The following is a 141,903-nucleotide window of genomic DNA, read 5'->3' on the forward strand; positions in this document are numbered from 1 at the left end:
CTGAACAACTGCAAGACAATAGACGGGCCTCATTTTCTCTCCTTGCTTTCAGGAGACATGCATGGTAGATATGTGAAGCTTTTCTTGCTGCACACTGAATTGGCAGTGTCACAGAGGGCTGATTTCTCCTCTGCTTTGTGTCCAAGGATGATTTTGGAAGCTGAAACCTGACTTTAGCCACGAACAACAACAACTCATGAAGGCCAGCTCGCTGTACTGCGGGGTTAATGGAGATATGCGTGCTATCTGTTTTGGTTATCAGAGTGACATAGTTTCTCTATCTGTCATGGAAAACTCATTGACAAAGCTGGAAGTAAACGAAGCTGCAGCTGACCAATGAAGTGTCATTGTTTCAGTCTTGGTCATTGATCTTGCACAATGGCTGGGGTGATGAAACTGTCCCGGCATTCAGATAGTCTCACATGGGAGCAGGCCTGTGGGAAAAGACCACCAGCACCTGGGGTACAGGACTGAGAGCTGGACTTATCTTTGCAGAAACCTCTTCCAGCTGATCTCACTGTTACACCACCTACAGTGTTCAGTCAGGAGGACATCACAGTTCTATTGATCACATCGGATAATCCTTCTCCTGGTCTTGAACACTGGGAAAAACAAGGATGAGTCTGAACTAAGGAAACTTCTAACATTCTGCTGCAGGGGAGAGGTCCCATCTTCACCTTCACAGAGCAAATGGTGTCACACCAGTGAACGGACCTACTCACCCCACAAGGAAGTGGAGAAAGGAAAGTCATATGAGAGATACGGAACCAGTGAGCATGCTCAGATCTGGTAGTGGTGGGGTCTAACAAAACTCCAAACCAAGCAAAACCTAAAACTTATCAAAAGAGAGGAAGCAGGTGGTTAAGCACAAAGATGTAGAGGCAGGCCTGAAGTCATGTTTGCTGTTGTGAAAGACCAAGCTATTAAAACATCCCAAGACTTTCAGGATTTTTCAGCATGGCCCAAACCCAAGATAACCCCAACAGATCATTGATGCAGGTCCATCAAGAAAGGTGGAATCACCCTTGCTTCATTATCAGCATGTTTTTACCTCTTGTCAAAGCAGGACTTGGTAGCAGGGAGTTGAATATTTTGCTTCAGGGCTGGTGTGACTGAAGCTCTAGCTCAATCCAGTCAGAGTTCAGTATCATTCACAGCCCAGGTTTGGCTGGGATGCGGTTTGAGAAAAAATGTCACTGCTCCAGGGGGTTGTGGCTCATGTGGGACATGGCTGCTCACACGGTGCATGGGACTGCATGGGATGTGAAGGTGGATTTTTGGGGCACTTGTCTGCAAAGGAAGGACTATGTAGTTTTTGTTTTGTGTAGTTATAAATGTCATACATTATATATCCTTCACCATTTCCTCATAAGACCACTTCGCTAATGGATATCTGCACCAGGAAACTTTTGTGGCTAGACAGCCAAAATTTTACCTTCTTCACTTTCAGCCCTTCCTTATAACTGTAATTCCTCAGAATTTATGTCATTCCAATATTTGCTTCATTCTACCCCAGTTGCTGCTAGCCAAGCCAGTGATATTTCATTTATTTTAATCTTTCTTCCAGAACTTCCATTTTTCCAGGCTGAATCTTGGTGCCCCCCCCCCCCCCCCCCTTTTTTTTTTCCCCTGATGTTTGTCTCATTTGCTAAGGAAAGGTTAAGGCAATATTGCATTATACCCAAAGTGAAAATTATGTTATTAGTGTAGCCCACTGGGTGAAAAGAAGAAGTTGTCTTAACCAGGGTTGACCATTTGCCTTGCCTTTTAACTTTGATAACAGTGACAAGGAAAGAAACCTAAATCACTAACTTAAACTGCTGGTACTGTCTACTTTCTAAAAATAAAAAAAAAATAAAATAAAATTTAAATTGAGACATTTTGGGGTTTGGGTATTGCTGAAACTACTCACATATAAGCACCAGCACTGTCATGTAACACAGACAAATTACTATTTTGTGTGGAATAACTAGAAGGTATTTTTTCCAGGAACACTTAGATCAGTTACATGTATTCTCTAGTCGTTACCATTTATAATTTTGTGTATAATGAATTTAAACTTTGAGTTGTGTTGCCCTGTGCAGAGAGGAATGCTTGGCTGAATAAATCTGAGAAACTGTTAAATCAGACCCGCAGCAGGCAATTACTAAATATTGCGGGAAATTGCTTCATACATCATGTTATAATTATTTTAACATTAAAGGGAGAAAAATCAGTTTGAATAGGTGTGCAGCCATATTAATAAATTATTTTTGGGTGCTTCATATTCCATTCGCATTAGCTTTTTCTCAGGGGATAAGATTTCTCTTTGAATTTTGCTGAAATATTTGCTCACAGACCTATGCTTGCAAAATATTTGACCAGTGAAAAAGAAGGTAAAAGCCAAGTGACGGTTATGCTCTTTAGCTTGCATTTTTAAAAACATACCAAATTTCTTACAAAATTTGAAGAAATAAAGAGCGTGCTAACCTCTCAGTAAAACTGTGATTTTATTTGTAGGGCTACTTTTGCTCACTGGAAGCTATGTTTTCTCTAATATATAATTTTTTCTGCTAACAAAATATTGCAATCTAATCTTGATGGTGTCGGAGAAAAAAAAAAACCAGATAAAACAGCACAATGTAGGTTTCTTTTAAGCCACAAAAATTGGGGTTTAGCACTTTTTTAAAATATATTTTACTTCTTTTGAGCAACTCTACGATCCACTCATTTTTTCTTTTTTTTCTTTTTTTTTTTTTGTGTGTGTGTTAGAAAGTGAGGTCAGTCAGGAAAGGTCACATCATATTTCTGAGAAATTGGCTCAGCTTCCTGGATAGACACTCCTCAGAAAACAGTACTGATAAGAAAGTACCTTTATATATCGATAACATTAATTAAATGCATTTATCCTTTCTTTTGTACATAAGATGTGAGTACGGGGCTCATGCTCGTGTATAGTGTAACTACACCAACATGAATATACCTGTTAAGGAGGAAGGCCTAATATTTTTTTATTAGGCCTTCCTAATAAAAAAGAGATGTTTTGCCAGAGGGGTTCTTGGTTTCTAGTGTTCCAGTGAAGCACGGCTGGGGCTGAGCTGTGATAAGGGAGCTCAGAATTTCCTCTGGTGGTGGCACGGGTGGGAGATGCATGCACAGCTCCTGAACACTGGTTTCCATGTCTGCCCAAAGTCATGCGTGAGCTTTTCCATCCCTTTCACCCTTGGGAATGGAGCCATTTATCCTTTTGCTGCAGAAGGCTTCACAGCCCTTCCCTCCCGATGAAGGAGCCCTGCGCACACCCACTCCCTGGACCTTGCAAACTTCCCCTGGCCCCTTACCCCAGACCACAATTTCCCCCATCATTTCTCTTGCCAATCCAGCAGCTGCCTTCCCTTGCCACCGCTCCATTCCCTTTCATCTCCCGTTTCTCCTCCCTAACTCATGGGCTACCTTTGATTTTCAAATGCTCATATTCCAGTCCCTCCTTCTCTGGTGGAAACTTTAACAAATGCACCAACATCTGCTATAGTTAGTCATCACACTTAATGTACAGGATATTCCAGCTGGCTTCACTCTCCTTTTATTATGTATTGGAAAGAGGTTTCATCTGCACTCCTCTGGCTTGGCCAGACACAGGCCCAGACTCACCTCCACGTGGTGTGGATGCAGCTGGGGTACCATGGAGCACCCCTTGGCCACCTGCCCATGGCATCCCCCACTTCAGCACCCCGCTACACCTCAGCTGCTCTCGTGTTTACCCACACAGCCAAGGTGGGACATGCTTGGGTTGTAGGGCCATTCTTTGTGGAGATGCGATGCTCCATGAAGGCAGCCTGAGTTTGAGCAGCTGGCAGTCCGAGAGATACCCACTGCTCAAGCATTTACGGACGGCTGGGGAGATGATCCCTCGCCCTTGCTGCCTACAGTGTAGCTGCAAATTCCCAGCCTGCATGGCAAGACCTCCTGGCTTGTGGCTGGGTATGCAAGTATGTGATACCTGCAGGATTTCCAGGCAAATCATTAAAAGCTCATGTTTGCAGGAAAGCAACGCCTTTCCAAACCTGAGGACAGAGGAACCACCCCTTCATCCTTGACCTCAGGGAAGGTGCTCAGCTCCTCAGCAGAAAAAGGGAGTTGAAAGAATAGAAACCCTAGCCAAAAGCCCTCATCTCATGGAAAGAATGAGCCAGAATGACCTCAGACACCACCACATGGGCTTCCTCCAAAGCAGATTGAAAATGCAAAGGCTGCCCAAGGGCATTGTTTGGCACTGGGGTTGTCTGGAGCATCAGGCAGGAGAGGGCAGCTGGGAGAAGAGAGTAAAGCACTGGGCATGGTCCTGGGGGAGCCAGCCTCCAAAGAATAAATAAATACCTTCAATAAAAAAAAAAAAAAAAAAAAAAAAAGACTTTATGAAAAATCTGGTGTTTGAGTGCAAAAATATATGTTACCCTTTTTCTTCCAGTAAGTGTCCATCAGTTTTCTTAAGTGCCATGGTCTTCAGCTGATCGAGTGCATGTTGAGTGCTGGCAGTCACTGAATGGCACCAGAGAGAGTGCATTTATTTTCAGAAAGATGGGCTACAAAAAGAAGTTGTCACAAGATTATTGCACAAAGCAAAAGTTAAAACGTGAATAGGGACTGAGGATTTAAAAACTTCAAGGTGCACATATAGACGTGGTGGCCTGGCTGGAGAGCAAGCAGCTGCTGAGCGTTTGAATCACGTTAGTTACATCAGGTGTGCAGTGAAGAAAAACACAACAGAAACACGCTGAGGCCATGAATATCCCAAAACAGGTCTTGCGGCTGACTTCACACATGATCTGTGTCCTCGGGAGTTTCCATTTAATTCCCTTTGCAAGACAAGTGGTTTATTTGCTTTCCTAGATAAATATGGACCCACGTCATGCACTTGTTCCCCCAACAACACTTTACAAAGGAGCATTTTTCTCAAGTGTTTGATCATCTTCAGAAAAGGAATAGCAGATGGTTAACACAGTTGTCAGTTTTCTCTAATTGTAGGTGAAACTCCCAGGTCAGGAGGATTTCCAGCTGCTAATGTATTTTCCTCATTTTGGTGTGAAATCATTGAACGTACAAACTGGGCTTCTAAACTCTGAAAGCTTTATGTCTCAGCCTGGGATCTTTTGATAAATGTTATTCTGGGTTAAAAACAAGCTTCCCTAGGACAGCTGTGTGGTTTTCTGTTTGATGGCAAATGTGTAAATCCCTGCTAAAAAGCTTTTTCAGCTATATTTCCTTGCATTGCCCAAGAATTTCCCATCTCCTTCAGAGACCGGCAGGCTTCATATTAAAAACCAAAGATGACGGTGATCTAAAACCAGTGTGTTTAGGTACCAGGTGCAACGAAACCTGTTGCAAAACGAGCAGACGAGATGTGTTGTGGGGGTATATGCGAAGACCGGGCTCCCATCCTGGATCAGTGCTGGGCTTTGGGGGGCATGCAGGAGGGGTTTCTTGGCTGAATTCAGGGTGAGCCGTGCAAAACAGACCTGGAGGGAAGCTGATTGCATTATTTTTGAAGACTGAGACTGTGGGATAACAAAATGATGAAGCTTGTCTATGTGATCGATGGGAAAGAAATCCAAGTGGAATCCATTTAAGGTTAAGTTTGGTACTTTCAATTTGAAATATTGACAATAAGTGGAGGAGTCATTCCCTTTAAAGAGTGACATCATCACAAATGGAGCTATCGATGCCCTTCATAAATTTCCCTGAAGTTACTGCAGGTGACAGACAATGTCTTCTAGGAAATGGAGGATGTTCAAGGAAGCTATAAATAACCCCTGCACTGCTATAACCACAGTTTGATATGACAAAACAGAAAAGAATCCAGAGAAATTTGTTGGGAAATGGATGATTTGCCTGTAAAGAACGCTAGATATTCTTTCCAAAGAGTAGATCTTGAAAGTATTTGAAGCACATAGTGTTGGAGCAGATCTTCCAATACATGGCTGGAAATTCAAAAAGTGAGATTAATTTCCACGTGGCTAAAAATACATGGGAAAATAAAGACAACTCCACCAAATGAAAGAGTCATCCTTTCCTGAACTCATCTGTTGTGATCATTATCTGACACCTCAAATTTGGTAAATGTTTGACAATCATTTATTTTGGAAAATCAGGAAATATTAACTCAGGTGTGCTAATAGTAGTGCCTCGGATATCAGGACGTGCTTCACTTCAGACAGTTTCTGCTTTATTTTAGTGCTGGTATATGCAAGCAAATGCAAGGAGGCTTTAACTTTTACTTAATTGCATGTTTGAAAATAGGTTGCTAAGTGTCGTGTAGCCAAAGTGAATGTGTTTTTTAAAAAAACAATCTCAATACGCCTAAACTCTGCTATATGGTAGAGCAAATCCTAAATATATGCATGTTTTCAATGAAGATTTCCTTAAAAAATATGAAACTGATAACATTTGTGGTAAGTGTTGATAGATTTTAGCCTTGCACCTCTCTAAAAAGAAATATTGAATCTTATATACAAGGAAGCCATGCTTACTTAAAAATAAAAAAGGCTGCAACACTTAGCAGTATATCACAAATTTCTTCTTTTAGTAAAAACAACCCAGTGAGGCCTGGAATAGCGACAAACCCACGCAGGTTCAGAGAGGCAGCAACCAAAACAGGCTGTGTCTTTTGCTAGTGTGAACCAGCATAGCACTGCTGATCTGCACCAGCTTCTGCCTCCTTCCTGCACTGCCATTGTTTGAATGGACACGCTGTAATTTAAGCCAGCATGTTACTGTAATTAAAAAAATACACAAATGACAGAATTTGACTCAATACCCACCATCCTTCATGGTTTACATTTCCTACAGAGGGAGTTAACTGGTAAGATGTACATGTTTATTGGTTTCCTTCTTTGTGCTTTTACAAGTATTTTTCTCTTTGATGATCTAAACCATATGTTGAGGTACTTTGGAGGATTATTTTATCAGTTCCTCTGCAGTACAAGAGAAATACCAGGGCAGAGCCCATAGGTTTGCACACATACACGCCACTAAATCATCCCTTGTTCCTAAGCAGCCAAGCTGCCATATTGATAAATAGTCCGTGTCACATTAATTTAATTCTGAATCACTCTGAGACATCGTTTTGTTACAAATATAAATTTTGTGGTGTAATGGAATGTGTTAAGCCTTTAACAAATGAACATTTAATGGCTGCTCATGAAAAAACATAAATAATCAGAAATAAAATTAACAGGATTGGTAATAAGCATATGAAGCAGCATGGCGTGGCCCCACTTCCCTGGAGCAGGGGACAGGTGGGAGCAGCATCCATGTTTTCTCCTTCTCTTTGGTGGGTGCAACTGGGTTGTAAGTGCCTGAGCTCAACATACAAAGTCTAAGTCCTTTTTTTAAGAAACTAAAATTTAAAAAATAATCTATTGGACCATTTTTGGTAATAACACTGAAAAACACCTGTCCTTCCTTCAATTACCTTCTACCTTCATTGTTATTATTTCCATGTTGCCTTTCATATGTTCCCTTCTGCTACTAGCTGAACCCCACCGATGACCCCTGCTCAGAAAAAAACCTCTTTTTCTCATCATGGCTTTTTACTAGCTTGTGCATCTGCTCTGTGTCAACATTTGCACAGTGCCAGGAAGAACCAGCATTTTTTTTCCTCCTTTTTTTCACTGAACCACCTATAGCTATATATATATATTTTATTATTATTATTATTTTCCAGTTGAATGCCTGCAACCAGTACCTGTTAGAGGCAGCAGCTTTTCAGGCTGCCCCAGCCTTGCTGGACTTACCCACACACCGTTTTTGGGGGAAGCCGCCACCTCAGCACACAGGAATGGGGATCCGTTAGTCCCCGGGTCAACTGAAGGGCAAGATGTTAAGTACGAAAGTGTTGCATGATTAGTGGCAGTCACTGGAAAGAAGTTTTAATATCTGTGACTATAGGCAGTTTGTGGACTTCCGCCAAAACATTCTCTTTAAATATCAGAAAGTATCCCTAAAATTGCAAGCCTTTGGAGACCACGGCACTCCGCAAACTGCCAAGAAAAACAACACGTAGCGCATAAATCTAAAACAATCATTTATTCCAGCTATGAAGGGACCAAACGACAAAACACTTACCTAAATGCTTTTTATTTGCATTAACATTTATTCAGAAATGATCTGAAAGCCTTGGGCACTTTGGCTTTATGCATATATCTGCTAAGAGTTAGTGTACAGCTCCTGCGTGGGAATTCCCACTGCTGGGGTGGTGGGGTTAACCAGACTCATGGCTTATGGGGACATGAAAAAGGGGACATAAAACCACCCCGTGTGCCCCTGAGCTTCTCTCTCCTACTTCTCTTTCCTTTGCACCAGAGCTGGCAATCTGTGTGTGGCTAAAGCGTTTCCCCAGCTTTAACTTGAACATCTGAATGCAGAGGGGACCCCTCCTGGTTTTTAATTTATAATGGTTAAAATTCACGTCTGCGTTCTAGTTGGAAATGACCTGGGTTCTGCTTCCAGCCCCTGTGCGTACAATACCATCCTCCTCTGCATTGACCTGGCCAAAAAGATGGTGCTGGTCCTGGTAAATAACCCCAGGCTGCTGCTCTGTGTTTTCCTTACCTGAGGCATGGGATGGTGATATGTTCTCAAGATCCACTGTAAATCAGCGAATCTCTCTCCCTAGGATTTGCTCACGATTTGAAAATCTGACTTGAAACAATCGCCTTCCCCCTAGGGCACCATATGCAACTTCAATATATTAGTGGCGAAGGAAAATATGCTGTGCTTGGCGTTTACAATTCCCACTCTAATTTAGCAGACAGGTGTTTTTGAGGAACAGCTCATCTGGCAAGAAGAAGGAGGGTCACTGGGTTGGGGCTTTTTTTCCTCCCTCTTATTTTCATTAAGGGGGCAGACTTGCAAACAGCTGGTGGAAGAAATTGCTCGGGGGAATGTTGTCCCCCCCCCACATTAATGGCTGCAGGGGAGAGAGTCAGGAGGAGATAGCCATGCTGCTCAAAAAGGTTCCAGCCAAAATTCCTGATTTTGTATGAAACAGCTCCCTGATTATCAAAGGTGACAGGTGGGCTAGACTGCCAGGATCCTGGCTCCAGAGGGCACCAGGATCTTGCCCTTCCCCTGAAAAATAGCCTTTTCCTGAGTTTTTCTCCAGGATAAGAACCAACTTCACTGGTCCTGAAACTTGTGACTTGCATTCCTGCCAGCCAGCCAGAAATTTCTTCCTTAAAGAAAAAAAAAAAAAGGGGGGGGGGGAGCAGAATGGGGGGAGAAAATAAGAAAAAAATGTAAGCTAAACTAAATTAGTCCTGTTCTGAGAACTAAATATGGTCAGGACATCTGTGACCTCCCCCAGCTTCACCCTGGCTGAGCGGGGACAATAGCTGCCATGTGCCACCCTTTCTTGTTGAGCCTGGAAAAGATTTTAATCCCAGAATAACACACGCGTGCACCCATGCACGTAGACATGCACACACACACACACGAGTGCTGGTAAACTTGCATTTCACATCCAAAAGGGAAAAGTTGGCAGCAGGGCTGCCCTTGCAGTGTTGGAGGGATGAAAGAGCCTCCCCCGCTCCTTGCTTCATAAAACTCATGTGTACACAAGGGTTTTTCTTTCGTCTACAGATGTCCATTTCTAGTGTTACAAGGTGCAAATTCCGAGGTTCGGCAGACGCTGGAAGCTGTGTTCTCGTGTTGAAATGCCGGTATGTGGTCCGCGTGTCTCTGATCTCCAGAGTTTCCTAGCATGACATCTTTCATCATCATCATCAAGTCGGAGGATGTAGATACATGTGGCCACCAGATTCCCTTCCAGCATGAAGACGGGCTGCATCCTTTAATACCTCTCTTTCCCCTGTTATGGGCAATGCTTTAAAGTCACTCCTGCCCAGCTTCGCAGGATGCCTGGCCTTGCCAGAGAAGTCCTGTAAATAAGGGCACATGCCGAAAGGAGATGGCTGGGGCCCTCACTCCAGCCAGCAATGCTCTAACCTCTCCCTGCCCCTCTTTGAAGGGGATAGGCGAGGGTCACCCCACAAGCCCCTGCTGCTCAGCTCATCTTGCCCAGTGTCAGGAAACGGTGGCCTTTCTCTTTATTTTTTTGGAAGGAAGTGGTTAACTCTTCCTTCACCGCCCCATGATGGGATTCATTTGCAAACGCACTCTTCAATCAAGAGCAAGCAGACCACAGAGATGGCTTGCGTGGGAGGGAAACGGGGCTCGGTGGGAAGCCTGCAGAGAACAGCCACGACCGCCCACAGCAGAGGACCTCCTACCCTGGCTACTCCCTGTTAAAGTCATCTCGGCCACCCCACTGTGCCTGGTCCCACAGGTGCGGGGTTCGCCGTATGGGAGATCTCCCGCAAGGGCTATCACTTGCATTCGGTGGAGATTTCTGATTCGCGTCAAAGTGGAAGCTGCGGCAAGTGTGTGTCAAGTCAGTTTTGGCAAGTCTCATGGCCCTCCCTTTTTTTTTTCTTTTTTTCCTTTCCGTTTTCTTGTTGCTGCTCAGCCCTGCAGAATGTAATTAGAAAATGAGCCATTTATAAAACAAATGTTTCCGGGAGAAACTCCCCTGAACACCCGTGTCATAAAATTATTGAACACAGCATTTCAGAGTGTTCAGGATCCAAAATTTCCTCGGGGCTCACCCCTATCCATTATTCTGCCTCTGCTTCAACTGGGCGGTGACATTTTACTGGCGGCACCCTGTTCCCCTCCGAAAGAGGTTGGCCTTCTGGCTATTTTGCTAACAAACTAACGCACCGCTCCCTTGGTGTCCTCCTCCGACTGCTAAAACCATGGTGGGGATGTCATGGTCTTGGGGCTGCCTGGCTCATTCCTCACTCCCCTTCCTAGCACATCTGAGCAGACAGAGGGGGGTGACAGCCCCCCACCCCACATACTGGTGATATTTTCAGAGCTGAGCAAAGCAGCATGGTTTCCAGAGCTGGGATGTCCCCTCCTTTTAGAAATGCTCATAGCTTTTGCTCAAGGTAAACACTTTGGGCTGGAACACCCCGTATTTCACCCTCTGCTGGGATAGGTTTTGCCCAACGACTCAGCTCCCACTAGAGCACCATGTAACTCGCCAGACTTTCCAACACACTCTACAAAGTGCTTTGAGATCCCTGCCAGCTCCCTCTCTGGTCTTCTGGCGCAGTTCAAGAGGCAGATACTAATCTTAACAGCTATATGCTGGCCGGGCCCTGGTTGCCTAAGAGATTCTCCCTGAATTTATTTATTTGGATTTATACAAAAGAGCATAAAAAGGAACACTCCTCCCAGACTCCAGGCTCACCAGCCATAAATTACAAAAACAACTACAATGAAACCACCCACAGTACCTCCCGCCCCCAACATGACTGTTTTCCTCCAACACCCAGCTCTGCAGCAGCAACGTCCAGCTTCTCTGCATGCCTCGGCATTCCCGTGCGGAGACACCGACTGCAGGCAGCCCAGGGACCAGTGCTTTGGGAAGCTCTTGTCCTTGCTCCTTCTTCAGAGCTGCTGGGGTAGCGCTTGTGTGAAAAGCGGAAGAAGCAGTGGACATGATTTCCAGCAGACAGGATGACTCCCCAGCACTTTTAAAAGTCCACATGGACAAAGCTAGAGTAGCTCAGCTTGTGAATTCACACAGGACGCAGGCAGCCAAAGAGCCCTCAAGTGGTCTTCTGATCCCTGCGGGTCTTCTTGTCCACCTAGTCTCTACAGACAAATAGCTAATCTTGAAAGCCTCTGGTGATGGAGTTTCCACCACCTCCCACACAAGGAATCCCAGTTCTCGCCCTTGGAAAATGTTTCCTAAAATCTGACCTCAGTCACCCTTGCCCTGAGCCTAATTACTTTATGTGCTAGCCCCAGCAGACATGGAGGACTGCTTTCTATTTCATATCCAGTGGGGAAATTCTAAATGCTCTAAGGCTGTTATCATGTTTTCCCTCAGCTTTCTCCTCTCTAGACTAAACAACCCCAATATTTTCAGTGTCCCCTTGCAGGTCATGTTTTCTAGAGCTCCATTCCTCTTTGTTCTCCTCTGGACCCTCTCCAAGAAGTCCACATCTTTTCTCAAGTGTAGTGCCAAAAGCTGGATTCAATATCCAGCCGAGGTCTTCCTGGGGCTGTGAGGAGCAGATGGATAACTTTGCATGTCTTCTGCACAGAGCTGCAAGTCTGATGTCTGTTTTGCTCACAAAAGGCAGAGCGCTGTTGACTCCTCTTCAGCCTGTGATACGCTATGCCCTCCCGAAAAGCGTCAGAGAACCAGACAGGGTCTCTTCTTATCAGCAGGGTCCTCTGACTGAAGGTTATTTGGCTTTGCTTTACAGCTTTTTTTTACTGCTCATGCTGAGTTTTGGCAATTTGAGCAATGTAGAAGCAATCCCTTGAGGTTTGAGTGCCCCAGGGCCATGTTCCCACTGAGGAAAGGAAGACGGCTTATAGCTCTTTAAACATATTGTCATGAATTCACACTCATGCCCTCACTTTATTTCAGACCCTGCATGGTTTTGTCCCAAGAAGGGACAACAAGCTAGTTGTTGCTTCTCTCGCAGAGCTTGCTGCCTTCCCTGATGCAGCTGTACCCTAATCCCAGAGAGATGCTACAGATGCTATGCTGACTTGACTTTTGAGGTCATGTTCATCCAGCCTAAGTGTTCCATGTCACACCAACAAATCTTAAGAGCTACCTACTGCCTTGGGATGGGAAGATGTCTTGGATCCTGACTTGTTCTTCCTTGCAGGCTTGTTCTTGCCTTAGACGGCAGCAAACAGTAGAAGAACAGAGAAAGAGGAGGTGATGGGGTGGGCACTGGTGGGCTGGCACCCTGATCTCCAGGGCCAGATGCCCAGGAAAGCTCCCAGAGCATGGCTGGGCTGGGACCAGGGGACAAAATAAGTTTCATGCACTGCTGTGCCAGACTGCACCGCATCTAGGCACTGAACTGAAGGGTGCATCACCTGTGGGTGACCACATGGTCTAGAAAATGATCCAATAAAAACAAGTGTTATAGGATCAGAGGGTAACTCAGGCTGGAAGAAGCCCTGATCCAACAACATCTGAGTTCAGCTCAGGTTGCTCAGAGCTTTATTCAGTCAGCCTCAAAAACTTCCAGGGATGGAGACTGCACAGCCTTTTTGGGTCACCTGCTCCAATGCTTGACTATCCTCACCATGAAAAAGGTTTTTCTATATATCCAGAGATTATACACACAGATCACACTCAGTATATTCTCTGCATGCATTTGTCCCAATCTTAAAACCTAGACACAGACCTGAAGCAATCCTAAGACCTTAGTTACAGCTTTACTCACCCTTCTGCTGCCCCTTTTATCCAGAGCATAGTCATAAAGTGGCATTAAGTGACAGATGGGGATGCCCGTTGTGCAGTAGGATCCAAGTCACTGTGTTGGCAGGAGGATGAAGCAAAGAGAGCACACAGAGGGCAGCTGGCACAGGGGGCTGCCCCCTCAAATGCAGCCGCATGCCTTTTGGGCTGAAGCCACCTTGTTGGTAGGGGGTGGTGCATGTTCTTGCACAGTGGGGTGCTGTCCTGGAGGGGGCCTTCAGATAACACTGCAATTTCAAAAATATGCAGTGTCAAACAGACATCCAGGCTGAAGTGGAGGCTGCAGGTGGAGTAACACCATTACAGAGATGTTGGACTCATCCCAAGCCCCAGGAGCTAGGGTCAGAGAAATCAGAATTAAATTGAAACGGGAAAGAAATCCAAACCAGTCCAGGGTGTGTTCATTCAGGATATTCTTTCTTTAACTCTGCCCTACAGTCAAGAAATAATGACGCAGTTATAATTCAAGCATGGTTATGTTTGTAGCCCTTGATTAGATTCAACTAATTAGATTCAGCAAAGATTTTTCTTTCTCTCTTCTGTTTTCCTTCATGCTCTTTAAAGTTACGGTGTCATTTGGGGTGGGTGAAGGCTGCCAAACAGTTAACAAACTAACCAGAAAATTCTCAGAAAGATCATCTTATTCTGCCATGTGTTGTTCCCAGTGCACCGTGGAGGCGTAGCAGGGGCAGAAGCAGCCTTCAGCTTGCTGCTGGCATTGGTCCAGTCCCCCAAGGCTGTATCTGGGCTTAATGATGGACCTAGGAAAAACGCTGCTATGACAGTGCAGGAGAGCTTGTGGATCGCTTGGGTTTTGGGTTTGTTTTTTTTTCATGAACACACTGCTATGTGATGTTATGATCCATTTTTTTCTACTAGAGTCCAAGGAGTATAGGGCTGGAAATCCTGGTCCCACTGGATCCAAATGCAGAAATCACCTGACTCTGCCAGATTGAGGTTTCACCCCAGTAGAGATTAACAGACAAAACATTGTCCATAAGATAGGAAGGAGAGCCGTACTCTCACAAGAGAACCTCTTAAGCAAGCAGGGATGCACTCTGTATTCAAAAGAAAAGCAAAGTTCAGAAGAAAATAAAAACACCTAAGTGTTTTGCCTTGGCTGATCAAAGACATCTGGGACTGCAATGCACAGCTTTAGAGGAAAACCCAGGAAGTTGCTGCTGCACAAATAAAAAGCAACTGATGAAAAAAAGATTAATGCAGAGCAATTTTCTTGGAGATGGCCAGGAAACTAGATAAGACCAGAGAGCAGAGGAGGGATCTACTCTGAGGTGTCCATACCCGTGACAGACTCCAGCAAAGCCATGAAACTGATTGCAGACTGCACCGGCATGGAGCCCAAAGCCAAATGCTAACAAAAGTCAGGAAGCCCAGCAGGAACTGGTGGGTTGCTTTATACATTATAGAACTAGCTATACATGCTAGATCTGTAATCCAGCATGGATGGTGGTCATCAACGAAAGATAAACTAGTTACAGAAGGCAGGAACACTTTGAAGCTACATAAATTGAGCTTCTTGGTCTCGCTGAAAGGTGCAATGGCCACAGGGTTTCACCTGAGGACTCACAGGCAGAAATGTTAGATTTGCTGAAAGGCCAGGTGAGGTTTTGGGTAATGGAGTCCACCAAGACCCCCAGAGGTGGGAAAGGGGCTGAAAAGATGCAGACAGCAGGGAGCAGAAAGGAGAGAAAAACCAGCCTTGCCAAGGAAATTCCAGGAGTGATGGTAACAGCAGGACTGCCTCCAGCTCCCTCAGCTACTGCTTTAAGATGGGAAAGTAGGAAAAAGGAGGGAAGATGTCCTCAAAAGAAGCGGAGGGATGACACTGATGGGGCTGTGGACTCCCCAGGTTTTGTGGCAGCAGGCGTAGCTATGGGGGTCTGGAAATTTGGGCTGATAATGTCTGAGGATTCTTCTTAGATGGATACAGGGCCGAGCTCTGTCCCACTTTTCAGACTTGTACCTCTTGCAGATATGTAATGACCTGGCTGTCTTTTTATCTTCTGCTAGACACACTTTTGACATAGCTCTGTAGTCACCTGCCTTACAGGGTACCCTGTCACCTGTAAGCTGTGTCCTGCCAGCCAGGGGGGACCACGCTGTCACCTCTGTCAAGCCAGGATGGCCACCTTTCCCATCCCTCTGACCTGGCGCAGGTATGTCTGACCTACATCTGTGGTGGTTCTCACAAGCTCCCTCTATAACTATCAGAGACAAATGGGCAAACTGAAGGTGCCCTTTTCCTCTTTTGCAGCAGCAGATGGGTGGATGGGGCCCTGGGAGCACCTATTTCTGCCCATCAGCTCCATAGGGAGCCTGAGAGGACTGGATCATCTGGGAATCTAAAGTCTGATGAGATGCAGCCAGACCTTCATGGATGCTGATCCATCTCCAGGAGCAGAGGAGAAGTGTGCTGCAGAGGGCACCCAGGCTTGGTGCAGTGCCATGGGTTCAGGGGTGGCCCATATTGTCTTTCCAGGGCTATTCTGCTGCTGCAGGTGAGAGGGACCCATGTCAAGTGGTAGAAGACAAGCTCAGGGCAGGAAAGACCCAGAAGGGTCTGTCTTCCTAGGGATAAGCTTTTATTGTTCTTGCTCCACCATCGCCCATATTGCCCTCTCCCTACAGATGTTACCTTGCTACTAAAATTACACTTTCTCAGCATAATCTACCATATTTAAAATCAACTCTGGCTCCCTGAAACTGTGACAGTCTTTTAAACCCCAATATTTTTTAATGGCCCATTTTCTATTCATTATATTTTCTGAGTCTTGAAGGTGATCTCGGGTTTCACACCTGATTTGAGGAAATTTTTTAAACAAATACTGAAATTCTCACTTAGTCACATGACTCCAAGAACTGGGACTTAAGAAATACCACAGAGCTTGCAATAACATTCTGTGAGTTGGCAGCTCTGCCCATCTTTAGGCTTTGCTTGGAGCAATCAAGTTCAAATCTGCAGTTCCTAAAAACACCAGGAAAATCAAAGCACTCCTCAAATGCCATGAGCCAGTGGAGGAAAATGCTTCATCCCTCTGCAAAATACAGACAAGACAGCCCATGCCTCCTCCAGCTTACACTCTCCTGTTCCTCTGTGGGAAAACACTCTCTGCTAAGGCAGCAGTTGGCCCATCAGCATCAGTAAAACCTCCAGCGAAAACCCTGTGCCAGCTTGTGCATCTTGTGCTGAGAAAATGGTCCTGAAGGGAATTTTGGCAGAGAAGTGAGTCCATTGTCCTGGGTGACGTCTGCCATAGGTAGGCTTTGAGAAGTCCTTGAGCACCCTGGATCATTACACATCTCACGATCACAGTAATTAAGCTGAAATGGATTTAGGTGCTGGCTTGAGGCCAAAATGCATGAATATATCCACACCCAGCCTTACTCCAAGCATGACATGTTGGGACAGGGGGTTCGCAGTCCCTAAATGACAGCGAGTAGGAAGAGATGAAGCTGGCATTGATTAACTGAGCTGATTTTCCCAGAAAGAGCAGTGAGGGGGGATCTCTCAGCCAGGACCAGCGGCAGGGGGGACCCATGGGTGCTGGCTGGATGAGAGGGTAAACACAAGCAAGAGGCGTCACGCATTCTTCTGTGCATCCCTCACCTACAGCTGGGCTCAGAAAGGAGGTGGCCAGCTTGCCACTGAAGGGAAGGGTGTGTTAGTGCAGCATCCCAGCTCCCATGTGCACTGCCCCAGAGCCAAACTACCGTTTGATTAATCAATCGTTCGATCCAGCTCTCTGCCTCCCTCCGCATGCAACGAGCATGAGCTGAACAGCACGCACTCACGGCCTTCAAGGGCTGGCTTAGGCAGCCCCTGATAGCGCTGTTTATACAGCTTCCCGATGGAAACAATGTGGATTTTATTAAACGATCCCATTAATGTTTCTCCATGTTGTCATTGCAGACTTCAAACGATGATTTATGTTGGCTCGTAGGTCTTTGTCCTCGCAGCCGCACCGCAAGCAGCATCCAAGGACAAAGTGTTCTGGGATGGGACGGTGGGAGTCCTGCTGCTCCGGCTGCACGGCCATGCTGAGGTCTGCTCCTCCAGTGCCACACGCCGGGGGAACAAAGGGACCCGCTGGCTGGCCAAGGACAGAAACACAAGCCACACTGTCACCTGGGACCATCCTCCGTGCTGCACTGTGGTGTTGGTCTCCCATGCCAATGGCTTAAAGGGATTGTTGCCCAGCGCCCGCAGAACCGCAGGCAATTTTTGTACCCTATTTGAAGTGGCACAGCTTCTTTTATCCCAGAAAAAGTTGTACCTGTTTGTGCACGCTGGTTGTAACCCCAAGAATTACATTTATACTGTCAGGCTGCTTTCCCCTCTATTTTCCCCATTTTTTTCACCCCATCATTCCCTGGCTGATTTTACCCCAAAACCAGTTTTGCCTCCTGGCTGCCCATTTTGCATGTATGCCAGTTTTCACCTCAGGAATGAACCAAATAACCCACTCAGTGGGCAAAACCCAGCTATGGAGTCTAGAACTGTCCTCTTTGGGACCTACAAGCTGCAGACAGCCATTCTTGGCCCAGGTAAGGCGTGGCAATACCTGGAGTGACTGAGCAGTTGCTATGGATGGAGCCAGAAGGGCTGTATACCTGGGGCAGCTCTTTATATGTGCTTTGGGAGGTGTCAAGAATCGTGCAAAGTCCATTCTCTTCAAAATACTCACCTGCGTTGCTCTGATGTGTGCTAGGTCTGATGTGGGAGCAGTGTTCTCAGGCTGTGGCAATGAGGCATTCCTGAGACAGCTCTTCCCCAAAAAACTGCAAGGTTTTCGCTGGCAGGTACTACTTTTGTATGTGTGCCCAAGGGCTTTACTCTCCATGCTCACCCTGAACATCCCCCAGATGACTTGATCACTCAGTCTTCCTGCCAGTGAGCAAAGGGCTCGCAGCCCTCGTGCAAATTGCCTCGAGAGGATCATTTGAGTGAGATGAGTGCTCTGGGTGGGGGGGGTGGTCAGAAAACCAAGCTCAGCAACTGCATGGCCATATGCAGCTGCTGAAAAATCAGTCAAGGAGGTTTGCAGCAAAGCTGCTTTTCATGTGCCCAGGATGGCTGAGTGACTTTGCTCCTTACCCTCCTGTTTAAATACAACGCCGTCCTTGGCTGCAGTGTGAGCGTTATTTCACCCTGTGGGAGTCTCTTAGGGAAGATCTTGCTTTTTGGGGAACTGCAGCCACGTTAGAGCAGATATTGTGAAAGGGTTCAAACCGCCTCTCTCACATATGTAAGGTCACCATAACCACCATAAAAGAAACCTTCCCAGTTTTTGGAGTCTAGGCTGTGACTGTCTTTTTTGGCAACCACACACACCAAACATTTCTGGGCTCAAAACTCCACTACTGGTAACTGCAGGGTGATGTCCTATAGAGGATATGGGGGAAGCCTGTGCAGAATAGCAAAAGTGCAGCTCAGTTTCTTGCATATTTTTGCTTTAAAAACCATCACAAGCTGAAAGCAAAAGGCAGAATTAGACCGAACAAAAATGCACCTTGTTGTCATCCACAGGTAAGTCTAAGCATGAATAAGCTTTCCTCACCCAGCTTCAGAAAGCTCACATCTCTGGGCTATGGCCCTCCTTGTGCTTACTTCTTCTTTGTTGCCCTATTACTCCCCTCAGGCCTTCAGTTTATCAAGACACCCTCTGGCCAGCCAGAATTTGACACCCATAGTACAGCAACAAACCTTGGACCAAACTCCAGGAGCTCAGAGTAACGGCCAGACCAGCTCTCCAGGTACTGGCTTGCTAGGACAGGAGCATGGTTGTCATGATGCGCACCAGGCCACCTTGCAGAGGACAGTCACTAGCACACAGCTGCTCTCCTTTCCCCCCACGTTGCCTCCTTGATTGGGTAATGTGTGTCTTCTGGCTGCAATGAAGGAGGGTGCAAACTTTTGCAGCAGTGACAACACAACCAAAAAGTCTCCACTTTCCTCCCTCCTCAGGATGAAGACTGCTGGGTCTAGTTTGCGGCGCCATTTAAAAGACCAGATTTCTTGCCACTCCAGTGGGAGATGGCAGTATGGAAGCCCAAGTTTCAGATGCCCACCTGGACCTGCCTGAATGGGGACAAACCAAGGGCTGTATCAGAGAAGGTCATGGAGGTGTCCGCATGAGCTTTGCAGGTCAACCCCTTGCCTGGGCAAGGTGGCAGGAGGCGAGCTCTCCTCTGTGGGGTTTTGCAGGGAAATGTTTCTCCTGAGCACCGCATAAAGGCTGCCTATATCACTATGGGCTAGCAAAACCCCTAAAAAAGTAAAGTACAGCTGAAGGGAAGAATATATTGGGAAGGGAGTCATATGGCTGGCTGGGAAATGCAGGGCTTTGAAAGGGGATGGGGCGGGACAGGAAGAACATTCCTTTCTCACTACAAACGCCTTGAGCCGCTTGGGAAACATCCGACAAGGCCGCCCGCTCGCACCCTGGGGCCAGCAGCATGGGTCCTGCTCGAAGGCAGATGCTGCGCCACAGAGCCACAAGCTCATCCGAGACCACCACCATAGATGGAGAGGGATGAGGTGCCCGGAAAGAGGCAGCCTGAGCTCCAGATGCTCTGGCTGGAAATCACGGCATGTGCCAGGTGCAGGTGGCTGCACGCTGCAGGCTCACCTCGCCTGTGTCTGCTGGTGCTGGCTCGGATCAGCTCGGCTGCATGCATGGAAAAGGAGGGAGAAGGGAGCGTGTTGCTGCGGGGATGTGTTTTGCAGCTCCATGTAGTGCTCACACCTGGATGCCTTCCCCTCTTTCCTCAGAAGATGGGGAGAAGTGCGATTGCTTTGTGCTTGCACCTCAAAAGGGGCTTTACAGACCCTTTCCCCCCTTACTATGGGGCACAGACAATTGGGACTGACTTCAAGGCAGGTCTCCTTTCTGCCACCTTGTTCCTCATTCCCCCGTCGCTGCCTTTTCTCTGTCCCATTAATAGGGTTGCCTATTCTTCCCAAAATTTCTGAATTATTGTCAAAAGCAGGGTTTGTAAATACATGGAAGAGAAGAATTAAACAACTTCTTTGCTTCTCTATGCTGACAAAGCCATCACTTGGGACATCAAGGCCACCCCAGATGACTAGATGAGAGTAACAACTGCTGAGCTAGCCCTCAGCTCCCTCGGTCCCCAAGTAAGCGGCACAACCCTCTGTGTTGCCTTCCACAGACATCCAGGAGAGGGGACCCAGCCCTGCTCCCCCACTGCTGCATGCGATGTCACCAAAACTGGCGTCAGGATAGACCCCATCCTGCAGTGGGCTTTTTTTTTGTTCTTCTTTACAAAGGGCTGGCTTTTCCTTTTGATAATTATCAACCACGCTGATGTGCCTTTGTTCCCTTTGAAGTCATTTGTGTCTCCACACATGCTTGCTGCTGCTTTGAGATGTGTTTTTGTCCCAAAATGCTGAGGACACCCATAAAGAATCACATGGCCCCGTTGCCTCCTCCCTGGCACAGAACTGCATGGGGGAGGTCTCTGCTCCTCCCCAAACAGGTATCGGTTTCCCCAACAAGTGCCAACAGCACTTGTCTCCTGCAGGTATGATACTGAGTAAGCACTTCTTGTAGAGAAACTCTTCGCATCTGTCCTTCCCTCCTATCAGCTGGCTGATGGCATGGTGTTTTATGGTTCTAAATTTGATGTCCCGACTGTGCTCTGCTGGCAGCACTAAGACTGATGCAACGCAGAGGACGCAGCCTGCAAACGCACACGCAGCTGCGCATGCTCCCACCCAGGTCCCCGCACCACCCTGGTGACACGCAGCACACGGCACAGGGCTGACAAGGTGGCAAGGCACAGGGGGAGCACAGGGAGACCGCAAGGGGAGCAAAGAGCCTGATTTCAGCAGGGATGGGAGCGGGGTTTCTCCAATCAACACAACCCAGGGCTGGGCAGGGTCCAGCACCCCCAGGGCTCAGCTTTGCTATGCCTGGATAAAGCCACTGCAGAAGCTGCAATGGCAGCCAGCAGGGATGCAGGCAGAGCACATCTCACCCTTGGCAGGCAACAGGTAGGGAGTAGAATTCCCTCCTTTATTTTTTCATCCTGACCAGAAACGAAGATTTTTGGAGCTGGTGGGAGAGGCGTGATAGTTTAAATCAACAGTTTGCTGTTAGCGCTGAAGAAGCCTGCTCTGCACGTTACCCAGTAAACAAACTGTGCTCTGAGAAAGAAAGGCCTGTTTATAAAAGCTCCTCTTGACATTCGCCTCCTCAAACATAGCAAAACATGTGCTAGAAATAGATGCATGAATGATCGAGTCTGTTTTGAGTCTCCTCTCTTCAACAACCAAGGAAATCCCTATGTACAAACATTTAAACTGTAACATCTGGAGTGCAGTAATTTTATCTTGAAGATCCACATCAAACAAACCTGCAGCTCAGACCAAGAAGATATACAAATACTTCCCCAAGGAGACCCCAGTCTTACAACTTGGGTACCAGGAGACCTGTGATTTAAAAGAAAGATAATTCAGCATCTCTTTATTCACGCCTGACAAGTATGCCTTCAAAGGGCATTAGCATGAAATTATCGCTCTTAATCAAACCGAAAGTAAACCAGATTTGTCCCAATTATTTGATGCAGGCCTTGAAATACCCATTTTAAAATTTATAACCCAAGAAACCCTATGCAACATTTGCAGCCAGAACTTTACCCAAGAAATTTCACTTTGGTTACACTTTTTCTGTACAGCTGACCTGCTAAAATAAGCACCCAGCCATATATAGCACAGTACGTTGGCACTCACAGCAGTGGGGAATGACTGGATTCAATTTTCCGTGGAAGATGACAATTAAAATTGCTTTCTTTGGTGTATCCCATCCTTTCTGTTGTTTTTCTGTGCTCTCCAAGTACAGAGTAAATTTAGGACGCCGAGCTCCTTTTCCTTCAAAATCTCACTTCCAGTTTCCATCTTATTAAAGACATGACTTAACTTTAATGTGTGTAACATAAACGGCATCGTAAAGAGGAAGAATTAAAACAGTGTGGGAACATTTGTAGTTTCAAGAGGGGGAAATGGCACAGCTTATTTCCTTTTTGGTTGTTGTTGTTTATCCAGTGGATAAACTTTGGCATTCCCTCTCCTACCGAATACTTCGCCTGCCTTGCAATAATTGGGAATTCCACGTTTTGCAAAGTTGTTATATTATATCCACAAATAATCCATCTTGTCAAGTCCATCTCGTACGTCGAAGATAAAGTTGGAGCTGAGTCACTGCAGACATCTGGAGAAGGTTCATTACTTGTAATTGCGAGCCCCTCTGTTAATGCACCCCATGAGAAAGGAGCTGACAGGCTGCATATTTCTGCAAACTGTTCCCAGAAAGAACCAATTTCCTGACTTCCATGTGGTGTCAATAATATAGGCATGAGATGGAGCAGTGCTTATGAAATATTAAATCTGCTTACAGGACCTAGCTATAAGCAAATTCAGACCACCTGGGAGATGGAGGTTTGCACCGGGTATGTAGAGTTTGGCACTCACCTGGTATATGAGACCGATGGGCTCAAATCTATGCATTTTGGCTTATTTACCACAGAACTTCCTGACAGTAGGGGTGGGGGGGAGAAAAAGGCAGACGGTGGAGGGAGTAAAACACATTTCTTCACGTTTAGGACTCAAACCTTTCAAATCACTGACATTATTAAATTTACTATCACAGGCAGCCAGAGATCTTATTATTCATCGGCAAAAAAAAAAAAAGAAAAAAAAAAAAAAAAGTCTGATATTTCATGGCTTTTGAGTTAGATCATTTTGGTTCATGCCAATGAAAACAAAGCATTAGTGTTTTGATGTTTTAATATAATGATTTAATTCTCTCATTGATATTAGAACCCAGAAACACAACAAACACGAAGACCCCTTCAAAATCCTTGAGTCGGAGCAAAGGCTCTTAAATCACTTCAGCACTCCAACCTCCCGTTTCACAGCATGTGTTTTATGCTGGGGACTTTGCAAAGAGGGGGTCCTTGCCATTGCAAACGTGCAGTTTGATAGCGCTAACCTGCATTCGGCAAGCTTGCCTGGGTAAATTGAAAAACATCTGGGCTCTTTCTGCTGGCAAAAGCTGCTGCTTCCTTGACCTCAGAGCAGATCCGTCAACTCGAGCTCCGACACAGCCCCTTCAGTTTTCCACTCTTTGTGCGCTGCTCCCCAGGAGGTAACCCAGCACCCCCGGACTGGGAGCAGATGGAGACGTGGAGCCACAGGCATGGGGAGAAAGCAATTTTAATGGCATTAGGCCACCAGCTATGCTTTACTCCCCGGAATTCAGGGCTGGGGTTGAGGATTTCCCTAGCTGGAAATAAAAAGGAAGTTTTCCCCCAAGAAAGCTGAAGGGAAGAAGCAGGGGAGAAACTGGCTTTCAGTAGAACAACAGCAAGATGCCAGCAAGCCTAATGGGGAGGTTTTGCTCTCTGCTGCATAGAAAATAGGGGTGAAGCATCACATGGGACTTACTAGCAACACCTTCCAGGAGGAGAAGCTGTCTGAGATGGTGGGGACAGGCCTCAGAGATGGTGGAAGGTGGGGGCTGCACATGCTACTGCAGACCAAGAGCTGGCCTACACCAAGCTCGGACACATGGCATTGGAGATGTAGGATCAGGCCAGGCTGGCACCTTTGCACCAGCCATGCCACATCCACCTGGCTCCTGGGGAGCAGGTGGGTGCACCCCGCTTCCTGCTGCCGAGCTTCTTTGCTGGGGCACCGCACAGCACAGGACATGGAGATTTGGACACACGTACGCCTTCCCATCTATTTATTTCATGTGTGTGGGAAGGGGCTATTTTTGGTTTATAGCCTCTTTGCTGCAGCCAGTATCTGTCAGCGGGAGATGACGTACGGCACTGCGTGACAGCTCTGCTCCCTGCGCTCCCCCTCACACGGCAAGAATGCCTCTTGTTTTCTCTCCTCTGGACTACATCGGAGCTGAGAGCAACCAGCCAGGCCAGCTTGAGGCACAGGCAAATCAGGCAGCTGCCCAAAGCAGCCTTGGCTTCCCTGCCTGTGCCAGAGCACTGCAATACCAGTGGGATCCTGCCACCAAGGGCAAGCAGGGGAGGTGCATGCACAGCTGCCTGCATCAGCAGCACACCGAGATCTTCTCCTGCTCCCCATCCTTGCCCTGACTCTCCTCCTGAGGACCAGCAGGCACAGACTGAGCAGGTCTGAGCTGGATTTGTCCCTCGCCACACTGCTTAGACCTAAAGATCTGATGTTGCGAGGTGCTTTTTGGTGCATTCTCCTGTGTCGATGCCAATCCATAGGTTACTTCTGGATGCAAAGCCTGCAACCTCTCCGAGGACAAGTAACTGGCCATCGTATGCTTGTGACAATCAAGCCTAAGATCTGTCCCACATCACATAGACTGATACCGGGATTTAACCATATTTTTGCCTGGTACAGCTGGCACGGACAGAGGAGGGCTGAGCTGGTGCAGGACTTTGCCCAGCCCCTGCCTCTGGCTGTGCTGAGTACTGTGCAGAGGGGCTGGCACCAACAAGGAGCTTCGGTGGGGCAGTCTGGTCCCCTGGGCTCAAGGTGATACTGGAGTGAGCACTTGCAACTTCGTAGTCACTGGGACACTCTTCTTGCTTGCCTCATCCCTGGGTTTCCACGGAGACAGCACTAACATCATCCTAGACCTGCAGAGAATGGTACTTGCTGGGGTTCATCCACTGAAGTCTGTACTTTTTCATACTCACAACATTGATATCACTCTGGATAGCTGAAGAGCTGCCAAAAACTGGATTTGTTTCCTTACTTGCCTTCACCCTCTTGCCCACCACGTTTTCCCAGCAGGACACAAACGATGCCCCCAGCCCTGCCTACATGCCCTTGGCTACCGGTCTGCCCGCCACGGCTGCCTCTGCTCAGCCCCTCTGCTGGCAACTCAAAACCATACACTTCTGCACAGGCAGCACCAAATTGCACCTGAGCTGGCGAGGCCTTCTGCGAGGCAGAGTTATATCTGCTCAGGACCAGCACTGGTGCCTGAAGCCTGGAATGGGTACATCAGATTTGTGGAAAAAGCCTTTCCCAGCCTGTATCAAGCTGAAGATAAAAACACAGGAGCACATTCTTGTCTCCTTCAATGTTTTTAAAATTGGAACGTTGTACAAGAAAAGTTGCTTTTACCTAACGGGAAAGATCTGCCCGCAGTATACATCACCTTCTGTGGCTGTGCGGTGCCGGTCTCCCATCTGCTGCTTGTCACTGAAGGGTCTGAGCCTTTGACTCCCACATCTACAAAAAGAAATTCAACAACGTTTACATCTAATTGCAAATGCCACACTCTGGCAATATCTGCTGTCTCATGCTTCTCATGCAATAGAGAATGCACTACCCAAACAAGATGAATTAAAAATGCTAATAAAATAAAAAAGAATGGTCCATTGTGTTCCTCAAAATAATAATAACTAAAAAAAAAAAGGTTATTTTTTAATGAAGGGTAGAGTCTGTTGCTCCTGACAGCAAAGACGCATAGTTGGGCCTGTTTGAAAGAACATTCAGCCCAGCTGTTTCTGCTATGAAGCCACATTTCATGCCCATCATACTCTATTCACATACCCACATTTCCACAGACAGATGTCCATGCACAGCCCAATAAGTTGTCATAAGCTCAGCTGGCCAAACAAGCACTGTGGTTAGGTGGACCCTAGCCAGCTTCCAGGACACCTACCAGTCACAGTAGCTTCATTTTACACCTTCTTTTCTCCCAGCAAAGACCCAACATCACAGCACCCATGGGCCCAACAGCCATGGTCACCATGACCTATGATGGGATTAGCAGTCTTATGGAGGGATGAAGGACTGTGTGGCCCCATGTCTGTGGTACTCCTGTAGTAAAAGAGAAAGGATTTAAGAAAGCTCTGGCTCACAGAAGGTGCAAAGGTTTGTGCCCGAGTTGCTCCCTGAGTATCCAAAGAAGCTCAGCCCAAGGCAGGACGCCTCCTCTGAAGATACACTGCCCTGAGCACGGTGGCATCCCGTGGCCAGGTGTACATTCACAGTGCAGCTCAGTACGCCCTTCTCGCATTAACAGAGCGGGGCTGTACTTTGGCAGGGGGTTTGTGACACCTCCAGCTGCTCTGCCTGGCTCTCTACCTCAGCTGAAGCTTTGAGACCCCGAAACCCTCCATTCCAGCCCAATCCTTCCTGGTGCTGAGCACAGAAATAACACAAGCAAAACCAGGGACATGCAGCACTGAATCTCACCAGTCATTTACTGCCTCAGCAAGAAGAGCTTGGTAACAGGCTGTTATATTTAGCAGAAAGCAGCAGTAGAAAGGAGATACCAGGACTAGTTCACCAACCCAGGTCACCTCCCTGGCCGGTGCTGTTATCAGTTATCAGTGTCTGCAGCTCTCCAGGTGCTCGGGGAATGGAGCTGCTCCTCATCACCTGCAGATCATCTTACCCACTTACCGAAAACCAGAGTCAGGTGGGTGCCACTGCCCATCAGCACATGCCAAGGCTTTTGCCAGCCAAGGTTTGAGCTGGGCTGTGAGCCGACTCCCTAAACCATGCTGATTTACCCCAAAACAGGCTTTCCCTCTCCCACCCTCCCAGCTCAGAGAACATGTTGCATCACCCCCAGCCTTCCCCTCTGCTTGCTTCTGACGGATCATGGTGACCTTTTCAATATATTTCCTGGAGTATTATAAAGTGTTACCTGAATGGGCCTCTTGCAAAATAAAAAAAAACACCACACAACAGCATAAACCAAAGCAGTTTGGGTAACGATGGCCTTTTGGCCTGGTTTATCCTACACCAAAGTCCATAGATGGCAATTCTGAACATTTCCCAGACCTTCACAGTAGACCTTGGAACTGTCTCTCTAATTTATCGGTTGTTTCATGACACATGCATTTCTCCTATATAATCCTAGTGTTTTGCTTATAAGCTGTATTATAACTGGGAATCAATCTTCTTTATTTGAACATTTAGGACAGATTCACACATCATTTTACCATTAATTAGGCCAGACTCAGCCTCGCAGATCTTTCAGGTTTCAAGCCTGGCTGCGTGTTTCTGTTCTTTGCTGCTGCTTGCTTTATGTGAAAAACTCACAGACTTCAGGGCTTTCTGTTGCTGCTTGAAGAAGAACACAGGTTGTTTCATCACTGGTTGTGAGACATGTGTTACCCGGCTCATTAATTCACAACAGTTCTTGTTTTCTCTGCCTTTTCCATGCTGATCTGATACATTTGTGAAGTCCGGAGTTGTACTGCAAGTGATTAATGCTGCAGTGAAGTCTAATAAACTGAGATTCCAACAAAAAGTGTGAAAAATGTAATCTCTAATGTTCTGAAAGCTCACATATGACAAAACCCATAAATCACCCTAGAAGTAGTCATTATGGTGAGTTACTAACTAGATTATACAGCTGCATTTGTCATAATTTCCCATTACGTAGAGAATAAACCTATCAGCCTGATTTATGACAGAGAGCTTCACAATATGGGAACTGGGACCTGTGCTGTTCTGTGGCAAACGAAGAGAAATGTTGTGTCTGCTCAAGTGCAGGATGGAAAAGGCGGGAGGGGAGATCTTCCACTGCCATTTGAAGGCAGTGATTCAGGGCCAACGAGCACACAGAGAGGAGTCAGGCTTACGCTCATGGGATGGCAAGACAGAGCATCCACCAACCTGTCCCAACACCACCAGCAGCAGCAGAACTTGCTCTCCACAAGCAGGGAAGGGAGAAGCTGGGAGGTGTTTGGGGGGGACCATAGTTGGTCCTGGGGAGAGTGGGTGCTTTAGTCACATCTGGGCATACATTATTGCCAGACCCCTTATACACACCAAGCAGCCATGCTTTAAGCATGGATCTAGGCAGAGCCTTCCCACTTTTACAGAGGAGAGAACAGGAGGGGCTGGCTTGGGGCACGAATGGTCAGCTTCAGCCCGTGGAAGAGACTTTGGCCAACCTAAATGGCCTCGTGAATAAGGGCAGGCTGCATTTCTTCAGTGTCTTTTTCAGACCACCACAGGGTAAGTTACATCCTCCTACAGTGGTCTCTGTATTGCCACACTGTTCTGGATTGCATGAGAAAGTCTGCAGTGATTTGAGATAATTCCCAGCCCCTCCACAGAGGCAAACAGTGAGCTGAAGTGGCTGATTTACTACAAGCACAGCTGAGGAAGGCGACATCAATGAAGACACTTGGCAAGCCCGGCTCTGTGCAACCAAAGCCTGCCTGTCTGTGGTGGTACAGCCTGTAATTAGCTAACACTCATCTGCTATATGCAGCAAGGATAAATATTGACAAACTTTGCAAGGTTCTCCATTTATTCAGCAGCTGCTGGAAGTGCCAGGTGGTTTGTAGCCTGGTGCATCTCTGTCACCACAAGCTGCCACCCACCCTTACGACAGCTCACAGCCAAGAGCAAGGAAGAGGTTGCCTGTGTTCTCCTCTTCTAATTAAATACCGCAGGGGCTGGTAACACAGACACAAGGCTCAGAGCAGCAGTGTGAACTCCTTCTTGCCTCTGTTTGCTGCTAGAGATCAGACTCTGGAAGCTGCTAACACCTACCCAGAAGGCACTGGAGCACTGAAGTTTGCTGCTGGGTTCTTGCAGGACTTCGGGGAGATCTCCTTGGCCTTCTGTGTCTCAGCTCCTCACCTATACAATGACTGCAGGAAAAACTGCTATTTCTGACCTTTCCAAATAAACCCACAGTCACCACGTTCAGGTGCTGAGATCCTCTCTCTGGAGCACCTCAGAGCAACAAGGAACCATTTTTTTTTCTTCAGGTGGAGCAGCTACAGTCATCCAACCCAAAAGCTCCCCGTGATCCTTCTCCCAAAGGCCAGGGAGCCAGAGAGGGGAAGAAACTTGAACAAGTGCTTTTGCCTTTCTAGTTGTGGAGAATCAAAAGCAGTTTGTGGGTTGTGTGAGGAAGAAGCTGACAGGTGAGCTCAGTAAGCCAGGAGAGCTCAGTGACCAGAAGCCAGATGCCCAGAGCTCCTGCACTCCCCTGACAGTCTCTCACCGTGGCCTTAGCAGACTGTTTAAACGTCCCAGAAAGGGCCCAACCATGCAAGAGAAGAGGCTGTGTTTGCCCCGCAGGGGATTTCTGCTCGTTGCCATTGTGCAACAGGCTAATGCAATGGAAAAAACAAGGACCATAAAGGTAATGGGGGTCCCCAGGTGCTGTAGCTCAACAGACTACCCAGTCCCAACTTTCACGCGGCCCAGGTTGCCAGATATTGGGTGAAGCAAAACAAGATGGCTTTTTGGCTATCGATGGGGAACTCCAGCCTCTGTGTCACCTTCTGAGGGCAGAAGCAGCATGAAGGGGCGCAAAAACCAATTAGACAAAGGGAGATGGAGGTGAGACCATGCTGCCATCCCTCTGAAAACGAGGAAAAAGTCTTTCAAGAATGATCCCCAAAGCCAGCACACGTTGTTTGTGCTTGCTGTAGTGACAGCAAGCTCTAGCAACCGGGAAGTGTAACCTGAGCAAAGCACCTTATCTCTGTGACACCTGGAAGGCGACTTGCTAGACGTTATCACTGAGCAATACTTTGATCTACCAGGTGGGAGCAAAATGAATGGATCCCACATGTTTCTCAAGAGACTTCTCCACTCCGGGCTCTCCTGGCCCACCTGAGCCCACCTGTGACATCCAGCTCCATCTCAGATTCCCACCCCAGCAAAGCACCTGTGGAGCTGAAATCCACCTTGAAAAACAACTGAAAAAAAAAATCAAACAGAAGAAAATTCCTTTTGTGGCAGGCAGGAGAGCTTGCTTTGGCCAGACAGCAGAGCCCTCTTCAGTCCAGCGGCGGGTAGTGAAAAGCTGGTTGAACCAATGTGACCTCGCAGACACTGGCGATCTCCCAGTTGAGCCAAGCCGGGGTTTATCTGGTGCTTGGGTATAGCAGGCAGCAGGACCTTCAGGACACAACCAAGTGCACCCAGTCATCAAAGCTCTCACCATAGATAGAAGACAAGATTCTGTCAAAACCAGAGGAAATGCATCGTATAATGACAGATTGCAGTTCTAGGAGGAAGCATTTTTTCATGGAGAAATCTTGGGGTGGAGGAGGAAAAAAAGGGGAGAAAGGGAGGAAACCCACATTCTGAAGCTAATAAATAATTAAAAAAGTGATTTAACAAAACATGTAATCATGTGACAAGGTAGTTTTTCTTGCAAGCAGGTGCACCACAGTTTTAGAAATATTAAATCTTAAGAGGTTTGCATTGCACAATAGATGGCAGCCAGAAAGCATGTTGATGTTTTTTGGCAGTGTTTCAGATGTCATGGTATTTTTTTTTCTTTAAAGCTTCCATCAGCAGGAGGGAAAGCTGTGCCAAGGAAAAGGAATCAAATCTGGATGCAGCAAGACTCGCATTCAGACGGAGGCTCCCTGCCAGATGCTAACAGGGCCAAATCGGAAACAACCACATTGAGTTCATTCCGAAAACTGCATAATCAAAAGCCTGCATAAAGGCAAAAAAAAAAAAAATAATCTATTTAATACTTAGCTAAATTCTCAACTGTTGAAATAGATTTGAAGAAAAATTCATCATAATCCCCTTTTCCTGTTGAGAAATTCCTCCTTGTTCCGCAAGACGTCCATGAGATGGCAGGAGCGCACTCTCCGATGGCCAAAGGGCTCGGGACACTGGTGCCATCTCCACACTGGGAACCTCACTCTGGCTGTGGGCACTGCTGAGAAAACACTGATTTGTCTTTCTGTGTATTGCTGCTGAAAAAAAGATGAGGAAGCGGCACCAAAGAGCACATATTCAGAGAAGAAATCAACTGATAGCTGTTTCCCAGAGAGGCTGGGAATGGATCCACTTGCTCCTCTTGCTTTCAGCAGCCTCTTGCTTTGGGTGACATAACCCTGCTCACTGCATACCCTGAGTCTACACTCTTGCCCTGTGCTGTGCACAGGAATTTGTGAACAGGCACTGAGAAAGTGAAAGAGTGCAGTGGGAAAAGGACCCAGACATCCACCAGAAAGAAAGCTGGAGGCTGTTGTTTAGAAATGTCATTAGGATGACTGTGGAAACAAACCCTCAGGGATGTCCCAGTTTTCAGCTCTGTTGATGATCCTGAAGCCTCCACACAACTGGGGCACGGCTGCGAGCCCACCTCTGGTTAGGCAGGACCCATAGCAGCTCAGCTTCTGTGTGCCAGGCCAAGGGATGGGCTGGCAGTTGTGCAAGTGCTTCCCTTAGCCAGGCTGCAGAAGCAACATCTCAACAAAAGCATGCAGTTGCCCCAACAGCTTCCTGAGAGCACGTTGCATGAAGGAGCTGCTCTTTGCATGCTCAAGGGTAAGGATCTTAAGACCAAGAGGTCTTCCAAGCCTTTCACTCACTGATTTGCCAAATCCATGCTCAACTCATAGAGTCATGCAGACTTGTTGCAGTTTTGCATGGGAGGAAAGGGTTCATTTGCTGTCTCTGTGAAGGATACAGCTAGTTATGCCCCAGGTTCAGGGACTCTCAGCTCAAGTCCTACCAGGACAGGAAGGCAAAAGAACTCCAGCAGCCTTGCACTGGATCCTCTCTACAAGCAGGTATAATTGGGACATTACAGCCAATGCCTCTTCCCACTGATCTGCTCGCTGCCTCTGCACTGTGGGAGCACAGCTGGGCCAGTTTTGTTGTGCTCAGAGCTCCCTCTGCATCTGTGAGTTCCCACCTACGTGCATTGCTATGATCGAATACACACACGAGTCATCATGCGTGTCTGCCTTGTACTGAGCGGCAGGGGATGGGTGCTCAGAGGGTGCTGAGGAAGACCCAAAAGCCTCAGAAGATCTGTGTGTTTTAGCAGAGCAAAGGACCACTCCTCCTCCAGTGTCCCATCTCGCGGCAGGCGCTGCCTGGCAAGCAGTAGAGCTGCATTCCCAGGGACATCGGTGCAGCCTGCAAGCAGTGGTGCTGCAGGGAGATACTGCCCTCTACAATGACCAAGAGATGGTGTCGGTTAACATTTCTTAATGTGGCCTTTCATCTTCACATTACCAAAATCTCCCTTACCTCTTGTCTGTTGAATCTTTTGCTTCTGTATCTTCCTTAACCACCTCCTGGCTTTCAAGCTTTGCAGTTCACCATCTGTAAGTGATCTACAAGATTGCTTTCCTGTTCTCTTAATCCCCTCTTTCTTCTGCATGCTACATCAGCTGGTATCCTAGCTCCTGGTTGCAGAACCAGTTTCATATCAAGACACACAGGTTCAATGCATCAGATTGCACAGCTGAAACATGTTGAGAAGCTGATGTTTGCCTGCATCCATGGACAGTTAGCTTGCTGGTTATAGATAACGCTCAGAAAGCAGTGGGACAGGAGCAGTGTGAGTCTGTCAGCGTAGTACCTCTACTACCTAGCTCCTGAGAGCCCACAGAGCCCCAGGGACAGAGAAGTGTCCATCAGGATACAACAGCTTTGAAGATGAGAGGAGAATGGGGCAGGAATTGTCCCTTTCTCATGAGGGCCATATAATTCACAAGGTTAGTGCCCCAATTACAAACAATATGCAAGCCCACAAGACTTGGCACTCAAGAGAGATCTAATCTTGAACCCTCGACCTGAGTTGAATCACTGCTGCTCTCTCTGGTGTTTACATAAATTATTAGAAAACCTCTGCCAAATGCATAAATCCCATCCTGATGCCCCCTGATGTCAGGGAGAAGGTGCTTGGTAACTTTACTGGTCTTTGGATCAGGCCTCAGAAGAGCAGCTGCAAGATATTAACCAGCAGGCTCAGAAATTCATCTTTGCTTTAACTCGGTCTAAACCTTTGTAAATAACTCATGATAGGTCAGGGGGAAAAGGAGCTAACAGCTCATATCTGGCTGTGTTCCCCTGTCCTATAAAATAAGCTTACGCTCTTAAGAAAGAGGAAAGCTCACTAAACAAATTCACCCAGAGCAGTGGTAGTTTCCATTCCGCAAACCAAACCATTCAAGAAGCGCAGAAATCGCTGCGATGATTCTTCACCTTTTTCCACGGCCGATAACAATTTCCCCCTTGTTCTGTCCAGCGTTCCCACTGCGACTGCTTCCCACCGCCTCCCAGTTGCCAAGAAATCCCTCCCGCTGCTGCGAGAAGTGTGACAGCTCCTAGGAACTATCTGCTTATGGCATGTAAAGCAAGATGGTACAGGGAGGAGAGGCAGGTATGTTTTCTTCTGGCAGGAGATATCATGGGCAACGTGGCTGGCTTGTAGGGGTACCAGGCTTGGGGGAGGTGGGGGGGGGGGCAGGTCTGTCCTGGCTTGAGGTATGGGTAAATCATTCCACATTCCTTTAGCTCCAGCTGTGTCAACCAGCATCTCAGAGTGCCACAATAACACAGATCATAAACTGAATACCTTTTTATTTTGTTTTTTAAGGTGGTTCTGAAGCAGCAGGTGTTGTTACCTGGCTCAGCTGAGAAATTGTTCAGCACTGCAGCAGTCTGTGTCACAATTATCACTGCTCCGACTGGGAAAACAATGGCTCAACAGGGAAATACAGAGCTGGAACAGAACGAAGATGGGCAGTGATAGCTGCACATCATGTGAAGATTTCCCACAGGCAGAAATATGGAAATATTAGCATATTTTCCATTATGCAAAGGACAGGATTCCCATGCAGTGTTGGCATATGGGGAGCAGCTGTGAAAGGTGGGGATTGAGCATACCATGCTGTCACTTCTGGGGAAAGCAGCCAAATGCATTGACACTTTTCATGTACACTGGCTCTAGACCAAATGGCTTTACAGCAGGACTTCCAAATTACTACCTCAACCACCGCATGTACCTCTTCTACGGTCTTAAAATCTGCCTGTGAAAATGCTCATTCCTTTCTGCCCTAAAGCTCCGCTTCCCAGTTCACATTTCTCTGGCCTCCATGAGGATCTTAACAAGGCTGAGAAATCTCAGGCCTCATGCTGCCTGCGTCGAGGGGAGTTTCACTCTGCTTGTGAACCACCTCTCAACCCTCGGTGAGGGCAGCTCCACATGACAGACCTTTGCAGAGCCCCAGCCCCACTGAACTGCATTGAGATGAAGGGCATCCTAGGGCTTAGCTTAAACTGCTGCTGAAATGCGGTCTCTTCTGGAATGAAACACAATCATCCATGAACAACGCACACATCGGCCATTTAAAGAGGCAAGTGAAAGACACAGCTCCAGGAGAAATTGCAGACAAAAATGGTCATGGCATGGGATGGGGGGTGGGGGTGGGGGAGTGGGGGGGTGGCAGAGGGTCTGGCTACAGTTCTCTGTTGAATTATGTGTTGGAGCAGACTAGATCATAACAGCAGTGTTACACCAGATGCACTGCTGTTTTCCTATCAACAGGTATGACATTGGTTAAACCATTTATTTGATACTCACTAATCGAGGAAAGCTCAGAGGAGCTGGGAAATGAAAGAGGTAATTAGATATTCCAGAGCTCGCCCGCTCCTGAGCGCACATGTGAAATGTTCAAAGCCAAAGCAGCGCAGGTGTGTATTCCCGAATGCAGACTCTTGTGCGGTTTAAAACTAGGTTGGCAAATGACTCAGTTTTCCATAGGAGCTACTGTGTCTGCAAAAAACTTCCCAGACTCCAGCTGCCATCTCGTGGTTGTATTAGACATTTTTTTCCTTCTGGTCTATCACCACTCATGGCTCAAGCAGTACTTTTCCAGGACTAGTAACATCAACAATTTCTGGGAAATGTTTTCCCCAGGAAAGCAGTGGTTAGAAACATCTTATTCCCAGATTGCAATGGTTTTGACCTTTTCACTACGCATTAGAGAGGATGCTTTATTTTCCACCAAGTGACATTTGAAAAAGGTGGACTCTAAGGGAGGGGGTGTGTTTAACATTGCTTGTCATCCTTGAAAGCTCCAGGGAATTTCAAGCAATGTTCAGCATTACACTTAGGTTTGAACTTCACTGCTGTCTTCCCCTGACTCCTGGTAATACCCTCTGGCCCACCACCCCAAGCAGGGAGGCTTCAGAAGGCTGTAGGGTCTGCAAAGCCGAGCTGCAGCGTGCTGCAGCCCCTCCGAGTTGGAGTCACAGTTTGTTGGCTCCTTCCTCTAAGCACTTGCTCCAGCCCTGCTTTGTGCAGCAGATCTCGGAGCCATCTGCAGCCCCAGGAAAACCAGCAAAGCTTTGAACAAAATCAGTGGTCCATCTGCACAGAGCAGCTTGCGGTACGGAGAGTCCTAGGGTAATGTCCTGGCTGCAGTGAAGCTGAAGGGAGTTTGGCTTTTTTTTTCAGCAGGACAAAGCTTTTGTCCTTGCTCTCTTTTCCAGACCAGTTTCAATGTGATTCAGAGTGTCAGTGGGACTTACAGATGCTCATGGGGCTATACTCCATGCATAAAGTAACATACATTCCCAAAGCTGTTCTGGTCTAAGTATTACCTGACATGTACAACCACCACCTCATACCCTGCACTCTTATCCTGCTGCGCGTCATCACAGCCAGCAGCCATCTGACTACAAGGCCTGTTCAATTCAATCTGCTCTTACTTAATGACATCTGTGTGGTCGCCACTGTAAAGCTCTGAATTCTTCATGCACTGTGCGTTGATATGCACACACTCAGTAAATAAATGGTATGTGGGCATTGACATGAGATGTGGCTGGTACCTCTTCAGAGACAGCCATCAATGGCATCACAGTTAAAGGTAGCTACAAAAAAATGTTGCAGGCTTTAAAACCAAACTTCTTTGCTTCTGAAGGCTTTAGGCCAAGGCTGGATGGTGCTTTGTAAGAGACACTTGCACTGCACCACAAGCTAGAAGCCAGGCTCTGGCAGCTCCAGAATGAGATTTTCTGGCCCATGTTTTGCAAACATGAGTTAACCAGAAATCTTCAATCTGAAAAATAGCTGATGGCCCACCAAGACACTTCCTTTAGCTGGTACTTTCTGGAGTCAGCTGCAAAGGGAAGACAAGATCTGTGGATGGTCCATCACTCCTACAACAGTTCATGTATCCTGCTTCCCACTGTCATCTCTGGGCTGTCTGTGGCCTGTCAGCTATAGACCTGTAGCTGCCTGGTAGCAAAGCTGATGTCCAGTGCCAGGTATCTGAGTAGCCCTAGAGCAAGCAGGCTACTCTAATTTATGTCTTCTTTGATGCAGCATTGTGTGCTACAGAACTTACCAACTTGATCGAGAGCTACCAGATGTGCTGGATTTTCTACAGAGAAATTGAACTTGAGCAGTAGGTTCTTCCCCAGCACTGACAAAACCTGAAGTTCAGCAAGAAGCTTGGGTACCGTCAAAATATTTATTTTTGAATACAAAATCTACACGTTATCTCTATTAATTTTCTTCAGTGCAGAGGAAAGAAAGCCTGCTTGCAATACTACTTTATGGATGTCTAGAGAAGGGCTTGCCTTAGATGACTACACTGATGTAAATGCAGCACACTAATAACTTGAGAAATAACCCACGATGAGTGTCTGTGTACCATCTTAGAGAGGTAAGGCCAATGAGGAAGAGCTTGGCCACAGGTATACTCTATACCTGATGTGCCTCACTGCATCTCCAGCTGTCAGGCAATGTCCATCAAGCATTTGTCACTTTCAACCATTGCTTCATTACGTACAATTGATATGTAACACCTGACTAAGTGTCATTTAATTCCTGGGCCAAGACTGATCTCTGATGCCAGGGCCTAAGGGCTGGCACCAAATTTAAGTTCTAGAACTGCACCGCCTGGCAGTCAACCCAGTCCAACAAAAAGTCCTCAGAAGAGCACTTTTATTTTGAGTGAAAAGCAAAGCAAGGATCACGTCCCTGCAGGACCCTTGGACCAGCCATTGCTACAAAATGTTCATGGCTGTGTTGTGTAAGGTCCTCATATCAGAAAAGACTGCTTTCTTTTTATACACTTTTCTCATTTGGAGTAGGTTTTGGATCAAACCTTCACATCATATGATAACAATAATATCCAAAAGTTTTCCCCTGAAAAACTGGGATCTGCAAAGACCAAAATTAATGGGACTTCCAGGCTGAAATAGTGCTGTAAATGTGTAAGGAGAGAAGAGGTCACTTAAATTGACTCCTAATGCCCCAGAGAGCTAGGCTGTGGTTACCTGTCTTTGGCATTAGGTCAAACCTCATTGTCCATCTCATGGGGGCTGCAGTAGGCGAGACAATGGAAAAATTCAAGTAATATAGGGCCCATCGTGTGAATCCACATTGACTCCGTGAGTAACCACCCAAAAATATCTGCCGTCAGCTGCAGGAGCAGGGTCCCTTCAGACGAGCGCCCAGAGCAGGCAATCCCGGGCTGAGCGCTGTATGAGCACAGCTGCACATGCCAGGGCCCCGGTGGGTGCTGGAGGAAGGATAGCTGGGGATCTGTGCCAAAGCTTATAAACACCTCTGTGCCAGAGGCTTAGTCACATCCCAAGCAAACCAGGTACACCAAACATTTTGAGGTGATCTCTGATCATTGCTTCTTGTAGGCCCAATCAGCCAGCTCACTGTTCGTGCAGGACTGGTGCAAGGTTCCTGTAATCTCCTTTGCATCTCACAGTGGCCAACCAGTTCCTTCTTAGCTCAACCTGCTTCCAGATCAAATGAAAGCATATTTCATGTACTTTGCTCAACTCAGAGATAAGAATGACCAGTAAGAAAGGATGTGAGCAAGGTTTATAGCAGTATTATGCTGCAGGAATGATTTAAAAATGCCCTATGACAACACCAGTGAATTTGGCTTCAGGAAAATACCTAAAGGGATGAGCTTCAAAACACAAAACATCAACAAAAAGATTTGGCAAGGCAGTGCTGCCCTTCAGTTCTTTTGCTCTGCCATTGGTCTTGGCCACGAGATCTCATCCTGTCCTGGTGATTCCTGGCCGCTACCACAACTCCAGCAATATCTGAGCTACCCTTCTGCAAAGCTGAGGTGCTGGTGAGCTGTGAGGACCTTCTGCTAAGATGTGGGTGCACATCTCACCAGCACGTGTTCGGCTTTGTGCATCTTGACTTTGGAGCTTAAAAAGTTGGCACTCAGGTGGAAGAGGGAAAAATCTGCCTCTTCCCATTCTGTGTCTGGATTTGGTGTGAAGGTTTAATCAAGTTCAGCCCTCTTGTACTTTCAAAGTCAATGCCAAGTCTAGGCATAAGCTGGCTAAGTAGTTGCTGAGTGCCTCTGCATGTTTGCCAGCAGAGTTGTGCAATGGATCTGATGTTTTTCAGCAACAATGGTGGGGATCCTCTTCCTTTCTCAGGGCAAAATAGGCTTTACTAACACATTAGCCAAGATTTTATTGTAAAACCATGGGAGAATGAGCCATGTGATTAGGGCTTTATGAATGAAATTCCAGTCTCTAAATATTCAGGCTGCAGACTCCCCACCCTGGTTTACAAGCTTTCCTACACCATGATCCTGATGTTGGCTCGTGCTGGCAAACGGCAAGACTAGGGCCACAGTCAGTTTACTACACCAGGTTCTGGTATGCAAACCCTGTCCCTTCCAAAGGGTTTTTACAGCAAGCTTGGTCTTGCCAGGTGCCACACACTCCCAGTTCCCATGAATTTCAGAGGAAGCACTTGGCAGCGTGCAGGACTTGGCTCATACCATATGAAGGAATGTCTCAGCATCTGTGGCACTTGGATTAGCAGGCTTCATGCTGCCAAGCAAAGCCGAAGCCGACTCCTCACATCTTTGATTAGATCAGCCTCAATCAGATTAACATTGCCAAATAAGAAAATTTCTATCTATGGTCATTTGACCTTTAAAAAATTCCATATGATACAATTTTTGCACTGAAAATAAGCTATAAGCTCTTTGCAGAGCAAGGATTCGGGCGCAGTTCCAATTCCTCAGGACTATGCATTTCTCATTATATGCTGCAGATGATGTCTTTAGGACATTGAGTGTCTTGGGGAGAAAACATCCCACAAAAAGAAAGGTTCTAATTGCTTATATATTTCTTTTCTTTCATTTAACCAGTCAGATTCTTGCAGAGAACAAAGGTACACCTGAAAAGCACAGATTTTGTGTGTGATACTCAGGTAAGTGCCAATTTGTTGTAATTAGACTTCTTAATAAAAATTTCTATATGGATTTCTAAAGGCACTCACTATATTATTTCCTGGTGGTGCTTCACAGAAGCTACATGTAAAAAAAATCAGCATTTTACCAATAGCAATGAAGGGCTGTCATCCCATAAGCAGGCCTCTCTGCCGGTGGGCAAATCTGGAAATGAAAATAAAGAGATGGGATGGGGAAAAAAGCAGCATCTGCTCATTGCAGGATATGTGTGAAAAGACTGCTTTTAATGATGCTTGTAAGGAGCCACAGGGGACAGAAAGTTTGAATCTCTGATCCCTCCATCACGTCCTCTTGGACAACGTTGGATGCACAGTTGTTGCAGATGGATTCCAACTGCTTGAGTTGGTCTTGCTGCAGAAAAACTAGCGAACTCCAGAAAAGAGAAAAAATAGACTCCTAAGACAGTTATTTAAACACTTGGCAGGTTTTTATCAATCCGTATTTATCTAACACAGAAATGCAGCCAGCTTAGCTGTACTTTCACACGTCTGAACTTGCCTTTTGCAGAGCATGGACAGTTTTGCCTTCCCTGAGCTGGCTGAAAAGTCTGTGCACTAATGTTGCATTCCTCTCTCCCCAGCATTAATGTTCTCCTCCTTCCAAGAGGCGAGAAGTGACCCAGAAGCAGGGCTGCAGGAGACATGAGCCCTTTCCCTCAGCCCTTTCTTGTAGTGTTGTGTTCATCATGGTGATTTTTCCCCGCTCCTTCTTTAAGAGGGGCCATAAAGACAGATGTGAGAGAGGCAACAGCTGTTACTTGTGCCAAGTTCTGCCAGAGAGCTTGGAGAGCAGCTAGATACCTTCTGATCTGGATTCACATCTAGACTCCGCAACAGCCCTGTGTGCCCTCCCACAAACCATGCAATCATTCAGTGCCTCACTTTACTCTCTGCCAACATGTTTAAACACTTCCTTTTTCTTGATTTTTCAGTTTCTCCTTAGAGCTCACACATTTTGGGGAGCAAACATGGTTGCACCTCTCTGGCACCACACCTCACACAGTGATGCTCTGTCACCTCCTGGACATTCTAGATACGTTCCAACTTGGCCAGGCATCTCTGGATTGCCAGCTATGTTGTTGCTAAAAGGGGAGAAAGCATAATCTGAAATAAATGACCATCATCATGGTCACACTATGATACAAAAGCCATTTCAGATTTAAAGAACAAGTAACCAAGAAGTGCTTCACCTACCAGGCTGAAATCAACCCAGAAGGAAGCTTAAATTCCCAACATTTGCTGCCTAGAGTCATCTTTCTATATACACCAAGGTAGTTGCTGATTGGTTGCTGTGTGGTTCAGGAAGGAGTAGATTGTATGGAGACGCCCATCACGATCTGTGTTGCTCTGTGGCATGAAGAGGTTTGTTTTCATGGTGGCTGTATTTGCTCTTTGCATTGCCCTGCCCTGCAGTCCCATGGCTTTAAGGACCAGCCTGGTGCCTGCCAGCTCCCAGGGGAGCCCTTCCTCCTCCTGGGCTCCCTCATCTCACCTCGCAGGAGTGGATGCAGTGAGAAGGCTGGGTGCTCGGTGTGGGGCAATCCTTCCACCACCAGTTTCATGCCTTCAGGGTGCTGGATGGGGGATGGCTGTAAAGGGCTTGCTCTGACTTCTGCAGCCAGATCAGGTGAAGAAGGGAGAAAAGACACCGTGTCATCTTCAGGGTGGAAAGGGCAGCTGCTAGAGGTGCCTCAGGTACCAACAGTTGATAAACAAACCAAGAGGGGCTGGTCCTGAAGCACAGAGAAGCTCCTGGAAAGATTCCTGCTGTTTTGACTGAATCAAACCCTTAAAGAAGCTCACTAATGAATTCACATCAGGTCAAGAAACCTTTCACTCAAGCACTATTGACTGATGTATAACAAGCACCAGCATCTGGACATGAAAACAAGGAGCTTCTCCAGACTGCCCGGAGTTAAGAGTTTTCAAGCTGACCTGACGGAGTGCTTCTTGTCAGAAGGAGCGAGCTTCTTGTCAGAAGAAGAGGGTACCACCAAAAACATGAGCAGCAGCCTATACCAGTGGGAGCTGAGCTGGAGGGGGAGGCGTTTTGTTCATGCTGAGCACAAACACACAGAGATGAGTATTGTTCACTGGCATGTCCATGAGCTGAAGCATCCACAAGCCACATAAAGAGAAAAAGCTGGATGCGAGAGAGAAAGGGAGGCAGTGCCAGCCCTAAGAGAAAGTCACAAGGCAGAGGGTTGTTTTTCCTAAGCATGGTATTGCTGTTAATTTAGATTGAATAACCAGGCTTTGGCAAACCACAAAAATGAGGAAAAACTACTTGGTGAAGGCCTTTTGCATCAGTGACCGCCATGAAGTGACTGATAAAGGAGGGGGGATAGCAGGTTTGCAGTACCTGTGTTTGCTTGTGTAGCTGTACCCAAAACCGTGGCCACGAGCCCACTGCTAGGACAACATGGCTCAGGGGGTTTTGCAGTCCTTGGCCTAAAAGCACATGGTGAAGATGCTCAGACTCTTACCAATGGTGTTTAATGATCAGAGCCACAAGGGGAAAAAAAGCAATTTAGTATTTTGACCCAGGTGAAGCGGTCATGTGAGACTTCGCAAAATCCTATAAAAATGAGATTGTCAGAGTTAGCCCATGTTGTAGGCATTTAGTCTGCCATGTAATCCATCAGGGAGGCTGATGTTCTTGCTTCTGTTCTTGATCCTACAAATGGCAAAAGAAGCCCAGATCCATGGCTTTCCCCAAACAGTACAAGCAATAGGTTCTTGCTTTCTTTTTTACAGAAAGATATGATGAATGCAAGGTAAAGTAGGGAGAAAAGATGAATAAAAATAGAAATCACTGCTTGACTTCAACTGTCATTTGTGATTTAACTGCTGGGGGAGCAGACACTTTCCCCATCTTATCAGCGGACCTGAAACCTGACACATTTCTGCTATCTTTGGATATATATATGGACATAGATATATATACATGGATATTGCTTTTCCAGCATCAGAAACAGTTACAACATTTACAACAGTTGCAAAATGTGGATTCTTGGCTGGCTCTGCTAGGCTTTAGGAAAGGAAAGAGGGAAAGCATATGCAATTGATGGAGAAGGAAAAAAATCTCACAAGAATAGTAGCAAGAGTGGAAATTGTGCCTCTCATTTTGAGCAATGTTCAGGTAATAGTAAGAGGCAGCAGAAAGGACAATCACTTTTGCTGAGCTGTTTTTACTGAGGTCTATCTCAGGTACAAGGCAATGAAATGTCCAGTACTGGCACCTTGATACTTGCTAGGGGTTCAAGACTTCATGGATGTGGAAGCCATGATGATAAAGCCTACTCACCTTCATCCAGATAACCCCCTCCCAGAAATGTTTGTCTCTCCATTTTCATAAGAACCTGAACAGAGTGATGGACAAACAGACCTTCTGTTCAAGAGTTTTATCTGCCCAGAGCAGTCTAATTGCAGCATATCCACTTTGGCTGACTGTTCTTTACCTTCCCAAGTCATGGTCTGCAATGCCGGCCACGCACTCAGGCTAGGAGGGATAAGAATACAGAATGTGACTCTGATTTTACTCCCCCTCCCCTCAGGAACTGCTGACTTAAAATCACTGTAAAAAGAGAATGAGGCACGGGACATTACTGACTGAATACGGATGTCCACATCATTAAACCTGTCATTACTCGTGCTGCCCCACAAGCCTATTACAGTGCTGATGCCAGCTTTGGATATGTGACTCTATTACCAGAACCTCCCTTACAAAATACAAATCCCATGTAATATCCAAGTGATAAAGTCCTGTAGGGAAAACAATCCCTCAGATCAGGGTGTGAGACCAGATGCGGTAAGAGTGACACAAAACATTTCCTCATCCCTCACCCACCTAAAATGCCATACTTGTACTGAGCCAATTTGAGAGGGCAGGCACCTGTTTTCCAGTGCAAGTACCTGTTTGGGGAACAGGGCAAGGATCATTGAAGACACCGCTATTTTTCAGATCCACCCACTACAGCGTGCTTTGCAAACAAGTTGTACATGACTGTAAGCTGACTCACATAGTTCACCTGGAGTGAGAGGGCTACACTGACCTGTGAGTGAAATAGCCAATAAGTATTTCCCTAGGAAGGCTTTGGAAAGCCAGAAGACTCTGGAAAGGGGTGGGATTCAACCTACTGAAGAAGGGAAGATATTCTGAAAGGTTTCAGTTACCGCATTTATGCCAGCCCAGGGACAGATCCACAGCTCAGAAGCAGGAAGAATCCAGGCCCCAGAGCAGCCACACACAGTCCCCATCCACGCTGCTCAGGCAAGAGGTGCTGGAAATACTCTGATATGTCACTATGCATTTTATAAATGGGAAATTCTGGGATGGTACATCTATGTAAAAGAAGGCAAATCGTTGGGAAGCAAAAGGTGTTTTTCACAGCTGGATGGTTGCCTACCTCTGCAAAGAAACAGGGAGGAAATTTCTTTGTGTGACCTTTTCAATAATCTGTGTCCTTGGAAGATTTCCACCACCGTCAGATTTCCTACCAGAGTCAGATTTTCTACCACAGGAAGATTTTCCACATCAGATGCTTGTTCTTTTTTTTTTTTTTTCCCTTTTTTTTCTTTTTTTCTGATCCCCCTGTAGTATATGAGTACAGACTGTCTCATTTCAGCCCATAAAACAGCAGCAATCTTGGATAATGCGAAGGCTAAATAAGTTTAACTGGAAAGAGCTCACTCTCTGAGGCCCCTCTCCTGACTTTCCTCGCCAGGCCCTTTACCACTTGCTGTAACAGTACTTCCACCACAAATAGAAAGGAGATCTCCTGCCTGCACCACTGGCCTGGGCTGTAGGAACAGTTGGCCTTCAGTCCCTCTCAGGCTTGCAAAACTACAGTTCAATTCATCTGCCAGACATGACATAAAAGAGGAGACCTTTTAATGGTGCATTAGAGAAGTGAATAAACCTGGCAACGGAGGCAGAACAAAGTAGCTAGAGTATTCAGCAAAGAGCAAAACCACAGTGTCCTGAGGCTCATAGGAATTGAAGGCTTTTGATGAAACCACTTCCACATAATGAATAAAGTGTGGTATATTTATAGCTGGAATCTGGTCCTAGCTGTCACCTGACCGACAGACAGCTCCAGCCAGATGACAGCACGGTGTCTTTGATGGTATGCTACCATAGCAGCTTTCCACAACCCTCCCACACATTTTCACACATGGTACACAGGCAGCAAAGATCCCATTTTACCTACAAAAACACAAGTCATAAGGATGTTCCGTCATCAGATGATCCAAGGTCACTCACCTACTATCAGGTGTCACCTTACCAAGACATAGTATTTGCATCCCTACAGATACGTGCAGGCTTAAAGGTCTTCTCAGTCAGACCCTGTTTTAGCAAGGTATTACTATATTTAGTCTTAAAGTCAGACAGTACCTGACTTTACATGAGTATTTCTGCTACTGCTTTCACACTTGAAGTCAAATATGTCCCTTAGTACTTCCATCAAGGATGCAATGACAAGCATTGCTACTATGATTTCCTAGGACAGCATGTACTGCAGGGACTAGGTAATATATTTTGTGTCTCTTACAATCCATCATGCATAACAGTTATCTCCAGTTTGAGCCAGAAATACATCCAGTGGATTGTGATCAATTGGCGATAATAAACACTTGGGAGGGAGAAGGATGAACCACAGAGAGCGAGTGAATTTTGAACCCTGATGAAATCAATGGCAACACTCCCATCAGTCCCAGTAAAGCCAGGATTTCACACACGATCACACTCACAGTGACCTCAAAGTCACTTTTATTGCCAATTGTTCCCAAGGTCCTGCAACTCCAGCAGTGCTTTTGGGTGTTACTATGAGACGAAACATTTGTGCGTAAGCCTCCAGGTCTTGTGACTCTGGTACAGAGGGCTTTGATATTTCCTCGTTCCCCATCTGACCCTGCTCTCAAGATCCTTAGCTGTGAACTCTAGCACAGCCCCACACCCCTACAAACCCTCCTTACCCTGGCCCTGTGTACACCAACCCTCTCCCAAAACAAGAGCGAGTTTTTGGTTTGTTCCCCTATGATCCCTATGTGCAGGAGTTTCTGGCAACTTGTAAACCACCTCTTGTTCTTGGCTTTTCCAGCACTCACCAGACAGGGGGGTTTGTGCAGGATAAAGGAGTTTGTTTTCTTTTCCCTGTGGCACCTCCAGCTTGTTCCGTGTGTGTCATACCCTCACAGCCAGCCAACTGCAAGGTGCATGTGAGAGACAGTGGCCTCCTACTCTTTGCTTCAGTGTCCACAGGAAGGAACCTGCTTCCCATTTTCCCCAAGATCTGCGACGGTTTCCTCTGGAGGGTCTTTGTGCTTTGTCTCTTGTCTTAGACCAACCATGGCACAGTAAGAATACAGACCCCTTGTTTTCAGTCTTGATCTGGTCAAGTCCACAATCAACACACTGGAATGTTACACAACACCCCTCTCCCTGCCCCTCTTCCCCCCTAAAAATTATCTGTGTCCACTTTATCGTTCTTGGATCTACAAAACTCATTTGCCTCCTGTGTGCCTACACTTTCAGCACCTCATCAGGAAAGGGGAGGGAAGCATGGGAAGAAATATGTTTACTCTCAGATTATATTTCAATGGGTTCAGCTAAATGAAAGCCCTGGGAAAGTGGAGTTTCAGGCACTTTCTGCATCCTGTTACAACTGGTTGAAAACACCAGGAGAAATAAATTTTCTACATTATTTTCATTCATCTGCTCACCAACTCTAGCAAAGGAAAAAAATAATCAATGATAACAACCCCTCTAATACTGGGAACTGCCCCAATTCCAGAGCCAAGAGCCATGTGACAAAACTCTCTTGGAAACGAGATGGCATCATTTACAGGACAGTATGTACACAGAGCAGCTGTTGACATCCCTGGAGATGGGCTATACCAACGCTCTAAAAAGTACCTGGGTTTGAAGGACTATCTCTGGCAGAGGAGATGCATCTGGATTGCAACCACATCTATGGGAGAGGCCTTTTATCCACCTCCATGAGCACAGAGGACATTATTTTAGTAATTGAGCCTACCTTGTCACTAACTTTTTTTAACACTCCTCAGAAGAATGCTGAAGGGGTCTTGACTAGAAGACTGAGTGTGGCCCCTCCATTTGATACTTCTATATCTTTCACATCTTTGCCCCCTCCTTTACCAGGGGGACAAGTGCAGGGCCAGGATATTTTTTTTTAGAGAACAATCAAGCAATAATTCATATCCAACATCTCCACGACAATATTAGTTTGCATGATAATAGACTCACCATCAGAAACTCTTTCCTTAGTCCCATCAACCCCACTTTGTCTTGTTGAACAAGTTAACCCGTTCTCATTCAGCCTGGCAAGAATGGCAAAATCTGTACCCCTGGAGATCCAGAGATAAAAGGAGCCAGGAGGAGATGTGGTGGCTGAGCCCACACCAGCAGCATGGCGCCAGTTCAGCCTTTTCTCTGCAAGTGCTGCCAGCACCTGGCCTGTACAGGGCTTTCCACAAATCTCACCAACACACAGATGAAAAACTTAACACTAGGACTTTGCCAGATCAAAGCCTGAAAGGGTAAATGTTTCTGTAAGGGAATCATTACTTTGCTTTCTTCCTTCGTTTGCTTGGGAGGGAATTTAAAAAAAAAAAAGTAGAAACCACCTGTACAATTTAACAATGCTGCATTGGGAGACACAGTATCTGATATCACAGAAATGACCCTCTCCTCGCTCCCCAGTTCTTGCCTTTAAGACTAGAGAAGTATTCTTCTGCTGCTTGCAGCAGGGGTAAAGGAATATGGAGCTGTGGATCTGGAAGTACACTTCAAATGTGGCACTTAGGGACAGGGTTTAGTGGTGGGCTTGGCGGTACTGGCTTAACAGTTGGACTTGATGATCTTAGAATTCTTTCCCAACCGCAATGACTATGATTCTAAAGGCACTTTTGACCTTGGCATAAGAACTGTACCAAGATATCTTGTGTTCAAGGAAAAGGAAAACATAGACAAGCCTCCCATGTCAGTTGGGTAAAACACTCACAAGGCGGATTTTTAACCCAGTTGACCAACATGCCTTCTGAAAGAGCCAGAGAGTTAGTGTTCCCTGTGCAGAAAATATGATTTTGTAAGCTAAGATTTTTTTGGAACCCTGCTTAATTTCATGAACAATGTTTTAGCAGAGTCCAATTACTAAAACTCTCAGTGTATCCAAATGTATTTGGATAGCTGTGAAACTGAAAAAGCAGAAGTGTTTGATAAATATTTCCTGCCTGTATTTGGGACAAGGTTGAATGCCATTTCTACATTATATGATGATGATGAAACGCTTCCTATTCAAGCACCTTAAAAAAAAACGTCCAGCAGCACAACTAACATTTTAAAAGGAGCAGGTCTAGAGGACTTGCATGTCGGCATTTTAAGAGCTGGTTCTTCAGATGACTGTTCTCACAGAAGGTGGGGACACAAGAGTTTAGAAGCAGCTTAGGAGACCATTTCTAAAAAGAAAAAGAGTGTTGTGTCAATATTTGAGAAGTGAGAAGACTAAAGTAAACCCACGTAATTTCAGGCTGGCTAGTCCAACATTGCTCCTGACCTAGGTATAATGAAGTGGTTTGTACCAATTAATAAGGTGGAAAGCGGGGATGTAACGAAACAGCCGTCAGCAGTTTTCATGTGAAGCAGCTCCTGTCAAAGAACAAATTTCATCTTCAATAAAATCTTGGGTATGGTTGATAGAAATAACTGCGTTGATTCGGTGCTGCACAGTATCCAGATCTGAGAACAAAAACACAAAAAATCAATATGAGTGCATAATAAGTGGTTTAAAAATAGCTAATGGAAAGATCTAAAATGGCTTTGTTATAAAGGATTCATCAATGAATAAAGACTGTTTCTAATGGACTCTTGCAAGCCCTTACACTTGTGCTACTCATTGTATTTTATTCAGGATCTGCAAGAAAATAGATGATGATTGCATAATTTGTGAACTGTGAGACAGTTTCAAAACTGACTAGAGTATTAAAATTGCACTAATGGCAGTAGCTTGTCTTGTAAACAAAGACTGATGGGATGAGGATAATTAGGAGAACCTGGTAAAGTGAGCTTAGTTAAAGGAAGGCTTAGGACAGGCGAGTGAAAAGTCCTGCCCTTCGGAACAAATATCCAGCACAGTGCAGGGTCACATAGACATAACCTTTAAATGCAGAGGTGCCTTTTGGTTAGCCCATACCCTGGAAAGCAGCAACATGTAACACAGAAAATTGTACTTCAGGGACATCTGGAGTGAGCTAACTCCTGCACAATGCTGTGACCACTGGAGCCAACAGCAACCTTGGACAAATGAACAGGATAAACAGGAGTCATTGCTGGGTTTCTGTTGCAGTGCTATCAAAACCAGCTGGCTACAAGAAGGCTTTTAACATCCCATACCACGTTAACTTCAATAACTAACTAACTCCCCCTGTTTCTTCTGGCTCTCTCCCTATACCTCTTAGAGCTATTTAACTACTCAGCAGAAACCAGCCACAGCTGCACATCATCCACCTCAGCCAACCCACCGCCCCTGAAGCAAGCCCACAGCTGTATATTATCAATGTTAATTAACCTGCCTTCATTCCTCTATAATTCCTCTACAGGTTTCATTTTCAGTGAAGTTGCTGCAGGAATTCAAAGTCGGTTTCTTGTGTGCATTTTTTGGTTTTTTAAGTAATGCTAAAAATTGGAGGATATTCAGAGATTATTTGCAGTGCATTATACTTTCCATTACACACACTCCCTATCCTCATGGTACCTCTTTTTCTCTTGGGCAAAGGAAGGCCCTTATGAGCTCTTCATGGTACCTCCCTACCTCTTTTCCAGGAAATTCCCAACTGTACCAAGTCTGCAGAAGGGAGACATGTATACATATATGGCTATGAAAGTTCTCTGTGTAGATCTCATGATAGAAGGTTCACAGTATTCACTGTTTCTAGTCTCCATGGACACTCATAATGCTATATAAAGGGCATTGCAAAATAAAGGTAACTTTGCTTTAAAACTTCCACATAGACACTTATATTGTTCCACATTTATTCCACTGTAACAAAACTTTCCTCCTTTTATGGTAAATGAAGTTTATACATTTGGTCTTACTTTTCATTTCATGTAATTCTATGGTAATGGAACTTGAGTCCTGTGTCATGCCAGAAACTTTCAAACTACTCCACACGTGTGAGCTCACAGCTGCTAACAGTAAAAGAAGGGAAAATACTCCTTTTTTGAGCTCAAATAAGAGGTCTGGGCTCTCAACGTCATTCATACCAGCCCACCTCAGCAAAGACCTTCCTCACAAAATCAAAGTGAAAGCCATTGGGACTCTGTCGGGAGGGAATCCAGGTTCTAGAGCTCCCTTTAATAAACTGGTTTTCAGGCCATGTGTCTCCATAGGTCTCCAGGACAGCTGTAATGAAGAACAGTCACATTGCAACTCTCCGTGCTGTGGATCAGCTTGATGATGAACCACTAGCACCCAGTCTTTCTGCCTGTTGTCTACAGAGAGACTGTGCACAAGAATGTAGCCTCTGCCTATGGAGAACAGACATATACACCTAGAAGTGTACATCAAGAAATAAATCAAATCATCTGAAAGAATGTATAAAAAAGGTAAAGAAAATTTAAAGTGCCGCTTGTTCATTTGGACAATCTTTCCTTGATCTCAGACAAGGAGCAAAAGGAGAGAGAATTTGAGTAGGGTGACATGAAGAAGAGTGAAACACTTGTTGAATGAGAAAAGATGGTGAAATCCCCCTGGCTTCGATGGAAATGAGAATGAAAATGGAGAATTTTACAATCTGTATCTTCAAAGCAATCTACAAGGTAAATAAGTGTGGAGAAAAATCTGGGACAGGCTTCATGGGGAGATTACCTTGTGGAGTTCATTAGAAATGCAAAAGATACGTTAAACAAACAGATCATGTTCCTGTAGCTAGAGTGATGTGGTCAAACACCTCAGGACACCCTCCTCCCCTGACTTCTTGACTGTACCTTGTTTATTTCCTTTTCCCCCCTTCTGTTTCTCCATTTGAAAAGGTAGAACAAGCACACACAAAGCTCCTGCAGTGGGGGACTAACAAAGTTCTGGGAGCTTTTAGGATGGAAAAGTGTTGCTGATGCATTCAAGGATCCCTGTGCTGTCTTTCAGCATGATTTTAATGATTTAGGGAAACAACACCCCAGCAGTGAACATTTTAAAAGCTTCACCCACCCTTCCAGCCTGAACTTAATCTGTCCTCTCTCTGTGTTTTAACATGAATGGAATTCCCTAGCTGAAGGTGGACGTAGGAGGTAGGGCACAAACCTATTTCTGGACATACAATGCCATGCAGTACACAGAAGTCCTCTTGTTGCTGGAGGCTGTAGGATGGAGACAAGCAGAACTGCGTAGGAGATGGGGGAATCAGGGAAAACATGCACTGTACCCTGTGTTTATTTCCCCCCCCAACGGCTGAGAGCAGGGCTGTGTGAGGGGTTTTGCTGTGAATCAAGGAAAATGACACATACAGACATTTAGGGGTGGGGGCACACAAATGTTTATGACACTCACCTTCCTGTATTCCAGCTGTATGCACGCACACACACACATATGCTAGCTGCCTCTATTAGTCTGGTAAAATCCAGCCATCCACCACAGGCCAGCACAGGCAGTTGGGTGTATTGGGTAGGTCACATTCAGAGGTGACATCCAGGCGTCACACCTCCTCTGTTCTTACCTTAGGAAAAAGTGTGCAAGTGTGTGTGTATAAAGGTTGGGTTGGGGGTACAGCCCATCCCACATCACACAGCCACATCCCACCATGCGGCTGCAGGGTGTATATGGCCAGAGGCTGCAGTCCAGCACCCTGGCCTGCCGGCTGTGATGTGTGTATGAATCGGGCAGAAAGGATGTTGTACACACAGATGTGGCAAATGCACAGGTATCAGCTCTCTCACCCTTCCAGGTGTAACTGAGATAGGAGTATCACTCACCCTCTCACCGCCTCCTTCCTCCTGGGCATGTTGCGAAAAGGTGGGGGGGTGTCTCATAAACAGGTGATCCCATGCCAGTAAGCCGGGGCGTGTTTCTGGGAGTCTCTCTTTCCCACACACACAACAGCCCTAAACCCATGAGAAAGGATGGTGGGGTGAAACTGGCACTGCTGAGGTGATCCATCACTGCCCCTCACTCAGCTGAAGGGTGTGTGTTGGGAAGAGCTGTCTCACACAGGTGTAAACCCCAGGCACCCTCCCTCATCCTTCTTCCTGCTACAGGCTGCCAAGCGTTTTATCGCACAGCTATGCATGTCAGCACGCCCTCCTGTTGATTACATGTGTAGTGGGGATGGAGGCGGCTGTTTGTCGTTCACACACACAAACACAGGTGAACTCCAGCCCCTCTGAATTTGGAGGGCACAGCTAGCCTTTGGAGGAGTGGGGTCTCTCTTGCACAAGGGTGATTTCTGGTTGTTGACATCATTAGTTTGCAGAGTGTGTATCTGGGGTATGCTTGTCTCACACGCCCCCCCTACACAACTGAGAAATCCCTGGCTGAAGGGAAAAGGGATGTCACACCAACAAGCAGAGGTCAAACCTGACTGCTTCTCCCCACCAAGCTGTCAGGGTGCTGAGCTGGGGGAGGACATCTCACGCACAGTGTCACCCTGTGCAAGATTGTCTACCATTAGGCTGCAGGGTTTCCTTGGTGTGGAGGGTAGGGTTGGACACACACAGGAGGGATTCCTGTTGCACTCTGGTTGTTGCAGGGTGTGACAACCCCCAGTGCATATGAAGGTGAACAGGCTGCTCCCTGTTAGGTGTTGGAGGTGTGATGAAGGGTCCTCTTCCCCCCACCGCCCGAACCCCAGTACTTCCTTGCACGCTGCAGGGTGTTGGCTGGGGTTGTCTCTTTTGCGTATGTGTGTACCCCACTCAACCTTTTAAGTTACCAGGTGTGTGTTGCACCCGACACCCACATTCACAGGCCAAACCTCAGTTTCCCCCCAGCAGGCTGCAGGGAGCAGCACACGTGCACACAAACCAACACCAACACTCCCACTAAGGCAGCCGGATGAGCACTGGGGGTGTCAGGTGCCCTCCACGAGTCAGCAGGATGAGCACTGGGGGGTGTCTCACACACAGACACTAGTCCCCTGCAGGGCTGCAGGACGTGTGTTCTGTCACATGCACATACACAAGGGTGCAAGATGTGCTTTAAAAGCATCTGTCACCCACATGGGACATCAGTGAGCATCCTGAGGTGTTGGCCACCCGCACAGAGGGTTGTTTTAAGAGTGCCTGCCACAACCACACCAAGCCATGGATTGTTTTCTGGGGGTGCCCATCACTCACACACCAGGCTGCAGGGTGTCTTGTCTGCCTGTGAGGCTGCAGGTTGTGCTTTAGGGTGTCTCACACATGCTGGGCCTCCAGCTGTGCTTCAGGGTGGCAGTCTGCATGTCAGGGTGCCTCAGGCTGCGCTGGCAGGCATCCATGAGGCAGCAGGCTGGGGCTTAGGGGGTGTCACCAATGCAGGTTGTAGTTTGAGGTGTCTGTCCCAAGTGGAGCTCAGGCTGTGTTTGAGGGTGTCTTGCACAAGATGGGGCTGTAGACTGTGTTTGCGGGTGTCTCACACTCAGAACTGTGGCTGTTGGCAGTGTTCGCGGGCGCCTCACGCACAGAACCGGGGCCGTTCACAGTGCTAAGGGTGTCTCACACACAAACAGGGCCACAGGTGGTGTCTGAGGGTGTCTCACACTGCACAGGAGGGTGTTGGCTGTGTCTGAGCATGCCTCACGCTGAACTGGGGCTGTTCACAATGTTGAGGGTGTCTCCCACACTGACAGGGCCACAGGTGGTGTCTGAGGGTGCCTCACACGGCACAGGAGGCTGCAGGCCGTGTCTGAGGGTGCCTCACACACGGATGGGGCTGCAGGCAGCGTCCGAGGGTGCCTCTGACACGGACAGGCCTTTCGGCACTGTGAGGCGCCTCACCCGCAGAACTGGGGCCGCGGGCGCTGGCCGAGGCCGCCTCACGCCGCCCCGCGCCTCACGCCCCGCCGCGCCCCGCGGCCGCCCCCTGCGCTTCCCCGCGCGGGCCCGCAGGCTGCGTGCTGCCGCCCCGCCCCCGGCCGCGTCGCGGCGCGCGTGACGATGTGGCGCCGCCCCCGCCCAGACGGAGCCGGCGGCGGTTAGGGGCGGCGGGAGGCGCGACGGTTGCGCTGAGGCGGTACCGCGGGCCGGGCGCCTCAGCGGCATGGATTACCCGGAGCCCCGCTCGCCGCCGGGCACCTGGGACCTGCCCGGCGAAGCCAGCGGTTACGAGCGGGCGACCCGCGGCGAGGAGGAAGCGACGGAGACGGCGAGCCGTGGCGTGCAGCACCCCCGCACCGGCCCGCCCCGCCGCCCCCCGAAGCGCTCCTCCTCCTCTGAAGGGGAGCGGGAGGCGGCGGCCGCCCTGCGGCGGGAGCCCAGCCTGAGCGACGAGGCCGGCGACGACGGTGATTTCCACTCGGCCGAGTCCGGCACCTCGCTGCGCTACTCCGCGGGCGCGGGCGGCGAATTCCACTCAGCCAAGTCCGGCACCTCGCTGCGCTACTCCACGGGCGCGGGCAGCGATTTCCCCTCGGCCGAGTCCTGCGCCTCGCCGCGCTACTTCACGGACACGGACGGCGAAGGCAGCGAGGGCGAGGGAGCGGGGCTGGCGAGCAGCGAGAGCGGCGGCAGCGGCTTCTCCCTGGCGGCCGCCGCGCTGCCCGAGACGAGGCGGCCGGGCGGTGGCCGGCCCCGCTATGAGGGGGTGCGGGAGCTGGGCGCCGAGGAGGTGCGGTGGTTCTACCAGGAGGACCGGAAAACCTGGAAGCCCTTCATCGGCTACGACTCGCTGCGGATCGAGCTGGCCTACCGCGCCCTCAGAGCCGGCGGCCCGGCCGAGCGGCGGGACAGCGAGGCCGTGGAGCCGGTGTGCGTGCGGAGCGGGCTCTACGAGGTGGACGTGGCCAATGCGGAGAGCTATCCCGTCTACTGGAACCGTGAGTGCTGCCGGCCCTGACGGGGAGTCGGCCGGTGCCCCTGCCCCGGGAGGGGGGGGGGTGGCTGAGGGTGGCCGGTGCACCTGCCCCGGGGAGTGGGGTGGTGGCGGAGGGTGGCCGGTGCCCTTGCCCCCGGGGGGTGGTGGCGGGGGATGGCCGGTGCCCCTGCCCCGGGGGTGGGGGTGGCGGGGGGTGGCCGGTGCCGGCCGGTGCCCCCCCTGCCCCGGGAGGGAGGGGGGGGGTTGGTCGGGGGTGGCCGGTGCACCTGCTCCGGGGGGTTGGCCGGGGACTCCCGGTGTCTTCGCACTGAGACCGGGGGAGGGGGCCACCGGGGGGGGGGGAGGCTGGGATGGCTCCCGCTCTCCTGGCAAGGGACTCTGGGTATCCCCTGCGTGCAGAGACCCTGCGCCGGGTTTCCCTCTCCGTGGGGACACTGGGCAGCCCATCCTAACGCCCCCCGGTGCACCATGGTGGGTGAACGGGGGTCTGAACGCTCCCTGTCATGCAAACCTGGCCGAGGGGACTGACCTCTTGCTGCCCGTGTACGCCTCGGGGTAAGGGGTACAGGGCAAAATGCTCTCCAGGGAGAGGGGAGCCTGGGTGCACATCTCCAACACACACCTGAGCCAGGAGGGACTGGGAATCTCCCTTCCAAGTGGTGTGAAATGCAGCACTGGGCATCCCCTCCTCCCTCCTGTGCACAATCATAAAGGAAGCAGCCTGAGCCTGGCTGTCCTTCGGCATGCATGTGAGGGAGGGGGCACTGGACCACCCCCACACCCCCCCAGAGGATGAGAGGCACAGGGTACCCCTCACCCCCCATGCAGGTTCATGGCAAAGGGTGCACTGGGCACCTCTTTAGTGGCTTCCAGCTGCAAAGGGAACTGGACATCTTTCCGTCCCTCACTGCCCTGTGTGCATGCACCTGCAAGACATGGGGATCTGGGCATTCACCCCTGGTGTCCAGAGACACGGGAATAGTTGGTCTGGGTGTCTTCTCATTTCTTGATATGTGCAGGAGAAAGTGGGAGGGTATGGGACTAAGAACCTTCTTGGTTATGCTTCCCTTTTCCAAAACAAAGTGTGAGTGAGGGTGGCTGTTTGCTTTCAGCACTTTTGCCCTTCCTCAATATATACCTGTCCTTCAGAAGGAGCAGGGTAGAAACAGCAATTATTTGTCCTCTGCCTCCCTGCGACACTCACTTCTGATCCCTCTTCTTTAGTAAGGAACGATGGAAGAGAGAGCAGATGCCAGGTTTCCCTTCTGCTACCCTTGTCCTCTCCCCTTGGAAAATGATACTGTAGTTCATCTTCCCTTTCCCATCACCTGTCCACTGGGAAGGGGCCTGAAATAGGACTTCTCCCCCTTTCTTGTCGAGGGGATGCAACAGGCATCTCAGATACGTGCACGGGCTTTCTTAGGCTTCCAAAAGAAGGGAATTTGTTTTACCCCCTCAACTTCAAAACAAGGTGGTGATGTACCCCATCTGCCACCCTTCCCCTTCCATTCATGTGTCCTTTGCTGGAGGAGAGAAGACCTTGGGGTAATGAAAGAAGAGCATGACACCTCAGCTCTTCTGCCCCTTCATTTGCAGGGCATGTCTCCCAGGGTCTTGCTGGACAAGAGAGCATCTGCTCTTGTAGAGCAGACAAGCTGTGCCACTGCTTACCCTCTGGCCCTGAGGACTTATTTCCCTTGTCCTTGAAGGAATGCAGTTGGAAAGTGTTATGAGCAGAGTGAGAGATGCAGAGTAGTCAGGGAGTAGACACACAGACTTGGGAGAGGGGCAGGCAGGTAGGTTTCTCTTGTCTCCTCTGCATATTTGTGAGACTCAGGTGGGAGTCACAGAGGAACAGCAGAACTGACTCAGATAGGAAAACTAGGGCTTTTTGTTGTTTTCCCTCTTCTTTATAACAGTCTTTCCAGAAGGGAGATCCATAAACGACAATACCACATGGTACAATTCACTTGCAGTGTGCCAATTTGTCTTTCAGATCCCTGCCCCAGCAGACAGACAGTGAGCTCGAGGGACAAGACTTCTCTGTCCACATGTGTTTTCAATTAGGGGAGGCTGGGCACAGCTCCTTGAGCCAAAAGCAGAGGTGGTTCTCCCTGTCACCACCCTGAAGCCCCTGTGGCTGGTACTCAGTAACATGTGGTTACTGGAAAGAGATGATGCAGGTCATCCAAGGGATGAGGAAACTGCTGCCATCCCTCTTGTAACTGTGCCCCAGGGAGAGAGAGGAACAAGTGAGCGGAGCTGTCAGGTGAGGCAGGATTGCTCCTGATAATGGAAGCAAGAGGCTGTACTCGTCAGCAGCTTAAAGGTTTAATTTCTTGACCCTGTGCCTTGTCCGTTTTGGAAGCTGACTCAGTCTCATTAAGCCTGAGGAGCAGATGTTTCAAACGGCAACCTATGCTGTGCAGAGATGATTTCTGATGCTTGGAAGGAGAGATTCCCAGAGGTTAGCACCAGAAGCAGTGCTAGGCAGGGGAGAAATAAACTCACTGAGAAGACTTAGTGACGGGGATGTTTTCTAGTCCTCAGAAAGCTGATTAAGGAGAATGCTCAAGTCTTTTCTTATTAGCAAGTCCACTCCTTTGCAAGACTGAAGATAAACTTTTGGTGTTTCAAAGGCTTGTCAGTGTCTTCTGGTTTAATTCCTCTTTCACTTGTACATTTCCTTGCCTCTGTTCTCTGTGGACATGGGCCTTCTTGCCTTTCTCCCAGCTGCTCCCAGCTGCTGTGACCAGACCTGAGGAAACAGCAAGGTCAGATCCTAAGGATTCAGTCACATCTGTGCTTTTGAAGGCCTTGGTGTAGCTGTTATTACCAAGTTATTCCCACTTGATAGTGTGCATGTAGTTTTGGATCCAAAGGGTAGCTACTACCTTGGTCTGCTGTAGTGTGGGAGGGAGCCGGTGGCAGCAAACCAGATCTCGCACTAGCAGAGGAAGTAAGTAAGGGAGGAGAATCTTGCTCTCTGATCACACAAGCATGAAGTGTAATGGAGTACAACTGACTTAAAATATGCTGAAATGCATGTTAAAGAGTACAGAAACTGCTATCCAGTTTTGCTGATTCACATTTTCAGTTCAGAGTGAAGGTCAAAAGCTTTTATGTTTGGTGTTACTGCTTTTTTTGTTGTTCTTTTTCATGTATGTGCTGTACTTCCCAGAAGGCTGCTGTCTATCACAGCTCCAATCCTGAATGGGCTGACAGTTCTTCAGCTATTGTGGCATCTTAATGACAGGGAAATGTTGATTGTAGCTTGGCATGTGCGGAAATATTTTTTCGCTTAGCATCTTTAGACATCTTAAGCACATCACAAGGTTCATTTGTAACTTCAGGAATATCAGACTAAGTTACAATTTAAGCAGAGTAATTACTGAGAATTTTATCCTTACCTTGTGACCTCTGGGATTTATTTAATGAATATTGTAAAACTAGCAAAGATGGCGCAAGAGGACTAAAATTATTAGCATAGGCTCCTGGATAAGTGAGTAACTTGGAGTTGGGCTACTTCTTGGCTTCAGTGGACGTAATGAGGGATATTTTATACAAGGTTCCTCTGTTTGAATCTTCTTAAGTTATCCAGACCTTTTCTGCCCTCCTGGTTGAAGAGGGCTGCTTCACAATCATTTTTCTATAGGATTACACAGTTTAGTTTTCAAAGTCCTGGATGAGTCTGTTAAATCTGCAGCCTGTGGGCTGCTGGGTGGTTCTATTGTGTTCCTTGGCTTGTGAGTTTGTCCTGGGCAGCTGTTGCCCTGTCTGGTATTTGCTTTCCCCTTGCTTTTAGATGGTTACATTGTCAATTTCCCTGTGTTTTCTTACAAATCAATCCACTTTCACTCTCCAGGTAGTCATCTTCATCCCAGCATGTTCTCCAGTTTGAATTTTGACTGTGTGTTGGGGATGCCTATCATCTTGGCTGGCATCTGTCTTGCAGCAGTGGTTCTTAAAATTGAAGTAGGACTTCTGTAAAATCTGGTTGTATGTGGAGAGAAGCAAGAAAAAAAATATGTGTTTCTACAGCCATTTGGGGAGTCTGTGGAGCATTGACTTTTAGGGAAGGATGAAATACTCCGCTCTCAGACACGGATTTGGTAAGGGTTGGGGTTTTGTTTGTTTTTCAACATGTATGGGTTTTGTACCTAATAGTTGCAGAAGTCTATTAAGTAGAATACCTCTTGTAGTATTTAAAAAAAAATTGTTTGCTATTACCACCCCTGAGCAAAGATATAAGATCTGCTGTAGCAGATACTTTACTGATCTTAGTCTGAAAAATACCTGTGAATAGAGAGTGGATCACTGGGTCTTAATTTTAAAATTTGTACGCTCAGGCTGGAATTGGGCAGCTATTGAAAACTGTTTCAGCTGCCTTTAAACTTGGACTGGAAGAGACATCCAAGACTGTCTGTTTTCTTTTGTAAGCTCCCTGTGAGCTGCTTTGTAAACAGGAAGAAGAGGCAGTCACTACCAGCCTGTGAAAAGCCACTGCAGGTTGAGCTTTTGTGAAATGAGACATGAACATCAGGGCATTGTCATTTGCCCTCTGAACTTAGTCAGGAAGATTACTGAGAATTCCTGGACTATAATTGATACTTGGCACCAAATGATTACAAAAGGCTGTTTTCTTAGTGGATTTTTTTTAAAATCATGTGCTTGTTTTGATGTAGGAGGTAGATGTTAGCGGTAAGATATGAAACCACTTGTACCTCAGCTGCTGGTGGTTCTTTCTGCACTGTCAAGACTAAAACTACATTTCAGAGTCGTAAGGTGCTTCTCTGCCATCTGCTTTGTGCAAGAGGCTTGGGTGCTTGCACCTTTCCTAGAGCTGGCAGGATAAATTTGAATGCTGACACTACAGACTGGGAACCCTAAATCCATCTTGAAGCCCCACTAGACTTGCCTGGCTGATTTAATCAATGTCTGGTATTTCTTCTGAGTCTGTGTGCTTAGTTTATGGGTTTTGTTTTGTATTCTGAAACAGAAATAGTTAAAACAGATTCAGGAGGCAAGGTGAAAATTGGGGGCTTAGAATCAGGAGTTTATCAGTATGTTTGTGGCTCGCATTTGTTTTAGACTACACTTAGCAGCAGAAGATAGTTGCTTTACAGCATGCTTAGAACATTGCTTTTGGTATGCTGGGCAGTCTTTGAACTCAGTTGGTACAATTTCCTTTGTGTGAAGGACCTTTCGATCAAAGACTGAATTCCTGAATACTGTCTTCTTTGCTTTTCTCTCAAGGTATGTTGTTGTTTTTTTTTTCAAATAAAATACCGATAGATTACATGGCAAGGTAAGGCATTACTTTTACTACTCAAAGTCTGCCCTGGGTTTTACTTTTCTGCTTCTGTTCTTAACATACTATCCTTCCAGACATATCTGGTAGCTTAGTTTTGGCCAGCTCCTTCCTGACTAGAAGGCTTCACACACATAGATGAAACAATGTGTAGGTTTGCAGTGCTCTGCGTATTAAATCACACATCACTTTTTGTTGTTGTTGTTGTTGTTTATGTATGTTCTGTTTATATTTATGGTCCCTGGTACTTTTCCTCCTTTCAGTAGAGAGAGAGCTTGTGGCATTTAGGATGCATGCACGAGAACAGGTGGCAAATGTCAGCGCTTCACTCAGATGTGTCTTTGAGGGCAAGTTTATTCTGTGTCCTCAGCTTTTGTTTGTGACTTACAAGTATTATTTAAGCAAAACTAATCTGTTGTCTTACTTATGTAAATGATACCAGAATCACAGAATTGCTCTCTGGTGTCAGCTACAGCAGAGTAGCTAAGATGGAGTCAGCTTAGAAAGTGAGATGTGCTTGCCCTTTGATATGGTCCAGCATTTGTTGCTGCTAGATGTGGCCAACAGGAGGTAAGGCAGAGATGCAGGGAATACTTGGGTTACAAGTTCTGGGGGACAGGGTGTTACCTACTGTAACAGAGAAAGCAGAAAATGTTTGTGGGATGAGAAGGATCAGGAGTTCTGTTCTGATGTAATTCCATCTTGAATAATTTGACTGTGGCAATATCAAAGACATTGAATGGGATTTAATTTGGAGGTGATGGAACTAAGTTGAGGATAGATGACAGGTGGATTTCTGCGCATACATGTGGCAGGGGGAGATGCCGTCTAGGGAAAAAAAAGTACTGAAGGCAGAGAGAGACCTTGGGCACAGTTCCTTTTTGCCCCAAGAGGAGCATGACAATCTGTAAGAGCTGACACTGTATAGGTTAGTAAATAGAAGGACTGGATGGAAGAAAAAAATTTGCAAAAAAGCAAGAAATTAAAATAAGAAGCATGAGCAGTTCTTTTGCTGGTATATCTGCAGGGCTTGAAAAAGTGAAGATAAGAAGTAGTGGTTTTGAGTGTTGGCCAGAGAAAAGGTCGCTTTTGTGACCTTTTTGTGGTATGTTCTGTTCTCAAACAGGTTGCAAGCAGCTGAAGCCACACTAGAGTGTGCCTGGTGTGGAGCTGAAAAGCAGAAGCTTCAGGAGTTTGTAAGTGTTATAAATAGCATGGTTAGCAAGTGCTGGGGTGAAGGGAATACAAGGTGCAAGTGGGATCCCAGGCAGTGATATTTAAGGTGAAAGAAACTAAAATCATGGTGGTTTTCTGGGGGACAGGGTAAAAAAATGTCAAGGAATAAGTGAAATCTGGGGATGAAAGTATAGGGGAATCTGGAGTTGGGGTGGAGTAGACAGAAAAAGGAAGCAAGGTTAGGAGAGTGGAGAAAAAAAATCCCTGCAAAGGAGAAGGGATTTTGTGCAAAGGTTATTGTGCCCTTGAATATCTCCATCTTGTTCATTAGTGGTAGGTCTGAGGTATGCACAGGAAAAATCTTGCTTTTTTTTTTTTTTTTTAAGATATTCCTGTATAGGAACCTACTGGCTCAAAGTGTATGTAGGTGATCGCTGCTGCTCGGTGCTGGTGAGAGCTTGCTAACAAAGACTGATTGACGAGCGCCTGTCAGGAGAGCACACACACTGAGCAGAGAGTGTGATTGTGCAAAAGTCTCGTGACTTCCAATGGGATTTGAGCATGTGCTTACCTTTTAGGAGGTACTCACATGTTTGTCATGTGGCACAGTTGCTCTTTTGTGGGTCAGTTTAGCTTTCATCTCATGCGGTTTCAAAAAATGCAAGTTTTTCTGGGGAGAAAAGAGCTGATAAGGGACTAGCTCCTACAGCTTGTTGACTCCAGCCGCAAATACTGCTGGTGGAAGTGCTTCACCTCAGAGTACTAGCAGTGAAATTTGGCAAGCTATTTTAATTGATAAGAATCCAATAAAAAATAAAGCTCTAAACTTAAAACTGTAGCCCTGTTTCATGGTTGAACACTCCGAAGTTTTTTTGATGAGCGTTGCCTGCTCATCATTGATGTGGCTAGTAAGGCGAGCTTTAGGATTTTGACTTGGCCCATTGGGTTCAGGTCTGTGTAAAGAGCACTTGTAGAAATGTTAATTAAACTATTAAACCAGAAAAACCCTTCTTGAAAAACATGATACACCCTGTGTTTTTGGGTGATACATAGCAATTGAGATGAGAGATGACTTTGAGGGCATTAATCTCTTTTTGAGGGGTTCCTTCTGCATTTGACATTTGAACCAGCCCCGAAGGTCAGCCTTTTGTTGTTGTTTGGGATTGCTCAGTTCATAGTGCATACTGATTAAAAGTGGTTCAGGAGAAAAACAGAAGTTGTTGCTTGAATACTTCAAGTGGTCTCGGTAAAACAGGGGCAATTCACACTCGCAGTGGAGCAAAGCACGTGTTCCTTGCTGCATCTAATGTTGAAGCAAACACGGCGGCTCGCATGTGTAGCTGCTCTGTAGATCAGAGTCTGGGAAGAAAATCGCATCTATGCCAATCAGATTGCTCTTAATGTGCTTAGTGGCTGTGAAAGTCAAAAGTAACTTCCACCTGTAATTTTGAAATTGGTTTAATAAAGCAATTTGATGGACCAGCAAAATAATAATCTTTACTGCTCAGTGAATGAAATCTCTTTTCATCTCAGATACTGAATAAAAAATAAAAGCCTGGATCTGTAAATTCATGTAGCTCTCTTTAGTTTTCTGAGACCGGGATTTCACCCTTGAACTCCTCTTCAGGTTATGTTGTTCCTTTTGAAAGAGCAGAACAGATTGCATGTGTTTGTAGTTAAATGAAGGAAGGTCACCCGGGCTGCGATTAAATGAGTGGCTCCATTTACTTGAATGTCACAAAACCTACTCTATTCTGAAATAATATGTTAGGGAATAGCTAGAAAGCTGTAGAGCATTAAGTTATTGGGGAAAAAAGAAACTCTACAAGTCAGTTATGTTACCTAGCAAACATGAAATAATGAAGTTGTAGTTTGGGGCTATTTTATTATAAGACCTGCTTGTTCACCCAGCATGCATGATCAAGTCCCTGACTGTAAAACACAGGAATCTTCAGTCTCACGATGAGTTTCTATAACCACTTGTTCTCATAATAAGGCTTCCTGTCCTCATGAGTTTTTTGGTTTTTTTTTTTCCTTTGCGAGACTCTACAAACCTAACCACAAGGAACTTAAGTAAGAGGAACAGTTCTTGTCCTGCAAACTGCACTCTGTGCATTTGCACTGGCAAAAGTAGAATCTGCAAATCGTTATGGCTGTAGAGGCAGCAGTGGCCATGGCTGCAGCGTAGGTAGGAGGCATGCTGATGGTCGAGTAATACCCATCCTTATAATTAACAGTGTTTGCACTAGTGAAAAGTCTTACAGGCAGAGCAGTAGTTAATATACCCAAAGTATGATTTTCGCCCAGTTAAAATAGGAACAGATAGAAAATCTTACAAAGTCTCCAACAGTACCCTGCATGTTATTCTGGAATACATTTACTTCAGTGGCTCATGTCAATGATCCAAGTTCTTGTGTGTATTACAATTGCTAGGAGTGCTGTGCTCCAGGATGATGTTCAGCACTTTTCAGCACTTTTAGCAGGCCTTGGGAGGAATAATAAAAAAAGAAAAAAAAACCAACAAACACCACACCACCAAACTCTTTTTTCCTTGGTAAATCCTTGGTAAATGTGTGGGCACTTCTTTATTATTTAAATAGCTTTCAGATTGAGATGTCACATATGGTGGCCTCACTAGTACGTTCAACTTGTGCAGATGTAATCCTCATGCACTGCAAATTGTTTGCAACTGTAGTAGTAAGGAAGTCAAATTTAAGGAAGGCAAGTTACTACACTGAAAAGCAACTAGAGTTGGCTGCATTTTATGAGCTTGTATTTCTTGTTCAACCTTTTGGCTTTGGGCTTGGGGAGCTGGGAAATTGGGATTGTCAGCTTCAGCAAAACACTACCTTTAATTTAAATTTCTGAGCCTTTGAATATTATATTAACTTTTTAGATCTGATTTGTGGGTAAATTATTACAGGTGTCTTCAGATTATGAGTGAGTAGTGCCAGAAGCACCTTAACCCTGCTATCTCAGCAGGACCTCAGCTTTGAAGCAATGAAACAGAAGTTCACTGGAATCTTGCTCTTTTATAATTTTATTCTATCTTGTTTATCTTCCAGGTTGCATGCTAGCCGGTGTTGGTTTTTCCAAAGCAGTCCTCCTTTTGGCTGCTTGTTTAATAACCTTTACTTACCATCTCTGTATCATTTTAGGTTTTCAGCGTTTTGGTTCTGATTCAAGTAAGGTGAAAGAGGGTTATGTGAGCCACAGTTTGAGCTGTACAATATTTAAATTCAGGTGTACACTGTTTCAGGCAGTGTGGTGGAAAGAAACAAGTGATAGCATTGATGTAGTAGTAAAAGAAGGAAAATGAAGGCAAGTTCTGCTCACTACTTTTCATACTGTGTTCTATGGATTAGTTAACCTTTGCATGCAGTTTATATTGGATGTGATCACACAGTTTAAAGATCTTCACAAAAAAAGAGTAGCTGAGGTATACGTATATAAATTACTGCATGTATACTACATGTTGCATATATTTTTTTATTTTAACTTAATTTTTATTATTCATAGGATTTAGGTGATTATCGTAATGCAAATTGTTCATGTTCTCACATCACACCATTAATTACAGCACTTGTGTTTTATTCTTTGGATTTTCAGGAAAAAAAGACCTTTTTGTGTAAAAATAAATAAATCCTTTGTTGCAGTCTAGATCTCTTAAACTAATTTCCTCTAAAAGCGGTAAAATATGTACGACTAATTAAAATGAAGTGCCTTTCATCAGCTCATAATCCCTGCCGTTCCATTCAAATTTATTTAGAAATTCTTGTCCAAATAAAACATGCAAGTGTATAACCAGTCAAATATATCGGTATCTTTCAGTCTGAAACACTGCCAACTGCAGATTATATGGCATAAGACTTAAGGCAGTAAAGAAATCAAGGCAAATCCTTTTCTAGGGATCAGGATTGTAGGGACAAAGTTAAATAGCACTTCATATTACAGAGCTGGATTCTATACTGGTAAAAAAAAAAAAAGCTAAATTACAACATGATGTAGATATCAGTGTATTTGATTCTCCCATAAAACAAAAATAACTGAAAGAATGTAGTTTAAGCTTTCTAAAACTGTCTTAATATCCAAGATATGAATGAATTTGTTGAAGATGGACAGGAGTGAGTGAAATTGGGTGTTAAAATGGCGGTTTTAGTTCATCACTTTTTAATGGTGATTACTGTAATAGCTTCCATCAAGTTCTGTAGGTGAATCACAGAGATACCTTTAAGCAATAGCACATATCCAAGATTAAACCCAGGGATTGTGTTCATGAAGGTGTGCCTTTACTCTTTCCCACAGTCAACAAATTATACTGAAAAATCTCCTCTTGTGTTACAGTCACACTGTTTCCCCACCCAATGCAGATTCAGTGTAATTACCATTAATATACCTCTCTTTCTTCATAACTGAAATGCCACTTGCTTTTGAAGCTGGTGACTTTTAGCACCAATAGGTTCTCGTCATCGTTATGATTGGACTTAGACTTTGACCTGGACTGAAATCCAGCATTAACATGCTTCTAATATTATAGCCATTGTTGTTCAGTTTTAAAAACACAAATGTTAATGGGAAGTTGTACTTCCCCACTTTACCGAGCCTCCTCTCTGATGAGAAGGTGAAATGGTTCTTTGTGAGCTGTGATCACAAATTTGATTGTTTTGGTTCTGAAAGACAGTGTTCGCTTTTCTTAAAACTAAACTGCTTCTGATGGAAGGAAATGTTACTTACTTGCTTCCTCAACTAGGTGGTTTTCTCTGGAGGTTTCCCAGTAGCACCGTGATCAAACCTGCCATCCAGCTGGCAACGTGAAATAAGACAAGCTTGCAGTTCAGGGTGCTGTGGCTGCACACATAGCATGCAGCAGTTTAAAGGAGAGGATGAAAAAAAAAAAACCCAAGCAACTCCTGGGTCCCCACTGAGCTGTGGAAAACAGAATTGCCTCACTCAGGTTTTAAAACCTTAGTCTGAAAACAAAGCTCCATAATAATCTGTCTTTGGATGTGAAAGTGATTTGTATTTCCATAGAAACATCCTATGCAGACCGTGAGCCAGGTATATTAGATTATCCCAAACTAAACTGTCCTGTAAAGATTTTACAATAATTTTTTTCTTGTTTCAAACATGCCAGTTTTTCCTGGCTGAGCCTTTCTGGAAAAGGCACTGCCCATCTTATGTTTGGGAGCTGCTCTTGAGTGTTACAGTCTACTCCTGTAAAGAACCACTACGAGGAAGTTTCCCTCAGGCAAAAAGAGCCTGAAAATGTTTATTTTAGTGCTTTATGCTTAGAATTTTAGAAATCTGTAGGTGGAAATTCCCATGTGAAAAACTTAAAGCCCTTCAGAACTGAAAAAGAGGTGTCTTGTATTCATTTAGTTTGGAGTACAAAATAGTATTCATATGATATTTTTTTAAAATATCTTTTAATGTATTCAATGAATGGAGCCTCATCAGAATGCTTAGTGAAGAATTAAGGAGTTGCTTACAGATTTTCCCAGCAAGGATTAACATCTGACATAGTAGTGTCATTGCTTCAGCAACAATGGGATCCTTTATCTGCGCTTATGTATTATGTGCATTTTGGTTCTCCCTACAGACAGTGCTTTGTTTGTAAGGGCAGCCTAACTGGATCTGTGTGTATTAGCTTTACGGAAAAATGCAGATACCTGACAGGCGTAAAATGTAAAAAGTTAAGACAAGTGCATGATGAGAAGGTGCTGTATACAGTGACAACTAATGCTGCCGTGGTTAACTTTAGTTCCATGAAAGCTAAATACTCATTGATGGGGTGTGGACTCCAAAGTTAGTTTAGATTTTCATAAACAATTGAATTTTGTATGTAATTTGTAGTGACTATTAACTTCTGCAGTGTAAAGCCACTCGGACCTTTTGTTCTTCCGATATTTGGGATTAGTTTTCATTCATTAACCATGCCTTTTGAACACTCCAACCTCTTTATTCATCTGATGGATCATCAACATCCAGAATGTTAGAAATTCAGTGCATAACAATTGGCTTCTCTCCGGAATAGCTATTTTAGCAGTGCAAACAGAAGTTGAATGGCAGAACTGGGTCTTGCACTACTTCTGTCTGCATTTTGATTAGGCCAACAAGACCCGAGTTGTCTGTGTTATATATAGGCAGAGCTGAGGATGCAGGAGGGATCAAAGAGTTTGAATGGTGCTCTGGGGGACTTGGGAGGGGTGGACTAGCATGCCTGATGCCTGCTGGAGGAACCTGGGATCTATGGGAAGTTGGGATGAGAGAGACTGGCAGTGCTGGGAGCCATTGTTCTGGAAAATTCAGTCTGTATTGTGCCACGTGTGTATAGAGGGGTTGCTTGCAGGATTCCCAGTCAGGAGAATGCTTTGGTAACTGGGAGAGCATGTGTCCCAGTGTGAGCACTTGTGAGAGTTCAGTAGTCATCTGTGCTCCTTGCTCCAGATCATCTGCTTCCAGCATCTGCTTCCCTCCCTGCTGTGAACTTTCCTGATATTCATCTTTCCTTGCTGATTGCTGCAGGACCAACTGAAGGATGCCATCACCCCCAAGTGTGCCCTCCTGTTACAAAGGTGTAGTTTTAAGAGCTTATCATCATTTCTAGCACTGTGGAAATAGTGTGTTCCTGTAAATCTGTTATCAGAAAGGATTCAGAATCGGCTTTGGAACATTTTGAATGTTACTTGCCCTGTGGGGAGTTTATTGCAAGGGGATTTTCCTTTTACATTCATAGCTTGTAGGTGCAGTGATCTGAGAGGTGACGAATTCAAAATAGTTTAGAGGTTCCAAGTAAATTATGCAGGTGCTTGGAGTTCTCATCTGTAAGCAGTTAATATAAAAAATACTTCTGGTATATACTAGCGCCCACGGGCACAGTGAACACTAGTGGCATGTCTGTCACGAAGGGCAGTGCAGAGACTTTTGAACCACGATCAAGCTTAGCAGGACGTGCCCAGTTGTGGTGCAGTGCTCTGTGAAGCAGATGCTTTCATGACCTGAGCTAGTAGCTGTGCTACCAGGGCGGTGTGACCGGGCTAAAAACCACTGCCCTTGGCTAGGTCCCCTTGCCCAGCTGCGCTTGTACTGGGCTGGTGGTAGATCAGATAAATCCCTTCCTTTGCTCAGTAATTCTGAAATCTCCATGCTTTCTATTATTTCTTGTTTGTTTTTTACCTGATTTTCATTTGCTGTCTCTTTGCATCTATTGTTTCTTTTCCAAGCTGTCCTTACCAGCTTTTTTTCCACCTTCCAGGTAGAAGCAGATCTTTGACTCGTAGAGCCTATTTTTTACCCCATCTCCTTTTTTAAGCCTCTTCTTTTGTGGCTGAGTTCTTACCTGCTTCGGAGAACTTGTGCCATTAGTATGTACACACACGAGACGTTTGCATCTGGCTGGTCCTCTCTATACATGGTCCAACTGCTCTGGGGTCTCAGCAGACCTGTATCTTTGCTGGCCCCATGAGGCCAGAGGTTGGGGTCTTACAGGCTTGTGGAGCACAGGCACATGTAATATTTCTCCTTGATTTTCCAGGCGGAGGAGGAGAAATTCTGAGCTGAGCTACACTAGATACTACTGTCTCAGCTTGCTTGCAAGAATGGGAATAAGAAAGAGAATTCTTGCTCCCTACAGTCCAGTAGTTACTGTGGGTATCAAGCACAGTTTGATGAAGAATTAAGCACCAGGATACATTTTTCAGAGAGACTTCTGTCACGTGGACAGCACCCAGTTTCCTCGATTGAAGTGCCAAAACTGAAACTAGAATGGCAGTGACAGAGAACAGCCCTTGGTGAAAAACTCGTTTTAATAAAAAAAGCCCTTTAATGTCTCTTAACGATTTCTTTAAAATCATCCTTTCTACTAATTGATCTGTAACTTGGATTTTGTAAGTGCAGTTCCCAAAGGAAAGAAGACTCTGCAGGCAGGGTAATGGTGAGTGGTTTTGTATCTCCTCATTCTGCATCCTTTCGGTAACTTTGAAACCAGTGGTTGTTATCAGTCAAACTTTATAGAGGAGCATGAGTCTCACAATGTTCCTAATTTTTTGAAAATTCAAGGTAACTGGGTAGAGAGCAGTACATCCCAATAAAGCTGGACTGTTGTTAGAACTTAACCCTTAACAAATTTTGCAGAATTTTCATCTTTCTGTCCGTCTCTCACATCCTGACCCTGAAGATTTGGCCGTGTTAGCTCAGGTGTTTGCAGATTAGTACTACCTTCACCACGCATTTCAGCCCCATGGGAAGAGCTGGTGGTGTTACTCGAGGTATTTGTGGTTACCTTGTTAGCATCCCCAGCAGTGGGAGTGTGTAACTTTTTCATCAGAACACCAAACAGAATTCCCTTTCCTTCTTATCTACTGTCAGTTTGTGATTTGTGCATAAAAAATCTCTTGTTTGATTTCAGAAACGGAAAAGATCCCTGTAATGCGTGGACAGTGGTTTATTGATGGTACATGGCAACCTCTGGAAGAAGAAGAAAGTAACTTAATAGAACAGGAGCATCTCAACCGCTTTAAAGGCCAGCAGGTGCAAGAGAACTTTGATATGAAAGTATCAAAACCTGTTGACGGGAAGGGCGGTAAGATTGTTTAGATCACTATTCTTACAGTATGTTTTCTGGACAGTTGGGGTCTGGTTTTCTTAAGAAATAATGTGATCTGTACTGGTTCTGCACCCTACATAGTGAGGAACATTGTTACAGGCATCAGTTTGCTCTCCTGTTTTTCAGCGCATCTTGATGTTGCAGGATTTCCTGCTGCAGTGCATTTGATGAATGCTGCAAAAATTATATTCGTGGATAAAGTCCTTCTTCCCATTTTGCTTCACATTTCATATCTTTTAATTGTGTTTGCAATCGCACTTGCAAAACTGAAATCTCTTGGTGTGACAAGAAGAGTCAGTGCCCAAATGCAAACTGGTTATTAGCTCTCTGGCCAGCGTTCCTAGTTCTGCCCTAAAGGGAGTACCAGTTTTACAGATCACATTTCTTCTTCCATTCTTGTTCAGTCTGTGAATTCATTGAAGTAGTTTTCAGCTATAGTAAATCTTGGGCATTCATTCTGTTATGGAAGTCCTTATATTTTAATGACCAGGCTGAGGACATTCAGTTAGTGTTCCTGGGAGTCTGTCACATGCACTTCACATTTTTAAGAACAGCCTTCTGAAGTTACTGATCTGTTATTTAATGTACACAGTTGAATTGGTTGCTCAGGGTAAGTATAGCACAGTGAAAGATCAGTATTCTTGGCTTTGGCACTTCACTTCTGTTTGTTGGTTGTCCCTTGGTGAATAATCTACAAAGCAAGAGCTGCAAGTACAGAGGCTTCACAATATATTTTATTGTAGGGTTTTGGCTGTGTTATTTTTCATAAAGCAGCTTTATCTTAAACTAGTTAAACTACAACATTGTACAAAGCAGTTACACAGCGTAGGAATGGTTGTGTTTTGGCCATGAACATGGAGGAGTTCTTTTGTGTGAACTGCCTGAACACGCAACTAAAAGCTTGTTAATAAATTGGAAGCAAGGCAGTATTCAGGGTACTTCTATAATTACTGTAAGGAAAACCAGAATATCATTTCTTGACTTAAGGAGCTTTTTCAACAGTACAGAGAGTAGTGAAGTTTCTAATTCCCCTCAAAGCTAGTGAGGATTCTGTGAATATTTTTTTCTTCTATTTAAAAAAGACCTTTTCCTCTGGCCAAGTCTGCAGTACTTCTACAGTCTTCTGCTTTAACAGCTTTGTCAAGTAGGTGCATAAAATGGTGTGACCTCTTGAGCCACAGCACTGTGCCAGCACAACTGCCCTTTTGAAAGGCACTTTTACCTGTATTTCCGTGTGTTTGTAGTTATTTATTGTTCCAGTGTACTGGTACAAAGCTCAGCTTTGTTACTACAGCTGCAGCTCTGCTGTGAGTGCAGTGCTGTTTGTGGTAGGCTCGTATGCTTTTATAGGAAAAGCACATCTTTATGACTGCTGGGTGCTTCCAGCCTTTGGTAGCTTAACTTCTGATGGAAGGAAAGATGGCTTCATTTATACTTGGGTTCTCCTTAGCGAGTAAGGAAGAGAGGTCAGGGATTTTTAGAAATAGTCTGGTCTGTGGAGCAAAACTTTTCAGATTTGAGGTTGGTGAGATTGGGGAGAGTGCTGAGAAGGATATAATCCCTGATACTTATGAAAACATAAAAGATCAGAAAAAGGAATTCCAAATTCAGGCACCAGTGCCTTTTCTAAAACTGAAGTTAAAAAAAAAAAAAAAAGGCAAAGCAAAAAAAACATACCACAAAACAACCAAAACCCCAAGCTATGTATGGAGTCACTTCAAAATGGACCATGTGTCAAGACACCAGTAACTTTCAGTAGGGGTTGGTTTGGGATTTTTTTTGTGTAGTAATAGAGCTGCAGGAAAATTATGGCTAACAGTAAGTGTGAAAAGTGGTTTTCTCATTATAATATGCCTCTCAATACATCCCTGATCAGCTGGCATCCCTGATTGCCATCTGCACATGGCACTGGGAGTTGCTTTACAATTTGCATTATTGCTGATGAAGTAAACACAATTAGTTGGGGAAGTGCTGAATTCAGTTTGTAGATGTCTTAAATGCTACAGATTGTTGAAATTGTATCCTGTATGAAACATATTTTGGTCCCATTGACGTTTACAGGTAGCTGTTAAGACTAGTGAAAGTGAATAGATCTGTAAATATCATTGGGAAGCTAAGTAACTCTTCACAATGCTATGATAAAGCACCGTAAATGAACAAAAAATAGCCATCTCCTCTAATTCCTCAGCAAAATTAATACAATCTGCTGTCATAGTCGCTTTCCTATTTTTCTTATACTTTAATAATTACTTTCTTACATGAATGTGCCAGTTGCCATCATGAATAGCAAAAAACCAGCTTGTCAACAAGCATCTTGTTGATATGCAGTAGACAAACCTGTCAGCTCTTGATGTGACCCCAGCCATGCTCTAAATGGTGGCAGGAGGCTGAGAAGTTAGGAGCAGCTTCCGCTTTGCTCGTGTTCTGGATAATTTTCTTTTATTGACTGCTATCTCGGGGTAACGTATGATATGCTGGAACTTAGTATCCAAGACTCAGTTGACAATATACATGCAGTTTAACCATACTTCTTTCTTTATTGTCCTCTGAAATCTTTTTGTGAAGGAAATGGAATTGCTAGCGAGTTTTCCAGGTGTTCAGCCCCTTCAACTTTTGAGCAGCCTGCCCAGTGCATTGCTGGCGATGGAATCACCCTCTTCAACCACAGGGCAGGTGATGCTGCTTCCCGTCTGTGTGTGGAGTCATCTGTACAGATGAGTCCGTCTTTGCAAAAACCGATAGTGAGCACTGTGTGCATTACCTGTGAAGGGTAACTGCTCAGCAAGCAGTGCCTGTCTTCTTTCCTCATGTCTCTAGTTTTGAGGTCCACGTTAGGAGAGTACACTTGCATCTAGAAAAGATTTCCCACTCCAGCGATTTGATTTATTAATTCTGCTTTTGGGTTGCAGCATGTTAACAGGGAAATAACTAAGCTTCATCCAGAGCTTTTGTTGATGATAAGATGTCTGTGAATAAATGCCCCATTATTAAACTCTTAATCCAAGCAAACCTGCCTCTGAAAGCGCAAAATATTTCAGAATAGGGGTCTCCAACCTGTGGCCTGTAAGTAATACAATGCCCACGCTACTTCCAGTGTCATTTGGGAGCATGTGAAGCTGTAGATGCTGACGATAACAGAAAGCACATGACAGTCTTTAGGTGAATGATGTTCTCAAGTCCTGTTTTCTGTGGGGCAGCCTGGACACCACTGCTTCAGCAGGAGATCCCTCTGCTCATTTTAGAGCAGAGGGATGGTATTTTAGTTTTCATCCTTAAAAAGTATTTAATTTCATGCCTTGCAAAATGGGCTGCATTTATGGTTCCTGATGTTGCTGACTCCTGTTGATGCCTGATCATTTTCAGTGGTCGGCTGAGCTGTTGGTCTCAGCAGTGGCATGACTTTCTCAGGGATATTATTTGTTACGGCACAACACAGGGATGGGGCACTTTATTTCTTAGGGCTGTCCAAGCAGGTTAATGCAACCTTTAGATTTTCCATATCTAGTTGACCTGGATTTGTCTCCAAGAAGGTTATGTCCCATAGGAATTCAGAGACATGGTTCCCAGGTACCATAGCTCTATCTGCTGCTTACAGAAAGTCAAAATTTCTGAGATTTCTGGAGAGATACTTTGTTCTGAATGTGTTGGCATCTCTGAACACCTCCATCTACACTGACCAGTGAACTCTGAAGTGCGGCATGGACAGGAGGTGTTGGCATGTGACAGCTGACACCCCAGACCACCATGGACCAGGATGTGTCAGGAAGGGATGCTGTGGGCATGAGCCTCTCCCTTCACTGACTCTGCCTGAAGGTCTGCCTCCCGAGGTGCCCAAAACCAGGCCAGAGGAATGCTGCTGAAGTCCTGGTGCAAACAAATATTGCAAGGGCATCACCCATCTCCTCCATAGCTTGACCAGGCTCTATTTCACACCTCATCACACCAGAGTCTACTTTGATCCTGGCGAAATTCCATGTATGTTTTTTTCAGTTTAAATAGTTCACTTTATTGTTGATAAATACAGGAAAGGGCGTTACTATTCTGTCTTCTAAGTCAGAGTAACTGATACAGCTACAGGAGGAAACCACGCTTAGGGTGAGGAATTATTGGTTTGGCTGCGTTTGGACTGCACTGTTGTGAAACTGAATGTCAGCAGCCTGCGTTTGAATTAATGCAAATCACAAATTTTCACAAATGCAAATCTGCATATGGGCAGATTTCAGGAAGGCATCTTCTGGCTTGTCATTACATAAAGTAATTTTATTAATTTTTCTGAGCAGTTAGTCAGCACATTGTCATTTTATAGGTGTATTGAGGAGTAGAGCTTGGCATCTGCTGCTCAAGTCTACGCTAAAAACAGCTGACTGATGATACCTTAAACCCCTAAATGAGATGCTGCACTGCTGTAACAGTATATTTGGGCTTCCAGGTCTGATTTGTTGTTCTGCTGCGGTGTTGGTAGTTAGAGGGTTTGAGGCCCTCAAATTAATTTTTCTGGTACTTGGTTTTTTTCATCCAGGTAACACTAGGCTTTTTAATATATTGGCTTTGCTTGTCCTTCGTAAGAACAATTTGTTCTTCAAACTTATCATACATAAATTAGTATCAACACAAGATGCCAAGTGACATTTTCATGTAAATTCCTAGGTTCAAAATTTTGAATACTTGAATCAAACTTCAGCCCTTTAAATGTGGAAATATCAGGGGTGTTTATTTGATCACACTGCGAATGGGTTATACCCTTGTGCCTTTGGCAGAAATACTGGCCTTTCTTGTATTGTATTCACCCAGTGATTACACTCTACCATTCTACTACTGTAAAATAATTCTATAAATATTTCCGAGAAGAACCTAGGTTATAGCATGTGTTCTGTAAAACAGTATTTCAGTTGAAACCAATTTGAAGGGAATACCGTAATACCTTTTTAGCAGTTGATAAGCTTAAAACTTACAGAATAACGTAAGATTTAGAAACTGCTTTTTATGTGTACTGAGGCAGACAGTGAGTTCAGGATCTACCAAAAGTAGTCTGTTAAAGGAGCAGCATTCTCAAGAGATTTCATTAGTATCAAGTGCCATTGTAAGATAAAACAAGACTGTGAACTCAGATCACAGAAGATGCTTAAGGGTTCTCAGTCTAGATATTCTGCTAACAGTATTTAACCATAATAACGGCAGTGATGTTCCGACCAAGAGCTTCTTGATGGAGGGTCAAAGTCTCTGCTTCAGTGTTGACTTTTCTCTGTTGCTTTGTGGCCAGAGCCCTTATATGCCTTGCAGTGAGTTCCTCAAGCACAGAAGAGCTGTTAGCGGGCAGATGCCCACCGCTTCAAGTGCAGGGAGACGGTCAAGGATGGAGGAGCAGCTTTTGTCACAGTCAAACTTTCAGCTAGAGGTTTAATTTGTGAGACCCACAGCTGCCTGGGACATGGTAAAATTGCCTTCTGTCTAGTGGTGATGGTACCAAACAGCAGAGCAGGAACAGCAAGTGCTGAGCATGCTCCTGGGAGGTAGCAGGAGGTGATACTTCCCACTGCTCTAGGCTAGCCTGAGGGCTAGTTCCAATTCTTCCATTCAAGACCACTGAGCAGTGGTTCAAAGGGTACATCATTAAGTGGTCCCTGGTATAAATAATATCCTCTAACAGCTTTAATGTTTGCTATCTCTACCTTAAGAACACTTAGTTAGCTGTTGCTATCATAAATACAGTTGAGTACCTATCATCTGTTGCTCCATCATCTTTTTCAGGTATATTCATTTAACTGGGGTGAAGTGAAGCTGAAAGCTCAGTGTGTGTGATAGTAAGATAGGAAGAGACATAGTTCATTGTATTTGCACAGAGAAATAGATGCTCAAAATTCAGCTGGAAATTGCCTGAGCAACCTGATTCAAACTTGAAATTGGATCCAACTTAAAAGTTGACCCTGCCCTGTGTAGAGAGTTGGAGCAGATGAATCCCAGCAGTCCCTTTGACACAAATTACTCTGTGATTGTTGCAGCACAAAAAAGCTAGTAGGCTGCAACAAGGCTTTACCGTTGGTCAGATTCTACCAATGTGCTGTATCTCCTTCCTCCAGAGGTCAGAGCACACTGCTCCTCCTCCATCCAGTCCCCTCTCCCACACTCCTCAGGGCTATTTAACCACTTAGCAGGAATGAGCTACAGCTGCACATCATCCATGTCAATCAGCCCACTGCCGCTGAGGCATGGCCACAGCTGCATATCATCACTGCAAATCAACCCACTGCCTTCGTTCCTCTACATGTGATCAAGTCTATGATTCTGTGATAGATGATAGGAAATGTAGAAAAAATCTTGTGAGTCAGAATTATTTTTTTTTAATGCATTGATTTTGAAATGGCAGAAGTTTATTAGTTTTTCTTTTCAGAATTTCAGCATGGTCTTCTTAGATGCCAGAGAAACTAGAAAAGTTGCATTATGTTGTTTTGGTTTAGATTTCACATAATGTTTTCTCTCTTCATAAAAAGTTTATATAGATTTTTGTCCCAGCTGGCTGAATTAACCTGTGGATGGGAGAGTCATAGTCATAGCATCAGAGAGTCATGCAGATCAGGAGGGATCTCTGGAGACGGTCTGGTCCAGTCTCCCCGCTCAAAGCTGCGGTGTCGGTGAGAGTGGGTTGCTCAGGGTATTTCCAGTGGGATTTTGAATATTTCCTACAGTGGAGACTCCACAACCTCTCTGGGCAGTCTGTTCCAGTGTTTTACCATCCTCACAGTGAAAAACATTTTTTCTTATACTTCTCTTGAATTTCCTGTGTATATTCTTCTCGAGTGTTGTATTGCCACAGCTAGTAAGATACTTTACAGACTAAATTATTCCATCAAGTCCCAAGTACAGTAGCTACGAGCCTAAATTTCCTCTCCCTTAGAAAACTCATGTGCAATAGTAATATACCTCACTTGCATCTGTATTAAGGCACCTGCTGACAGAGCTGTTAGCTGAGGGTGTGAAGTGGCATGATCCTGGACCAGTGTTCCTGGCCAGTCAAAGCCGTTGACACAAGCGTGGAGTATCATTCATTTGTACTGGCCTAAGTTACTGGATCATGGAGTATTAACTACTCCTCGTGTTTGTAAGGGAAGATGTCATTCAGTTGCATTTCTCCCCACTCTCCAGCAAGCTAAATTATTTCAGGTAATTTCAGCTAAATTACTTTGTGGATTTAGAAGCCAGGCTGGAGCCTCTTGATTTCCCACTGGATTTAAACACACTCTCTTGGCTCTATCAGGTTTTTGAGGCTACAACGTTTTGAAATTAAAAGACTATTTGTGTGAGTGAGGGCCCACAGAGCAGTAACACAGAAGATGTAGATTTGTAGGACCTCGCTTTCAGTGTTGCTCAGGAACCCCCAAAGAAGCATAAAATGTGTTCATCATCGTCATCAAGAGTCAGTACAAGTCCCCTCTTACATAAAAGTGGCAAAAGCAGCTTCTTCCTGCTCACGTAACTTTACCTGCTACTTAGCAGCAGCTTTCACTTACCTTAAAGTATCTCTTCTGTAATCACACAGCGCCAGTATTTAAAACCCTGAAAAATAATCTTTTGGATTGCTGTGCAATATTTTGGTATTCTCACGAGGAGTGAAATAAGACAATTGAAAGTCTAATGGAAGTTACAGGCTTGCCTTACCATCAAGGGGAAGCTCAGCAGCAAAGCGTGTGTGCTGTTGCATCGCTGTGAAGGCAGCTTCTTGAGGACTTAACAGGGTAACAGTAGGACATTTTGTCTAGTCTAACATAATAATGTTCTTAGACTCTTTGGGGAAAATAATGGAGCTGTGCTTAAAATTGAGTTGTGTTTTCAAATGTTTATTATATATGTAAGAAGGGTTACTGTGTTCTACACGATACCAAGTAGAGTGATTGTGCTTTTGTACACGTAAATGCAAAGGCACTCGGTGAATCTGATGATGCTGTGCCCCAGCTGTCTTTTACTAACACCTATAGCTGTGTTGTGGTGTCATAACTGTGTATGAAGAGTAAAGAAAGTGAATTTGGATAATGTGACCTAACGCTTTGGCTACAAAGCCAGGTTTTTAAGTGTACATAGATACAGAGAAATATACTTTTTCAGGAAATGTGACAACTTTTTTCTAAAAATGGTAATACTAATTTAAAAATTACATCCCTTTTAAAAATTTTACTTTGAAGCTCAGTGTTTTTACTTTTAGTTCTCCAGTACCTCCTTCCCTTCTCCCTCCCTTCTTTGTTCAAGTGGAGAGGACATAAGGAGAATTCAGATGCTGCATGTCTTAAGCGAAAGCATTCCCAAGGTACAGTAATTGTAGATTTCTTTTTTGTAGTACTCCTGACTTAGGAAGCTTTAGATTCTAGTTTGCTTATATCAGTTAAATGTGTTAGATTTACATGCTTCAAATTCTTGAGCTGTATTCATGCCATTTCCTTCAAAAGGGAAGGAAAAAGCATCATAATCTTAGAAGAAAAGTAGAAGCATTGTGAATCTTAGAGAAAAGTAGATGCTAACAGTATCATGCAGTAATCCTTATTATAATTATTTGTGACTGTGATGAAAACAGTACACATTTGTTTCTTACACTCTTTATATGTAGTTTGGCTTTTTTGATAAACTAAAAACTTTTTTAGTATCACAGCAGACCTAGTACAAGATAAATTATGTCAGAGAAGGAGTGGAGGGTTTATACTAGATAATATTTTGCTTGCCACTTTTTTTTGGTTAACACATGCATCGTTAATTTTATGTTATAAATTATTTTTACTGCAATTTTTGTATGAGTACTGGAATGAAATGAGACTTTGGACATACGATATAGAAAAGGGGAAGCTCTATAGAGCACATGATAAAGGGTGCTGTGTTGCAAGAAACAACTTTGAACTTTGCAGCAGCTGATGTGCACTTTTGTTTCAGAAAGTGGAAGTAGATCTTCCAGGAGCCATGAATGATTGCAGAAGGCTCAAAAGTATTTGTCACTGATCTTTCTCTGCCACTGCTAAAGCCAGTAGTGATTAAATTTTTACTGACTTCAGTGACGGGGGAACCAGACTTCTGAAAACTGCACCCTCAATTTAAAATTTAAATGCACATAGTAGTTTTAGAGTTCTTCTTGCCATACCATACATTCTTGTAGCTCTGGGAATATTATAAATGTTTGCCTTTTGACTTCCTTTAATTATATTTTTCTATAAGGATGTCCAAACAAAAATGTCTGGAATCAAAATGTTTAATAGTAAACCTTTTTCTGCCTCTTCTTGCACATGGAACTGAATTCTGTTAAAGGTAAATAAGTGCAACTACTGCCTTGAGCAGTAAGAAAGGACTTCTGCATTCTATTTTGTGGTTGCAACTTTGAAATTATTTTGGTTTTTTTCTCTTTTTCTCCAAATCATGTTCAGTTGTGGTGATGAATGTGTTTGCATTAAAAAATTAAAAGGAGATGCTTATGTAACAAAATAGTGACATCAATGAATTAAGAGGTGGTGAAGTGCAATATAAAAATGACAGCAATGTGAAACAGCTCTTTTTAATTAAGAGCAATAGCCTTTTTAATGGTTTTGTGTTTGTCTTTTAAGTAAATAAGAAAGGGTTTTAAAATCCACAGCTGTACATCCGGTTTATATAGCATAACTTCGGAGTTGTTTAAGAAAGGACAACAGCAGCCACATTATGTTCTCAGCTACCTGTATGATGTGGCAGGCTTTTGTGCAGAAACTACTGTTTAATGATTGCAGGAGAGACTAATTTAAAAATCCTTGAAAAAAAAGAGGGCAGAAAAGGTTTTTGGACAGTATGTATCCTTTCTCTGGTCTTTAGCCTGACTGGAATGACAGTGCCTTTGTGGCAGAGATGGAGGCAATATCAGCCCGTAGCACTTGAGAGACGCTTTCCTCTAGACTGATTTTGACTTGAGCATCGTCAGACTCTGGTAGAAGAGAGTCACCCTATGCTTTGGTTTGGGCAGGTGGGTGAAAGTATCAAGTGAAAAACCACCAGTGCTTACCTTAAAAGGTATTTAATTTTAAACTGTTGGCCCTGTGAAATGCCATGTTCAAGTGCCTGTCTGTCTGCACTTGATGCTGGAGGTTGGTGTTCAGCTCCTCAAGCACTTGAGCTGGGAGGATGTGTGCACTGGCAGTGCATGTGCAGTCTGCACATCCCCAGCTCCTCCATGCATTTTGTGCTACGAGCATAAAAAGTAGTGCAGACTTTCTGCTCCTCAGTTACTCTCCAGTTATTTTGACTCAAGGTGTGTTTCTGCAGTCTAATTGAGACCAGGTTCTTCAAGGTTTCGGGAATATGTATTCTGTATTTTTGTTTACTTCTTCATTTTTCATATTTAAGCTTTTTAGAGGGAATTTTCCCTCTGTGTTCCTCTATCTCAGTGAAGCTGGAGGTTTGTGTGATAGTAACCATTGCTTTCTTCAGGTGAAAGAATGCCTTTCTTGATCCCTCTCGCTTCCCCTATGCTTCTCTCCTTGTTCTTGCATGGCTTGCTCACTGCTGTCTAGCATCAGGCTGTCTTCCATCTTCAGTGGGGTACTCTGGGTGTCTGTCTTGGTTGGTATTCCTGAAAAATGTTGTATTTCTAGTTCCCAGCTGCAAAGGAAACCAAAATTGGTCTCATTTTCATGGGCTTGGCCTTCAGTCCCAAACTAGAAAGCTAAGCAGTGTGCAGAACACCTAGGGTTTTCTGCAACTGGGGAAGATGCACCTATGGAGACACCTGCTAAGAAAGCTGGGCATGTTACCAGTGTCAAAGAAGTAGTTCATGTGAAAACAAAGCTGCAAGAAGTCTAGTCCAGAGGGAGATGCCTGTCCCGTGGTTTTACAGGAGACCTTTCATCATCTGTGCCTGATGTTCGGTGATGCCATAGGCACAGTTATCTTGGTGAAGCTCAGCAACATTCTAGCCTGGTGCCCTGGAAAGAATCTGCAAATGTAGAAAGTGTGCTTCTGAAGGACCCAGAAGGCAGAGGAATGAACATGAAGAGCAATCCCCTGTGCCATACTCACTGCCTAATCTGAATTCTGCAACTTGGCTTCCTCAGTCACACTACGACATGCCTTGGTGACTTCCTGACACACTGTGACATCGCTTGATATGCAGAGCTCCTGAGTTGTCAGTTTGACCACCTCTACAGCATGCAAGAGTATATGGACAGTTACCATTTGTTCTGCAGAGAAAATGTAAATCGTGTTATCATCTCATCATCTTCAGGAAAACATAACTTTCTCTTCCTCATGCTCAGTTTCAAAACAGCAGTGGCAGCCCTTGTTATCCCATACCTGGAAAGCACAGTTTGCATATTTTGATTATTTTTTTTTTTAGGATGCTAATTTTCAGACTGCTGTCAAATCCTCTCCAAAGACACTTTTTTGTTCCCTGCCTCACTATTAACACACCCTGGGACTGTGAACCACAGCAGCTCCTTTTGGTTGGGCTCTTTGAGAGCCAAGAATGTCTTCACAGTCATCGGCACAGTGTTGACCCTCATTAAGATGTACCTTATTGCAGGGCAGTTTTTTTTACCTAAAGAGTATCTTCTGTGCATAATGACAGAGAAGCACTGTCTGTCTGTGCCTAGCTATGCATGCAGACGTGACTTGTGGATCATTTAGCCCTGTGACTGATCTCAGCTGGGCAGCTCTTCTCTCAGCTGGGTTTCTGCTGTGCAAATCTGCAAGGGTGTGCCATTTTTCTCTCCCCAGACATTGTCGTCACTGGGACAGATCCTTATGTAAGGATAGAGGAAGCACAACAGTAGCCACAAGCTGGGGTGTCACTCCTGTTTTTGAAGGGATATTCTTGCATGCCTGGAGCTCAGGGTAGTAGATTTTCCCTTATTAGGGGACTTCTGTTGTGCTGGTGGACATCCCATCTAGGGTCTGAGGATGAACAGACATCCCAATGTTTATATAAATTAAAAAAAGGGAAACAAAATCTCAACCTACCTCAGTAAGAGGGTGCTCTGGTCTGTGGAATGGGTGCATTGATCCTCAGGCAGACTTTTTAAGTACTGCATCCCATGGGATTTAAAAAGAGTGCCAAGGTGGAGCACCCAGCTTAGTTTGTCTTGACCCAGGTGATTCTTGTTAACTTTTAAAGGAATGTGTCTGCCCTGCTTGGTAAGATAGACACCCTGGAAGTGCTATCCAGACTTGTGCAAAATACTGAACTGGACTGCTGGTGCCTTTGAAATGTCCTGCAGCCACTGTGATTGAGTCTACCGCTGGTTTGGACTTTGTTCTGGAGTGTGCACATGGACAAGCACTCAAAAGCAAAGCAGTGAAGGTGATGGTAAACAAAACTTACTAAGACATGCAAAATAAAATGTAAACATGTCAATTAAAATGGCAAAATTTATCATCTTACTGGCAAATGGGTAGATTCTCTAAAAAGAATTGTCTATATGCGTGTTCTGGATTGTGCCACTTCCCTAAAATTCCTGATACTTTGTGGTTGAAGGAACACTGAGAAGCAAGGACAAAAAAACACTTTGTATTTTGTTTGTTGGTTGGGTTTTTTTTGTTTAATGGGTGCTGGGTAGAAAGGAAGGGTGTATAGGCTAGGTGCTGTAAAAAATGTATCTGGCCTTGAATGCAGTGTGTTACATTGACAACACATGTCAGAGAGGTAAGTTACTCTGTTGTCAAGAGACAAGGAAGTTTGGTCCTACTGAAGGCTACTGGTAGTTTCATGTGGTGCCTGTGTTAACAGTAGACCAGATTTTTCAGCTTACCTTTTGAAGGCATTACTAAATATGCAGAGAAGTAGTGTTGGATGTTTCATTTGCAGTTCCTCAATGCTTGCATGCCTTGTAATTGATTTCAATGTGTCCTTCAGCTTAGGTGTTTTTGAAGAGCACCATAAGAGTAGAAGTTAGGAATTTGTTCTTCCCGAGTGAGAATAATTCATGCAGGGTGGGGAAAACCTGCTTCTTTCTGTATATTCTTTCCAACAGAGAGGCTGGACTTGATTCCAGAAAAAGTTCGAGGATTGCTTCTCCATCAGCTGCCTATTATGCCAGTGGTAATAAGTGACTCGGCCACAGGCCTCTCCATCTCTTCCTCTGCATGCTCTGGACCTTTAGCACAGTGCTTTCCAAAGGCATCAAACTTCCAGCCCTCCTCTGTCAGCTTCCCCAGGAACATACTCTGAGAGGGATTTTACAGAATGCAGGTGGAACAGCTCTTAAAGACCTGCTAGACAATGGAAGGCATAGAAAGTCTACATCAGTCATGGAATTGAGGATGGAGGAGATTGGAGAGTCATCTGCAAGGAGGTCCCTTGCCTTTGCCACCAGACTACAGTGCCAGTCTCAGGACACCACAGTCTCTCTTGCGTTGTCTCCAAGCGTGAAAGAGGAAGTTTTTTCTGGAAATTTCCTTTTCCAGTTCTAAATTGAGATTACTGGATGTGGACTCATCTCTGCACCTGCAGGGCTGCTCATGAAAACATGTTCATTGAGTTCTTAGTAGGTTGCTTCTTGCTCTGGCCAGTCATTACTCTAAGCTGACATGTCTGCTCTTCAAAGGCAGGCTTACTTCCTTTCCTGTTCTTGGTCTGTCAGTATAAAACAGTCATACAGTTCTAGTTATTTTTTGGGAATCAGTTGTTTATTATGAAGTAATCCTTTTCTAATCCCCTTGTTTCTTACAGACTTCATTTAGTTTTTCATTGGACTACATCAGGTCTCTCTGCGTTAGCAAAGAAGCAAAAAATAGTACAGGTCACAACATCTAGTTTAACATGGCTGGTTCGTACAGTTGCAGAGTTAAAAGATGAAATCATGATGGCTCAGGCTTTCTCAGAATGTTTTTAGAAGAGTATAAAAAATTCAGTTGAGTGGCTTGAAATAGAGGACAGGTTAGAACTCCACTTTTAAGGGGAAAAACCCCAAACCCAGAACAACCCCTCTGGGTGTTTTCCATGACTTTGAACTTTTTTAGCAAGACCAGTGACAGTTAAGAACACTTTTTGTTACAGGGCATTTGCTGTTGTCAGCTCTCCAAATGTTGCATATCCCACCTTAGACCAGACCTAAGCAGCAGATTTCCAAATTTAGGTGAAATCCAAATTCCTAGTAATACAGCTGTGGTACTGCTTTGCTCATGCAAGCTCCAAACATTAGATGAGAGATTCTGATTTGCATTATAACATGCCTGCTGTCCTTGGTCCCGACAATCAGGCAGTGTGTCATGAGGTTGGTCCCAGAGTTCAATCAGTTCCAAATCTGGAAAACACAATAACTGCGCAAAAATCACTAGAGCTCTTAGTGGTTTTTGAAAGAGCTAGATTCTGTTCTGTTCCAGAAATTACCCATTCAGAGGCTTTCTCATTAAACTGCATTTCCAGCTCTTAAATATTTCTGAAAGAAATGCAATGGAGCCTTGTAGTAATGGAGCCTTGAAAGCCTCTGTGCTGCTGCAGAGGACAGTCAAAGCCAGGGATCTGGCTGTACAGACACAGGAGAGAGAAGACAGCAGTGAAATTGCTCTTTTTCTAGTGATGACACTGCGTGGGGCAGCCACCTGGTCATCACACCAACCTGCAATATTTTAGGATGCATTGCCCTGCTCCCCTGTTTTTTTGTTTTCAGCTAAGGCAATGTTTTAGAAACCTACCATCCCAAAATGAGAGTGGGAGGAGAATGATGTGAAATGTCCTTAGAGGCGGTCTGCCAACTGCTGCTTGTCCTGGTCAGATTAATCCTAAATGTAAAAACTTCTTAAGGTAAGAAGTAATACAGATTGAGGTATAATGGAGCTCTAGATTTTAACCTGTATGTAAATTACCCTTCTTTCTCTCTCTCTTTCTCTCTCTCTCTGTTTGAAGAGGCTTTTTTTTTTCCCCTCTTACCCATCTAAATTAAATGTTGTTCCTTTTTGCTGCAGCTTTTCATAGTCTAAAGTTGAGTCGCAAGCATGTGGACTGGCACAGTGTGGATGAAGTGTATCTTTACAGTGATGCAACAACATCTAAAATTGCAAGAACTGTTACACAAAAGTTGGGGTTTTCCAAAGGTAATATTTCTCAGAGTTTGTAAAGAATATTGTAAATACTGGTATTTTAAGTTTGTTACTTTAATGCTAGAGGGATATTTCAAGTTTGAAGTTTTAATGTAACTAGGCCACTTCGGCCATTGCAGTTTTTACGGAACAGTATATGAGGGTCCTTAGATCGTTGCACATAATTGTAACTAGATGTACATAGGCTATGACTGACTTCTATGACTTTTTTTTTTTTTTTTGATGTAGCAGTTACCATTATGTAATAAGTGTATGAAAATACTATAGTGGCTGAGTCCAGCAGCTACAATATAAGAATTACAGTTCCCTTTGCAACCTTTACCACTGCATACTTGCAGACTGTGATGCATTCCTGAAGTACATGATCATACCTTCCCCTCTCCCCACCTCTTGCCTGTTTTTCCATGCATTAAACAGACATATGAACTGAGAGGAGGGATGAAGCGTTTAGACAGAAATTGTTTGCAGTAGGAATCCAGGCTCATTTAATCTTAAAACAACCAGTCATAAAGCCACCAAGGCTGAGATAGTTGGAAGAGGGGATGGTCTCTCAAGCAAAAGGCAGGTTATTGCCAACCTAGAAAACTGGAACTTGTCCTCCCTGTCATGGTGCTCCTAATCACTGCTGGACAACTACAAACACAAGAACATACGCATCTGTTTTGTTCCTTAGTCTCTAAAGAGACAAGATCAGCTAAGAGGTTTGGCTTTAATCTCCATACCTCTGTCCTGTAATTAATGCCCTCTTGCCCCACAGGGCTCTTGGGTGGATACTTATTTAATGTTTGCCAAAATCTAGTATAATTCAGTGCTTCGGTTCCAGAGGAAATGAATTATTCTGTATCCAGAACATGATTTGGATAGCGTGTAATAAATAGTAAGAACTGTCCCAAACAATTTGGTGGAAGAAATATCAAATAGAAGCCCACTTGGAAAACAAAGCCTGCCCTGTGTTTTACAGCCCTTAGTGGTTTTGGAGTGTTTTCCCCCTCCTTTAAAACGAGCAGTTTGTTCCAGGTTTTGTGGTGGGGAATATTGCTGCCTTCGCCTGCTTGCCCATCTGAAGGGGTTGCTGGGCTGACAAAGAGCTAGTGCTCATGCAAGGCTGTGGTCCTCTCTGTGGGTCTGTCACTAGAGGGGGATGGAGACACACTGTGCCAGTGGGTTTCTCGAGCCATCAGCACTGCAGTGGGAGAATACCCATATTTGCCCTGGGTAATTGATTTTGGTTTGGCCACTGAACTGGAGAATGAGTGGCAATATTTGAGATTGGATCAGCTTGAAACAAAACACAGGCTTTGCTTGTCAAAATGAAAAACTGTAAAGCTTTTCAACCAGCTCTCTTAATTGGGTCAGAGAGTGACACTGCTTACCAGTTTTGTGGCAAGATCATCTCCGTGATGCTTTCATGCTGTGGGAATAAGATGGAGATATAAGGAAGTTTAATGATTGAGACACATGGAAGAAGGGTATTGTGTTGTAAAAGTGGATGGGCAATTACACAACTGTTTTCTAAAAAGTTATTTTTCAAGACATTTCTGAAATTAGTTATCTTTACAGCGGAAATAGCCTACTAATATGTTGACTGATAAAACTACTGTCACCTAGTTGCTCAAATCTCTCAGGAGTTTAAAATTGCAGGTATTAAAAAATAAGTGCTATTTCTTTATGTATAATCTTATTTTCCAAATACTTTAATGTATTGGTCTGAGAAAAGTCAAACTTCTGTCAACACATAAGGCTGTTGCACGTTACAGAATGTAACTGATCTAGGATAATGTTTTTTCTACAGCTTCAAGTAGTGGGACAAGGCTACACAGAGGCTATGTAGAAGAAGCTACATTAGAAGACAAGCCACCACAAACTAGTCACATTGTGTTTGTTGTGCATGGTATTGGGCAGAAAATGGACCAAGGAAGGATCATCAAAAATACAGCTATGTGAGTGCTTTGTAATGTTTGCAGTACAAAGTCTGGCCTGAATATAAGGCTGCCGTTATAAATGACAGCAGACCCTTTGCTTTAAGCTGTGTCTTTTCCTGTTCCCTTCTCCTCCTCTTCCCAAGTCATTAGTCTTTATATTGTGGGTACACTGCTTTCTATGTTAAATTGGACGTATGGACTTAGTGAGAGCTGCTGCAAGCAGAAGAGTCAAGATATGTTCTGTTTTCGTTACCAGCACTTGCGACTTTCGGGGGACTGGCCTCTGAATTTCTAGTACCTGTGGTCGATGACTTTGCTGAGCGGGAAGAGATTTTTCATTTGGTCAAAATTGAGGGGAATCTCCATTGTTCCTGGTGGTTGTGAGAATAGTGGGCAAGTGAAGTGCATACTGGTAAGAGAGGGGAAATGGGGAGCTAGTGGGAATGTTGGCTTTCCTAACAGGGCAAGGTTACTTCATGCAGTTGGAAGCTATTGCTGTGAGACTGCTCATGGAGTTCTCTGCATAGATGCCAGTTGAAAAGTAAAACATGAGTGAAAGCTTACTGGATCTTTTCCTTGAGTCTTTTGTGAAGACTGGTTTGCAAATGGCTTTTGATTTGACACCTGAGCTAACTCAGAAGGCCAGTTAGGGTGCTGGTGAACAGGAAGAGAAACTCCTGAGCTATTGAGAATGCTGTACCTGAAAAGATTTTTTTTTTTTAATATTAAAAGAAATTGTAAAGTTGTGGTGACAGTATTGTGAGGGACGAGGTGGTGTAGAGGAATGCTTCATTAGCTAAAAGAAGAGCCTAAAAAAGTGTGAATTGCAGGTCTGTATTGCACAGATGGTTTAGTATATGTGTCCCAAATAGTTCCACGTTCCATCAAAGTTGACAGAAATAGTGGCATACCCAGTGGCTCCTGTGAAAGTATGCGGGGAGCTGGGATTGCGGATTTCGTGGTAAGAGCTTTGTGAACATCCCTTTAAATCCCGAATAGCAGTGCAGGTTGGTGCTGACATGCTGGAGCTCTGGTGTGTACCATCATGTCAGCAGGCTCTTGTGTTCAGCTCATTGTTCCACTTCAGTGTCCTCAGGTGTGGTAGAGTTAGACCTCTTGATTTCATTGTTGTGGCATTTGCATCTCCAAGCAGCAACCTGCTACTCCTCCCCTTGTTCTGGCACTACACTAACAGCAGCAAGAAATACACACTTCAACCTTGGAATTTTCTGCTTTTTCTTTTTCCCTACCCCATTTTCCCTTGAACATGCATACAGGGGTTGTATGGGTGGATTAACTTTGACTGAGGACACAGTGCATAGGTGTTCATTCTGTAAAAAGTCCTGCTTTAATTGGCAGCCTGTTACGTGAAAACTTTTATCTAAATGGGAAGCAAGGCTTTTTGTGCTTCAGTAAGTCTTGCTCATATCCTCAAGAAATAGCAGGCAATATTGCTAGCCTTTTAAGATGCTAACTATTGGCATCATGATGTATTCTGTACAGGATCTGCAAATGAAAGCATCATTTTAGATTGAAGTGTGTGTCTCTTTTTTTCTTTTTTTTTTCTTTTTAAATAGCTTAAAAAACTTACCAGTGAGGAACATCCCATATGTTCTAGGAGGAGATTTTAGAAGAAATGTCTGCCAGACCAGCATAATGGCAGCTCTCATAAGTCATCCTAGCACTTTCTGTTAGCACCTTCATCCATGATATTGGGGAGGGGGGGGGGGTGTTGGGTTTTTTTACATTCTTTTGCATTAGGAACACAGAGAGTCAAATGTTGAAGTGTTGCCTTTTTAAAGATGGTAAGATGGGTTAGGATAAATGTTTTCTGACCATTCCCATTCTAAAGTAGACGCTAAGGAGAAAGACTTCAGTGTTTTCTTGCTTTTAAATGCACATTCCTCATAGGAAACCTGTAGTTGCAGTCATGCTCAATCTGTAACTTAAGCCATAGGTCTGCCCCATCTGTGTCACCACTCTTTTCTTTCCTCCTCATATCTGGTACCACCAGCAGATGTAGAAGTCACCATTGGCCCTCAGAGTTGTCTTGGGGTGCATGTAGCTTTGAAGGACTTGGATGTCACTTGTGATATACATATGCTGGAGTGGGAACCTTGGGGTAGGCGTTCCTTAGAAATAGAAAGTTGCCTTTGGTTTAGGCCACAGCACATCTGTGTGTTCAGGGTATGTTCCTCCAGTGCCACCAGTCCTCTCTGTGGACTGTGGGACACCGATGGGGAGAGAACAGAGATGAGGCAGGTTGGGTAAGCCAAACTCCTTGCATTTTTTGTATGGTATTTGGAGGGGACTCTGGAATCTGCAGAGGAGAACAGTTGTTCAAGTGCCTTCCTTTTCTGCATCCACAAAAAAAAACCCTCTTGTGCATTTTTTCTTTGCCACATATATTTATTGTTGCTTCTTTTGGGGTTCATTCTGCCCTGGGATAATGCTTGTATTTATTTCATCCTGTGTGAGTGCAACGCTTCAGTTCATAGCACAAAAATGTAGCCTCATTTGAACAAGTGGTCCTGAAAGAAATAAAAAGTGCAGAAATACAGCTTATAACCCAGATATGGAATACTCTGTCTGTAACCCAGGCCAGTGAGAGACCCTACCAGAGCTCATCCGATATGCTCTGTCCTCACGTTACTGCCTTGAGAGGAAATTGGTGCAGCTCATGTGATGTATCAGCATCATTAGGTAGATCCTGTTGGTTACAGAGGTGAAAACAGAACTCTTCTTCCAGGGTAATTTAAAATTATATGAGCTAATTTCATTAAGGAATGGAGTTCAATCTAATCATTAATGTCGTTGGATGCTGTGGTCACAGGATGTCCTGTAAGTAGGTGGATGGAAAAGGTGCTTTTATCGATGCTTGAATGAACAGGTCTTTGGTAGATGTGACATAATTTTATTTCTTCACGGCGTAGTTAAACACATTTATTAGCTAAATGTAGCACGGCAGCTGGTACAACAAGCTGCTCCTGTCAGTGCTGATATTAACTGCAGAACTCATCTGGGAAGAGACAGTACCTCCTCCAGGCTGGAACAGTGATTCAGCTGACCTAACGTGAATAGAATAATGTACTGTGAGCCACTTCGGTAGCACAGGGATGAATATTTAAGGAAGAAGATGGTATATTCAGTATTTTGGTGTAATAGAAACTTAAGATATTGTGGCATACTGTACTTCATTGGAGGGTTTTTTTATTTGCCATCAGGTGCAGTATTCTGACATTATTAGGTTTCTGATAAGGCACAATGTTAACCTAAAAAAATATCATTTGGGGATATCCTTTTGTTTTACTGTGCACACTTTTCTATTGTTATTTGGAACATTTTTTCACTGGAGCCTAACCTCTGATTTTGTTGAATTTGTGCATCTAGATTGGGGGTGGGGAGGGGTGTCCTTATACATATGAAATAGAATTTAGGAATGTTACTGTCCATGTTTCCAACATGCTCTACAAAAAAATCCTATTGTTTTACCTAACTTGGGTAAAGGTCAGACCTTTAGGCTGACCACCTAAATTTCATCAGCTCCTGTGCTTGAAAATTGAATGAAGTAACTGTTCTGTGTATTTTCATAATAGCTGTAATGTTGTGATGCTTCTTGGCTGCTGTTGCCCTAAAGGTGGTATCTGTCTGCCTCTGTCTGAATCTTCTGTTTTGATTCGAAAATTGTATTTGTCTGTGCTGCTGCTCATAGTCAAAAAATTGCTGTCTGCACAAGCAGCAGCATCTTGGTGTTCCGTAATCACCAATTACAGTTTTATTGCCAGTCCCATTAGAAAGCATTTTAATTGCGGATTATCATTATAACAACTACTTCAGAATAGCCGTTTTGGTAAATTTCCAGTGGTATGTATGCAAGCCCTTACAGAGTGCAGAGCCTCTCGGAGACCTTTCAGTGTATTAAATATGTGCTGCTGCAATCCTAAATCAAGATTTCCTGTAAAATTTTTCCTATAGTTTTTAGTTTTTCAGATATGTGGTAGTTTTGCTTATTTTCCATGTAAACGCTTGCATTGCATTAAATACATACTACATGCTTGTTTTTCATTCTTCAGTGCTGGTAATATTTCTGAAATTAAGTATCCAAATGGTAAAAATTGTGTTCCAGGTTTCAACTTGAGTTTGTCTTGCAAGCTTAATGAGAAGTTCAGCCCAAGAGGTAAAAGGTGATAGTTAGGACATTAAATACTTTCATAAGAGCTTGTTTTGCGTACGTTTATAGTTATCTAACACATGACTGCATATTGGACAGGAGCTGTAACAGCTTGTTTAGCACTTAGATGTATCTCTGGATCTGTTCTCACGCCCATCCTCCCCCCAGCCCTCATTTCTGCCCTTTCCTTGCCCGCACCAGCAGGACTATCTGTATGGTCCCATTGTAAACTGGATCACTACAGCTGGTCTGAAAAACTGGAACCCTGTCTGGAAGATAGGAGTGAGTGGCAAGGAGGCAGGGGGATGTCAACGGGAATGGGGAATGCCTGATCTGCTTTATGCCAAAGGCAACATCTCACTGTGAAGGGCAAGCTTGCCTGCCATTTGGGAAGCAGTATTGGAGAGGGAGGCACTCACACTTGAAGCACTTGGATCTCCACAGGCTTGTCTCGGGGATCCTGTAACCAACTAACCAGAAGCTTGAGTTCCTTTGATCATGCAGCATCCCATTATTCTCCAGAAGGATGGAGTGTGAATCATGATCATGCTTACTTTGCATCCTAGAATGTCCACCTTTCTTCTGAAGTAAAATTGAGTCTGCATATGTTACAGAGCAGCAGTCTTAATGTGTCTGGTCTGAGAGCAGATAAATCCCTGAAGAACAGTGGCAGAAGATACTTGTGTCTTGCAGTTGCTCTTTGAAATCCTCCTTGAGCAAGACCTGAGTTGCTGTTTCTGCGGTGCAGCTAAGCTGTTGAAAACAGCCTCCTTTTCATTTCCTCTGGCTTGAACAGATCTCAGTTTTTATCACTCGTGCCTGCTACTCTCACTTCAACTTACCAAATTTAGCTCTAGCCAGCCCTGAGTTTCCTCAATATCTCATGGTATTGTTTCCTCAAAGAGTCAGTGAGTGCTGCCCTCCGTTTGAGGGCACTCAGGGTGGTGAAAGCAGTTGAGGAATGCTTTAGAGCATAATTGACCAGTTGTGTGACCAAAATCCAGGAATGGATCCACACAGCTTTGCAGGCAGTAAACAAGAGTGTAGGGGTTTTTTGTGGGGACATCCCATTGCCCTGGCTCTTAAATCAAGAGTTCAGAGTAAGAAGTTGGCTAGTGTAATGGTTTTCAAATTAAAGACCATTCCCTTTTTCTTGGCTATGGATCATCTGGCAGAAGAGAGTCTGCAAAGATGACTTGGGAATAAAATGAGTAACATCTTCAAGCCTTCAGGCATTTTGCTCTGTTACTAGCTCTCAAGGACATTTTATAAAATTTGTGAACTAGCTGAAGCTAACTTGGTTTGCAGCTCACCAGTTTTTAATGTAGTGTTTGTGACTACTACAAAAGAGTAAAATTAGTAGCCTAAGATTAAAAAAACTACAGCAATAATCCTAAATATGTTAACGTATTTGTGGAATATACGTGCTTAAGCAAGGATGTATACCTGTGAAAATACAGGTTTATTATTTATTGGTTTAATCAGAGAAAGGCAGCCAAGCACATTTTATTTATGGTGAGTCTCAAAGTACCTATTTTCAGGCCATTACTTCTTGCATGGAAAATAGCAATATGTCAAAATGCTTTCTAAGAGATGTGCTGCATCTGCACCTAGATGATTTTTTTTTTTTCCCCTTAGGAAAATCATGAGTTGTAGTTGTTACCATGTCTTTCAATATATAGATTGAAGTAATTGTTGCTCTGGGGTCAGTATTTCACCATTCGTTTGTATTGGAAAGGAGAAGAATTCTCTGCCTGTTTAGATGGGAATTTATTACTTCAGTTGGTCTTATTTTAGCAAGTGAGTAGAGAGACTTGCTATCTAATAAAATAGCTCATAATACTTATTTTTAAAAAGCCAGAAGAAGGAAAAGAAGAAAGCACCTTTATAGCAGAACAGGTAAGTGTGTGTATAGCAGGTATATATGCTGAGGTTTAGCATGTGAGCGTAGCCACATTGCTTGGCAATTATACCACAATTGTATTTAGAATTTATAGTGTCAAAGTGTTGCTCAGAATCAGTAGGAGATGTTGTATGGTGCCATTCGCTGTAAATGAGATGTGTTGCACTGGGAGTTGTTCTGCTGGTGTGTTTTCAGTGCCTCCATGATTCTTGTGATCAGGAAAGTGGTGTGACATTGCTGCTGTAAAATAATGAAAGAGGAAAAAATTGCACCTCTGACAGTATTTGGCTAGTAACACTGAACTGGATTGCCTCCAAAAGTTTAGTGGAAGGCATAAAAATTAAATGTTTTGGTAACTACATGGTTTGTAATCTGCAAAACTTCAGTCAGCAGTTATTAACCAGCTTCATAAGGTCAGTGCGCAGTGCAGTGAGTCGTAGTGGAGGGGCACACCCGAAACACCAAGAAATGCAACTGCAGCATATTTGATTTTACATCAGTGAGGTGGTAATTAAAATTCATTGAAACAGACCTTTTGTGCGCTTCTACCAGAATGTATTTTGCAAGGCGTAAGGAAGGTGCATGCAGAGTTGGGTTTTGGTTTTCTAATGTAACTGAGTGCTTTTGAATGTTTATCCATAATCATTCTAGCAGAAGCTTCGGACTATTCTGCCAGAGGCGGGGCCATGTCTGGACAACCTCAGCTGACGTCAGGGGGAACCCTCCAGATCGGAGTAAAATCAGGTTTTGCATTTCACAAAATTTGGATAAGGACACAAAGCTGGCACAGCTTTGAGGAGGGGAGACTGGAAGCTTTTGCCAAAAGCTTTGGCAGAATTGCTAGACTACGCTGTTTTTTCCCAACTCAGATATCTAGCTTCAGAAAGGAGACTTACAGTTAAAAAAAAGTCCTCTGTGTCAGTTTGCCTGTAAGTAGCTTTAGTAAGATCTGGACCCTTCTGAACAGGAAGAAGCCCTGTAGCTGTCATGTTTGAAGATGAGGATGTCAGTAGCTCTCTTCATAATGTTTACAGCTGCTACTGATGTGTAAATAGTTTGGGTAGTTTTCCCTGAACTGTTAGAACCAGGTTATTTACCGGTTCCTTCACTTAAAGTAGTTGTTGCCTTGTAGAATTTTGTGCTTTATTCATCTAGCGTTTCTATGCTTTTAAGCTTAGCAGCTTTAGATTGCTGCTTGGTTGGTCTCCTGCTAAACTTGTTTCTGAATCATCTTAGTTGGCCACCGTCCTTCATGCAGAGAAGGTTAAGCTCATTTGGCAATACCAAGGAATTGTTAGCATTTCCAAAGAATATTCATTTACATTTTAGGTCCCTGCATTTCCTTGTACTAGTAACCCTCTGATTTGTTCAGACAGGTGCGTTCCTCTTTTGTTTTGATTACTTAGGGACTCCAGGAATGTTGGTGTCTTTACTGAATTTTTATCTTCTTGAGAATCTAGAAATTCCATGTGGTTGAAGTTGGGCTCTCAGATAAGTGTCCCTAGAGGCATGTTTGTGCAGGGTCGTGATGGGGAGGGTTGTTCTGTGCTTTGCAAAGCTGGGTCAGATCAGGCCGTACATCAACCCTGATTTCAACAGATCCTCTTGCTGATTTCTGCTTTACTTAAACCTTTGACATCTTGTTGGACTAGAGACTAGGAGATTAGGAGTGCAATCAAACCAGGCTTTAAAAGCAGAGGTGCTGATTTGTTGCATTTCTTGGCTGTTTGGTCAGGCCATCGGTAACTGCTTTGGAAGAAAGGGTGTAAAGGAGGCTTCCTCTTCCCCAGAAAGCAGGTGTCAGTTATAGAGAAGTGTTTTGACCGCCTGCTTCTGAAATTTGGTACATCCTTGATCTGCTTTTTGAGTAGCAAAATGGGCTTTTCATTTCCCTGGAGAAAAAAACATAATGTTTTTGCAAGGTGTTGGCTTTTGTACCCCTTCTTCACAGAAGTGTGTTTTTCTCTTGCTGTGCAGCCGGTAAGGCTGAAGTAAAAAGATGGAAGGTATTTTGCCCAAAGCCACCATGACATACCTCTGCAGCCCTCAGGAGCTGCTGGTGGTGCCTGAAATTCATCTCTGTGTTTGTTCCACCAGACACTGGCTTCCAGCTCTTCTGCACAGCCTAAATCCCGCTAGTGAGCTGCGGCTGAATGGGGCAACAGCTACACAGAGAGATTAAGAGCAAATTTTGTGCAGGAGAACAAGAGAGCAAACATCACGGAGGAGCTTTGGGCAGCTCCTGGCTTCATCTTGCAGCTGCCTGCTGTGTGCTGCTGGCTTTGTTTTAAAGGGGGCTGAAACTAAGACAGGAGTTTGGCAGAGTTGTCTGTGTAGTGCTAATGCTGTGTTGGTGCAGACACTGCTCATCAAATGGAGCAGCTTAAGTGATTACTGTCTCAGGTGCTAGCAGTGATTTAGGCTAAACTGTCTCATTTCTATTGAAGAACAGAGGAGCATTAATATATTCAAGGAAAGTGGCTCAGCTAGGGGGTTAAACTTACAAAACCGTATATGGACTGGTAGAAGTGCAGATGGGGGATTAATGTCATCATGCCTTTGGTTGTAGCAATCATTAAAAGGGATTTGCTTTGAAAATAGAAGAAAAAAAAAAAGTTGGAACTCTGGGGTTTGCCTCAGAAATAAAAAACCCTCTGATGCTTGCAACTGGGAACCAGCTGCTGGAAACCCAGCAGTGCTGACCCTTGGCTGGAGCTAGTTTGTCGTGCTCATCTTTAAAAATGCTAATACTATTGGGAGCCAAGATTAATGTAAAGGAACAAAAGGAAAATATAATGCTTTCTCAGTGTGGTTGCTGATTTTGATAGAATGAATGGGTATTATACTATCTTGTATCATTTCATGCTGGGTTTCATTTTTTACGGATGGGTCTTTTATACAACACAAGTAAAATAGCATTTTTAAAAGAGTGTTAACATACTGTTATTCCCCTTGCCCTCCAGCAACAGAGAAGGTCAGATGTACTTTGGGGTTGAGGTACTTTTGGTTTTTTTTCACATCCCTTGAGAGAGGTGCATCAATGTTCATGTTCAGATATGCTTTAAAAATACGAAGTCTTTTAAAAGGACTGTTAGCCTCTCCAAGTTGAAACACCAGTAAGTGATCCTGTTTCTCACTTCAGAGCTCTCAAGCCTTCTCAGTTGCTATGTGAAATTAAAATAAAATTCTGACCTTTCAAGCAATATTTTTTATATTTTATTTCTGTTTAAAAGCACTGAATTGTCTTCCTTACATAGTCCAAATGGTTGATTTCAGTGGATTCAGGATTTCAAGGCAGTGGTAAAATTCTTAATTTTCAGTGACATCCTACCCCAAACCCCCCAGACTTAACAGATACCTTTCAACTGAATTTAAGTGGTTTATGTTAAGCCCATAGTGCAATATATTTAAAGGTTTTTAAACTGTTTAGAGCATGTAATACACAGAATTTTCCATTATATGACAGTTTAAGTACTTTATAACAGAAACAGGAGGTTGAGGTAATTACCTATGTTAGTAAGCAGGTATTGCATACTTGAATAGTAGTAATGCAATAAATGTGTTGTTGCTGGATGCATTAGCTTTATTTGATAAGACCACCAACAGTAGTCTTTACAGGAACATGTTCTTTTTTTTTTTTTCTTTGTTATAGCATGCGAGATACTGCAAGAAAAATAGAAGAAAAGTATTTTTCCAATCTTGCAACGCATGTCGAATTTCTTCCGGTTGAATGGAGATCAAAACTTACCCTTGATGGAGGTACATTACTTAGTTCTTTTGCTGTTCCAGTAGCTGCAGTCTGCAAAATTGTCCCCAGAAGTTCCATGCCGTGTTCTCTGCACGTGCCTTGTTGGGATTTTATCATTCTCAGACGTGTAACTCAAGCCTTTTTTCTTTTTTCTCCACCCACCCCCCCACCTCCCCCCGCCACCCCCTCAGACACAGTGGACTCCATTACTCCAGATAAAGTACGAGGTTTAAGGGATATGCTGAACAGCAGCGCAATGGATATCATGTATTATACAAGTCCTCTTTACAGAGATGAAGTAAGTGTGATTTTATGTAAGTGTTACTAGAGCAAGGGACATAGAGGCTGAAACAACTGGGCTTAGGAATGTAAGCAAAGTTTCCTTCTGGGAGACCCTGCTATAAAGAAACTAACACTTTGCAAGTATGTAATGGACATCCGTAGCAATCAAAACACAGAGATGTAGGAGTGAGAGGAGTAGCAAAACAGGAAAAGTACAATCGATGTAATTTGTTCAGAGCAGAAATGTCCAAAATGGATCTGTATCAGCAGCTTAGAAATGGGAATGTTTTTTACAGCATTTTCATGCATCTGCATATTCAGAGCAGTGGGAGTCCATAGAGCTGAGTTTCTTCTTACCTCTTGCAAAATCCGTGGACATGTTTGTTAGGGGACTGTTCCTGTACTGGACGCTCCCATTTTACCTTGCCATTTCTGTGTAGGCACACGTGTATTGCTTTAGGCTCTGTAGCTATAGGTGACCCCATTAACCCGAGAGGAAAAGCCTTGAATAAATGATAAAAAGCCCACAATATATGTATAATACATCACCCCAGCAGCATCCGTTGTGTATCACGCTTATGGGAAAACCCCTGTGGGGATGTTTTAGGATTAGTTTCTATAGGAATTGTAGGGTTTTTTCTGTGTTGACTACTTTATGTATGAAGTAATGGTAATCTTTTTGCAGCCTTGGTGCACTGCGGTGGGGTGGAAAGCTAGAGACACTTCCAAAGCTTACGTGGGGATTTGATGCTCCTTTTCATTAAAATTAGGTGTGTTTAAGTCCTTTAAACTGGCAACATAATTTTTAAACCTAAGCTACCTAATAATACCTCTTGTCGTGGTAGCAGCAGTGGTGGTGAGATTGCTACGAGCCTTTTAAGCTTCCAACACTGGCAATAGGTGTACCAAAAGCAGTAGCTCTCCTGTTGCTCAGTGACGCAGAGTTCATTGTTCAAGGCTCCTGGGTGCGCTGCTGTGTGTCAGATTTCTCTGTCTGTTGTGGAGCTGAGACCAGCATGAACTGTTGTGGCAAGTGATGAAAACTTCTCTGGCAACTTTAAAATAGATTATTTTTTTAAAAAAAAAAAACTGCATTAGGGGCTTGGCATGTCTGTGGGCATTTTATGGGAAATGGATTAGTGAGTAAAGTTCAGGTATGCTGGCCAACAATGCATGAAAAATTTAATTCATTGCTCAGGAGAACTGTAGTTTTTCAGGTATATCACCATCTCTCAGGTTTGAGAATTGACAAATAAAATGAGTGTGCTGTGGCTGTGCTTAGATCTGATTACAGAAGACGTAAGTTGTTTTTTTCACCTAATCAAGTGAATTTTCTTGGAGTGTTTGCAACAATATGCACAAGTCGATCATGCCTTGCCATATTCAGACTGCATTCATAATCTTACAACTTTCTCAAAGCAAAGGTGTACAATTTGAATTGCAGGTATTTGTCAAAAAAAAAAAGTGCTGTTACAAATGAAACATTAAAACCTTGAACAGGTTTCTGAAATGCATCTTCAGTGTTGCAGTCAAAAGGTTTGGGATGCAGGTTTTCTTGTGTTCATTCAGCTACAGAGTTTGTGTTCTGCCTTTGAGTTGTCAGGGATGTGACTACTTTGACTTTACTTGTTTGGTTAGGAGTTCTGTAAAGCTCATGGTCATTAAATAGTTTTTGTGTATTTTTTTACCTTTTATTTTGCCTTTACGTGCAGAAAGGAGACTTGTTTTGGTTTGGGGTTGGGGGTTTTTTTTGTTACTCATCCCATTTTATTTTCTGTGACCTAACTTTACAGAGTTCAAACACAATAGTATCAAGTTGAACGTTCTTCTGGAAGAGGTCGGGGGTTTTTACCAGGTTCAATGTGGAGCCATTTTAGGGCACTTTGAGTGCTCATTCCAGCTCAGAAATGAGCCTTGTCTTCAAGTATCCACATGGTCACGCGTTGCTCAGATGTAGTGTTCCTGCTCGCACTTCGTCACACCAACATGATTCTTTTGTATACTGTAGGCACTTCTAATGCTTTCTATTACATTCTGAAAGTATCTGAAAAGGATCACATTAAACTTTGCTGTGCCTCTGTGAAATAAATTGAGCAGTGCAGTGAGTTCAGCCTCGGGAAGGGTAAAGTCGCCGTTCACCTGACAGCACTCAGCAGTGCTTTGATGTGAAATTCTTTCTACTTCCAAGGATTTCCCCCCACATCTAGAAGTAACGGAACGGCTACTTTAAAGCTTTTAACCACTCTTTAACAACTCATTGAGGGATTTGCAAGTGGGTAGCCACTATCTTCTTTCAGAGGGAAGAAACCTTGCGGTATCAGCTTTTACATTAGATAGCAGGGAGCTGTTTCAGGTGCAGCTGGATTGCGCTGCTAAGCGTTACAGGAGCGTGGTGGATGTGACCCCCTCTCTGATTTCAAGTATTGTTTCTTCTATGGTGTGGTAAGAGAATACCCAAAAGGTGTCTCTGACTTCTGACATGTAATGTGATTCCAGACAGGTATTAATAATTCAGTACAGCCGTATGAACATCTCAGTCTGGTCTCAGAGTTCACTTTGGAGGGTGTCTGCAGCCAACAGATTCGGCTGTGGCGTTTGTGGGTGGCTGCAAGCGAATTGTGCTACACACGTCCTTATCTATATAGTGGTCCATGATGAGTAAAAGATAATCCCTTTTTAACACTGCACAGATAATAAGGAAAAGCAGTAAATTGATATTTTGATGCACACATGCCTATTCCTAAATGAACAGTTGTTTCACATTTTAATTCTGACCTTGCTAGTGCCGTCTATGGTGACGTAATCTTGGAGTTTAGTGTCTTCAGTGGGTGACTTCATTTCACATCTGTGTCACTGTAGCTTCATATTTCTTAAATAATAAATGGCTGTAACAGAGATTAAAGAGACTAATTGATGCATAGTAAATTTAGTGTTCTCACCTTCATTATATTGTTAAGTGCTTATTTTAATGATCCTCACTGTACTTACTTGCAGGCTAATTGTAATTCTGTAAATTATTGATCTATGTCTTGGCAGAAAATGCCTTTAGTACAGGATATAAATATTATTTACATCTGTCATCCCAAGATCGCTAAAGATTTAGTGCAAATATTGCAGTAGCCTCAGAAGATTAGTAGGAAATGTTTGTGGATTACTTCTGCCACAGCTGAAGAGCAGGGGAACGTGGTGGGCATTGAACGTTTCTCACCAGCTGAGGAGAGGAAATGAAGAAGCTGAGGTCTGGGACACGAGCGCTGTGGGCTTGGTGCTGGAGGTACCTTACAGGCTTTGGGAGGCCGGGGGGAATGCAGCGTAATGCAGCCAGCCTAGCATTGCTCCCTTGGGCAGACTTCACTGTCCACCTTAAAACGGCTTGATGGTTTGCTATTTATACACATATTGAAAAGGAGAATTGACAACTATACTCTTGAAATTGGGGTTAAGTATAAACGTTTACTGGAGCTTTCACCCCTCTGATACGAGCTTTTGCAATGGAAATGTCCTCTCACACGCTGCTTTCAGCAATAAAAGGCAATTGTTTTATGTGTGTTTGAAAACAAGAGAGATGTGTAGCAGGAAATTTTTAACTGAGGCTATTTCAACACTGGTTTTGCTTATTCTGTTGAATCTAATAGTCAAGGAGCTGCTTGGCAGCACTTTCATGGCTTGCTTAATTCATTTGATTGTCCTTGAATGTATTCTCAATTTTATAAAGTGATAGGTTACTGGGTCTGCCTGAACCTAAACTTAGTCTTGAACAGAGTAACTTGGTTAGAAACGGGTTAGATTCAACTTTCCAACAGCAAGAGGGGTACTGAGAGAAGAGACTCAGGTCTGGGCAGGTCCGCCGATCCTTTTTCTGTAACATCACTGAGACACGCAGCCGTTGCTGTCTGTTCACACAGCTAAGTCTCATTCTGGTCTCTCATCTGTTGTTGTGACACTCTTCTGGCATCCATCAGTGATGCCGTCAGGGAGCATGACAGCTGTTGTATTCTGGAGGGTCAACAGTCTCGCCATTTCTGCGTTGCATACTGGCATGTTCTCCTGGTTCACCTGAAGCAAACACTCCTTATCTTTGCTTTTGTGGTCCTTCACAATCCGTCCTTGAGCTGCAGCTCTTTTATTGGCTTCTAAGGACCTTCTGCCTCCAGTTGGCTCATTTATCTTCTTATTGCCTGCTTGCGGAATTTCAAACAAGTGTGCACTTTCTCCTGAAGTTCTCTTGACATTTGGAGGGAGCTGCTTGCAAAACTCCCTGTTCCTCAGATCTCCTTAAAATTCCTTTCCCACGAAGCCTACAAAAACAGTCATGCTATTCAAGCTGGAGGGGGTGCAGAGGTCAGGTTTCCTGCACTCCCTTTTCATATGTAGCTGTTGGGGTTTTTTTTTCCCCTTGGGTTTCAAGCTGTTCATGTGAGAAGATTGTCCAGTGGGTGAGGGTCCTGTGGAGATTGCAGAGAGAAAGAACCTCTGAAGGTTACAGCAAGGGGGTGGTCAGAGCTGAGAGCAATCTCAGAAGAGGACAGTTAGCATAGCCCAATGGGAGAGTAAGTGTTTTTTTTGGCTTTGACCGACCAAAGAGATTGGGACTGACTCTGACTGTGTGCTGTATCCAAGTTTTGGCAGTAGGCAGATCATTGAGGATTTGAGCAAGAGCAGCATGAGTTCTTCGTTGCTTCTGTGCTCAGGGTGCCAGCAGGGGTTTTGTACTCCTGGTTTTCTTGGGAAAAAACCTCATTTCCTGGTTATTGAGGGGGAAATGTCATTTTCTACCCTGGTACTTTTGGCATACACTGAAACCACAGTGATCTGCCCATTAGAATGGGTAGGAGATGAAGTTGTTCCTGCCTGGCTGTCCTTGGTGTGGGTCCAGAAGGCGTTTGTCTACCATGCACGCAGCCGTCTTCCTTCTGCTCTGCATAGAACAGGCGTGCTTATTTACATTGGTGTCTCACAAAGCTGCTTTTGCATCAGAGGAGGAATGAACAGCTGTTTTGGATGCTGGTGCTGGGGATTTAGAGGTTTGTTTTTTTCCAGCTCAGCACAGGATGCTGTTAATTTTCTGCGTAAAAGGGCTTTGGCTGAGGCAGACAGCAGCTCTGGATGTTTCACTGCTTACATGGTTACTTGCTCCCCATCATGATCCAGCAGTTCAGGCTTACCAGTACCCAAGAGGTGGTTAGAGACATGATCCTTCTGTGCCCTTACCAGGCTTGCCACAGCTCCTTCTTCTGCCTGAGATGACAGTGGCGTGTCTCATATGACTTAGACTCCCATCTTGTCTTTATAAAACACATGCCCTTGTCGCCAGCATTCCTGAATGGGTGGAACGGGCTGTTATTTTTTTGACTTCTTGGAAGCCATCTGCCAAGCAGGCATGTAGCTGGAAAGCAGAGGGGATTTTTGGCCTGATCAAGTCCGGCAAGCTGTGCCTTAGTCAGCAACAGTCAGGTTTTTGGCTTCTCCTTGAATTGCATGGCTGTCACGCTGGCTCTCCGTGGATGTGCAGAAAGGCCATTCCTTGCTCTGCCTTTAATTTGGTTTTGTGGAGGGCATAGAGTATTTAACCTCAGTTTGTCAGAGTATAAGCTGATGAATTCAGAGTAATTTGATCCTGCAGGCTTGAGTTTCCTGCATGTAAGATTTATTGGCAAAACTTCAGCTGATAAAGGGAGCTTCAGGCAACTAGTAATCAATCTCCTTTTCATGAAGCAAAAATGAAACACATTCCCAGAAGAGCTTCAGAGAGGAACAGCATCATACCACATCTGTTGAGTTGTCTGGTGGCATTTTTTCTCCATTCACTCTTGTTTTGCTGAGATCTTTGACTGCTGGAGATCAAGTCTCTCCTTTGCCCTTTGGGACCAGACTAGAACATGTAGGGAACACATCAGTTTCTTGGATGCTGCTCTAGCAGACTGTATCAAAGGCTGTGTCTGTGCTTCTGCCACTTTTGAGCAGGTCTAAAAATTGAATAGTGTGTAAGGGCTTTCTCCCCAGCCTGAGAATTGCAGGGTGCCTTATGTGCCCGATTATGACCCGCCATAGAATCAGTCTTGGAAATCGGATTGCATTAAAGGCTTCTGGCATTGCAAAGTCCTGCTTTATTTGTATTTAATTTTCTCTGGGTATCTATAAGTATTTGCAGTGGTACAGCTACAAGTCTTGTAGCATTTTAACCCTGCACTAAACTTTTCTACTGAAACAAGTGGTCTGCAGAAGGTGCTTAGGAAATTTTTCCCTAAAAATCAGAACAGGGAGAGAGGACTTTTCTAAGGAAGAAAATAGGGACACTGAAAGATTTTCTGTACCTTTCTCTGAAATATTGCAGTGTCTTCAGGCTGACGCTAAACTAACACTGTGGTGGAAAGGTCAGCTGGGAGGAAGGGATTTGATACGGCTATTTTTTAAAGAAATAGGAAGTGTTCCCTTTGTTACGGTGGTTTGATCCGTTGGTAACAGACATAGAAGCATGCTGCCTTTCACTGGTCCTTCTGGAAGAGCTGAGGGTAAGGAAGCAGAGCAGAGCAGCTAGCAGATTAGCAGTCAGAGCACTGAGCGGCGTTTGTGGGAGCAGCTGCACAGGGGGGAAAAAATGAACTCACGTTGCTGCTGCATTTATTCTTCTGTGAGATATTTGAGCTTATTTAGTCTGTGGGAGAAGCCTTAGGAGATAGTAATATGGGTTGGACAGAAACTCAAATTCTAGCCTTTTTGTGGGGAAAGCCTAGTGAAAGCCCTGCTGAGGGAGCTGTTGGAGAGCATCACTGCTGTGGGGGCTGGAGGAGCAGATCTTTGAACATTCAGTGCCGCTGGTCCCCAAAATAAGGTGGGAACTGGGAAACTGGGAGGGAGGAGGCAAGAGGGGAGATGGAAAGAGAGAGAGGGGGGAGGCCATGTTGCATTCCACTTTTTTTTTCCTTCCCCCTTTTTTTTTTCTCCGCGCCCCCCCCCCCCCCCTTTTTTTTTTCCTGGATGATTTCTGCTTTCCTGTTTTCAGGCAGAAACAGCAGGTGCTTCCTAAGCACGTAATAGATCCCATGGACTGGCAGTCAGTGAGGCTTGGGGCTGGCAGAAGCACTGGGAAAACCAGTGGAAAAGGGGCTCCCTTAGTCAGGAAATCATTTGATGTAGATGGAGGAGAGCAGGAGGAGCTGTCAGCAAGCTCAGGATGAGGCACCCTTTACTTGCAGCCTGACACAGAGATATAGATGTGGAGCAGCCGTTCGGGTGTTGTGGTTTTGGGAGGCTGAGAAGCGAGTTATTTTGTTGGATTTTCTTTTTTAATTAAACAGACTGTCATGGACCCTTTAGAGGGAACAGAAAGACAAGCTGTGGATTAAAAAAAAAGCTGCTTTTAAAATGTTACTGTGATGCCATCTAGGCAAGAAAATTTGATAGGTAGTTGTATTTTTCATGTTTAGTTTCAATGAAAAAAGTCACTGATTTTAACAAATATAAAGCCAATTGATGTTTACAGAAGGTATTTTTATATGGAGTGTTAGGATATATATCAAGCTGTAACTACAAAAGCAATATGAAAGCACTTCATGTTGCTGGACTAAAGCCCTTTCCAAACCAAGCTTTACTTTTACAAGTTAGAATATTGTATGTTTTTTAAGACTTAAGAAAGTAAATCAGGGTTAAATACTACCTTAACTTCCTATACTGCTTAACGAATTAATTTTTTAGCTAGGACTTAAAATGAATATGCTTTTTTCTTTTTTTTTCCTTACTATATACCAAAAGGTTGAGTTTCTAATCTTAGTACTGATACAGAACTGTTGGCAAGATACAGATATCCATAAGCGCTTATGGCAGGTGGAGGGCTTCTGGGTTTGTTATAGCAGCAAACCAGACTGTTCATAGTGCCTGAAAATCTGGAGGCTTTACTACAGCAGACCTTCTACTCTACAATTAAGTTAGGTAACCAGTGATTTGGAGTTTAGAAACAATCTCAGTCAGATGATTTAGTTGAATTAAATGCTTAGACTCTGGCCTGAAAACTTCCAAATCTGCATCTGTGTGGAAATCCACGCCCAGTTTCTTCGTTGCTGTCCACGTTTTTGCCTAAGGTCTCAGTAACAGTGTGTTTTTAAGGAGCAGGACAGTTAAAAACAGGGTTGGACTCAGTGTCCAACCAGGGCTCACCAAGAATATTCTGTCTTACGTCCCCAGATAGCAAGAGAACAAGACCTTTGTAATGAAATGCCACAGGCTGGGGGGGAGATGGACATAATATCATTCTTCCTGGAAAATACCTGCTTTTCCAGGGAAATAAGCTGTGTAGGAATAGGCGACAAAGAGAGTAGGGTACAGGGCTGTTGGGCAAGTTGGGCAGGCCATTGCCAGCAATAGCTTTTATGCAGCAAGAAACCAAGGGAAGTACATGAGTTGTTGTGCATCTTGCTTTTCCCACCAGAGAAGAAATCTGGGGATGCTGAGATATATTAACACAGCTTGTTTAGGATTTTATTAAAACAAGATGGCGTTGCTCATCTCCCTGATGTACTGACAGGGATGCTGGAAGCCGTGATAAGTCCAGCATTAGTTTGCTTGGTATTTTTAACACCACTGACTCTGAAACCAGTGCTCCATCCAGACTGTCTACTGTATGGGTGGGGGTCCCTGGCTCCCTGCTGAGGTCCCCGACGGCAGGACGGTGTATATTGGCTCCTTTGGAGGGTACCACGGCAGCCAGCCATGCACACTGCTGGATACCAGTGTTCCCTCATTTCACTGAGCTCCTGGCAGGAATCCCAAAACACTTTGATTTCAACAGATCTATGCTATTTTGTTCAGGGTTTAAATGAAAACCTTTTTAAATGGAGAAAATGCCAGCCAGCCAAAGCTAGTCCTGATTTCTGTTTTCAGCTCTAAGTCTTGCTAAAACCTCTGCTTGTTTGTTCGTGTGGGAAAGCAGTGCCAAAGTCTGTATAGAGCCAAACACAATAGGCAGTGTCACAGTCAAAAATACTTGAAAATGGGTATTATCATACTTATTTCTTCAAGCTGTTGCAAGGCTTTGTTAATAATTTCATAGCACTTCAGGCATGGGGTTTGATGTGTGGATACTTGCTCAGTAAAATGTGTATCAAACACTGGCAGTTGTAGTGCCATTCATATTTATATTGAGTAATGACTCAGGCTCTTGAAAAATCATGTTCAAATTACATGTTCTATAGCTTTAATTTCCTGTTGCTAACAAGGGAGTGATTTACAGTTTCTTGTTTGTCCTCCTCTATGCCATAGTCTGGAAACATTGCTCAGTTACCATGCTGAGTTTCCCAAGCAAAGCTGCCTTTTTTGTATTGTCTAGTTCCTAAATCTCACATCTTTCAATGTTTCCCCCTAAAAAATGCTGTGAATCTGAACATTATTATGCATGTGTAGGAGTTGAAGGAGATAAGCTTCTCGAAGACTCAGTTAACATAGGACCAATATGTATTTATTGCAGTAGTACTATAGGATTGATATTTGAGATCCACGTTACATTACTGCTTTTCCCCAAAAGCCTCCTAGAAACCTGTAACCAGAAAACTGTTTTTCTTAGCATTGTTTATATCAAATGTTCAAATGGCTCTGCCTGTCTCATTTGTGCTTTTTCTCCTACCATATCTTCCTTTTGCCTGAGGTGAGGTTTTGTTATTCTTTAACAGCATCATTTTGTTCTGATTCCATTGGAAGAAATTACAATAGGTGTGGTACGGTAGGAGGGGAAGTAGGACAGAAAGCGGCATCTCCTTGGAGCCACTCAGCAGGCAGAATAATGAAAGACTTGATGAGTTCAAATATGCTTTGCAAAGATCCAAAAGCAATTTGAGGATATTTTCCCAGAACTCATTTAGGCCATCACTGCAGTATCTGAGCATATCCATTTTAGTGGATTTATCTTCCCAGTCCCCTGCAATGAGGTAGGAACGCTGTTGCCCATTTTGATAAATGGAGAAGAGAGAGTATGACTTGTCTAGGGTGATGTGCCAAGCTCCTGGCAGAGGTGTGAGTTGATTCCAGATCATGTGTGGCTCAGGCTGCCTCCAGCCTCCTTAGGTTAAAAAAAACAAGCTGAACCTCTGACACAGGAAAATCATTCAGTGCTGTGAAAGGGCAGAGGAACTGGGGGAGAAACAAGCGAGAAGGGAAATACAGCTCTATTAATAGTCACTGTTGTGCTAACTGAATGCTGGTGAAAACCAAGTACCTTGCAATTGCTCCCCTCAGAGGATGCTATTAAGTACCTTCAGCACAGCTGTCGTTTCTTTGAGGGTTGATTTCAATGCAATGCCTTGGGCTGTAGTGTGGCAGTTCTAGGGTCACCATGTGTGCTGTGTGATGGTTGCTGCTGGGTCTGGAGGGGAGAGATGAACCACTGAGTCAGTGACACTCAACCAAGCACTTATCTTCCCAGCCTAAGTGAACCATCCTAACTGAAGGATGATCATCATGCTCGTCCTTAGATGCATGCTTGAGAAGCTGGTCAGTGTAGTATGTGAACATACATGAACAGGAGTAATGAGATGTTGCTATTAAACTTTCTTTCCTTACCCTCTTGAAATAGCTGGTGAAAGGGCTGCAGCAGGAGCTGAACCGGCTATACACGCTCTTCTGCTCCCGGAATCCAGAGTTTGAGGAAAAAGGAGGGAAAGTCTCAATTGTATCCCACTCGCTCGGCTGTGTCATCACCTACGACATCATGACTGGCTGGAATCCGGTCAGCCTTTATGAACAGCTGCTGCCGAAAGAAGAGGAGGAGCTTGAAGACCGTTGGATGAGCTATGAGGAGCAACATTTACTTGAAGAACTTCGCATAACTAAACAACGGTAATGCATCCACTTCTGATTATAAAAGGAGAAAACTGCATCCCTAGATGATGCCCTTTGAGTGTTTCCAAGAACCTACCATAGCTGTTCTCTTTCTGTGGCTGATGTTCTGCTGCTGGTGCTGAACAGCAGTGATATATGCTAAATACAGGACTGAGCAGGCACAGGGAGCTGGTACTGCTAATAGGAGCTCTGAATCCACATCCTAAGGGCTGTACCAGAACCAAGCAACTAGCTCCTGCTCACTGACCAGATGCACTGGAGGCAGGTGATAGCCAGGAAGAAAGGAGAAGGGCAGACCATTAGCCCTCCAGATACTTGAGGGGAAACACAACAGAGCTTGCAGGTGGGCAGTGAGCTGTAATACCGAGCAGAACCTGAGCAGTGAAATTCCTAAGTTTCTAGAGGAGACTAAGAGGTTTTCTCCTAGGCTCAGCTTGGAAATTGTGTTCCGCCAGCTGGACACAGATGTTGCAGTTGCTGTGATTTGGCTTATGGGATTGCTACTGTGCTGAGGAGCATTTACTAGCTTCTTCCTCCTGCCATCTAGAAACACTTGTGCTGTTTGGAGTGCAAGGCAGCACTGCCTGCTGTGACAAACAGGATCTCGGTTTCAGCAACCTGTAAGTCTTGGTAGGGATTCTTATTAGGGGACCTTGCAGATCATCGTGATGGCTCCACAGTGTTAAGGTGATTTTCCTGTCCTAACCTGGGTTTTGAGGTGCTGTGAGACACCTGTAGATAATCTAAAAACAGTAGCTTAATCTTTCTAGTGGGAGGTGAGGATAAATCATGATACCAGTTTTTTTTGGTTCCTTCTTGAAATGTATCTTATTGGGGGGTATTTGGGAAGCATTAATGTAGTATCAGATCTGCTGTGCTTGAAATCAGCATGTGTGTGATTAGGGATTGGTACAGGACATCTCTGTCAGTGGCATGTCTGGATAAAGTGCAGTCTTCCTGAAAGAAGGCAAGTAAGAAATGTAATGAAGTTGTCCAGTGGTAAGATGACCTTTCAGGCATATCACTAGCATATGATCAGGGAAAAATTGCTGTTTTCACACTCATGCTCCAGCTCTTTAGGCATCGTCTGAAGTTGCTTCGGGTTGTATCCATAGTAATCCAAATACCATTTGACACTGGCACTTCTGTATAGAAAGAGTGGCTCTCCATTTTGTGAGCCATCTCAGTGTAATTCAGTCTGAGATGATATGAAATGTACTGCTGACATCTTGTAACTTCTGGATTTCTAGTGTTGTAAGGTTGGTAAACACACAGTGGATTTCTGGAAATGCTTATGCCTGAGTGGGGTGTGTTGTAGCATGTATAAATACTCTACATTGTAAAATAACATACACACAGCATGTGAGGTTGTATATTGGAAACCTTCCATAGCAGTTCACAAGGGTCAAGATTTCTGCACGCCTCCTTTTTTAAGACTGAATCACATTCATTAAAGCAAACAAACATTTTGGAAGAAACAGTCTTTGGGAAGTTTCAGGTTCAGGCTTGCTTCTTTCTAATCAGGATGGCAGAGGTTAAGCTTAACATACCTGTTTACATAATACTTCTGTGGAACTTGAGGAGGTGGTGGTTTCCTGCTCTGAAGAGGGCATAATGTCCTGCTGCTGGGAATGAGGGCAGTTTTACCAATCCATACGAGTGCTTTATATTGCAGCTGCTTCTTTAATTCAGGCTGACTAGAAGAACAGGTGAACAACCTTTTTTAATGATAGTTGAAAGGGTGGGACACTGTCCTCCAGTCCAACACAATATAGAAAAACTTAATAATGCTTGGGCCGTGGAGATTCTTGTAGCTTGTTTTTTTTTAAAAAGCCCACAAAACAGGTGATTTGGCTGCAGAAACACCAAGGAAACAGGAGGTGAGTCACTCCTGAGTCAGGAGGGTGGGCAGATGCTGGGGGGGGGGGGGACAAGGAAACTGGCATGTCTTGACTGATTCCTTATGTGGTCAGAGAAACGGGATTTCACGCACATTGTTTCTAAATCCAGTGGACTGCCTCCAAGAAATACTGATGCCATCAGTTTCTCTTTCCAGCAGACAAAACTGTTGGACCCCACAGGAATGGCCGTTTGAGTCGGAGAGGTTAAGGCTACATTTTTTATTGAATCTCAGAAAGATCTCTGTTTTCTAGGAAGAGAGAGATAGAAGAGAGGTTACGTGAGTTAAAGGCATCCACCAAATCAAAACCACCTGTCTTAAGATTTAAGGTATGTATGTTGGAGAGGTTTTTACTGAATGTTTCTACTTGCTTTAAAAATCCACCCATAATATGAGTTATTGTGCTCAGGGGTTTTTTCCGTGTCCCTAGACATGATATTGGTAGAATAGTGTTAATGTATTGCTTCAAGTGTGTGTACGTGTGTGTAAACGTGTTACTGGATTCATATGTTACTATTTATTACAAATATATGTTTATATGTAAATATATAAACCTGTATAGGTTGTTAATATACACGAACACGTACAACTGTGGGAAGATAAAAGCAGTTTGGCAAATTACATTTACACTTACTTTAAACAATTTCACTTCTACATTGTTGATTAATCCATTTTCCTTGGGGACTACTTCTAACATGTCTCATCTCTGAGCAAATCTGATTGAATTTTCTCCAGCAGGGGATTTTCCTTCCAAATTACTCTGATTTGACAGTTAGCACAAGTTACTTTTAGTCTCATGAAACAGATCACTTGCTAATCAGCTGTACAAATTGCTAGAATTTCTGTATAAATTGCTAGAATTTCTTATCGTTGGGAAAAGGCATTTTCTAGCTTCTTGATGGGATGTGCAACACTTTCTAGTTGCTCAACTGTATCCTGAATTATTAAACCATATAAATGTGACATGATAGATGAGAACAAAATAGATTATTGTTTCTTAAGTTGCCATTTTTCTTTCCTTCTGAGTTCAGAAGGACTCCCAGAAGCCAAGGTCAATCTTGAGCCGTAAAAAAGAGGAAACTAACTATAATTCAATTTGTCACCGCCTTCTCCTTTCATCACAGCTTAAAAGCCTGTATCACGCTATTATCTCTGCCATCAAGGAAGTTGGAGTCAGACTGATACTCCTCCAGCTCTGTGAAAGATTATTCTTCACTCATTTGTGTTTAAACTGAAGATTTTTTTTAACAGTTGCTTTTTAGAGGGAGCAGGAAAGAAGGGGGAAAGAAAGGGAAGAGGAGAGGACTGTATGTAAATTACTGCTAGGTGATTTCCCATTGCAGTACATCCTTTTCCTTACCCTTACTGAAAGGAAGATGTTTTGTTTCTGTGAAACTTCACACTAGGGACTCCCATTGCTTGAGTACCATGCCTGAGGCAGAGCTCCAGGAAGAGAGAGTCTTTCCATGAACATGATGGCAAAGTGCTTCTGCCAAGGGAGGATTTCAAGAGGATTGCTGAAGGACGATTGCTCATCAGCAAGCCAGTCCAGCTTACTGTGACTAGCTTGTTGAAGGAGAACTGCTTTTATAGGTACCAACTAGGGGTACCTTGGCTCTTCGTGGCAGACCAGAGCTCTGGTTTGATCCTGAGTTTTTATTTACCATAAATGCTTGATCCACAAATTTCTTTGGTCTGTGCGGTGCAGGAGACTGGAGTTTTTGGTCACTGATCTCCTTAGGCTGTATTACACAACAAACTGGGCATGTACAGCTGTAATGAAAAAGGCTACCCACTGTCGATGTGTTGCCTCTTTTATGGACTGAAACAAATTCAGCTTCCCAGGATGAGACAGAGTCAGTAGTCCTACATTAAGCAGAGTTAAGCTGGCTTGATGTTGAGCGAGCACAAAGGCAGCTTTTGGCAAGACAAGTGGAAGAATAAATACAGCAGCAAACTTGGCTGGTATTTAATATTGGAGGAAGTGATCTGTGTGATAGACTGACCCTTCTGGGAGGAAAAAAAATATCCAAACCTGAAGATACGGTGTGTCTTGTAGTTTGATAATATATTGGACAAGCCACCAGAATGGGAACTTGAGGACTGAGGTACCTTTTGTCTCTCGTCCTCTACTGCTCCTCAGACAGCATGATTGAATAAACTGCTGAATCAATAGGAGCTGCATGGGTTAAAAGCAAAGCCTACACCCCATTGTAATTGTAAAGCTTACAAGCACAGCCTTCTTCCTACCAGTTGTGTAAGAGGGATCGGAGTTAAAGGATAAAGGGGCTGAACGACATGAGAACATGGGGAATGGCATGATACCTGCCTCTTTAGGACTCTGTGGTGCATGAAAATAAGAGTGTTGTAGGATGCCTTTCAATCCCAGTAGGGAGGAGGAGAGCAGGACATACTTCAGTTGCTCCCTAGTACTGAGATGGAGATTCATTTAAATCTGGACTTGGCAAGGTGCTGGCCCAAAGTGCTTCAGGATTTCTTAGCCCTTCTCATTCACCCAGGGTTACAGAAACAACCTTGTGGTTTCTATGTAGCATCAGCTGACAGTGATGTCAATGTTGATAACAACTATCACAAATTATTTGTAAGACACTAGTGATTTACCACATGTACAAGAATTATGAGAGCTTAATGGGATGCTGACATGCAGCCTTACCTGAGAGGAGGAAGCCTTTAAACTGAATGCAGAAATGTGCCGTAGTAGTTCAACACACAACTGTCCAGTTAAAGTCCCCGTGTAATACTGGTGTAAGTCTCTGTTCCCTTTGTCTGCTCAGGCTGCAGAGCATTCCCGAGTGCTGGGGCAGGTAGTGGCTGCTGCAGAGGTCTGTATTTCCTTGCTCTGAGAGAATATTTGGGATCTTCCAGGCTGAAAGGCAGCACGGAAATGTAAATTGTAATCACCTTCTGTGTCTTCTATTTCAACATCACCACTAAACCTTGTTCGTTTGTCCCACACACAACCTACGCACAGAAGAGCTGTGCTGTCTCACTTCTGTTGTCTCATTCAGCTTTATTTATTTTTTTAAAATTCTGAAAATACTGCAGTCTTAAGTTGAATGGATGACTCTTTCTGCTTAAAATACAAGTAAATTCATAAGTCTTCTATTTCTGAATCATAACTAGGAAAAATAATGCTATCCTGAAAGGTCATGTTCTGAAACATGTCGTCTTTGTTGTTAAATGTTTGCAGGTGTATATGTGAAGTGTCCCACTCCTGCTTCAAGGAAAACCACCAAAATTAATAAATGTTTTCTAGAAGGATTTTAGTCCTCTATTCCCAGTAGGTTTCGTCAGACGGCAGTCTTCTGACACTTTGCAACAGCGCAGAGAGTATAATGGCTGCAATGTAAAGGACTTGAATTTGGAAGACTTAAAATTTTGAGTTCTTAGTGTTCACTGCTTTGGTATTGGTCTGGTGCTACCTGTTAAGGTACCCACCAGTCAGTACTTTGTTCCTTACTATGTATTTTCAAGCCTTTCAACATGGTCTTCCAGCTCTTCAAACGCTTACAGTGTCCTCCAAAAATAAAGCATCTGTCTGTGGACACTCAATCTAGTGTTCCTCAGTAGAAATGCTGGAGCAAAAGTCATGCACCATGTAACCACAGAAACGGTTTGCCTTTTGAGATTTTTGCCTGCCTTTTTAGTCTGTGCTTGCCTAAGATGAATTCATGAAAACATCTTTTAAGCATCTGGTAGCAAGCGTAAGCTGGCAGTCGCTTTCTGGTTTCTTTCTGAAGCAGAAAAACTGTAATTGTATTTCACATGCTCGGTACAGGAGTATCAGGTGGACTGGGTTAGAGGTCACTTACTCAGTGTAAAGGATTGCATTGTGCATATCTGTTTCTATTGTATTTGAAGAAGAGAAAGCTTTTTGTCCAGCCTGCAAAAATGTAAGGCTCTGTGCAGAGCTTGATGATAACAAAGCAGCTTTGCGCTAGAGTGACAGTCTACATGACAGAGCAGTGCTTTGCAGCATAAGACATTGAATAGCTTTTGCTGAAGACCTAGATTATTTTTTTTCCACAAAATTGGGGCTTATGCATTCTTTTGGAAGGAAGAGGTGGGGTACCAGTGCCAAGTCAGAGGAGGAGGAATGTTTTGTGCAGTGCTGGAATCTGATAGATGAAACGGACCATTATTTCTACACCCGCGCTCCATGTGCTGACATATAGGGAAGGCACATGGGAATCCCAAGTATCCTCCACACGCACTTAGCAAGAATGCAGCAATTTCTCTTGCTGGTTAAGTAGCAGCAGCCTAGGAGTTGCTCAGTTGTAGTGCCCTGTAAAGTGGGCACTGCTATGGGGAAAGTTGCAGTGAAGGTCTGATAATGGTAAAGTTAGTTTTTCATAGGTTAAAAATTAATTCTGACATGAAAATATTTTTGACTACAGAGTTTTACGTTTGATGTTTCTAGGAGATAATGTCTGAGGATGGGTAATGGAAAACCAATTCTAGAGAGACAGAGAACTGCTGGAGAGGGGCCAGCGGAGGCTACAAAGATGATGAGGGGACGGGAGCATCTCCCTGGTGAGGACAGGCGAGAGCTGGGGCTGTTGAGCCTGGAGAGAAGACTGAGAGGGGATCTCATCAATGCCTACAAATATCTTAGGGGCGAGCGCCAAGAGGACGGGGCCAGGCTCTTTCCAGCGGTGCCCAGCGCCAGGACAAGGGGCAACGGGCACACGCTGCAACACGGGGAGTTCCACCTGAATGTGAGGAAAAACGTCTTTACCGTGAGGGTGCCGGAGCGCTGGGCCGGGCCGCCCAGAGAGGCGGTGGGGTCTCCTTCTCTGGAGACATCCAAACCCGCCTGGGCTGTGCAGCCCGCTCTAGGAGACCCTGCTTGAGCAGGGGGTGGGCTGGGTGAGCTCCAGAGGTCCCTTCCAGCCCTGACCATACTGTGATGCTGTGATATGAAGCCATTCACCTCTAGGTCAGTGTTGAATCCTGTCCGCAGGTTGACAGTGACCAAAAGTTGTTACCACCGATACATGTTCTGTAACCTTTGTTGGATGGGTTAGCAGTCGCAGTTCAGGTGTACTCAGTCGCCTGTCACTGTTGGAGGCAGTCCTTTTAGACCAAAGTCGCAGTAGCTTTGGGTAATGTAAGCCAGCCTGCAGAGTCTCTCAGTGTGCTGTTCCTGGGTAGTGGTTCCTAGCGTGTGAGTGGTGGCACCTCTGACAAGCACCATTCTGTTCATTTTAACACTAGGTGTTTTTAAGAGGTTGTATGTAACACCGGCTTGTATGTGTGTGTGACTGCTGTAAGCATTCTCTAGGTTGTCTTTAGTCATAGACTCATAGGATCATTTAGGTTGGAAAAGACCTTTAGGTTCGTCGAGTCCAACCATTAACCCAGCACTGCCAAGCCCACCACTAAATCATGTCTCTAATAGAATCCTAGAATCGCTGAGGCTGGAAAAGACATTTAAGATCAGATAAGACTTTAAATACCAAGTATAGCTTGCATTTCTGCTTTCTTGATGGGTGTGTATAGCAAAACAAATCATGGACTGTTTGTTGAGGGTAAGATTAAGGAGGTGTGGTAAGCTTTGGGAAGTTTCATGAGAAATCAGACTTCAGTCTTGCGAAACTCATCACATTTCATTAGTATCTTCCAAATTCTTCTTGCTCCAGCCTTTCCAGTTTTGGTAGACCTCGTTCACTTCAGATTTCTTACTTGGTTTTCAGTTCTACAACTACGTAGCACCGCAACATGCAACTCTCATGTCACAGCAAAGGGAAAGGGGAAACTTAACCTTCATATTACAGTACGTCTGTTATAGTGGTCTTCCGCTTTTTGACATACTAATACTGTACAAGGCTGTCAGTTGAAAGTGGGAAATCAGTTGAAAGAAGTTAAATCCAGCCATGTTAGAAAGCATTATTTCCATCCTTATTAATGTGGATGAAATCTCTCCTTAGGTTGAGAATTTCTTCTGTATGGGATCTCCATTAGCAGTGTTTTTGGCATTGCGTGGCATCCGTCCAGGAAACAGTGGTAGTCAAGACCATATTCTGCCCAGAACAATTTGTAACCGCTTACTGAATATTTTTCATCCAACAGATCCAGTGGTGAGTTTTAATTGCAGTTGCAAGCTTTTACCTTGACTGTTTTTAAGCATCAGCTGTGTGATAATGTGTGATCTTCAAAGTGTGTGAATCAACACAAGTATGTTCCAGCACAGGACTATTTGTTAATGATTATCATAAAATGTCTTGGGGTTTGTAACTGTAGAATAATAGTTCCCATAAATAATTGCCTTAAATACCATATACTTTGATTCTCTTTTCATATTAGTAAGCATAAGATTTGAGATGACTCTGCTTTTTCATTTTTTGCAAAGACATAAGAAAAAGTCCTTCTCAGTCAAGCTCCAGCTTGTGTTTAACTTAGTGAATTCCATTAAACGTCATCTGTCCAAAGATCCTACTGCTGTTAAAAAAGGCTTTAGAAGCAGTTTACAGGATACTGTAGAAAAGCAATGTTTTTTTCTTAACGGGTCCTGGGCCACAGGTTGTTAGAGGGTGGGGGGTAATGCTTTGGAGGGCAATGTTGGTACGGCTTCACCCTGTCCTTGCACGCTTCCATAGGCAGCCAGTGTTCACTGTGATCAGAGGCAGGGTGTTGGGACTTTGATCTGCCTCACATTGGCAACTTCTTTGATGGCAAGCTTGATTTGGAATTTCATGCCTATGTAGAACAGTAATTTGGGGATACTTTTGTGTTTAAACTCTGCCTGAATCCAAGCATTATTCAGACTTCAGTCCAAACACACTGGTTCTACTCATCTCGAGATCTTGTTCAGGTCCAGCTACTCCAAAACCAGAATTTTCCTGCAGTGTCTAGGACGATTGCTCAGACTACCATCTGTGGTCCCACCCCACAAATAGTAACTTTACTTAGTTTTAAGATAAAGAAGTGCAGATACTTTTCTACATCAAAGAAAACAAAAATAAATAATTAATAGAAAATGATTTTTTTTAATAAATACACCAGTTTGCTATTTGCACAGGGATCAAAGAAGAGTAATTAAACAATGTTTACATAGCCAGTTCCTCCCTCTGTTGTGTTGAATCGGCTTAACTGTATATAAAACTTGCTCTGTCAATGCATAATAAACATCTGTTAACAGTAACTTGTGTGTTCATAACAACGTGTAGTAGAAGTGCTCCCGAGAACTGTGCAAAAGTGAATGCACACGCAACCGGGCAGTTAATAGATCTTCCAGGCTGTGAAAATAAAAGTGAACAAGATCATAACACCACCATTCTGTCACTTTTTAGGGTTCACTCATTACAGATATTTTGGATTTGAGGTTGGAGAGGACTCTCTATGCGAAGGCAATATAATTTTTTGGTCTCAACACAGGATTTATTTTTTTTCTCTTGCAGGCCTATAGGTTAGAACCTTTGATTCTGAAACACTACAGCAACATTTCACCTGTCCAGATCCACTGGTACAACACTGCAAACCCTCTACCTTATGAGCATATGAAGCCATGTTTTCTCAACCCAACAAAAGAACCTACCTCAGTTACTGATGGCGAAAGTGTTTCAACTGTACCAAGCCCAAGTGCTTCACCAGTCATGGCTCGACCCCACTACGGGGAGTCTATAACAAGCCTAGGCAAAGCAAGTATATTAGGTAATTGTTCTTTATGTCCTTTCTTTTATATAGGATCTTCTTGTAGAGCTTCACTGCTCCATGGTGTGGTGTTGGAGGTGTAACCATAAACAAGCTATTCCTGGCTGTTTCAGGTTGTGCTGTATAGTTGCATGGCTTGTATTGATCCCAACTGACCTTTACTTTGAAGAAAAGACAGTTTACGTACACTGGAGTCCAGGCTTGTGGGGAGGGGATGCAGTCAGGGAGTTGATGCTGTTGCTGCCTTGTTGTTGTCTGCCTTACTGAAGTAACATCCTGGTGGTTTAATAGTTTCCACTCTGCTTCATGGGGGGGAAAAAAATTAAAGCTTGTTTTGTGACTACATTTTCTGGTATTGGCAAATAGAAAAATTAAGTGATTAGTTACATTTAACTCATGATTTTACAATAGGAAATTCAGGCTGTTTTAATACGAAGTCTGTCCTCTTCTGGCTTTCTGATTCAAAATAAGCCCTGGTTTAAGTGAGCTTAAATTCACTTTCACTAGAGCTTATATTTGAGCATGCGCTTGCAGTTTTTGTTGACTCAAGGCTTTTCTTTAGCTCTCTATGTGGGATTTGGAAGAAGGCTAGTGCCAGGAATCTTCCCAATCAAACAAGTAAAGTATATAAAACCAGTTTAGTCCTTAAGTAGAAGCATGTGGTATTTCAAAGCAGGGTTGCTTTTTGCTGTTACTATGGTAACTTTAATGTCTCGTCCATAAGGTGGCAGCAAAGTCAGGAGAAAACATCACATCTGTTCTTAACTTTTGCCCTCCTCCTGAGCAACCAAAAGAGTCCTTTTAAAGGACGATACAGCATTTCTAAATGTCTGTACGGGTGATGTCAATATAAGGACCCTTAATGAGAGGAATGTCTTGCATCTTCTGATGGGATTCGTATGTGCAGGAGATACTAATGTTGTTACAAAATGGTTTTGTCTTAGTCTTAGATTCTTTTATGAAAGAAGAATTACAACATATCCTTAAAAGTACCAGTTTTCTTGCTGCAGAAGCGTTCTGTATTTTTTTTCTCCTAACTAGTTTCCAAATCACAGTTTTTGCTTGTACACTAGATTAATCTGAAGATAAACAGCGTACACTTAAGTCAGATAAGCTGTTCCTACCCTTGAAAAACATGAATAGTCTTTTCTTCCGTTTGTCACTCAACTCTAATTTATGGGTGCTATAGTGACTTTAATTTGCAGTTTAATTTAGCTGCCCTTGTGCTTGGGTTTTGTGGTTTTTTTTCTTCTGTACTGAATGCAGGAGCAGCAAGTATCGGGAAGGGCCTCGGCGGGATGCTTTTCTCAAGACTTGGTCGATCTGGTACAGCCACCACACAGACACTCGAGCCAGGAAAAGAAGGAACCGAGGGGGACGACAAGAAGACCACAACTGTTGGGGCGCCACCTTTCCCGCACAGCAGCTCGGGCTTTCTCGAACCCATAGGTTAGTGATGAGTCCACCTTACAAACCCGTGGAAACGGGACCTTTAGTGGGCTGCATCTGTATGTTGTAGGAGGCTGGAAATACCATACCAACATATGCCGCTATTTAGTTCTGTTCTTTTGCTCTAAAATGATAAATATTGAATCTGTTCCTGTTTTTTGAATCTCTTAAGACCGTCCAAGGACCGACTCTTAGTTCTCCCTTTAATCTTTTTTTTTTCCTCTTAAGGAAGGTTTATCTGTATATGTGTTTGTACATACTTGTACACCATATATATATTCATGTATGAGTTTTGGCTAATGAAATTTGCATATCAGTAGTTTCTAGACTCCCACTAGGAAAAGCAATATAATTGCTGCAAAGAATCCCACTCACCATTTATCATAAAAGGTTTTATTTAAATTTCCCTGTACACTGGCAGTTCTGAAGCAATCTGGATTTAAAGGCACATATAACTGGAAACAGGAGCTGCCTTGTCCTGATCTGAACCACCCAGAACAGAAAGTGCAATTTTAGCAGCTGTTTTTTTGAGAAAGCGTAGGTACTTCCTTTACAGAAATTCATACTTTACTTTCTTTCTAAACATCTCATCGGCACTGTTGCAAGGCAGGGTTTTTTGCAATCTAAGGAGTCACAAGTATCTTGTGATAGCATTCACATGATAGACTGCTGTCCATTCATCACTGCTAATTTCAACAGATAACCTGTCTGAGTCAGTATTTGAGGACAGAGACTCTGTTTTAAACTGGAGGAGAATGAGAGTGGCATGACAGTGAATGTTGTGGAGCTGCCGATGAGGTCCTTTTGAGAGGGGCTGGCATGTCAAGGGCCTTCTGCACAGTTCCTGTGTCCCTCTTTCCTGAAAGCCCATCCCTGATCCATAGAAGGAGAACGTGGAGCAGAGGCCAGCGAGGCTGCAAACTGAATGATGCAATCCGTGGCCAAAGTATTTGCTTCTGAGAGGGCGGCCGCTCGGCTTGTGGTGGGGTTTGGCTGCCTCCCAGGCTCCTGTAACGGCCTCTTGTCAGAGGGAGACAGAGTCATTCAGGGCGTCCTTCCTGCGGAGTGACTGTTTTTTTTTAATATAGGCGTCTTAGTGGAAATGGCTGCAGTTGTCTCCTGGTATCTGAAGTCTCTGACTCCCTCTCCTCGCTGCATTCCCAAAGCGGTGTGATGCTGCAGTGAAAAGAGAAGGGCATGTCACTCCCTGCGCGCCGCTGTGTCACGACTGCTGCAGCAGCGCTGGTGCGATGCTCCCTTTATGTGCTCTTTGGGCCAAGAATTAAAATTCCTTGCAATTGGCTTTGATAAATGACTGCATTTTTTACTCAATATGGGGTTTTGGCTTTTGGAGCTAAGCAGGCTTTTAGTTTTGTCCTTTTCATTCTATTGCTCCTTGTAGAGATTTTCTAACCGCTAAAGTGCCGTAACAGTAGGTTAGCCATTGGCCCAGTTAAACATGCAGTGAAAATTGCTTTGAATGTGGTATTAATCAAAGCAGCCATTGAAATGAAAGGATAACTGCTGAAATATATTTGGAATAATCTGGAAATTAAAAGGGCTAGTGCTGTGTAGGGACGAAAGCCCTTGTAATACTGGGTGTAGTCCCCTTGTATAGCCACTGAAAATGCGAGCAGTCCTTTTATTTCAGAAGGTTCTGAGTATCCACCTTCTGAACATCAGTGTTTCCTAATGAGGCCTCAGCATTTGCTGGATACTTCTGTGTAGTCATCATTAGGAGTATAAATAAATGTATTTATGTAGTTACTCTAAAGAAAACAGCTGCTTTAAAAAATAATGGCTTTTTCCAAGCTTTAGGTTTAGTTGTTTGGGGTTTTTTTCCTGAACTAAGAACCATTCTTAGGTCAGGTTTGTGCTAAATGCACGTGCATCAAAATGTTTGTATGTTATTATTAAAAATGACAGTTGATTTAGATGAGTGCACTGTTAAAGATGGAGATATTATGTGCATTTTGTATACAAGTGGAATTAGAACCCAAAGTTGATGGAAAAACGTACTAGTGTTTCCCTTTTGCTGACAGACAGTTCTAACACCGTTTTTGTTTCTTGTTCAATTTCTAGTGGAACTGGAGCACAGGATCGATTTCGAGCTCAGGGAAGGTCTCGTGGAGAGCAGATACTGGTCTGCAGTCACATCGCACACTGCTTATTGGTCATCTCTGGATATTGCTCTTTTCCTTCTAACCTTCATGTACAAAGACGACCAATAAAATACAGACAAATCAAATTTAGATGCTATTTGAATTTTGACTGGGGACGGGAAAAGAAATTTTAAAATAAATGGCACAAAACTGATGTTTTACTGTTCATCTACAGTATATGTGGCATGGAGGTTTCAGGTTTAAATGCATGTTTGGATTTTTTCCTATTTCTAAAAAGCAAAAATGGTTTGTATTTAAAAACATTTACGGTTTTAAACATTTTGCAGTGCTTAATTAGACTTGAAATTATTCCAAATTCATGTTAACTTTGACTGTATAAAAAGCCAATACAACGTGTAGCATCCCGTAAGCACGATTGTGCAGTGTGCTTGGGTGACATACTTGTTAATGACCACAATTGCTGTTTAGTTCATTGAAGTATAAAAGGTTAGTTGATTAAAAAAAAAAACAACTAAATTTTCATTAACAAAAATATATGTTAGGTACAAACCTAAAACTGCCATGTTCTGATGATTTATGTATCAGTAAATAACAAACGGTGGTGTCATTTTTCTAGGAGTTTATTCAGCTCCACATCCTATTATCCGCAGTACCATTGAAAGACCATTCTGACTGTTGGCTTCTGAGGGCGTATTGTATGTGACACATTTAGAAACTAATGCTGAAAAAAGCATGAAGCAAATATTTGAAATACTGTAATTATAATTTATTGTTATCTCTTAATTGTTTCGTTTTATTCCAGTGTTTAAAACATTAGTTTTTTTACTGGTTTCTTTTGACATAATTTAAGAACCACATTTATTTTCTACAGTGTTAAGACTTTTTCTCAGAAATACATATCTTTGTACTACTATTCAAATGAATATATGACACTGTGGCACACTTTAAGTATTTTTTCATTAAAAATAAATATTTGTGGTTTCACACAAATGACATCAGTCACATTCTTCTCAAAGATAAGTAACTGCCTTTGCTTTCTAGGTCCCAAGTGTTTCTCAGGCACATGAAAGTTTTGACCTCACGTTAGACTTGGTTTGCAGAGAATCCAGCTGTCTTTTGCATACCATTATTAAATGTATAATGTGTGCGTGCATGTTTGTATGAAAACATGTGTATATGTATATTTATGCGCAGGGATCTTATCAAGAGGAGAGAGAGCAGTGTAAAGTAAACTTGATGAGGCCTGACAGCTTAGAATAGGTTTGTATCTGAAAGTATTTCAGGAGAAGTCAAGGGAGAAGTGTTGTGATGAAAGGAAATAATCTCCAAATGAAACACTAAAAGGTCATTGCTGAGATTTTAAAACAATGTGGAAGGCTCTGGAGTAGCAGCGTCAGATATATGGCCTCTGAGCTGCCTCTGGCTGAGGTATTTATGATATGTGTGACGTATGCAGAAGCTGTAGAATCTAAACTTTTGTTTAAAAAAAAAAAAAAAAAGATACCGGGCTGCGGTGTTGATGAATAGCGGTGTTCTCGGTGTAAACAGATGTGGCAACATCAGCCCACACCAGCAGAGAGCCTCAGCCCGTGGCTCTGAGATGTGGAAACCACCCAGGTGTCCTTTTCTGAAATTCTGGGGGAAGAGAGTGGCTCCTCTCTGGAATAATATTGCTTGGGCTGTTGCTCATTTCCCTGGTCCGTGGTGCAGTGGGGAAGGAATTGGGAGCTAGGCCTGTATGTTTGTATGTTGGGGTTATGGGTTATGGATTTAGGAATAATAATGAAGGGGGGGGGGGGAGGCAAAGAAAAAGGTAAGGGAGGAGTGGAGGGGAATGGGAAGGGAAGAAGATGACAGAAGCAGCCCTCCTGTAAATGCAGTGAGCCCGTACCCAGCACAGATGTTGAGATGTGTAAAGGACATTGCTTTAGTGTGGATCTGAAAAAATCCATCTGGCTTCGGTGAATTGGAACTCGCCTGCCTGACATGTTTACCTTAGTTGATGAACAAGCATAAAAAATTAAAATAACCCTCTAAGAGAAGGAAGCTTGACACCTCTGCTCCAGAAAACAGGCTTTTGTTTACATTAGTGCCTTCTCAGATAAGTTGTTTAATCAGCTCTTCCTAATTAGAAGAACTCAAACATAAAAGGAGAATCTCCTTTTATATTTAGAACGTGCAAAACATTTCCAAATGTGCATGGTTTGCATATCAGTCCATTGAGTTGGACCTGTCCCTGCTGCGTTACCCCCTTACACTACTGGATCTCCACTAGATCTCTTTTTACTGTAAACAAAATGGAGTTAATTCCTATAATTCTTGTGGTCTGTGTAAACTTCTGTTGTCCAGAACATGTTGCAGATTGATGGAATAGCTGTTCCCCTTGCATCAGAACGTGCTGGTACTTGCTGACTGCTCTCCTTATAAGGGGTGAGATCCTACTTTTCTGTACATGCCCCTTGGTAAATCGAGGAGAGGGTAGAGCTGAGACGTCAACCGTATTGCTGGTAGGAGAAGGGATAATAAGGACTGATGTCTGTTCATTGCATTGCATTTTCCCCTGAGTTAACAGACGTGTTTGTTTATGATGATGTTCTAATTTGTAACTTCATGGAGCATCTACTAATCTCCAAGCTTAATTGCGAACATAAAACACCTCAAAAGAATAAGTGGAGATTTATTCTGAAGTGTACGCAGAGATGGTAAGCATGCTGTGGGCAGACTTTCATCTTTTTAATCCTCAAAAGAAGAGCTCTTATCCTCCCAAAAAGATGAAATACTATTTGAAAGTTAATTTTTCAAGTTAGAAAAAGAGTTGCCGCATTTTTATTCTGCAGGATAACACAGATTCAAGTAGGGTCACGTCTCTGCATGCTAGAGTTGAAATTTCATGCTTAAAACTTTCTGGTCAGATGGTCTGTGGCATAAAATAGAGCTGGAATGTCCTGGCTTCCAATTACTGACTTGTTTTCTTCTTCAAGAATGATGTTTAGTTTTATAAGCTGTGTTGACTGGTGTTTTTTCTTCAGAAACCAAGATAAGGGAAATGCACTGCGCTGCTGTCAGTCTTCTGACTGATACTGAGCTGTGAGCTGTTTTCTGAAACTTGTCCTTGAGTACTTTAGTCAAAATTTGACACAGTTTTTTTGCTATGAGGCCATTTTTGCAGATAATCAGCTTCATTATTTTTTTTATTTCTCCTCCCCCCCAAATTCCATCCCTTTGCTCCTAATTATAATGTCACGGTTCTAATGCAGCCTCCCTTTCTCCTGTACATGCGCTCTCTCTGCTTTTATTGCCAGTGTTTCTGGAGTCAGAGGCCCTTTGCTTTATTTCACCGTGGTAGTCTAGCTGGCCAACTTCAATTATCTTATCTCCTTTCCTAATTAGTATTGTTAGGCTGAACTGGAACGTGTTTCACGTTCTCGTACATGCATTACGCCTGGTTGCCACATCTTCCTTTATGGTTTTCTGCGGTCCTGGTGCTTGTTTCCCGTGCCGCTTGTCAGTCGAGCTGCCTCTGCCTGTAGCTAAACTGGTAGGGATTGATTTTTTTTTCAAGGTGAGTTCATGAATCACTGTGTCAACTGTTTGCAGTTAGATAGTTAATGTATATTTGTGTGCCCTCTGCCCAGCAAGTTTATTTGAAATTCATTGTTCCCCGTTTTTCTGTTACTAGCTTGGAGATTAGGTTTCTGCCTCCACACATCATTTTGCTATGGAATTCGGACTGCAGGCGATTGACCTATGGTGTTCTACAAGGTCATCTCCCCAGTCTCTGCTGTACGTCTTCAGTGACCATCAGTAAGCTTTTATGCACCAAGACCCAGTAACAGACTGCCACATGTACTGTTATTTTCAGTTTTCCAAGCATTATCATCCTGGCTGCGCTCCATCTGCAATTGTAGTGACCCCTTTTCATTGCTTCCCCAGAGTCTGTGCCTATTGTCTTTGCCTATCTTGTGAAAAGCTTTAAAATCCTTTTTCTTTTTCTTTTTTTTTTTTTTTTTAAATGTCACCCATGTGACAATCCCATTTTCTGGTTTATTGGATGGACTTCAGCCTAACCTTTTTCTTGCATTCCATGTTTGATCTGCATATAGTAATGATTTTCCACCAAAAAAAAAACTTTTTCTTTGTTTAGTTTTTCCCTCCCTCTTCCGTAGGTACTTCTTAGTGCAGCTTATCTCTTGCCCCTTGTACTCAAGCCCCTTCTGAGGTGTTAGGTTTTCATTCCTGCTTTGTTTTCTGTTCACTGGAACTGAAGCTTGCTTCGTGCCTGTGCATCCTCGAGACTTTAAGGGAAACTTTGAGACCCAGGAGACACCTATTACCATTGTGATCCCCAAGACTTCTCAGCAAAGCTTAGTGTTAGCAAAGCCCAGCTGGATGTGTTTAGCTTTCAGGATGGGTTTGCACGTTCTGTCTCACTGCGTTGGTGTCTTCTGTGGTTGCTGCCATCAGTCAGCTTAACTCTGGGACTGACAAAGCATTTTCTGTCATTGTCAATGAATTTTGGCATGTTGGCGAGCTGGCATCTCCCAAGGCCGGTTCCTTGCTCTTTGGGTTTCTCCTGCATCCCTGGAGGCCTGTTTGAGCCAGGCTTTGCTATAGAAACACAATGTTTTGTGTTTCTCTGCATGTCGTCGCAGAAGCACTTAAAACTGCACGCACAGCTCACGGTGTGTTGACATCCAAGGAATAAGAGGAGAAGCCCTAATCCGTGGAGGGAAACGCCTGCCTATCAAAGTTTCAGGACACCCTGGAGGTCAGTGCTCTCTGGTCCCGTTGGAAAGCAAATTCCAACATCAGCCTTTTCCCTGAAAATGCCCGGTCTCCCCAGCTGCAGTTGCAGCAGCCCTGGACTAGCAGACCTTGGCCAACCCTGTCCCTTTGAGAGTGAAAAGTCAGTGAGTTCCCCGCAAACATGAGATGTCCCAGGAGCGATTTCTTGTGGTTTTGAAATCCTCAATGCTTTATCCAAAGAGAGGGTTTTCATTTGACGATTCTGTGGGCAGCTGCCATGGATTAAATTCTCTCTTTGTTTCTTAAATAAAATACCATTTCTTCCAGCTACTCTGCCCATTCCCTGGTGCCTCGTTGACTGTAAGCATGGACATGGGAGAGGGGAAGCGCAAACTCCTCTACAGACCTCAGCCCTGACCAGATGCTCAAGCTCCAAGGACCCCCCATCCAATTTGTTGTTCTTGCTGGTTTTATGGCTCTTTCAGTATCTTCTTGAATGCCAGCATCCTATCTCGGAGTGGTCCCATACTTTGTACTTAAAGAGCAGCTAGTTAAAGGGTCTCACCATTTCATCATACCCCTCGATACAGGAGATCCTTGATTTCCTTTTTAAAACAGGATTTTCAAGCATGTTTGTGCTGAAGTATTTCAGGCTTTTGGGTTTCACTACTTTGTTCAGTTTATAAGAAGACTCCTTTAAGCCGGGGTTTTGAACTCACAGCTGTTTCAATTAGAAATTAACATTACCCAGTGCCTTATGAATCCAGATTTTTTTCTCGCTGGTATGATACCCCTGGTAACGTGGCGAACCACCTCCAGCTACCTGCGTGGTCCTGCCTATGCTACTTCCCTGACAGCCAAATCCCACCCTGGGTGAAACAGAGGTCTTCCCTTGACTTCGATGGTGCTGGATCATGTTCTGAGTGCCTTTAGTGCTTGTTGCTCTTCCTGCCTTTTCTTAGGTGAATATCTATAACATGGATTAAGTGAGCAGCATGGATTAGGTGGGGGAATAAAAGGCTTTGGCACTGAGATGGCCAGCACTGAACCCTTGGATCTCTCAAGCAGAGAGATCATGCTGTGATCCGTGTTGGCCTCCATGTGCTGCCCTGTGCTCCAGATGATGCCCAACAGCCTCTCAGCAAGCAGAGGGTTGAATTCTGGTTTTCTGTTCATATTCCTCTGCCTGCAAAGCCCAGAACAGTTGGAAGCCGAAGCCACAGGAAGGGGGAAAGGAGAGCAGCTCTGCTGGTTTTGAAATTGTGGTATCTTTCCACCTACTGCTGTCTCTCACACCTACCCAAAACTGAAAATGAGTTTGTGCTGCTACCAGAGAGAGGTTGATGGACCACATGGCATATTTTCACAGCTTGTGTTTTCAGAACTGAGTCACTAACATGCACTGGGGGTTTTGGGCTTCAAATATTCAGGTTTTGTAGGATAAGGACCCAGCAGGCTGGGCATGAAGACAATTTCCATGATCCTCAACAGTGGAAAAGGCAATGGTGAATGGTTGATGAGCAGAAAAAAGAAAAAGAAAAGAGCAAAAGGCAGATGAGCTGAGCTGGTATAAGTGGCTATGGTCTCAGGGCGGTGGTGCTTGGGAAACCTGGGTGCCAGGCTGACCGGTGCTGGGCAAGGCAGCGGGTGAGGGGGGAGCGGGCTTCCCCCTCCACGGGGTTTGGCACTGCGAGTCCCGCTGGGCAGAGGCAGGCTGCGCCGCCAGCTGCCGGGTAGGTGCTTCTCCTTGTAAGTCAGCGTGAAAATGCAAAATGGCAAAAAGCTCTGCAAAATGAGAAGAGCCCTGCAGAATGTGCAGAGATGTTTTATCTTCCCACCTGTTCACCCCGCTCCCATGCTGTTGAGCTGAAGGGCCAAATGAGGAGCATGCATTTTTTCAGTCTAAAAACATCAGTGTCCCACTCTGGTAACTTTCCATCATGTTTAATACCGCAGGAATTGTCAGAAATTTTCACATTCATAATTCCTTTGAAGTCACCAATACTTTAAAAATAACTTCATGTACTTTCAGCATTGCTAGGTGCACTTTCAGTAAGGAAATGGTTAGACTTATTTGCAAAGGAGGACAGACCACTTCCAAAACAAACACCATTTATCCCCCAGCTGGTGGCTTACCCACGTGCACCCCCCGATGCCACCGCTACGTCTCACCAATATTTCCCCCATCAGTTTTACAGCTACTGGACTGTGAAGGGCCCTCCATTAATCTCCGCGCTTTGTGTACGGTAAGATAGTTGGAAAGGGAATCTTTAAACAGCTGGGCCGTGGCACTGGTGTTCAGCTTTGTGTGCTTTGCAGGAGAGGCTTCCACTGAAATGACAGCTGAATATTCTGTGTTTACAAAGCACGATGCTAAGATGGGACAGTTGTGTCTCTTGGCACACTCCTCAGCGTTTCTCCTTTATGCTTACCAGACTGCCCCTTGCATGCAATTGAGTGTAGGGGTTTTTTTTATTTTTCCTGTAAAGCTAGAGTATTAAAAACCAGCAGGGGAAAGGGAGGGAGGTGAGGCTGCTTTGTGGTGGTTGCAGAAAAGGGAAGAGGATAGAAACATTCCTTCCAGCGATGCATGCCCTGCTGTCACGAAAGAAACCTGCGATCTCCTTCATGTTGGAGAGACCACATCTGCATCTGGGGGGGGCGGGAAGGAGGGGGAAGAAAAAACCAGGCAGGAGAAGTACTGATGAAATCAAGGCAAAGCTTGGCAGCCTGTGGAACAAACAGCCTGATGCATATCAGCCAGCACATGTTCAACACATGTTGTAGCTTGATGCTCCCACCAGGAGACGTGGGCGCAAGGCGGATGGCAGTGAGTGGGACGAGAACTACGGATCCTTCCTCCCACCAGGAGCTCTGTCCTGTGCCTGCCCTCAGCATCCTCTTATTCTGATGAATGATCCCCGTATACTCACCATGAGCACACATGAGCTTAGGTGCTGCTGCTCACCCAAAGCACTGCTATCGCAAGGCTTGTCCTGGTGGTGTTGAACAGCCCCAGTGACCACGCTCAGCCTGTGGACAGTCCTGCAAGGCACCCTGTGTCCTGCCTGCTGGGGTGGCACCTCCCAGGAGCCGAGCCCATGGCGTACACATGTGTCTCCAGGGAACTGAAACAATTTTCTGAGCCTGTCCTGGTCCTGGGGATCATCTGGTGCATACTCTCCAGCCCATTTTTCGTGGGCAGCCTCTACAGAGCAGCTGGGCTGCAGTTCCATGCCAGGGCAGCACGAGCCTTCGCATCTGATGGGTGGCTTAAGTGAGGAGGGACCTATGTGTCTTGCCCGACCTCCTGCAGGCAATAGGTTCCCACCCATTATTGCCAAGCAGCTTTCTAGGGATTATTAATTTTCTTTCCCAAGTCACAGGGCTGACCGAGGGTTACAGCTTTGACATCTGCAACCACAAAGTCTTGGGAAAAAAATCTCTAGGACTCGCTGCTTCAGACTGCCTCTCTCCGCAGCAAATTTGGATTCTGAGTAGCCTTAGCAAGTGACAGTGCCTGAAATATCTGCAGCCCATGTCAGTCCTGCATTCTGCAGTGCATCCTACTCTTTTATTCCAGCTACCAAAGAAAATCAGAGTTGTATGGATTTTGCAGTAAATGTTTTGCCAATTTCTTAGTTCTATTTCATAATCGCGATGGCATTCCTGGCCTCCTTGGATTTATGATTTATGGTGACATATTCACAGCCCGCTGGGGGAAGCAGGAGCTCTGGATGCAAGCTGTTTCTGGGTAAGCATTAAGGTCCTCCCGAGTGTGTTCAGTGGTATCAGGAGGAACTGTGTGTGTCTGCGAGCACAGATGAATATATTTTGTGCATTATCTATGTCTGCAGAGTGCACTTGCTTCTCCAGTCTAAGCTGTGTTTAAATCAGGGCTTTCAAATGAGCCTAAAAGCTTCTGCAAAATAATTTTACACTCTCCAAACAATTTAGTTAATTAACCAGCTAAATCAGTTCTTGCTGACTCTCCTTGAAGATATTCCTCCTGAACGAGGTTTTTTCTTCAGATTTGGATGAAATGCAATGGTTGAGTCATGAATTTTCTTTTTGGCTCTGTTGCTGGAGTGGGGAATGTTGTTCACAATATTGGCTGTTGCCATATGCTTTTTTCATCAAGTAAAAGGGTGCAACTTTCTTCTTGCTTCCCCCTTCACTGACTCATTCCCCAAATATGTTTCTGGTTAGGATGCCTTGTGATTTCTTCCTGACATAAGGTTTTCTAGTTTGCAGTTGGCTTTGTGAATCACCTCTGCGAGCGCTAAAACATCCCAGCTCCTGGGAGGAGCGGATGGGTGTCCTGAAGAACACATGGAGCAGCAAGATGCTGACCTGGTTCCTGGGGACTTTGTGTGCTTGATACCTCTTCTGCCCCAGGAATCGTTTTCCAGAAGCCGGGCAGTCCTGCTCAGATGCCTGCCGGTGCCCTTTGCATCCTGAATGTGGGTTGTTGTGCCTGGGCAGTTTAGGAAATGCCCGAGGGCGTTTCAAAGAGATCTCCCTCTGGTTTAGGTGAACGTGGCATTTTAGCTGTTCTCAACTTGAGACTTTCAGAATCTCTGTAAGTTAAGAAAGGGAGGTGCTGGCCGCAAAATAGCTTGGAGGGACATGTCCCTTCCTGAATTCTTTTAAGGCATTGCATTGAGGCCTCCTTTTGCTGACTCCCAGAGCATCTCAGTGCAGTGACCTTCACTGCTGATGCCAGATTTCCTTGCAGAGGGTGAGTTGAGAGCACAGGGCTTTTGTCAAAGTCAACCCAGTGCTCCCAGCATCCTGTCTTTAGCAGTGAGTAGCTTCCAGCACTTGGCCAGCAGAAGGGAACGGTTCCTCCAAAAAACAGAATGTGAATCATTCACATGATGCTTCCTGAACCTGACCTTGCAGAAAACAGGCTTGCACCTGCGAGCATGGGACTGGGTTCCTGAAAACCAGTGTCGGTTGCACCCTCCTAGTGACCCTTGCTGTGGTAGGGCTGTAGGAGTACACCCCATCCTCACCTCCCAAAGTCTTAACAGTCCAGGAGATGCCAGAGAGGCCAAGAAGAACAGCTCACCTCTTTTTCAGCTAAAGGAACTGAGATGCTGAGAGTTAAGCGACTGGCCCAAAGCCAGAGCGCTTGGAAATGAGCCCATATCTTTCTTGTATTAGCTGGGACATGACCGTGTAGCATGCCTTGCCCTGCTGGAGCAGCTATCCTGCAAACAAGCATCTCCCACCCCCCACCCCCACACCAAACTGCTCTGCATCGCAGGACAGTCCCTGTCTGTTTGATCTTCTGGGATGCAGGAGAGCAGAATTTCAGCAGCCTTTGTGCCCTCTCTTGTAGCACTTCCCATTTCCTACAACTTTGCCTGGAAAGTTAACTCTGGGCTTACCCACACTGGGAGTTTTCCCCGCAGTCGCTCTGCTGGCACGATGCTACAAAATTATTCCAGCTGAGTGACTCCCCAGCCATGCGTCCCTGGGTGGTGGGTCGATGGCAGAAGACACATAAGGGCACCGTGAGTCGTCACCGCAGGGTGGCCCTACCTGGTCCTGCAACCTTTCCCAGGGACAAGGAATGGGGACTCAGATCCTGCCTGCCCTCCTCAGAGCCTGAGAGCTGTTCTTCCCTGTGCCACTTGGGATGTCACACTGAGATAATGTGCCATAACCAAAGCTGTTTGGCTACAGAAGGTGGCAATCGTGGTGTCATGTGCCAAAGCCACCTGAGATGCCAGCCCTGCTCCCAGGGCTCAGGCTCTCACAAGAAGGGGCTTGTTCCGTTGGACGCAGGATCCATCCTCACACCAAGGTCCCTTCCAAGGTAGGACATGCCATTTATAACCAACCCTCCACATGCTGGTTACCCACATGGCCTTGGTAACCTCTCCTTTGTAATTCAGGAGTGACTTCTGCAAGATGGTGCCTGAATTTCCATGCGATTTGACAGAAATTTGGGGTGTTTTGCTGTGGGTTTTTTTTTTTTCCTTATTCTTTCCAGTGCTGCTATCGCTGGTTTTTCCTGGCTGGACGCTGTCACCATCCAATGTGTCATCACTTGGGAGATGGAAAAGGAGGGAGAGGTGTTTCTTTGCAAGGAACAAATGTTGTAATAACCCATCTTTGCTCCGCTGGCAGCATCTCCAGTGCCCAAAACACACTGGAGAGATATAAGCAAAGCCTGGCCGCACCACAGCCCCGCAGGGAAGGACAGGGGACTTGATGCTTGGAAAAAAAGTATTCTGGCAGCACAGTCTCCTGGACTCTGCCTTTAAAAGAAGAAATCTCCCAAAGGAACTCTTGGAACCCAACATTTTTGTTATTTAAAACAGAGCAAAATAAAGAGCTGGAGGCTGCAAGCTCAGTGTAAACAGCAGTGGCTTCTCAGGCCCTTAGTTAAAGCCCCCTGGGGAGGAAAAACACATTAGATGGCCAAATAGGTCTCTCCTCCTCTCCATTGCCGTGTTTCCGTGTAGTTGGGAAAAGGGGTGAGGTCTTGGGAATAGCTTTTTGCTGGCTGTGCATTCAAACATGCAGTTGAGATACTTCCCTCTGCCACCCCCCCTCCCTCCGGTTCCCTGCCAAGCAGAACCATTTGGGATTTTCCCTTCCCCATCTGCGTGGCCACCAGCGCAGGCGACAGCACGGGATGCAAGGTGCCACGGACCTCCAAGGGTCTGGCCAGTGCCAGGCAGGTGTGCCAGGATTTGGGCCATTGGATAGAGATGGGGCTTCCCAAAAGCACCCAGTGCTCGGCGCTGAGAGCTTTGGGGAGTCAGCACCGGGTCAGCATGTGGGCACAGCACCTCTGCGTAGGGGGGCTCACAGTGAACGCCGTGTCTGCATACCCTGGGCCTGTTCGTCACTTGACGGGCCAAGATGGGTGGGCATCAGGGGCTTGGGTTGGGATCCCAAATCTGCCCAGTGCCCCCTGTCCATAATCTAAAAGGTGACACTAAACATCCCTCCTGCTCATGACTTCAGTTCACACTCCCCAGGGCTCTTGCTGCGTTTGTGCCACCTGTGGAGCAGCAGTCCCAGCTGAAACCATGACATCCATCCTGGGCAATAACCACCCCCATCTTGGTAGGACAAGGGCAATGGTTTTAAACTAAAAGAGGGTTTATTCAGGCTAGGTATAAAGAAGACATTTTTTATGCTGAGGGTGGTGAGACACTGGCGCAGGTTGCCCAGAGAGGTGGTAGGTGCCCCATTCCTGGAAACATTCAAGGCCAGGTTGGACGGGGCTCTGAGTGACCTGGTGGAGTTGCAGATGTCCCTGCTCATTGCAGGGCGGTTGGGCTAGAGCGCCTGTAAAGGTCCCTTCCCACCCAAACTGTTCTGTGAGTCTACGATCTCTGCCATGGAGACCTCTTCTCACACAGTGCATCTCCCCCTTCACCGGTCTCCTTCCCAAGAGCTTCCTGATGGCCTGTTAAGCCACTTCAGAGCATTGACCTGATTTTCTCCTCTTCCCCGTGCATCCCCAGGCTGTTTCCTGTCACGCTGCCGTGGGGCTTGGCTTCTCCTCCCACCTTCCCACGGCTCTGCGCAGCCGCTGCTCACAGTGCATTCCTTTGCATCGTAATCTCCGCCTTGCTATCTAAGGAGCTGAAGGATATTTCCAACCCAAAATGCCAGAACATACTGGCATCCACCTCCGGCTACCTTCCTCTTGTACACGCATCCAGCTCCTTAAGCTCTCTGATACTCTGCCATGTTTAAACAACCATCACTTACAGTCAGCTCTCAATGCAGCAGGTTATTTTCTTTTCTGTCTGGGATTTTTTTTTTCCCCTTTCCCAAGCCCCAGCTGGTTTCTGCAGTTTCTTGCTCTAGTGACTGGGCCTGACTCTTTGCAATGAGCGCCTGCACCATGCCTACTGCACAAGGTGTAACTGGGCTGCAAAATATGCAGCACAATCTTGACTCGACCTCTCCGTTTTCCAGAAAGCAGCAGGTCCAAGATGTGACCAACCTTCTGCCATCATTGCCAATGCCATCGGTATCGTCCTGCGGCACCTCAGGAGCAATCCTAGACCAGCTTCCTATGGTGCTAGCTGGCAGCAGGGATGAAGGGTGCTGGTCCCCCAGCACATGCCACCTCTCTGCTTCCACCTGGCCTGTGTCACTGGTATTTTTGTTGGCCCATGGGATGCTCTAGCAGCGATGTGCTCTCCATCCTGAGGTCTTAGCCACACACAGCTGCAAGGACACGAGTGGACATCCATCTTTTTGGCATATGGTGGGGTTGGGGCAGCCACAAGCAGTGGAGCACAGAGAGTTACCTGCAAGCAGGAACTGGGCCAAGTCTGTGCACGGCACTAATTTCAAGCCCATCTTTGGAGAGAATGAAGCTGTTGCTCTTCAGACCAGGCAGCAGCTCCAGCATCCCCTGGTTTAAGCAATGAGCTGCCAAAGGCTTTTACTGATCAGAGAAGGAGGGAGAACCCCACTGACACAAAGCACGCACGTAGACCCTCCAGGACGTGTACTTTCAGGCTCAGCTTTAAAAACTGCTGACAGTGGTGATTCCCCTCCTTCTGCAGTCCTTCACATAAACAGTCTCCCCTGAGACCTAACCTGAATCTTTCGCTAGGTGATATGCCCACTGCTTTTGCCTGTCCATTGTGGAAATGGGAACAGAGCATTTTCTCCCTCTTCCATCCCTCCCTCTTCAGGTAAACCCTCATTTATCTACCTGAAGATGTTATCAGCTGTCTTTCTTTCTCTAGGGTAAACAGCCTGAATTCTTTTAACCTTTCCTCATCAGTCACCTTCCCGACTCCCCTCACGTGGTGATGAACTGGGAGTGGGGGTCTCCAGCAGTGACATCATTAAGCCCGCCTGTCCCCAGTTTGCAGGGGATGTGGGGCTGCCCCAGAAACTGCAGGTGCATGATGGCACCCTTGGCTACAGACCACAGTATGTCTTCTAGGAACTCGCAAGTCAACACAATTTCATGCTTCGGTGGGGTTTTGGAGATTCCCGTCTCCCCATGTTGCCCATTCCTGGCTGGCTAAGCACCCACCTCTCCTTCTGATGGTAGCTGCTTCAGACTGCTCTGCTCAGAGGTGAAGTCCATCCCACCCGGCTGATTCAATAACATCTACCTCATTAAACCACTCTGATCTGCTCCATCTCTATTTTTCCAGCACTAACGGCATTACCATTCCACTTGCATCTGACCTTTCTGGTGAAGACTGAGGCTGAAAAAGCACAAAACCATCCAGCTGTCTGGGCATCATCCGTCTCAGGCTTCCCCACGTGCAACAGGCTCAGCTGCTGCAGCTACACAGGGCATCTCGGGTGTCCGAGAGGCAAGACAAGGGATCAGCCCCCTCCCTGTTGAACAGATCCGTTTGTTTTCTGCTTGATGTTCCCCAAATGCCTTTATTCAGCTCAGAAAACTTTGGCGGAGCGCTGAGAGCTGAAGTCAGCCACAACTGAGAGACGTGGATTGTGGCTGGGAAGTGCCCACCAGTGTACGAGCCCTCCTGCTTGTCTGCAGCCTCCCGGTGTTATTTCTCTGCAAAAGAAAGCAGCTTGGGGTTATTTTTGAACCCAAACCTGCACACAGGAGCTGTTTTGCTTTTCTACCATAGAAACCACACCAGCTATCCCAGGCAGCACGATCCCAGCTCCAGCGGGGAGCTGCATGGTTGAAAGTCACTGCTGTGCACCCGGCCTCAGCATCTCCACCTGTAAAAAGGGGAGAAAATTTCTGCAGTTTCCTTGGCTGCAGCCATTCATACCCAGATTTGACTGGGGAAGTTGGGTGACCTGAGCCCAGAGAGGCTGCTCACAGACATCCCGAACCCAGCGAGAGGAGCCGAGCTAGGCTTGTCTTGGGTTAAAAACAAGAGAGAAGAGCGGTCAGGTGGGCTGCAGGGAGCCCCGTGGATGGCCAAGGGAAGTGGTTGTAGGGGATGATGCTGGGTTGCTCCCCCTGAACCCATGATCTGGGGTCTGGGGCAAATGTGGGTGATTCACACAGGGAAAAAGTGCCCTGCATGACAGCCCCAGCAGGGCTGCACAGCCAGACACTCCCTTGTGCCACGGGTGCCCGTGTTGTGTCCATGCCTTTGCTCAAGGACCTGTTATCAGTCCAGCTTTCACAAGCTCTGACGTGCGTTTTGATAAAAACACTTGTTTGGAGTTTTTTGTTCTCTGGCAGTGCATGAGCAAAGGTGACCAAATCTGAGCGCCTCTGTCCTCAGTGCCACCCTCCTCCTCCTCCTCCTCCTCCTCCTCCTTCTCCTCCTCCTCCAGCCTTTGCAGCTTCCCACAGCAGGGGTGGGATTTATCAGGAGTGTGTGATTTATAGGACAGGTGTGATTTATGGGGCTGCTGCTATACTTGTTTGGCCTCTGGGGCTTTGCAGCCTTGAGGAACTCCCTGCTCCCCACACCAGTGTTCCTTGTTCTGAGTCCTTTATTCCTGAGGCTTTGGATGCTTCTTGGATCAGACAATGGGAAGGAAGTGGTGGTGTTTCTGGGGGGCTGTTGCTGCCAGCCCCTCCTTCCTTCTGGCTGGGCTTGGAGGCAGCAGGCAGTTCCTCCTCAGGGAGCCCAGGGCCACAGGGCTCCTTCCTAGGATGTCACATGAAGGGGAGGTATAGGGTTTTGGGGGCTAATTGGTCCACGAGTGTGTCCCAGCTGCCCACTATTTGCTCTCCACATTATGGTGGAGTGTCTGGATTTCCCTATTCACCCCCCAAGCTGCTGCCATCGTACCCCTGCTCAGGGAGATGAAGAACAAACCCATCTTTCTGGGGCTGCGGGGTGGGGACCAGGACACCGGCACTGAGAGGGTCGGTGATGCAGCCACTGTCGAGCATTCCAGTACTGGTCAGAGGGGATTGGTGGCCCAGGCTGGGATTTCTGGGGTTTCCACAGTGAGAAAATCATCCTGGTCCCTCCTCATCCTCATGTCCCTTGAGCACCGCTGGACAGCCAGTCCCCAGGGCAAATCCTTGCTACTCCATTTCACAGTTTGGTGATTTTTTCAATGCCATGGGGCTGAACAGCACCCTGGGGAGCTTACCTGAAGCTGAGCACAATTTGCACAGGGTAGGGGATTCAAGCAATGCCTGCAAAGAAAAACTGGCATGCTGAAACCCCAGGGCTGGGCAGGACACGAATCTGCTCTCGCTGGGCTTTGCCTCTGACCCCCGCGTGTCTTGAATTGATTTGGACCCCACTCCAGAGCGCATCCATAGGGGTGGGAATGGTCCAGCATATCTCAGGATGCCCTGCACCTCCGCAGCCCTCGGGCCCCCTAATGAAGCATGACAGATGAGCTTCATGTCACTGCTCCCTGCGCTGATAGAGGGAAAACCCACGGGCTGGGAGCCAGTTTCCCCAGACCGTTGGGGAGAGGAGAGCTGGGGCTGGAGAGATAACGGGAAGCGTCAGTGCCAGGGCTCAGGGTGGGGGTTTGGTGCTGCAGCACTTTGTGATGCCAGCTATGGGGGTGCTGCTTTGCAAATACACAGAATGGGGCTATGCAGGCTGCTGGGAATGGTTTTCCTCCCCTCCTTCATCACCTGGGGAGATCTGCAGGGTGCTGGGTGCCAACACAGGGTGCTTTCCTACAGCTCCACATCCCATCAAGTGGCTGCCCCAAAAGGGCCTGAATAGCAACTGTGAATAACTGGTGGTGTGATTTGGATCATCTTTTCCCCCCCTACTGCTTTCCAGTAAATCACTTCCAAACAGACATTTTCCACTCTCTGGCCAGCTCTGCAGATGATGGTGCTGGAGCCATTCAGATGAATTATTTTGGATTTTGGGGTTTTCTTCTTGCTGAATAGCTGTGGATAAATGATGCTGGATGTTTCTTCTAACATCCCAGAGTGACCAGCTTGAGGGATGGTGATGGAGCGTTGCGTGACATTTGGGTTTTCTTTGAGCCCCAGCTCCATGGGAGAAATTCAGTCTACTGGCCTGTACTTTGTATTTGTAGAGTCAAATGAATAGGAGGCCTTCTGAAGGTGGATCAAAGCCAGAACGGGAATGGCAAAGGCTCAAAAAATCTGATGGACAATAGAAAGTGGTTTAATATGTTGTACATTACAGGACAAGTGGGTGTGTGTGAGATATTTGAACCTTTGGGCTAGAGTTACCCCCTTTCTCTTGGGCAAGCTCAAATCAGCAGTGTGCTAAAGTACCCTTCAAAGTCAGTTTCAGACAAAAAACTCTACAGACTGATCCATTCTGGGATTACCTCACCAAAACACAGCCTTTTCCATCCTGGGTTTCTAGGAAATGCATTCTGCTGGCCACTTGCTGACGGTTCCATGCAAAGTATCTGCAGCATCCACAGGAGAGATGCCTCAGGGAGCTGGTAAAAGCAGCCAGGGAGAGCTACATTTGGGATAGGTTTTGCCAAAATAATTTGGAAACCTTGGCATTGGGCTGCATGGGGGCAATGGTCCAACATCCCTGGGGCTGTCTGAAAGACTGATGAGGATGACAGCAGCTGAGAAGGACACGTTCCTGCATCCCTGTGCAGCTTTTCTGCCCCACCCTTTGCTACAACACAGGCTATGCACAGCAGCATGATCTGCTGCTGCAAAGACATGAAGAGTCCAAGGTGAGGATGATGAGAGGTGCCCAACCCATGAGCCAGGCACAGGTGATACAGAGGAAGATCAGCAAAGGGTGGGGGCACGGCTGTTGTGAGACACTCAGGCACCGCTCAGGGAGCTGGAAGGACATGGGGATGAACCAACTTCCAGGAGAATTTACCTGGGATTTATCCAAACTCTCCATCACATGGATTCAAGTGTTCAGCTAACAACTCCCTCTGGCCAAAACAGATGTCAAGAGGGAGCCACCATGACTTTCAGAGAGACACAAAGTTCAAGGACCCTTTTGACCTTGGGGATGACTGGAGAATGATTCGGGGCATGTTGCCTCCTTTCTGGGCTAAGGCAAGAGTCACACACAGTGGAGGTCACTCCTGGCAGCTGGAAACATCAGAAGAACAAAACCACATGACAGAAAAAGGATAAAAGACAAACGACGGTGCAGGGATTCATGTCAACAGGAAACTAATGCCTGCCACAGTCAGGAGAGCCAGCGGAGTTATTTGTTATGAAGAGCTGATTGCCGAGGAAGAGGTTGGGAAACAAACCTCCCAGCCTGAGGCTTCAAGAGCTTAATTGACACCAATTCCTGGAAAGAAGGTGAAGAGGGGGCAGAAGAGCCCTGTAGCAGGGTTTGTCCTGCGGCACAAGCCTAGCAGGCTCCAGTGCACCACAGCTGATGTTAGGCACATGCAGCATGGAAATGAGATGTGATTTCATAGCTGTAGGGCAACAAAACCTTGGCTTGACTTCTCAAGGGAGGAGGTAGCTCACTCGGGCTTTGTGTCTCTTACCTGAGCGTAGCTATCTCTTGCAAGCTAGGATTTATTCCAGCTGCAGGGATGTTTCTTGTAACCTTTGGGCATGAAGGGCCAAGCTGAATGGTTGTGATAGTCTTGAATCTTGGTCCCTGGCTTCATCCTGCTTGTCCTTGGCTATCAGGAGGAGAGCGCCAGCCACACAGTCCTAAGGTCGATGGCTCTCACTTTAGGTAAGGACACTCACCTTGGCACCAGTGCTTCTCGCCCAGAGCACCCAGCTGCATTTCCACACCAGGTTGCCTGACCTTTCCTTGGGGTTACCAAGACAAACATCCCACTCTGAAGATGCAAGTACTTGAGCCTACAGCCCGGCACATCCTTCATGGCCCTCAAACTCTATGAAGATACCGAAGTGCTGCTTTGTGTGTTCAGCCCTGGGCCCCACGTAGCCCTCCAGCTCTGATACCGGCTGTCATCCCTGTTCTGCCCCGCAGCTGGTGGGAAAAAGCCGAAGACACCTTCCCAGGAAAGGGTGATGAGGCTCTGTTATGTACAGGCTCAAAGGGGAGACAAAATCCTGGGAATTCTGACTTCATTCATCAGGAGTAGACATTGCATCCTGCTGAGATGGAAGGCAATGCAGGAGCAAAGCAGTGGGATTGCACGGGTGGAGTTGCATCCTAATGGACATAAGCAAGTAGTATTTTACTGCTGGGCAGTGAGGTATGGAGATGCTAAACGATCTTTGCAAGATCACAAGACGGAATTGCTACAATCTAGAAAGACTAAACCTCCACATCTCAAGTGCCTCTTCAAGAACTTCATCAACATTATTATTCATCCTTTCATTACAAGGATACTGAACGACTCTACACATATACCAGGTGATTGCACATTTGTCCAACATGTAGCCACGACAGCTTCATTACTCTGCATATACATTCAGAAAAATAAAAAAGCCAAGTAATGTGGACATTTCGGAAATGACAAAATTAGGGAAGAACAAATGTTGCCAGGAATAATCAAGGAAGTGGAGTTACCCAGCACGTTTCCTTTGCGACCTTCACTTTGCTGGGAAATGATCGTTTGTGAAAAGTGAACCTTGGCTACATCCAAAAGATGCTTAGAGGTGGAAGGGGATAGAGACAGATGGAGAAAACCACCCAGGTGGTTCAAACCTCTCTCACCTGCTGTCATGCGGCGCCGGAGATGCAGGACCAGGCAACAGGCAGCTTGTGGTGCTGGTCGGTCCCTGCCTGAGTTTATTTCTAGCGGTGCATTTTTTCAAAGGGACTCAAGTAACGCTCCAAGTCACTTTAGGGTTGTTTGTGAAGAGCTCAGAGTAAAACTCAAGGAGAAGTAAAGGGCTTGCAGACCCTCTGTGAAGAGGAGCAATACCAGTGGCAGTGGGCTGTAAAAGAGCACATCAGGTGTGAGGTGTTAGAGAGGCAAAAAGTACCACGAGGGGGAAAGCCAAGCATCTGCATTTCTCTTTTTTCGGGGTGGTCTTTTGAAACTTCTCCCTTGTTAAGGAAGAAGCTGCAGACAGGGAATACTGAGACCCAAGTGAACTGGTGGGATGATGGGGGAAGAGCAGGGGCTGCCCACCACCAGGTCAGAGCAGATCGCTCTTGGCTGTGCTGGAGCATCTGAGGAAACAGAGCTTTTGTTTATAGGAGATGGGGGGAATTTCTCTGCCTGTGTATGTGGAGCGGGGCCGGGCACTCAGTCACGCTGCTTTTCCTCCTCCAGTCACCCAAACGCACAGGGCAGGTTTCCATGGCCGGTCACCCTGGAAAGAGCCAGTCCGACCGGCTTGCCGGCAGACCTGCAGCAGCCAAGCAGGAAAGCCAGCTGGTTTCAACAACTGCACATAACAGTTTAAACCCCCCAAAAAGGTCATGAATAAAAAAAGGGGGCAAAACAAGTCGAATAAACCCACAACAGAGAAGGAGCCACTCAGGTTCATTGCTGATTTCCGAAAGATGCCCGTTGAGCCGTTTCATCGGAAAATCATCCCGGTTTCTGCAGAGTGGAGGCAGAAGGAGCGGCGGGCCAGGAGCTGTGCTGCAGGCAGATCTGGTAGGTATCATCCCTGTCCCGATGGAAGCGGCTGTGCGTTTCGGCACCTTATTTGGCTATTGTGCTCGTAAGGAGTGAGGACTTCTTGCAAACAGTGGGAAGAGCCCCGGGGATGCTTGGCTGCCTCTGACGCAAGAGTCACGGCGGCCGGTGCATTTTTGACCTTGCTTTGCCTCTCGAGCCAGCATCAGAGCTGACGCTGCCTGCCTCTCCGCACACCCACCACCCAGCAGCGGCACTGGGAGGAAAGGGGAGCCCCAGGAATGGCAGCACCCAGCACCAGCTGGGATGGAGAGGGCAGAGAGAGTGGCTTTCCCCATCCTTAGGGAAAGAGAAACTCTGTAACTTGTCTGAAGAGCACAAGAAGCCAGCAGCCTATACCTCACAGCATGCCATCAGCTGTACTAAAAGGTTACGAGCTCCGGCGGAGCCGTATTGAATTGCATCAGCTGGGAACCTCATCCAAAACGTTCGGGTTGAGAGTAACCCTTTCTATTTATTGCCCTATTGTTTTACGCTGGAAGAACACGGTGATACAATCTGCAAAAGCTTTGTTGTTACAGACTGGCTTTCCCCTGCCCTCCCAAACCATCACCCTGTGAATTATGGTCCAGTTTCCAAGTTTGGGGGGATGAAATGGGGGTGACACTGACAGGGCTTAAGGCCCCAGGAGGATTTGGGGGGGTGGAGTTCTGCTGCCCATCCTCCCATCAGTCAGGGCGATGTTACCCATTTCCCTCTGGCAGCATTGGCCAAGTCAGCCCAAATCGCCCGCGCTGCTCGCGGGTAAAACCTGGTTTATGCTGCCCAGAGCAAGCTCGGGAAGTTTTTTATTAATGCATATGGGAAAACAAAGGAGGAGCCCTTTGTAAATATCTCCATTATAACAGCAAAAGCAAAAAGGTGGCAAAACCTTTATCATCCCCATTAAGAAGTTTTTGCTGCCTCCCCGATGGCAAAGCTCCCACTGCCCTTTGCAGCACAGGACGTGGGAATGGCGCTCGTGGAGAAAGCCCTGGGCTGGCAGAGCCATCCCAGAGGCTGGCGGGGAAGGCACGGTGGCATCGGGATGTGGCATCCCACTGCCTGGCATGGCAGCATCAGGATGCGGCATCCCAGCACCTGGCATCCCACTGCCCAGCATGGTGGCATCGGGATGGCGTCCCACCGCCTGGC

General features: G+C 45.0%; 1 protein-coding gene across 2 annotated transcripts; it reads left to right on the forward strand.

Annotated features, from left to right (window-relative positions):
• The first annotated feature begins 53,579 nt into the window (after nucleotides 1-53,579).
• DDHD1 (DDHD domain containing 1) lies at nucleotides 53,580-121,084 on the forward strand. 2 transcript variants are annotated; one of them, XM_037395559.1, is made up of 13 exons: nucleotides 53,580-54,423; nucleotides 69,317-69,490; nucleotides 77,709-77,810; nucleotides 84,410-84,538; nucleotides 86,337-86,484; nucleotides 96,193-96,299; nucleotides 96,480-96,586; nucleotides 107,132-107,394; nucleotides 109,551-109,626; nucleotides 115,249-115,398; nucleotides 116,719-116,971; nucleotides 118,238-118,420; nucleotides 120,503-121,084. In XM_037395559.1, the coding sequence occupies exons 1-13, from the start codon at nucleotides 53,649-53,651 to the stop codon at nucleotides 120,649-120,651; spliced, it is 2,616 nt and encodes an 871-aa protein (XP_037251456.1). In that variant the 5' UTR covers nucleotides 53,580-53,648; the 3' UTR covers nucleotides 120,652-121,084. The 2 variants fall into 2 exon arrangements, with proteins under 2 accessions (XP_037251456.1, XP_037251457.1); XM_037395560.1 differs by lacking the exon at nucleotides 77,709-77,810.
• Nucleotides 121,085-141,903: the final 20,819 nt, after the last annotated feature.

The sequence above is a fragment of the Falco rusticolus genome, chromosome 7, assembly GCF_015220075.1.
Source record: "Falco rusticolus isolate bFalRus1 chromosome 7, bFalRus1.pri, whole genome shotgun sequence".
NCBI lineage: Eukaryota > Metazoa > Chordata > Aves > Falconiformes > Falconidae > Falco > Falco rusticolus.

What these genes read in the sequence shown, in the direction of transcription:
- DDHD1 (XM_037395559.1), top strand. Translation starts at nt 53,649, where the DNA reads ATGGATTACCCGGAGCCCCGCTCGCCGCCGGGCACCTGGGACCTGCCC. An exon ending in GTCCTCTTTACAGAGATGAA is followed by an intron (nt 96,587 to 107,131) that starts GTAAGTGTGATT and finishes CTCTTGAAATAG; the next exon opens with CTGGTGAAAGGGCTGCAGCA. An exon ending in GGGCTTTCTCGAACCCATAG is followed by an intron (nt 118,421 to 120,502) that starts GTTAGTGATGAG and finishes TTCAATTTCTAG; the next exon opens with TGGAACTGGAGCACAGGATC.